General features: G+C 35.9%; 1 protein-coding gene across 3 annotated transcripts; it reads right to left on the bottom strand.

The window, feature by feature from the left end:
• Positions 1 to 46,366: 46,366 nt before the first annotated feature.
• GLRA3 (glycine receptor alpha 3) lies at positions 46,367 to 131,512 on the bottom strand. Of its 3 annotated transcripts, none has more exons than XM_058024485.1 (10): positions 131,300 to 131,512; positions 110,125 to 110,252; positions 104,851 to 104,918; positions 86,978 to 87,201; positions 84,156 to 84,238; positions 74,236 to 74,373; positions 62,025 to 62,239; positions 60,337 to 60,483; positions 55,227 to 55,346; positions 46,367 to 51,655 (listed from the first exon to the last, which is right to left on the bottom strand). In XM_058024485.1, exons 1-10 carry the CDS (start codon positions 131,416 to 131,418, stop codon positions 51,386 to 51,388), a joined length of 1,512 nt encoding a protein of 503 aa, XP_057880468.1. In that variant the 5' UTR covers positions 131,419 to 131,512; the 3' UTR covers positions 46,367 to 51,385. The 3 variants fall into 3 exon arrangements, with proteins under 3 accessions (XP_057880468.1, XP_057880470.1, XP_057880469.1); XM_058024487.1 differs by lacking the exon at positions 131,300 to 131,512 and adding an exon at positions 130,627 to 130,716; XM_058024486.1 differs by lacking the exon at positions 55,227 to 55,346.
• Between the last annotated feature and the right edge of the window lie 12,667 nt (positions 131,513 to 144,179).

Genomic DNA, 144,179 nt, shown 5'->3' with positions numbered 1-144,179 from the left:
GTAGCATACCATAAATGATCTGTTTTCATAAGTGGCCAATTTGCAGAAGACTGAGTATATGCCGTGGTTACCTTATTCTGTGTATATTGGTACGCTTATTTAAGCTGATATGCTGATTTAAGAAAATGTGAGACAGTTAATAATGGTGCATGAGTCAAGAGTCAAACCAAATTTTATCATATTTGGGATTTTTTTCACCAAAGTGAAATTTACACTAATGCTTGCCCTAAGGAGTTTTTGTGTAATACATTAACTAGACTCGAAAGCATCACAAAAAACTATTATCTAAAATCACAGGCATGAAAAGATACTAAATGAGTACACAAATACTTGATTTTAGTGCTTTGAGAGGAAAGTAATTCCATGCATTTTCTGTTCAAAGTTAAAAAATAATAATACTACTAAATAATGTCTTACATGCTGCTGAGGTCAAATCTTTCACACAAACTCCTGCACAAGGGTGCAATGTTGAATGTTTATTAACCTTTGCATATTGTTTGTGTACAGAATGTCATTTCATTTATTGCTTTCTAGTAAACTTCTTGGCTAGCAATAAGTCTTTTTCCGCTTTCCTTTTATCTCTGTGGCTCCTCTTCCATTTCTCTCCATTTACTAAGTCCGTGGCTTCTACTGCACTGTTCCTCATAGGCCACAGCGGCATCAAAGTGAAGGAGCTCCAGGTTGTTTAAATCTATTTTTGTAGAGAAGACAGAAATATGACCTCTCAGACATATGTCACCCTGTTCATTCATTTTTTGTTACCATGTTCTCATTCTCTGCAAGGTGTTATCCGAGTTGCTATAAAGACCAAGTGGTGTCACACGGGAAATGAATTATCAGGCAGTGTGTGTAGCAGGGCATACAAACACAGCTAATCAGCATGTGTGCTTTGGTATGCAGCTCAGTGCATTTCCCCAGCTTCTGCTAAGAAGAACAGGTGGAATGCAAAACTAGAGAAATGCCCCAAATGTCCAGCTTTGCATGGGGTAATTAAAAGACAGATTTCAGGCCACATACTTTATGTGTTGTGTGTTTTTGCATTAACAGGAAATTTACAGCGAGTATGAAAGAGTTTTCCATGTCCAAGAGGCATATTCATAATGCAATTTATGTATTTTCTCCCTGCATGTATTATGTTGAAAGGCATAAATTGCTGCATAAGAAGAGGAGCTTATGAAGCTATGCTACATATCAGATATTACACCTAGCTGTGTATACAAGAGAGTTCACGACATAGACTGACTGCCAGAAATATCTAACTAACTAACTCAGAGGGCAAGAAAATGAATGAATAACAGGCTCAGAGGCTTGCCAAAATGCATTTTTAGGGGACGACATCATATCATGGTAGTGAGTGGCTAGATTATTTTGTTCACTTAGGACAGCAGCAGAACATGTACAAAAATGTAATGTACTTGGGTCAAATCAGAGAAAAACAGATACATCAAAGTAGAGTACAAGAATATAGTTGTCAAAAATATTGTTTTCATAGTGCTTGTACTATATGTTGAACATATCATGACTTTCATGGTGAGATTTGTAGTAAGACACTAAAACAAATAGTTCTGTTGTTGTCTGTCTTTTCAAAAATAGCAGGCAGGGTAGGAAAAGCAATAATGTGGGGTTTTTTGAAAATAAAAGCAATTGAGGTTTGTAGTATTGTCATAAGAGAAAAGGTAGTTGATGAAAATAAAAAGTTTTTGTCAGCTTAAAGAGGACCATACGGTGAAAGTTAGATCACTTAGCTTTATAAAGTAGAAAAGGCAAGTCACTGGAGATGATAAAAAAGAGACAGAGAAACGTGTACAATGCAATTTCCTGATTCTTGAGAATGTCTAAAAAGTATATATATTTGTGGAAAGATGTGTCAAAACGTGTGGGAGGATGTGACAATAAATGAGACACAGAGAGATGATGACTGGTTTTTAGAATGCCTTTAATTGACTTTAGAGAAGGAAGGTTGAGATTCCTGTAATTTTGGAAACATCTACTACTACTGAGAGAAGAGTTTTGAAGTTAATAAAATAATGTAGTGCCAAATATCTTGAGAAGAGGTGAAGAAAATAGCTGCCTAGGAAGCTAAGGACAAAAGATTTAGAAATGCTCTCCTGAGTACCTATTCAGAGAGGCTTTCTAGCTCTCCAACATGCCTTTCCTTGATCAAATTACTCCCTCCATGCTCAGCATTAATTCAGTCTGTATCTCAGGCATCATAGTGATAAATATTCCAATCCATTGTCCTGCATATAGGTCATATAACTGAGGAACACTTAGCTACTTGTGCTTCCCCTTAGATACTTAATTCTGTTAAAAAAAATAAAAAAGGTTAAAGCAATTAAGGTAACACAAGGTTCAAGAAGGATAGAAACATTCTTAATAAAATCACTTAAAAAAAGTTACTAGATAAGTGAATTTGGGATTAATCCCATGCTTGAAAATAAATAACATATTTTAAAAAAATATAGTCTGCTGGAAGAATGACAAGATGAGCATGAGGCCTTGCTAGGAAGGCAGTTCTGCAAGGTGTTAAAACTTCTCAAGGCTTGAGACAAGCTCTAAGTGAATAAGGAAAGATTCAGTGTTAAAGCATGCCCTGCCCTTTCTCTATCTGATATAATTATAGGAGAACCTCTCAAACCCTGTATTTGGCACTGTCTTTAAACACCACAGCAGTACTGCAGCTGGCAGCAAAACCAAAACAAAAATATGTGAACTCCTCCCATGCCTCTTGCAAGTTTGGCAACACACTGTATGCAGGAGTGACTGTCTTCCCTATTAATTTGATTATCAACCCATCAAGCACTGCAAATATCTATATGTTTGCAAAGAAAATATTGTAGGCTTATAATCAAATTTTAAAGGGCTTCCTAAAAAGCTAGAGTGAGCAATTAAAGTCACATTAGCTACCCAGTACAGTAACTTGAGTTTCTTAGAACTGTGTAATTCTAGTGCAGGTGACTTGTTGTCTATTTATTTAAGGGATTAAAACCACAGAGTTAAATGGATTTTGATATTTGTTTAAATAATGGAGTCTAACTAATTATTTTATTTGATAGGTACTACTAATGTGCTTTCTTTGAGTACTATCCAGTTGAGAAGAAACATTATTTTATGTCTTAATCTTTGAAAAGAAGAACAAAAAAACCCCAAAAACAACAACAAAAAAACCCCAAACAACAACAACAACAAAAACACACACACACAAAAAAACAAACAAACAAAAAAAAAAAACTAAAAAAGAGAGAAACTCCAAAAAAATCTTCATTCCACATTCCAAATCTGAGAATAAGGAATTAGCAGGGAACCGTGAAAAGAATCAATCCTCTTTTTCTGCTCTCCGGTTTTCTGTATGCTCTGATAGTGATAGATGGTCTGATTATCTTTCTAGTGTTTTGACTCCCTCCATTTTTCTATACATATAGTCATTGTTGAGGTGCATCACTTTGTGGATGCCCTGTTTTAAGAAAAAAAGAGGATTTTTTTTGAGTTGGGGCAGATTATTTTGTGCTGCAGAGTGATTGTGAGATGTATGTTTTAGGGAACATTTGCTACTACTGAAAGAAAAGATTTGGAGTAAAGAAAATAATATGCAAAAACTTAAGTGCTAGATAAAACTTGTTGTATGCTAGAGATTAACAACTGGTCAGAATAATGATGTAATCACATCCAGAAATAACAAGAAAAAGTGAACCAGAAGTGAAAGAAAAGGTATGAAGGAGGAAGTAAAAAACTGATGAGTGATGTAGTTTCTAGAAATTATCGCATTAAATGAAATTAAGAAATGAGTCAAAAATCTCAAATGTCAGCAGCATGGCACTTTTTCTTATAGGAAGTTTATTCTTTTAAATTAAAGAATGCCATATTCAAAAGGAAGTTGTTATTGGATTAATTCCATCCTGAGGTAAACCAGGCAGAATCTGGCAGCAAAGATAGTTTAACCTTATTTCATTTTATATATGCCCATAGAAAAATTGTTTGAAAGATTGTCCCATATGTCTTTGAACTGGAGAAAATTAAAAAAATATTTACAGGAAGTATTTAATTTTTCTCACGCATGTAATTATCTATCACACATATCTATCTATCATCTATCTATCTATCTATCTATCTATCTATCTATCTATCTATCTATCTATCTATCTATCTCTCATGTATTAATCTACAGTTAATGACCATTGTTCAACCATCTCCAAGTGAAGCAATGCCAAGCTGTGAGGCACCTGGTCCCAGCTGGTTGACTCAGATAACTCAGCTATGGCCTTCTATACATAAGTTTTTGGTACAGTTCATTGAGAGAATGAGGTGTGTGATCTAAACAGGAAACTTTTCTGTTGAGCTGCTAAGAACTTGTGAGTACAAATTAAGTGTGACTTTATGAATAAGCCTTGTACTTTGGTTGTCTGTTCATATGGCTCCTCAACATCAGTGTATAACTAAAAAAGTAATACTTCACTATTTAAAAGACATGCTAGTGGTGTCAGAATCGCTACAGCATGCACAATGTGGTTAGACTGTCCGCTGCCATAGGATTTCATATCATTTTAAACAAGTTCAAAAAATTATCAATGAAATTTACAGAATCACATAATGAGCTGACTTGGTAGGGACCCACAAGGATCATCAAATCTAACTCACAGCTCTGAACAGCTCTGTTCCCAAGAGTCACACTGTGTGCCCAAGAACATTGTCCAAACACTTCTTGAGCACTCCTGAACTCTGTCAGGCTTGGTGCTCTGTCCACTTCCCTGGGGAGCCTGTTCCAGTTGTGCCCAGCCACCCTCTGGGTGAAGAATCTTTTTCTAATATCCAGCTCAACCCTCCCCTGGCCCAGCTTCAGGCCATTCCCTTGGGTCTCGCCACTGGTCATCAAAAGAAATCAGTACCTGCCCCTCATGAGGAAGTGTGAGGGGAAGTGAGACTCTCCCCTGAGTTTCTTTTTCTCAGGCTGAAGCAATAACTGCATTGTCTTTCGGGTGTTTTTCATTACCTCCCAGAATAATCCTCTCCACAACTTTCCCAGGCACTGAAGTGAGACTGACACACCTGTTGTTTCTGGGGTCCTCCTACTAGACCATCTTAAAAACTGCAACAATGGTCACCAGCTGGGGCCTCTCTGAATTCCCAAGAATGCTCAAAATCATCGAGATAGGTTTTGCAATGACATCAGCCAGCTCTTTGAATATTTTTGGCTGAATCCCATCAGACCAATAGATATGTAGGGATCCAGCTGGAGCAGCAGATCGCACACAATTTCAGGGTTGGCTGGAATTTGATCACCCTTGCAGTCGTGGTCCTCCAGCTCAGATCCTCTTGTTCCATCATCCACGTTGAAGGTAGAGGCAAAGAATGTGTTAAACACCTTTGTCTTGTCTGTGTCTGGGTTTGTGAGGTGACCATCCTGTCCCTGTAATGGGCTGATGTTATTTCTACACTGCCTATTGCCTTTAATGGATTTGAAAAAAGCTCCTCTTATTGCCCCCCACATTTCTGGCCATCTTCAACTGTGCTTGAGTTTTGGCCACATGAATTTTCTCCCTACAATGGCAAGCAGCATCTTTCTATTCTAGCTGTGTCACCTGACCTTGCTTCCACTGTGCATATGCCTTCATTTTTTGCCTTATTTCCTGAGAAGATTCTGTTCAGCCAACTGAGTCTTCTGCCTTGACTTCCAGCATTTGGAAATCGTGTGCTCCCGTGCCCTTAGACCCAAAATTACCATCACTGAAGGTGAGACAGCAAAATGTGGTAGATTATAACATAAATATATATATACACACACATGTATGTATTCATATGTTCTGGTGACTATCAAAGATAGGATTTTAGAATATGTGGATCTATGTTTAGAATGAGTAGAATCCTGGTTTTGATATTGTGACAGTACTGTAATGTTTATAAAGTTACCTAAATCTATTTCACACATTTTTTTCAGAACACTTTTTAAAGATAGAGCATTATCTTTGAAGAATGCTTGATTTTTTTTAGAATCTAATTCAGGTGTATTTCATTCTGTTGTCTCTATATCAATATGCACTCAATAATCAATGTATATTTGTGTGTGTTTATACAAATATGCATAGCTTGCATATCTTTCCATATCTAGGAAATAGGCTGGTTTTCCATTTCATTTATTTCTGTTTGAAAGATAAATTAGCCCATTATAAAATACCTAAACTGGTACAAGCTGGTGTATTTATAGAGTGAGTTTATGTTTTCTTTTCTGGCTTAGGTGACATTACATGGGACCGACAGAGATCAATGCCAAGAAAGGCATATGTATGTTCATCTCAAAGAGCATTTTGATGAACTAATCTGATTCCATACCTTTAAAAATTGTACTTGTTTAAATGAGAAAAAAGAAATTTCAATGTGTGATATTTTTACACTTGTACAGTAAGGTTTTTTTTTTCTCCTGCTGGATTTAATGAGATTAGGACCAAGTCCATAAGTCCAGTTCCCAGGCATATCTTCTGTAAGGTAGAAATATGTTATCTTCAAGTCAGTCACATAGGGGCTTCCCAGGAATAAGACACAATTAAACTCTATATATGTTGAATCAGAGGGCTCTAGTAAGTACAAAGTCTACTACTAGGCTGAAGCCTTGTGGTTTCCTTTTTGCAATTTTGCTAAGGTCATGTTTTCACAGCATTAAGTGTGTAGATGGAGCATTTGTTTACTCAAAGTTTTCAGTGTACCTTCTGTGCATGAAAAGTGAGGGTGGATCTTGGCACCACTGTAGGTTTTTTTTCCATATCTGTTTTGGCCTTTTTTTTTCCTTTTTTTTTTTTTAAGTTTCTGGGCTCTAGCTCAAAGTTACTAACCACATCTGGCATCTGGAGCAGATAAAGTTCAAGGCAGGATGTCTCAACAACCAGCAAAGATGTCCAAAAATTTAGAGAGTAACTATGTACAAATTCAAAATCATACGCTAGGAATCTGAATCTAGGAACGAAGACTAATCAAATATTGCGTGACTAAATGTAATCCAATGAAGCTAAGACACACATGAATTATTTTATGCTGATTAACTTAGGTCTATGACTAATCAAGCAGAATTGACACAGGTTAATTAGCACGGTAGCAAACTCAAAAGAGAATGACAGCTGAAGAAATCAGCAAACTTTGCAAAATTATCAGTAACTGGGAAAACACTTTGCTTAACGCCTAATTTATTGCACAAATTCATTGCATAGTTTCCTTCTATCGCTCTGAGAACAAATAATCAGCCTAAACAATCAGAGATGTGTCTATACTAGCCTTTTGCCCTACATCTCTCAGCCAGTAGCATTAGTGAGGAGGCAGTCCTCATGGCAGCTGGTACAGCACTAGCACCAATAGCTCCTGGCATGCAGATAGCTTGGGAACCAAAAGCAGAGTCAAAGCTTTCCCATAGCAGATTGCTACAGTTTTTCATCGTTCTAGTTCAAATCAGGACTCAGGGGGTTTCAGGCCAAGGTCCATGAAACTATTATAGTGCCAAAAGTGGATCTGTAGATGGTTTGAGCTTCTAAATCCAAGACTGTGATTCTCAAAAGTGCTGCTCAACCATGTAAGGGACTGTATTTTTCATGGCAAAACTTCTCTAATGCAAAAAATTCCATTATTTTCAGTGACTGCCATCTTGCTAGGATTAGGAGTGGTAGCTGTTTGAAACTCAAAGCATTTATTAGTCTGAAAAAGTGGGTATTTTCTGCCCATGTATTTACCTGTGCAGCTTCACATTGACTTCAATCAAAATATGGATCTTTTCACCACTTTTAAAACCTTAAAATAAGAGATGGTAAAGGTGATCTGTCTTCTGTTTTGTGGAATACTTAAACAGTTAAAGCATTCACATAGAATAAGGAGCTAAGAGGTTCAAGACTTTCCACAAAATGAATGAGCTGGCATCCATATCTCCCTAGAAAGTGTTTTACCATAGGGCTGTGAGGCCATAGGGTGGTACTGGTTTTGGTGGAGGGAATATCCTTTTTTTGAAACTAGGGCTCTTTAAGGAGTCCTTCAGTGGTTCCTGAAGTATGCCTGTGTATTTTAAACTAAGTGATCATTATATGTAGCTGCAGAAACATCCAGGCTAATGTGAGATATTCATGTTATTTGTTTATTTGAATACCAACATGATTAATTTAAATTCTAGATAAATGTAATTTCTTGCAAAGAATCCTGTCTCACCCTGTGGGCTTAAAAAAATCCTGCAATCATTAACTCCAAATAGAAATGGAAAATTCCAACAGAAAATTAATTTTATTGCAACTGTGGATTAATTTTTGAATTTTTGCATCTAGATACTGTAAAATTAGTCTTAAAGAAAAAAATAATAGAGAAGTAAAGCAGAAAGATCTCTGAGTCTGTCAGATTCTTACATGGGATAGTTTCTGGTCGTTAAACCTAGAAGTTGTATCAGCAGGAGCTTTCATTTATCTTGACATTAACTATTTGTGACTAGTATTTAAAAAGGAATATTTTTGCAGAAAATGAGGTAAATAAATACAGCTGAGTATCAACCTGCTTTGAGACAGCTGTTCTCTTTGTTTTTTCTGGCATCAGAAAGCATTTTTTGGTCACCAAATCTAAATGAATTTTCAATTCTGTGATTATGAAAGGCATATGTAATCAGAATTAAAGTAAAATAAGAAAAATAGAACTCAAGACAGAGAGAGACTGAAAATGAGAAGAGTAAATAAACACACAGTATGTGGTAACTTCAATTTAGTATACCATAAATGTGAAATACAGATGGAGTATCCTGTGACAGAGAAGTTGCAACTAAACATCTGTTTCTTCCAAAATTCCAAAGAAAAATAGATTCACAAATTATGTCAAAATGCTTAAGAAACTAGACTATACAGACACTTCAGAAAATGTCAAATTCATATTCAAATCTTAGCAACTTAGTTTTCATGTTTATGGACTCTTTTTAGTACAGTCACTGTCAAATAAACAATAGTCAATAACAATGCAGATTTACACCATGATTTTTTTTCCCTTTAGATCCGTCCCAAGAGAAGGTACATCACAGACTGTCTATGTGTACTAATAAAGAAAGAAAATAGCCCAACTTTTGAGCAGTGGCTATTATGACTATCTTCTGTTCCCTAAGAATTATTCACTGAAAGCCTCAAAATATTTATGGCTCAAAGCTAAATTATTGAACTAAATCTTTGAGGTGCACTGTATTTTGTGACTCATATTTTACCTCATTTTAGTGACAATAGCGGCAAGGATTCTGTTGCTTAACCATAATTTTATATGCTTTAAGGAGTATTAGATACCCACAGGTACATTTGACATAGAGCATTCAAGAAACCTAGATTTTCTGGAGCAACAGTGAAAATGTAACCATGTACATAACCATGCAACCCAAGTCTGCCCTGTGCAACAAGTGGAGTTTTCCTGTAAATAAATTAGTTTCTCTGAGACGTAAAAACTGTGATATCTTCTTGATAGCCTTTAGAATCCTGAGATCCAAGAATTATGCTGAGGTGACACATAGGTGCATGTGTACGTGTGTCATACATATACATAGGTGGAGACAATGGGTTACTGAGTTCATGGTAGCATGAAATGTTTGAGACCACATAAATGATTAGTTCTTAATCCATGGTGAAATAATTCTAGATTAAGTTTGGTGCTCTCTCACCTCAGAGCAACTCATTCTAAAGGCATCCTCGCCATGGAACAATATAAGGTAATAAATAAAAAAGGATTTAAGTATTTTTGTGTCATACCAGGATGTTTACAGCCAACGAGTATGAAATGAATTATTGCTTCAGGATGACTCCAGGAAGATGGTATAATGTTATTTGAAAGATGGGAGATTTAAAAAAAAAAAAAAAGTTGCCTCTGGCACATGAGAGTGTTTTTCATTTCCATTTACTTAATGAATTTATTACTAGTGTGTAATTTAGCTGTAGTGACTATATGCTAATAGCTGCTATTTAGATTCTTTGCAGCACAAGTACATTCATGTGACTATTCACTCACATGTCTTTCGCAGGATTTTAGCTCCTCAGTTTGTTCCTAAATGTTAACACGTTTTTATCACCACTGAATAAAGAATAGATTTTGCAATCAGTGAAAGAATACTTTGAAGATCAGATGTCTGAAGTTTTATGAATCTTCTCTGCACTTTGCAAGTAGTTTTCACTAAAATTGGTCCAAATTTTCCATGAGTAGCATTTTTTCCACAGTAAAGACTGGTAAACCAAAGCCAAATAATTTGTATCGGCTTCAGAAAAATTTTCAGTAGCATGTTCAAGCTAATTGAAAAATATGTTGCCTATTTGGATCATGGTGGTTTTACTGTTTCATTCTGATTTGACTTCAGGAAGTTCTACTTCTCTTGCATGTTATTGCATGTGTCTGTTGACTTTGTGTGCACATTCTGAAGATACACCTGGCTCAGCCTGGTGAGGAGGAGACTGAGAGGGGATTTTATCAATGTAGATAAGTGTCTGAATGGAGGGTGTCAAGAACCAGTCCCTTGGTGGTGCCAGGCAATAGAACAAGAGGCCACAGGCAGACGCTGGAACACAGCTTTTCACATGAACATGAGGAAGAATTTCTTTGCTGTTAAGGTTATTCAGCAGTGGAACAAATTGCCCTGTGATGTTGTGAAGTCTCCTTGGTGATATTCAAAAGCTGTTTGGACACAATTTTGAGTAACACGCTCTAGAGGATCGTGCTTGAGCAGGGAGGCTCCTGGAGGACCTCCAGTGGTCCCTTACCTATTCTGTAGTTCTGTGAAACTGCAATAACACTTGAAGCCTGCCCCTTGTCATAGTTGTAAGATTTTCCAATTGAAACTGTCTTTTTTCAGTGGTGAAGGGAAGGGACTACCCAGAGGAGCAGGAGGAGAAGTCTGTAAATGATTCTTTAGAAAAACAGATTGATTGCATACATAAGTATACCGTTTGAATGATGAAAAGAAGGATGGGGATTTACTAATTTCCCTAGTCCTAGAAAAGAAAGGGAACTACCTCTGATAATGCAATATTTTCACTTGATTTGGCAATTTCACAATTCCCAAAGCCACCAATTGTATTTATGGTTCTAGGAAAGGCAGTACAGGCTGTTCACAGCGTTCCTCTGACCTTTATTTCAGAAGGAGAAGCAGAAAAAAAATCCTCTACTTCTGAAACATTGCTAAGTGGAACAGTTAATCTGCAAGTTTTGCAACATGAATCCCAAGAATCAGTGATTGTGAATCACCTAAGCCAAACTCTGACGTAGAGGTGCAGCCCTTCACTTTGCGAATGTTAATGATGTGGAAGAAGGCCCTCTGTAATCAGCCTAGGATCACCTGAGAAATCTTCTTCAAAGTCTCAAATCTCAAATCATCTCTTTTCCCAGAGATTGTGAATTAAATCTGTAATTGTGATCAACTTTCAATTACAGAAAAAATATTGTTGTGTTTTTTCACAGCACCAGGCTAGATACACCCCTGATTAGGAGATGAGGTGACATATTACTTGATAGAGGTCGTCTCCATTTGTAATTTTTTTTACCCAAAAATATTGAGAGGCCTTTTGATGGCCATGAAGATGTTTTGACTGTGATCGGAAAAGGCTGGGGACATTGGGCATGACAAAACAAATTAAAAACAATCAAAAAAAAGTATTCCCTAGAAGGTTACTTGAGGTGAAAAGGAGTCAAGCACTTTTTCTGCTGGCAATGTCAATATAACATTTAACTGTTGCTTCTCATGATTTCATCAGTTCATTCCAGCAGCATGGCTCAACACACTTCAGCAAGTCTTTTCAGAGGCAGCAAAAATATCATTGCAAACACCCTGGAGCCACAAACTCCACCAGGTAACGTGTGTAGATGCTGACCACAGTTTTGCTTTCCTCTAGGGAGTAGCAGAAACATTATATGCATTGTTGCTGCTCCTGTCTTCACTGATAGGGTCCTGGTAGTCCTACAAAGGGCATTCTCCAGGCTCTGTAGTGCCATGGGAAGAGCTCTTCTCTATAGAGGGGATGTTGGCAGAGTACAACTCATTATCTACCTTGTCCACGAGTGTCTATAGGATGGCCCTGCCTCATGTATCACACAAATAAAAACATATGGTAAGGAGGACACACCCAAAAAAGAGCAGTTTACCAGGTGGTGCATTTTCTATCAGGCGAAGAGTAAAATGCTCCCAATGGTGTCCATGGAAAAGCACAGCATTGTGAATGAACAATCCTAGAAGTTTCTGCTGAGTTTTTGGAACATGACAATAAAACTTCACAGGCAGCAAAAATGATAACTTTTTGCATGAAAAATTAGAAGTTCTTTAAATGCACGTAGACCTATTTTTGAGGTGGATGATGATGTTTTAAACCTCAAAATATTATTTGCTCTTCCAGTAAACTGGTATTTCTGTGCATTCAGTAGCCAGGATACCGATGCATCAATTGTAACTTCCTTTCTTTCATCAGGAAGCAACAATGCAAGGGAAAAAGAAGTCCTGAAAAGCCTGACAGACATTACTGAAATCTATCTCTGTTCAAGGCAACGTCCTCATCAGACTGAATCAGCCTTTAAATTTGTCCTCAAAACCCTTATTAAACTTTCTTGGTTATATCTTGAGTAGCATATCCCTCTTCTTAATCCTGAGGATGGAACCATTGAAATGGCCTAAATAGATGTGTTCCTCTAAATATTTTAACATAATAACTCTTTTTCTGACTTTGATAAAACCACATACACTACTGTACTTTAATAAAATTACATATGCTACTGTACGGACTGCAGCATAAAATTGTGTGCTGTCAAGTCAAAGTATATTCACCCCTTAACTGTGAAAAAGAAAATAACAGTTTTATAAACAATTATAAAAATATTTCAGAGATACTAAATAAACCAAATTATCATTGAAGACTAACTACAAATTAATTTCTGAATGGTGTAATTGAAAGCAATTCTTCATGCTTACACCAACCTTATACAAATCATACGAATGATATGGTCTCAGAAGATTAGTCTTGTGAAACATTTTCTACAGAATTTAGAATTTATTTTAATGCATATTTAGTCACTACTTTGACAGGATAGCATTAATCTGTTGAGGATTCAGAACTAACATGCAATGTATTTGAATTAAAAAAAATATAAATACCCCATGTTCTTAAAACAGGCAGAACTGACTTCAGCTTTAGATCTCTAGCTGAAACTACTTACTAAAGCATATTTTCTCAGCTAGAACAAAAGACAGATAACCTTCAAGGCCTTGCAGAACTTTAGAGAAAATAACAGGAACTAAACTGTCTAAAATTGAAAACAAAGGTCTTGATGCTTGAGTAAATGTTCATTAAAAAAACATTTCAAAAAAGTACTGACCCTCTTTGAGGAAGTTAGGAGTGTACTTCTTTGGGGGATGCCTGAAGCCAGAAGATATCTTTTGAATTGAAGGCATACCAGAACACAAGCAAATGGACTAAAAGGTTGTGTTTTAAGGAAGTCAGATGCATTGATGTCGCGTTTCTGAACAAAATGGCCATTTTGCACAAAAATCCACACTGAATAGAAGGTGTGGTATTGTAAATGCAGATTGCTTCTTCAGTGATGTGAAGAAAATGAAGCAAAGATCTAGGACTTGATCTGTGATACTAAAGTGTAAACTTCTAATATAAACTCAAAAGCCCTCATCCTCATGTGGGGTACATTTTGCCCTTAAATTTGCTTGAATGCACAAGCAAACACAGTCTTGTTTTGAAATCGGTGTTGTTGCGCAAATTCCAGCTGATCATCTGCAGTTTTACAAAGAGCTGAAGTCAGTGCCTAAGGCACAGCTCCATAATAAGTAATAGCATAATAACAAAATTCCATAAAGAATCAGATCAAACGCTCAGTATATTCCCCAGTGGTAGCAATGAGCATTTTGATGTAAGAAACAAGGCAGAGGAGAATGGTTCTTTCCCTTTTATACACGTAATGATCTAAAAAGTAAGGGAAAGCGTTCCCCTTTAAAAAGCATTATGCGTTCCCATGCCTCAGACTTTGCTTCCAAGTAAGAGAGTCATTTCTCAGCCATTGGGCAGATCTGGAAGCATCTGTCAAAGTGTCAAAATATGCAGCTGCAGGACATTGCAATGACTAAAGATATGGAAAAGGGAGCAAAAAATATGTTCTCTGTTTTGGCTTTAGCCAGACAATTAAAAGAAAAACATATTTTCTAGTAAATGGATATATTTTGTTGTTTGCTGTACTGAAATAATCTTGATCCTTTCATTCCACACTTCTTAGCAAAACCATTTGTTAAAAAGGAATGCTTTCCAGTTTTTTTAGAGAAGCAAAAAGAGGCAGTGTGTCCACAAATCCAGTCACCTTTTCTTTTGCCAGGAGCTTGGGATAATCAGACATTGAAGATAGAGTCTGGCATGTTCTATGAGGAATTTTTGAGATTTGAAATAATGTCTTTTACCTCCTGAAAGAGCATTCTAACTTCCTGGGTGTGGAATGGCTCTCAACTATTCCTGCTACAGTCCATCTTATGGAAACTGCAGAAAGAAAAGAATGAGACAATAAAAACTGGAAGAAGAGGAGTAACTCTGTTTGGTCATTGGGACATTCACTATAGAAATAAGCACCTAGATTCCCATTTCACTGGAATACTATTGCTTGCAAGGGTAGGTAGAGAAAACTTTCCACCATTAAAGAAAGTTCATTGAAGAGGCAGGAGATAGAAATAGTCAGCAAGTTTTGAAAATATTTTTAATCTCAAATAGACTTTTCTGCACAAGCTGGTGCTTGCTATGTATGTGTTCAAATTTTGGGAAGTAAAAATTGTGTTTCTTTTTGCTCTTTCCATTTTTCTGAGGTATGAAAGCATGCAGAATTTTTAGTAAGTTCATTGTATTCAGTACATAGTTGTTTAACTAAAACCTTACCAAACTTAAAAAAAAATTACCAGAAAAAAAGAATCTGACCACTGTGTATTTACTTACAATATTTATTTATATTTCTCTGTACTTGGGTACTGCAAAATTTGGCTTTTCTCTCTTTCTAAATGCTTATTGTTGTATGTGGAAGCATTAAGCTTAATCCCATTGTGATTAAATAAGAAGGTTTAACAATTTCATTCCATGCTATGCCTTCAACTGTTCTTAGCCGTGCATGCATGTCTCTTGCTACTGTTTGATCTGCTCAGGAGAGATTCGGTTCAGAACGTCGTCTCTATGGAGATTCAGCACAGTTATGAACACATGATTTGGGGGCTGATAACAAAGACATTTGCTGTAAGATTACATCTTCCTGGTGGTAAGTAGTTAAAGGAGAGTACAATAAAGCATTTTTGATGGTCATGTCATGGGTGTAAATTGCTCAAGGGATGGAGCCATGAAAAAAGGCAAATGAGACTGAAATATTCCCCTCCAGGAGAATCCCAGGGGAGCCAGTGAGCAGGACAATGGTGCTGCAATGAGCAGGAATAGTTAAAACTCCTGTCACAGATATGCAAAAATTTAAACTGAAACTAGTTCATTTGCAGAGAAGACTTCAAGGGTGACAACAGGAAAGGAGAACCTAATCAACAAAAGATAGTGGAAGGGTGTGATTTATTTAACTTTGCAAAAGGAAGGCTGAGAAGGGCTAAGATTGCTCTCCTCAAGGATAAACACCATGAGGGAACAGACCTGTTTAAGTTAAAGAACAATGCTGGCACAAGAACAAATGCATATAGACTGACCCTGGAAAAAATCTTGGATTGGATGTTAGAAGAATATCACTAAGTATTTATTGAGTGGTCTTCAAGCCGTCACAGCCATCCTGCCGGATGACTGATGTACACCTGCAGATGAGGCTAGCACTCATCTCTGAGTGAGAATGCATAGTCCAGAGGCCGAAACCATGGCTCTATAGGTGTATTTCTCTAGAAGCACCAGTGTTTTTCCCTTTAAATTTGGTTTGGCAAATGACTCTGAAGGTTTTATTAACATGGACTCAAGTGTAAAGGCTCTCTTCCAAGCTCTCTTTCCACCATGTATTCCCAGATCATGCTTCCATTAATTTCTTAAAATTTCGCTGATAGAAGTTCAGTTCTCCTGTATTGTGATATAGTTCAATTCAAGAGAAAGTTCCTGACTTGATGCAGAATTTACTTGCTGATCTGCTCTGCTGTGTGTACTTGGTCATAATAAATGGTCATAATAGTACCTTCTAGGCTTAAAGCCCATTAATCTGTGGATGACCTGACCATGGGTTCACTGGAAACCAGGATTTCATTGTTTTATATAGATAACAAGCACATTTTTCTTAAACAGCAAAGTATTTTGCCAACAGGGATTTTGAGGTGTCAGCTATAAAAGCTGCCATAAGTTTTGTTATGACATTGCAAAGAGAAAGTAAAGGGGCTTTGAAAATTACATCATTTACAATAGATTATTTACTTTTGGCTGTCAGTAATGAAAGATTTAGAGTCTAGCCCTAGTTTTATTGCAACACAACATTAGGGGTTATGAACTTAAAGGCACCTGGTTTTTTATGTATTATAAGACTGATATGACCTTTTGCAGTCATATGCTGTAATATTTTCCTTGCAGGTAAAACCTCTGTTCCATTACCAGCATTTTACTGAAGAAAAAAATATATCCAGCTATTGAAGACTATCTAAAATATCTTCACTGTCATGGGGAATATAGATATAGGAACAAACATCTGGCATAAAAACCTATAAAGTCTGTTGAGAGAAGTATAGTTAGATAAAAGAAAATAAAATTATTTTATAGAAAAACTAAAAGCCTTTTAGTTACCAGCTTTTTAAAATTTGCATATCATTGAGGTCTTAGTAATTTTTTTTCTTTTGTAACAGAGTTTAGTAGCACTTCAATGATGAAAGGAGAACTATGCTTCTAAAATGGGGCAAGAAAGGACATTCGGGTTAGGAAAGAAATCCAATGGAACTGGAGGTAAACACAGTCTGAAGGGGGATCAGCTTGTCTAGACTAATTCCAGACTGTTCCCTTGATTGAACAGTAGGTGAAATACCTGGCACATATTTTGGTGCTTGCTATGTTCTGTTCTTTAATGTGCCATTGAATAGTCTGTGAACAGGATTCCTGGAAATCAATTATTGGTCTCCAGAAGAAAATTTTCAGTGCATGCAGATTGACTCACCAATAATATTTTGTCTGTCTTTTGTCCGTCTGTGTGTGTCCATCCTTAAAAAGACTTAGCAGCAATAAGAAAGAGTAAGAAGAGTATTGAATATTTGCAGTTCTGTTACAATATATGGGGAAGAACTCTGAGGGGTTGCATGTGGTCTGCCAGTGTTTTTTGGATACAAGAGCTTAAAGAAAATAAGGGAGACGCGAAGTCATATTAGCCTGAGCTTCCCTGGCATGTGCCATTACACTTCCTCACATGGGAAGTGAGAATCTTCATAGGAGAACTAAATTATAGAATTTCAGCTGAAAGGCATCAGGACTGAATTCTTGCATGCAGATATTTCTCTGGGACATGTTCATTATATGTTGAAAATTGTCTTTGTTTAACTCAATAAAAAGTAGCCTTCCACTTCAAAGTCCATCCCAGGTATCCTGGTTCATAAGATAATTTATTGCTAGAGATCATGCTTAAAGGTGTTTGCTGGCAGAGGTGAATACAAAACAAATATAGAACAAGTGTGCTAATAAGGGAAATGTTAGAGACACAAACTTTTAATAGCTTCCTGTTCTCCCCTGAGATTTGGAAGAACAAGCTGTACCTCCAGCACCTGTCCTATGCTCTGTGTATCATCTCAGCAAACATGCCATCTAGTTGTTGAAAGTGAAGGGAGTCGACCCATCCTAACTGATCAGCATCGAACTCCATTTTATTGATCCAAAATGCAGGTTTTTATAACCGTGTTAATTAGGCTCATGCATATTGCAAACCCGAGCTCACCATAGGTCACAGATTACACATTAATCCCTCCTTTTGTTTTCAATACCTGTGGTTTGTTATTGAATCCAAGATTTATTTTCTCACCCTGTTATGAAAGTTCTCAAGGCCTCCATGTTATTGAAGACAGGCTTGAGAACTTAGCTGTTTACAGAAACAGGCTGTGAGAATTTGCTCCTCACAGCTGCCTTTTAAGCCATTTCTGAGCAAAATTCTCCAACATCTAGTAAGCCCTGACACAGAGAAAAAAGCCTTCTTCAGGCCTGAGACAACATTTAAAGGGCTGCTTAGTAGCTCCCTATTTCAAGCAAACATTTAAAAGGCAGATTGGTGCATAATGTACGTCAGATTATATTATTGGTGCATAATGTACCGACACAAGATGTATCAAACACCTTTTGGTTTCTCAATAATCTTAGTATCAGTAATTTTTCAGTTTAGAGTAGGTTAGACAGATCAGTGGTGATATTTAGAAAAAAACCCCCAAAACCCAGAGCCTAAGGAGTCACCATCAAGTGGATTACCTGCTGCTGGAACTTCTCTGAGACTCTGTGAAATGGCTCCCACATTGTCAGCCCGATGTGGATGTTGCGAAAAGAATAATGAATGGGACTATCGCTAACAGGGGAAAAAAAAGAAAAGGAATTGCAGTAAAGGTAGGAGACACTTCTTGTAACTTACTTGTTGCTTCCATATGCTTTTGGAGATTATCCATCCCGGTCCAATGCTGCTTTCCTGGTGAAGGGCTGTGTTTGTATATTATCTGGCCAGGGGCCTTCACCTTTTCTCAGCCCCTTGGACACTGGGGCTAAATATGAGAAAGGTTCTTGAGCTCATCATGATTCCCCTCTTTGGGGGAGTCTCACCCCTGCCTATGTGTCCAGAATGTTCCAGTGTCTGTGGATCCCTGTCCCACCAGGTGACGTGGTGGCTTCAGGTGGCCCACGGCAGGGCCTCGGGAGCCACCTTGGGCCGGAGCCTGTCACAGGCCCAGCCTGAGCCATTGTCACAGTCACACATGTGAACTTCTGTGGTTTTGGGATTTGGGCTGCCTCCCTGCCTCCAGGCCCTTCCCAATGCCTGGCTGACAGTCCCAGTTCTGAGAGATGCTGAGGGAGATCCTGAGGCTCTCACCTGACACACAGAAATCGAATGTGAAGGGGGAAAGAACGTCTGACCTTCATGTGCACAAGCAGAGAGTGTTATTTTCCCGGGTAAATATTTGCACTTAGTAATCCATGCCTTTTTAAAGTTCTGATCTCTGAAAAGAAGTGCTCAGATGACCCACACATTTAGGTAACTTCTGCAAGATGACAGGAGGGGTGGGTATGACAGCAGGGAGGTTGAAGTGGAAGAGGAACACTAGATGAAAACATGGGCCAGTGGATTCCACACAGGAAAAGCAGCAGGCTGTTGCAGAACAAAGGCAACAGGAAAAATGATCTGCTCTAACATTTTACATATGATATTAAGACTTATAAACAATCTGCATTAAACAATCCAGATAGCTGCTGAACTGCAATGGATTTAGTGGGTAATCTGGAAGTCATTGATGGACAAATATGGTTACAGTGCGTGATCTACCTGTCCTCGTGCCCAATAGCAGGAACCTGGAAAAACTTTTGTTGTTTGGAAAATGCTCAGATGCTTTAGGCACTTTCAAACTTAGTGTAAGGGTTTTCCTATAACTTCAAGATTTGCTGTGATTCCTTATTAGACTATTTGTTGTCTTTGCTACTATGTTCTGGTACCAAAAGTTCATAGAGAATCCTACTCAGCTGGCATACCCAGCTAATACCCATACTAATTTCCTGGGAACACACCCTTTCACTGATAAAATCACCCATATTTGCCCCATCCTCACCTCCCCCCCAAAAAACAAATACTGTCAAGGTAAGGAATATTTCTTTCTTTTGTAGCTACACCCAGCATACTGTAACCATGACTCAGTCTTGTGTTGTGTTCGTCCTATGTGGCAAAAGTATCATCCTCCTTTTGTAAGGGTTGGAATAAATAGTCATATTTTTTCCAGCTGAAAAAATATAAAAAGCTATACATATTTCCTTCCAGAGGAAAACTATATAAAAATAATTTTCCAAGTATCCTACTCTTAAAAATTTCTGACTGTGACTAAAATGTGAAGCCAAACTCTGCTCTTACTTGCACCCATTTAAATATGGAACATATCCATTGACTTCAATAAAAAAATTCCAGATTTTTGTTTCTTTAGGCAGAACTTGGCTTGAGTTCTTATGGATGAATATTTTTCACAGGATTACAACTTTTAAAATTCATGTGATATCATAAATCCTGAGGCAAAACTTTTGCTTCTATTTTAAACTTTTCTAGAACAACTATTACATATGCCAAAAGTACTATGAGACTATCAGGGGGCTTCATTGCTTCTTTTATCTCCAAATCTCAAATAACTTTTAAATAATTCTCATTTACAAACTAGAAAACTATGACAGGTCACAGCTCTTTTGCCCCAGGGGCAGCTAAGGGATCTTCTTAATATGCAGTAGTATACAAAGCTATTCCTCTTAAAAAAGAAATCTTCTAAATATCAAATCTTGTAAATATTTAGACATGTGCTTAAACATGTGTAGATAAGCAGCTTCAATTCAATGGAACCTAGTCATATAATGTTTACTTGTAAATTGAAGTGCTTTGAGAATATATATACACACACACATATACAAAGCCATAATTTGCATTCATTTTATCTGAAGACCCTTGTCATAAGGGTATGCTGATCTGTAACTAATTTAGCAGCTTTATGCATAATAATGATGATAATGAAGAAAATACAGGAGCATGATCTAAACATCTACAGAATACACAATGAGGCATAAACGGGTATGGAGTTAAAACACGGAGATGAACTTGCAGGGAAATATTTTGATATATGATATGAGGACAGAAAATATTTCAAAAAGAGATTAAAAAGCTGTGAATTGTTACACAATTGCCTAGGTTAATTGATATAAGTAGTTTTTCTTGGAATTTGCTGTGATTCATTGTTAGATAAATTGAATTTCCTGTACTCTTGATATATCAAAAGTAATTTACTAGATGTTGGAGTGGTCATGATCCTCCCAAGAAAGGTGACCATTGAAACACTATTGAAGAAGATATCTGTTGATCCCTGTGTATAATTTCTTGTTAATACAGGTTATAGAATTGACACCAACTAAATACAAACCAAATCAACACACTTCACTACTTTTCCTGAATATATTTTTTGAAACGTCAATAAAGTCAATGTGGTGTTTGAGAGTTTTACTTCAAGGTATAGACCTTCAGTTCACTTCAGTGGTTAAAAATATATTTATGTCTCATGTTGTGATTTAATAAATTTGTGTCACTGAAGAAGAACTTTAGATGTACAAATAGTATACCCTTATTCCATATGAATTATATGTGGAAATGGAAAGGAAATAAAACAATATGTAGGACAATAAAATAATGGGGATACTTATTATTTTAAATAGTTAACCTCAGATTTGTATGCATGTTTAAATAAATATACAGCCAAACTATTCTTCTAACTTGTTTTTATTTTGATAGTGTGTATATTTGTCTTTCAGTATGTTTATTTAATATTGCTATCTCCCATTAGTCTCTTAAAAGCAAATATTCTAGAAGCTCTGTTAATTCCTTGAAGTGACTGTACAGTCTCTTGCTTTTAAATAGAACTGTTTTGTTTAGTCTAAGACAGCTGTGACAGAATGAAAAAGTGGAAACATAGCATAAACATTAGCATTCCACTTTGCCTCTTAGCTTACTAACAGAAAATCATATGAATTTTTATGGTAGGAAAACTATCACATCTCATTAAATATCCATATTATTCCTGTATATAATATATTTTAAAGAAAATTCTAGCCAGTGTTACAATTTTGTCTGAGATGGAAAAATTAAACCTATTTCAGATGGGTCGGCTCAGGTAAAATATACTACTGCATTAAGCACACAAATCACAAATTTTCTTTCAATGTTTGATAAAAAGGCGTTCTTTTGGCATGAAAAATTTCCAGATTTCAGTAAGACCAAGGAAGTAGCTTGTTTCCTGAAATGGGAAAGAGTGCTTATACCTCTTCTCTTCCATTTTCTTAAAAATCCCAAAATCATTAAAGAAATAAAGTACAGCTATCTTCTTTCTCCCTATTATGAATTCAATTACAAAGCAGCTATGTCAAATCTGTGTTTCTACAAAATAAACCCCAAATCATTGCTAACTAGAACACACAGCAAAGAGATAATATGCTTATCATATTTACAGCACTGTTCTTTCACTGCCAGAAGTAATTGTGAAGGGAGGGCACAACTAATTTATTGCTTTTCTGATCCTAAGTGGCAATCATGCACAGGAGCTGCTCTTCACTGTAATGTCACTTTACATGTTAGGCTTGGATGATTATTGCTGTGGATTGCTTTTTATTTACACCTCCTGTCATTCCAGCTGTCATGAATTCCTCCTTAGTATGTCCTGTGGATTTTGTAATTCACCTTCATGAGATTCATCATCACATTAGGATGTGATCCATTGGTTTCCTTACTTTCTGATTTCTCTTCCTAACTGTTGCACCACCAGACATGCAGTGATACCAAGAACATGATATTTCAGACTCTGTGACCTAATGAGATTTTGGTTGACAATGGCTTATGTTGATATGTCAGTCTCACAGATTTGGAGCCTCACATAAGAGACCTCTTGCTAATAGAAGTTTTCTGATAATTATTTGTGACTAATTGAAAAGATAGTATCACAATACACTCCCTCTGCCATTTCCCATTACAAATGCCTCAGACAAATAATGTCCTCATCATTAGGCCTGAGGCATACTTGTGATAACCTGCTGATAATAGCAGTGTAGGTTAGAGATTGCTAACACTTAACTCATCTGAGCTCAGTTTTTATCACCAGCTCAGTCTGGTTGTGAATACCTGCCTAAGTCTGTCATGCAGGTCTTTTTATTTTGTGGTCTAAACAATTTGACTGCTTCTTTTGTCATTGTACCTTCTTTGTACCCTTAATGTTCTACTGCAAATTTACTGAGACCTTGTGAATCACAGAAGTGTATGTTACAGACAAAAAGTCATTCTTCATGTCCTACTTGCAAACAGATTTTCAGAAAAACAATAAATACTTTCCATGCAGTCCTCTCCAAAACCATCTGTATTGTGCTTTCATCTCAAGAAGCATTGGATTTTCTCATCTGACCAGTTTTTGTTGAATTATTATTATGATTTTGACATCCTGTACAGTACTCCATTAGATGTGACTCGTGGTAATGTAACAACAAAACACCACTGTGTTTCATCTGTTCAAATTTCTGCTGTTGAAGCTTTGTGTGCTGTTGTTCCTACTGGAAAATATGGCAGCCAGGTTTCCCTTCTCAGTTTCCATAAAATTTCATTCTGCTTCAATCAGAGTTCACTTTACTTGTTCTGTAGAAATTTCCAAGCTATCTTTGCATGCTGAAGTGATGTTTGGGTTAGAGAGATTAGTCTAGAAAGGTATAGAGTGCCTGAAAAGCAATGTGATGTTTGGAAAGTCAGACAATAGGAGAGTTAAAGCTGTAAATTTATGTCCATTTGTTGGACAGCTAGGACTCACATAATAGAACACTCTATCTAGTTGCTCTAGAGCTTCATCACGTTTCTCCAGCCACTGCCAAGTTATCCTGTTGTCTCAGCAAACAGACTGCCCTTGGGTACCCTCTGTGGTTACTCTAATTATCTGCAGAATCTTGCACAGCTTCCTGTACTATAAAATGTTAATTTTTGCTTCTGCTGAAGTCTTCAACTTTGCTGTCATCTGTCTAAATTCCTTTTGTATTTACCATCTTTTAGTCTTCACTTGAATTAAATTAATATTTTCTACTTGGATCTTTGCCTTCCCTTTCATCTGTTTCTGATCATGTTCCACCTTGATTGACATTGTAATTATCCTGTCCCAGTCATTACGTGGATGTCTGTAATAACTCCATATGTTTCACTGTTACTTTGTTGAAACAATTTCCTCATTGCCCTTGTTCCAACAGCTAGATGTTATCTGTCTTGTAGCTGCCTTAGGAGTTCCACAGTCTAGAGGATTCCTCCTTTAAACAGACTTGCCAATATTGGTCCTTTTTGTGTGTCAAGTAGAGTAAATATGTTTTCACCAAGTAGTCTATTCTGAACACCTGTTCATGAACAAATGGAATAATGCTTAGCAAAGACCTGTTAAACTGTCTGGGATTAAGATAAATTACTACTTTTTTAGCTGTGACAAAATTATAGACCTTTTTTATTATGTTCATTTTGGCCTTGACTGTGGTTTATGAGATACTTGGGCACAATTTTGAATCTGTCTCATGCAAAAAGTGATGATAGTAACTGTCTGATATATGATGATGATAATAGTGACTGACTGATAGATGTACTCTGCTGGCATATTTGCACACCTACAAGGACTTGAAAAGTAAGTACAGTCTGGGTTTATTTTGTGCGTGTGTGTGTGTGTGTACAGGTGTGTGTGTGTGTGTGTGTGTGTGTGTGTGTGTGTGTGTGCTGGATGCCTTAAAATTCAACACGTGTTTAAGATCATACGGTTTCTCTATCATAAGAGACGAAGAGCTGAAGACTTGACCTTAAATGGTGCTCACGTGACTCAGTTTGGAACTGCCATGTCCTACAGGTGTAGCACCAAGGTAGGTGGTATTTATTACCACCAGGCATCTAATTCAAAAGTTGAACTGAGGAAAACAACTTCAGGCCAAGTATCGTTCTTGATTATCAAAATGTGGAAAACACATCTGCTGCACACACTCTACTTTTCCTGCTCAGCGTTAATCTGTTTTGGGTTTAAGCAGAGTAAATTCCATGCATACCTTTTAAGTATTACCATAAGCTAAACTTAATTCTAGTCTGCACGTGGAATCATAACAATTCAATTTTAAAAATTTTCCAACATGTTACTCTGAAGGCTGAGCAAAACTGTGCTTGGGCGCTGTAGCACACATCAATATCTCACTCCTTGTCCCCCTGACTGAGCTACTGATGTCTCTCTTATTCTGGCTGTATCTGCCTTAGCTGGCAGCAAGCTGTTGAGGACATCCATGCAACGCATTTGCAGTGGTAGAGATTACTTCAGGTTAGCTCTGGGCTTGCGTGAAGTGGATGTCTGTTACCAGCTGAAGTGTTATGTGGAAGTGAGGTCCTGCACTGTAAAACAGTGTCACCCAAAATCAATGTATCAATTAATGCACTCTGATTCTGCCCTGTAATGCAAACCAGTATTTAGTGATTGGAGGCAACTGAGGGACTTCCTTCATGAGGCCGCTTTTAGTCTGAAATAAAAAGCTACTTTAGAGGTAACTGCTGACTCTCAAATTTTGTGAAATTCTCTAGGATCCTTTGAAATGACAGAATTGTACAGATGGGACAAGATTTCTATTTCTGTGCCTATGTCTTGGAAGATACTGTCTTTTCTAAAGTCTCCTATTCCTTTATCCTGCTCCACCCTGACTACATATCTTTTGGTATTTCCAAATACATAATTTCTTGCCTCTCACCTCAGCTATATTCATGGTGCTTTCTTTTTTTGTATGAGTAAAAATTGATAGTCTGTAAGTACTTTGAAGACTTTATCAGAATCAAAGCATATTCATAACCATTACACACAATGAAAAGCTATTATGAACTTTGAGAATCCTTGCTTCTATGAATATTAAAGCAAAGCTTTTAAATTACTTAGCACTATATTGTTTCCTGGAGCCTTGAGCTGTTTGAGGAGCGGTCCAAACATCTCTACTTCTCTGAAAATTGCCAAGAAGTTAGACTGGAAATTACTGACAGTTGTCTAATATCTTTTATTAATATTGCTTTTAAGTTTGTTCATGTTTTGTTTTGTCTTATATTATTTCTTTATATTTTTTTGTCATCTATCTGTCTATCTGTCTATCTATGTAGTTTATGATAAAATAACCTCTTATTATTTTAACCCAAATGGTGTCACTTCTAATACAAGGTTCCCTTGCTGTTGGCTACTCAGGAATTCGGAATGAGTCCAAAGGATGATGACAAATTCTCTTGCAAAACACCATGCTTTAGTCTCCAGACTAAGTATCTGTTTGTATGAGAGCTGCTTCCAATTTCTAACAGAATCTTAGCTATTAGGAATGAGTCATTGTAAATCATCAGCACTACAGTACAAGATTTTGTGATAGCTTAGGAGTTGGGGGGTGCACTTATACCCCTCTATTTCACGTAGTTGTAAAAGAATCACACAGCCTGTCCATACTAGAGCACAGGACATTCTTGAAAAGATGTAGCACATTTAGATAGCTTCATGCTGTTTAAAAGATGACTCAATTAAACAAAGTACTGAAACATTTCATTATCTAAGGGATCACCATCTTAATGTGGATTAAATTAATTGAGAGTAGAAACATGGGTAACTGCAATCCTTTGGGAGGATTTGGTATAGCTTTACTAAAGGGAAGTCCTGCATTGTAAACCTTTTGAAGATTTTCAAAGGGACCAACAGACATGTGGCTAAAGGTAGTCTGACTGCTAGTTTACCTTTCCAAAGACTTATTGGGTATTTGTTCAAAGACTTTTAAGGAGACTAAATTAGAGAGAAGGTCCCATTGATAAAACTCTGGTTAACAAAGATAACCAAAACAGAATTTATACGTTTTCATTACAAGAGAGAGAGAGAGATTACCACTGTAGTTCCATTGCATTCCCCAGCATCTTGGATAAGAATATTGGCTTATCAACATATTTATAAATTATTGGAAAATTATATTCTCAGTGGGTGAAACAGTTTTCACATAATATTATTCATTAGAGCACTTAAAGACAGCTAAAGGATCTTAGAAATTGATGTGACTATGTAATGAAGAGGAAGCTAATATTTATTTTAGATATATATAACAAGATGCACATGAGGAAAGAAAATCCTAGCTTTACATGAGACCTGGCAATCTGCAACTTTGCTCCTCATAAGTGAACCAGTGCTATGATAAATAGCTCTGTCAAAACACTGACTTAACATTCAGCAGTGGACAAAAAGGAATGTTAAGAATTGTTACAAAAGGAAGCAAGAGCACATGCCAAATAAATGTTTATGCCACTTTGTAAATATATGCTTCATGTTCTCCTAGAATTCTGTGAGTTTTTCCTTATCTCAGTTCAGCAGAATATAGGCCTACAGCAGAAATCAAAAAAGTTCAAGGAGTAACAAGGATGATCAAAGACATAAAACAGCTTCAGAATGAATAATGACTAAACTGAATGATGCTCAGCTGAGAGATTACTGGATAGGTATATGGTAAAGCTCTTCAGAATTATAAGTATCTGGAGGTAGTTGTGTAGAAGCCAGAGAGATCTCTTCACTGTCTTTTACAGGACAGGAGCTGGGAGCTAATGAATAAAGCTGTGATTTAAAACAGAAAGAGGTGGTTGATCATACAGTGGTATTGTATGTATTTTGAACTTTTTGCTAAATAACATTTTTTATTAGAAAATAAACACATGCTCAAGCAAACAACTGGAAAGACACTTGGAAATGTGATGCAAGTACTTGAGAGGGGTTATTAAATAGATGAACTACATGAAGTTCAAGAAATTTGATAAACTGAAAACAACTGAGACCAGGAAACTATTAGAGAAAATAATAATAGAAAAATATAATAATTAAAAAAATAATCTGTGCTTACCCTGCACTAACTTTTTCTTTGTTACTTCCTTTGTCTTTTAGAATCAGGATACTAATTTTTCTCAGAGCCCATGGTCTCATAGCTTTCTGTACTTCAGTTATGGTTCATTATTTATTTATATTTTCTATTTATTACTTTTTAATATTTATTCTTGTCTATTAAATCAGTCTCTGCATTAGTGAATTTCAGAAATCACTTCATCAAAACAGATTCATTTGCCCTGGTATTCTTAACAAATTTGTCCAAATTTGGTTCTCTGTAAAATACAAGCAGGCTGCCAGCCTCTGCAATAAACACATTCAAAAAATAAAACCATCAAAGAAAGATATTAATGTGATTAATGAGGAGTATAAATAAGAACATATATGAATTTACTGGAAATTACTGGATGAACTTTGTCATTTAACTAAGTTAATTAAATTAGTATTAACTCAATTTAATAATTATTGCATATGAGTTTTTATGTGTAGTTGTTTCTTCTAGGTTTATACTAACTTTGCTTGCTTGTTCAGGAGCCATGGTACAGGATAAAGTGCAGAATTGGTTTAAACTTTTCCTCAGAATGTATCTAGAGACATTATTTCAGAAAAAATAAATCTGAAAGCAAGACAGGAATAAGCTTGGTTCCATGTAGATTCTCTTGGAAGGGAAAAGTGAACTTCCTAATATTTAATAAACAGTAATAATTTCAGAGTACTGCCAAGCAGGCACCAGGCTTCACACTCTTACCAACTGCATGCAACCAACCTTCCAAACCCACAATTATAAAAACCTCACTTTGCCTTTGATTATTAAGTAAGCCTTTACCTCAGGGTAATTACTACAAGCAAAATGCATGCAGTGACAAGGAACCTCAGCTTTTCTACCGGGTAAATAAATATGAAACAAAAAGAGACACCTGAAGGCATACTGCTAACCCAATCTATTTTACCTAAAAGCAAAACTGAAGAATCTTGCCTCTACTAAACTGTGAATTCAGCATAGGTCTGCAACTGGATGTAAAAATGAAACCAAGCAAAACAACAATAAAAAACAACTGCTCTCAAATTACCATTTTCTAAAGCATTAAAGCAGGTAATTATCTCCAGTAAAAAAACCCAAAGCATAATAAACAGGATTCTAGGAACATTACATGTGTATGTTTCATTTGGAAAATCAAGCGAATCACCAGAACCCTGGCTTGGATTTTTAAAAGAATGTTAACCTTATGATTGCTTGCCAAGAAAAAAAAATATTTTGTTTAAAACCTTCTACATGGTTCAGTCTAATTAGCAAATTTTGCCAAGAAGGCCCTTAACAAGGGACCAATATCTGTCCCAACACATAGTCAACTCCCCTCCTCCCTGTGGTTCTTATGAGTTATTTTGCATCCTAATAGCTCAGGAAACTTCCTTCTTTTGTAACACCAAGATGATAAAGATCACCAGACTATTCCCAGTGTATTCATTAGACTTTGTTTTCAGATGAGTCGTAATTTAGATCTCAAGTAAACAGATGAATTCTCACACATCTTGTTTTCTCAAAAAAAAAAATCATTAGTCAGTTTAGCTAGCACATGATAAATAAGATTACTTCTATGAGGTAAAGTCCTTATGAAGACAAATCTGTTCAGAATTTCAACATGAATTTAGAGACCAAGCTGGACCTTTGCTGCAGCACAGTCTCCTGTGGTGAATTGCTACTCTATGAAAGCCACACATCTCCTGTCTTTATTAGAAATTTATTAGGCATTTGTTACCTTATGTGATAGCACACCTGGTTTCCCACTGGAGACACATCTCCATGAGAATGGCTTCCATGCTTGGAAAAGATTTTGCTAGCTGCAGGCAGGTAAGTAAGTAAACAGGCAGACACAGGCACACAGAGCTTACAGTCATTTGGACTACTTGTCTGCTTCAAATTAAGCAGCAGTTAAATGTTTTGTGGCTCATAGCCTAAATTTTGGAATTTGAGGCCCTTCCCATTCCCCCATCGGTTTGAGAGAGCCTGCTGTCAAGACCTTTGAAGATGGTCTTATCAGGCTTTAAAAGTTTTTGCTTAGAGTACTCTGTAGGGTAAGGTTTTGATAAATGTTCTTTTCAGCAAGAAGTTCCTCATTTTTGTTTGTTTCAGTGTTTTCTTCCCTTTTTTTTGTGTATGTTTGTTTACTTGAGAATACATTCATGTTGAGGTAGGAAGGTTGTGGATCCTAAAGAGCAAATACTGATGATGTTATATGGATAAATAACAGCTAAGATTGATAAGAAAACTGATAGTAAAAAGTATCTAAACAAAATGAGTGGACTTCTACTTGTTTTCAAGAAAGTTAAAAGAAAATAAATTTGGCAAATGGCAAGATTCCAAAAGCTGTAGCTAGAGCATGCCATAATTAATTTCATATTTTTTCTGATGTATGTCAGATAATGATTCATTTTGCAATAACTGTTTAATACAATGCATGACTTCTTTGTCTTTGTTTTTGTAATGGGAGACTGAAAACAAAACAAAGTAGGAAAACATTGTGTCTCTATGCCAGTTATGGCTACAAAAAGGCAGGGGATGCAGGAATGGACTGATGATGCAGAAAGGTTCTTTTGCAGTTAGGGCAGAGAATCTTACAGAAATTCTTCTTTCAAGTGAACCTTTTGTATGTCAGTCATATACTGGTAATCTACCTTTAGCACCACATATGTTTCCAGTCTCCTAATAATACAGAGTAAAATTCTTGCCTTCTTGCTAAGTAATTATTGTCTTCTGCAGGCTTGTTGGAGTACCAAATATTTCAGGTAGCTAATATACAAGGTACTCTTTACATGCATTATATAAGCACACATATATAAACATATATGTACACAGGTGTATGTAAACAATACAATTCAAAATAATCAGGTGATATTCAGCCATAACACATGGTCCTACCTATTTTCACCTAAGTGATCTACTTACTGTGCCTGGTGGAAAACAAATGACACACTTGGGAGTGAAACTCCAACAGTAATTGTCAGAGACAGAGTTTTGCTGTGATCCCTGAATACCTGGTGACACTGGACTTTTGCAGGAAAATGATGAGTACATCCAAGATCAGAGTCCTGTAAATTGATATGATACTGTATCTGGCTCAAAGATTTTATTGTCCTACATACCTCTCTTTAAGCAAGACACAGTTAGTTATGCATATGGGTAATTCATCAATTTCAGGTGCATTTTAACCAGAACACACTGTGAATTGAAACACATGGTCACTATCACCATGTGACTGTTCAAGGAAGGCTTCTCTCCTCAATTTTTTTTCCAGAGGAAACAAAATTATCAACAAGCATTTTAATATCCTCTTTTCCAAGGCAATAGCTTGACATTTTTATAAGTCAACTGGAAGCACTCTTGGCCGGTTTGCTGAGTGCAAATTTAACATGTAACAGTGAACTTCTTGTTTTCATAACATCCCCAAGAATATGTACACAACTGAGAGTTCTAAATTTAGGAGATTGCTTTAGGCTTAAAAGATGTTTATTTTAACTGAGCAGAAGACCACAAGAAACAAGTCTATTTTGGAGAATAGATTGTACAACATTTTCCTCCTTGATCATGTCATCAGGTGAATTCTCAGGGTGAAAGAATTCTCAATCTTCTTTTTCCTAGACTATGTGAAATGAGCTATTGACAGGTACAAAAACCCTTCAGTGGTACCAAAACCTGCCTTTTATGTATTTTTGAGTTAACAAGATCAAGTGAGAGACAGTAGTGCATCAACATTCTCATAACGAGCTGACATTCAAAGGAGTGGATGAAACTGGTGAGATAATGATAAAACAGAAGGAAACCATTCAGGATAAGTGATCTCACTCTGGTTTGTATTTTATTACTCTTAAACAGACAACAACCATCCCCCACCCTCCTATGGAGACATAAAGTAAAATTCTTTTACACTAACTTCCTGGACTATGTATTGCCTTAAAAAAAATGCTCCTCGAGGCAACTCATTCAGACTTTTCAGGGAAAAATGAGAAGCAAGCAACACAAAATAGGGAAACAACTAATGAATGAAATCTTTCTCCATCTTCAAGAAAAAATTCTGAATTACTCAACAACAATAGCTTATTTCAGGTTTTAAAAACGTCCACATTGATAGGGCATTTAGCCATACATTGGGTGTCCAATTTTTCTCGCCTTTCACAGCACTCCCCTTTCCAATATTGTTTTTTTCTGAAGATCAATTGCCATGACTGTGAGAAAGCAAAGTTTAGAGTTCTGTGTCATACAAAAATCTGGCTTTCTAAAATTGTGCAGGTACTTTCATTCAGCCTTTTTTTGGAAAGTGAATTTCATCCTTCTCTTTTTGTCATAAAACACTCCAAAACATCTCCTATCATGAAGATATGAAAAGGGATGGTATTCGGGGGACAAATTCACATTTTAACGTTACAGTTTGAGGAAGCTGCATCAAATGGAGGGTGTAACTAAAGATACCAGAAGAGAAAGAAGAGCACATGTCAGTGGCTTTAATTACAGTGACAGAGAAGCTCGTGTCTGTAACTTGATTTTTAGACTTTGTGTAGTGTGGGATAAAGCTTTCAGAAGTTGCATGAAGACATGAAACTTACCACTGATGCCGTGGGAAAGAGGAACCAAAAGAAAATATTCTGACTAGGCATCATAATTTCTACACAGATATTAATTTCCAGATTTTTCTATAAAACCTCCAAGGGTTAAAAAATCATATATTTGTAGTTTAGAGTAGATCCAACAAAGAAAAGAGAAGAATATTTATCACTTTCAATTGGATGATGGAAGAATTTCAGTCCAGATGTGATATATTCTGTAAAAGCAGATGTATATCTGTGATTTTGATTATTTTTCAGCCAGTGTTTCTTAAGACCAACTAATATGTTTTGACTCCATCCAGTCTGACTCATAACAAAGCACAACAATATTTCCTCAGTACAACTGCAGCACTTGTGCTTTTCGTGCAATTCCCTTCACAATGGGTAACCTTTCAACAAAAATAACTAAGGAATTGAAAGAGAGTTTAAGGGAAATGGGAAGGTATGATACTCATAAAAATTTGATTGCAATCTGTTTTCTGCTGAGGCACAAACCCATAGCTTAATCTGTAATCCATGGGTGTGATGATAACTAGTTATTTTAGCATTTCAGAAAACGAAAGCATTTTTTTTCTTTGACAAAGAACTCTTATGAAAGATACTAAAAGGGAAAGCAGAAGAAAGAAACCATTGGAATTGCTTTTGCATAAAGTAATTCAGAGCTATATATGCATAGTATGTTGTAGGATTTTTTCTATCAGTTAGATAGAAAAAAATGCAAATAGACCTTAAAATGTTCTGTTGAAAAACTATGTTATTCAAATGCACAGGAAGTGGATGCTGATTCTTTAGGAAGAGAAAGAAAGGTTGTCCCAACTCGGTTGTTCCTGGGTTTTTCTGTTGGGAGTGGCTGAGAGCAGGCTGCACTGCTCCTGCTAATACCATTGAGCATAAAGAAGATGGATGAAGGCAGTAAAATAAAAACATTAAGTGTATCCCACTTTTTTTTTGTTAATGTTACATCACTAAAGAACTTAAGGATGGGACATGATGCTGCTATTGACTTAGTATTAAGTAATTTGTGAATTGTGTTTTTTCAATTTAAATTTAAAAATAATTTCTTGTCGTACTTATTCATAATTTCTGTATTCATATATAGAAAAAAAATCCTTTTTTTTCCACCCAAAGTGGTAGTGTAAAATAAAAATGGAGCTGTTAGATAGCGTGGTGATCAGTATTATGGAAAATACACTGTATCTGTAAAAAAAATAAGATACAATTAAAAATGGCAGAATTTAGTGCAGAAGAACTTCAGCATTTTAGTGATGATTTCCAGATTCTGCCTTGCAGTAGTAGTGATTGAGTGGCTCAGGTTTAACTAGCTGGATGTGCTGGAGATAGCAGGCCAGGAGACTTTTTTTCCTGTGTCTCATGAGGGACTTAAGGCATAGATCCACATCACAAAAGAAGTAAGCTGGCTGGAATTGTCCAAACCTGGAAGCATATTATGAAATTTCCACGGAGACCACACTTCCATCAGCTCTGTTAGCTGAACTACTCGTGTTTTATTTCCTGGGATCATTTATCATTTCACTCACAGTGCACAGGTCAATGTCCAGTTGCTCAAACTAATCCAGCTCCATTTGAGGACTGCTTAGGACTTCAGCAGCTGAGCCTAACAGATTGCAACCTGAGAAGAGCCTTGGGCAGGGCCTTTGCCAGCTCCTTCAAGAAATACTACAATTTCTTTTGCTCCTTTAGAAATATCCAAGAAATCCTTCAGTACTGTGGAGCAAATAATGTTGCCTCTTTAGATAATTTGGGTTGCTATTGATATTCTAATCACCAATACCAGAGGTATTTTTTGCTACAAATTTTAATAATGAGTTTTTAAACGTGAAATGGGTAACTGGGTTATTCTTTATTTATATACCTACAGTACACTCACAAATACATGCAAATTTTTACCCATCCAGAAGTCATTTAGAATTAAAGATTAATGCTAGATGTAAATGAGGATATTTTTTGGTAAAATCCTTGAAAAATTAGGTCTCCTTCCTGTTCCTCAATGTTTTGCTAGAATGATTGCCTAGAAGACAATTGTGGAAAAGGCATTATTCCTCTTCAAAAATAGGGTTTTTTCATCCCTTTTGTGAATGCAGTTTCACATGACTCAATCAACTGAAGAATATTTTATACTAAAAAGCACAGCCTTGTCTCCCATGGTCCTGACTTAGACCACCTAGAATTGACTCTTCCTTCCCTGTTTTTATTGATAAAAGAGAAATAGTGAGCTTAATGACCTGAGCTATATTTCTGAGGGGCAGCCACAGAGCTGGTACGAGGGAGAGGGCAGGGCTGTGTATCTGGGTGTCAGGGAGGAGGCTGGAAGGGATGACATCACCTCTCTCACTGTCAGTAGGTGGCTGGACTGCCTTAATTTTTATCACACCTTCTTGAAGACTGTGCTGCACTCAATACAGTGAGTGACTTAGTCCCAATTTCAGTAATTCCATCAACACTGTGGTTGAACTAACAATAGTAAAAATAGGCCCCACTTGGCTTTCTTCTGACTAATTGTAAGTCCATGATAGAGCAGGAATTGAACAATCCTCCAAAGCTGGTGCCCAAATGAGTCACTCTTAAATTATACACTGTTTTTTCAGGGTATACTAAGGTACACTCGATCCTAAATAGTTCCTGGAAAAATATGTTTGTTATGTTTGTTCTTACTTTGTCATTGTGTTTATCTAAAATAAAAATATTGTATAACAATTTAATGTCAATAAAAACATTGACTCAGGGCTATACACCCAACCAAAGTACATAGTTTGCTTTTCAGTGGCAAAAGGTTATGACATTTAATTCCTAGCCAACCTTCCACATATCTCTATTTACTCTTCACATGCATGAAGTCAGATCAAATACTGCCATGGGTAAAAACATACTGCCATGGGTAAAAACATACTGCCATGAGTAAAATGCATTGTACAATAACATGTATTTTCTACACATTGCAAATTTTATCTGCATGCAAATGTATGTGTATGTACGTGCACAAGTACATATTCACATAGTAATAGAAACAGTGATCTAGAAGGAAATAAGTCACTGAGAGAAATCCCATTCTGTTGTAGGAAAGCACATTATATTCCTTCAAAGTTCTCTATTTGAAGGCTTGTACTTCTACTGATTTCATTAGAAGTGTATTCCAAATACTGAAAGGTCTACAGGTTAGGACTCTTTCTTCTATAAGAAGAAAGTCTAAAATACTAATGACCTCTTATTTTCCTGCTGACATCCTTTCTTAGCTTAAAAGAGTTCTTTTTTTTTGGTTCTTGATGTTTTTTTCTCATCAGGATCACAAGGATATGTTCACTTTCTTCAAATCAGTCATATTTGCTTGCTATTTCTACTACCAGATTAAGAAAATTAAGTTTATCTGAAAGACAAATGTAGTAATTTTTTTGTAATCTAAGTAGTACTCTTCTGGATCTGCCTTAGGTGTTTGAATATATTCATTCAGAACAGTCCCAGGATTGTTGAAAGGGATATTTTTGCAACAAAAATGTATCTGATTATGCTTCTTATGATTCCTTTTGCCTTTTTCTCTCCTGCAATGCATGACAGTTTAGTGCTATTCTGTAGTCATCTCTAAATCCCTTTTTCTTGTTTACTGAATAAATTGAAGACTTTCTCTTTTATACTATTGAATGAAAGTTGGCTCCTCCTTTCTTCTCGGGAATTGAGGTCATTGAGAAGTTTATGGAAACTGTTTTACACATTTCCAAACAGCTGTGTTTGGAAGTTGTGAAACTGAATTTCAAGTCACACGTTGTTGGAGAGCTACAGACCTTGCTGCGATGGATCACGTGCGCTGCTCATGCTGATCTGGCATTGTACCATGTGCTTCTAAGCAGTCACAGGATTGACAGAGCAGCAGCTAGTAAATGTAACTTAATCTATTGCATCTAGCTCTTGGAAGAAGGTTTTGTGACCAGGAAAAATATATGCCTATGACTTCATAATGGCCCTGGTGTGGCAGGAGTGCAGAACCACCCAGAGAATTTCTATGTTCAGTGTAATGTGTTTTACTGAAACTTCATAATAACATGGAAATTTTATCCAGTTATCCCTTTTTATCTTTTCATGGTCTTCTTTCATTTATGGCTAAAAAAAAAAAAAAAAGTGAAGGGAGTCACTGTAAAGTTACAATTAAGTTTTAGATAACTATTTTTTCCCTTAACTGTGGTCACAACCAGCCCTTCTTCTCTATCAGCCTGTATTTTTTGTAGAAATTTACCCCATTGCAAGCATGGAAAAGAGCAAAGTCAAAGTGTCATGGATGAGCTGTAAGTAAACACAACAATGCCAGGATCCTAGGGAAAACAAGCAAACAAATAAACAAACCAAGGAGAAAAAAGGGGTGGGAATTCTTCCTACTATGCTACGTAATGAATTCTGACTTCATTCCTGTTTCAATAGAACCCATTTCTCTGCATCACAGATATAGCACCCCTGAAATACCATTCTGTCACTTTTAAAAATATATTTAGTAAACCAGGACAGCCATTAAGTATGAAGCACAAGATAAGAACCTTATCAGAAAAATAAATTAAGGTGAAGAAAAAGACTCTTTTTGAAACATTGAAATTCTCAGTGTCTTACTACACATTACTACTTACTTTGTTTCCCAGGGGGCACATTACCTTATGTTCCCTTTCTCACAAAGAAATCTGAGATGCAACTGATATGGAAGAGGGAAGCAAAAGGACAGTTCACCATTCCAAATTAATGGTTATTGTCTTTTCTTTAGACTGTGCTTAAGAGGACAAATATTTGACAGTGGATCTGAGACACCTGATATAAAATCAGTTTACAGTTTATATCAAAAAGCTTACTTTTGATAGAGTAAATACTTCACCATCTTCCCTCTCAATTTTAAAATTAGTGTCTTCTTCCATATATGTTTTGCACAGATAATAACTATATGAGACAAAATGTACTAAGAATTAGATCTCTTTTCTTATTTCTTTAATAACTCAGGACAAATCCTTAGCATTGGATTACTAATGTTTTTTCAGATGTTTGAAATTACATCAAGGGAAGCATTTGGATTTGCTGACATTTCTGGATTTTGGAAGGGTATCTAGGTCTTTTTTCCCCCATGTTCTCTCTGAAATAACTGGCAGTCCCATTTAATAATTCTTGACATGCAGAACAGTTTGGCAGATTCAGAGAAAAATTAAAAATAAATATTGATTCTGAACACATTTCCCTTAGCAACGGGAAGGAGGGAATAGAGGTGTGGGTGTATTCTTTGAAATATTGGAAACCCAAATGTAAGAATATTAAATTGTTTTGCTGCATTTTATTGCACTTTGGATCATTGCAATTATAAAACTCTAAATATTGAATTGCATACCTCTAGGTGGAAAAGACAACTTTAAAAACAGTTTTCCACAGAGGTACTACAAATTTCTGAATTCACCTTCTTCAAAGGCTTTTCTTCTCACTACATCCAGATGTCTTTCTGTAAATAACACTGTGATGACCTAAATGCGTCAGTGTTTTAATCAGCAATTTCAGGTTTTTCTTTTCTCTCTCTAAAAATGTATTATCATGCAGCCAACACACTTTGAGGAATTGCACCTAAGATATTGTTCTAACATTTATCACAAAAATTTTCCATTCAATAACAGAAACTCCCCCTCTTTAGGTGCCAGCTGTAAGCTGAGAACATTCTAATAGCTCTCTAACACTGACAGAATCCTCCACAAAAAATTGGTTTGTGCCTGTGAGCATATATGTATGAAAAGGGAAGGATGGAAAATCTGTTTTTTATTTTCTGAAAGCAAGAAATGGCCTGAGATTAATATTTGCTCAAAATTTCATGCTTTCTTCCTTAGAAACACTCTTATTACAGCATGTGAATAATATGTATCTTGGCTATGATAGGGAAACTTTGTTATAATTGAGTGGTGAGGGCAGCTCTACTGACAAAGTCTTAAAACCTTTGAAGAGTTTTGAAGCTGGGGAAGGAATTTTAAAAGGAAAGTTCACAAGAAGTGAGAAAAATATTTTGCTCAAATAAGCGAAGTAGGAGGTTTACTAGTATTTCTGCACAAAAGAAAATCTATGGATTAGTATGGCTCAGCATGAATTAGCAGAGGCATGCAGCTGTGAAAAGGAAAACAAATAAACAGAACTGTGTAACCAAAACATGCAACGTAATCCCTCTCCTCTGCACCTCACTAGAAAGGCTTTCATTAGAATAATTTGTTCAGTTCTTTTTTTCCTCTCCAAAACATGCTGAGGGTTGGCTGAAATGCCCATGGAAGAGAGAAGCAGCAATGATTTCAACTCTGGAAACCATGGTCTACGAGGAAAGAATAAGTGATTTTGATTGTTTTTTTTTCTTCAGCAGCAAAAGAGAAAAAGAAAGGAATATGGTGTGGAGAAGGAATGTAATAAATAAGCCATTAGTAAAGAGGAAGAGAGTAATGCTTTCCCTGTTTGTTGTAGATAAAATGAGAAATAATAACCTAAGTTGCAAAAAGAAGGAGTTATATAAGATATTTAGAAAAAAACTTCTAAGAGTAAGAATAATGAGCTGCTGAGAAGCTGGGAGGTTCTTTAAAAACAGATTTAACAAGTGTCTGTCCACACACACATATCTGATTCTACATTAACTCAGAAAGCTCTTTTACTTCTATGATTTTATGTTCACTTAAAATGCACATTTTAGCTACACTGAATATACAAACTTGCATCACATAACTGGTACTAGACCTTTTTTCCTTAACCAAAACATTTTGTTATGGAATATTTCAAGTGCACCCCTCAGCCTGGGGGATGGATTCATGCTGGAGACGTTGATGGAGAACTTGCTCCCATGGGAGGGACCCCACATGGGAGAAGATGAAGAGTTTGAGGAGTCTTCCTCCCGAGGAGGAAGGAGTGGCAGAGACGATGTGAGATGAGCTGATTGCAGGCCCCCATTCCCCTCTTTTTTCACCGAGAGGGAGGAGGCAGAGAAAATCAGAGTGAAGTTGAGCTTGGGAAGAAGGGAGGAGTAGTGGGGAGGTGTTTTCAAGATCTGGGTTTATTTCTCACTACCCTATTTTGGTTTGATTGATAATAAGTTCAGTTTATTTCTCCAAGTTAACTCTGAGATTTGCTTGTTGCAGTAACAGCTGAGTGACCTCTCTGTCCTTATATTAAACCGTGAACCTTTCCTTACATTTTCTCTCCCCAGTCTATCTGAGGAGAAGAGTGCCAGAGTAGCATTGGTGGGCATCTGACATTCACAATGGGTCAGCCCACTACAAAATATCTGAAAATATTATGTTATAATTTTGAATTTTACTCAATATATTTTATCACCTACTTATGTTTCCAATAAAATTGTTGATTTCACATAAAAATGAATTTTATTTTGATTAAAAATAAACATTGGACTGAATTTTTTTTCCAAATTTTTCTTTGTGCAGTTATAGGAAAGCTAATTATTTAGACAGATCTATTTCATAAGTAATCTACAATATCCGGGGATGATTCCTCTGCAGGTAAAACAGTAGTAAAACCTGTTTCATCACCTGTGCATCACCCTGCTTCTGATGACCAAAGGGAAGTTCTTGCCAGCACAGAAACTCCAAGGAGGCAGTTTATATGTTGGGACTTCAAGCAGTGTCAGAAATATCTCTGTTCAGTGGTATCTCTGTTTGGAGGGTACATGCAGAATCTGAACTCCACTTCCTTCCACTAAAGATTTGCTCTGTTTTAAAAAGATTACTGTCTGGGGAAAGACAAGAGTTATTGTTTAAGGTATTTAAAATGTTGATGTAGAAAATTTCAATTTGGTTTTTCAAGTGGGAAAGGAATAAAAGCATGACCCATTTGGGATAGGTATGAATATTCTTTAAAATTTGAAATAAAAAGAAAAAAGCAATCTTTTTCTAAATCTGAACTCAAATATGTTGTTTAGAGATAGGGGATTTAAGTGTTTCTTTCATTGTTTTGACCTCTGCTGACTATTTACTGTCTAGATAAAAATAGCACAAACAAAAATATTTACTTTGTTTCCATAGGTTTTTATTCCTAGAATTAAAAAAATAAACAAACAACAAAACTAACAATGACAACAAAAAATACATGGGAGGATAAAAGAAGTGTCAAAAAGTGGTATGATGAAAATAAATTTTTTGGGATGTTGGGATGTTGGGATGAAAATAATGTTTCTGGATGTTGCATGATTATTATGTTACCATCTCTGACAATATTTTCCATGTTTATTTTACTAGTTAAAATATTATAGTATAATTGAAACCAGCCACACTTGAGGTCTGTAGAAATATTTTTGCTTAAGGCAGAGCTAGATTTGATGGCAGTAGAATTAAGAAAGGCATGACGGCAAGTATATTTTACAGATGTTCAAGTTTGGTTCAGATGCTCGAGTTTCAATTTAGATTCTGCTGCACTTTATTTTTATGGAGAGAATAAATAGCTCATTAACTTGCAGCGCACAACAATTAAGCACTGGAAAGGACTCGCAGTTTGCCTAACTCCCTGAGTTCAGAACATCTGTTTAGGGTCTGAAGTAAGCTGAAGTGTTTCAGAAAGATTATGTCAAAGATGGTGATTCAATTTCCTTGGAAAAAACAATGATTAAAATTCCAGCTACAATGAGATATATAACAACTGCCTTTTGTAAGCAGGTAGACCATCCTGATCAAATTTCTCAGACATTTTTGCATTTGCTTCAGAGCCACAAAACAGAGCTATTGGTAACTTCTCAAACAGGCTTGACTACAAATTCTAGTTCAAAACAGATTCACAGAAATTCCGGCCACTAAAATTCTGTCAAGGATATTAAGCTCAGAAAATTGCAACCACAGAATTAACTGACTCACCCACTGATTTAAAGTATTAACTATGCAATTTGAATTACCTTTTCATTGAGTTTTGTATCAGGCAATATGGATGAGCATGCATAATTTGTGACATTCCCATGGAGGTGATATTGTTTCTTCCCAGGAAGCTCAGAGTGGTCTGGTAGCCTGGTTAGTTACGATGTAAAAAATTTGTTTGGGGTGGTTTTGCACATGCCCCAAGAGGCATGCAGGTTATTTTGCTCTGGTGGTTACAAGTAAAGTATTATGCTTTAATTTAAAAAAGGTTAAGTAACCCTACAAAAGTCACAGATCCGCTAACGCTGGTTGTACCCTGAAATGACCCTGTGGATATCTCCTAAGTATTAGGGAGTGGGATATGGTTGGATGAGAGCTAGTACAGCCTCAGGAGAGATTATGAGGGTAGACAGGAAAAGAGAATGTATAGGATTTTCTGTGTATTTACAGTAATTGTCCTGCAGCCTCTTTGGACATCCCAAAAGATTTGTGCCCCCCAGGTGAATACAAGGAAGGAAAAAAAAAAAAAAAGATATGATTTAGACCTAGGTTTGACACTTTGAAAATGAGTAGTGAAAAAGATACTTATAGAAGACTTAAGACAACTTGGACTTGCTAATACTGAAAAACTTTTCCTGGATCAGGCAGTAAATGAAGAAAAGCGGTGAGGAAGGGATCTAAGTACCTAGATTTTCTAGTAACACTTATGCCAAGAGAATGCTTGGGATTTTCATGTTAGTCTGAGTCCATACCTTCCCTTGCAGGGGAAGCCAGAGTAGGAACATAAGCATGAGTACTGTCAAGTAAGAATAAAGCATTAGAGGTTTGATAATCTGAAAGACAATGTAACTGTTCTGCAAGTGGAGTAGCTGTGTGTAATGTTGATGCCAGTCACAGGGCAGAGATCATTAGAAGGTGAGCAGGGATAACAAACCAGTTTAATGCACTTGCCCTGTGTCACAGGGTGGTGTTGGAATGTACTGCCTTTTAAATGACAGCAGTGTTCTGGAGGTGTCATTAAGAAATGAAGGAATTAACTCGGGGTGAAATCAGAATGTAAGAACCTCTCAGAAAGGGGCCTTCGTATACCAAGATTTTGCCTGAACACAGAATTGTCACCACAACCTCCCTGTTCCCTCATCTAGCAGCTGCTGGATACTGCTTCAGAGCTCTTCAGAAATTTACTTGTTCTCATATATTTGCAATAACAAAATTCAAGGGGTTTTTTGCATTTATAAACCTTAATTAAATCTGAGGCTATTGGAAAGGGGACAGATTATTTTTGAAAGTGCTTCTACATTTTTTTTTCCTCAAAATTGTGTGTAGCATAAAATTGTTTCTGTATTATGTCTGACCACAGTCATATACAATTCAAAAGTTTCCTATTGAGGTGTGATATTCCTTTCTTGACTTATTTTTACTGACCTTCTTTTATTATCAATAAAGTTAAATGCAAAGTGTAAAGTATTTCATTGAATAATCATTGGGGAGAGCTTGCAAAGCCTATGGGGAAAAGAAACAACTTCAATACTCATTGATTTTAAGTAATAAATAATTATGTGAACCTTAAACATACAATTCATCAATTATTGACTAGTACTAAATTAAAAATTAGTAATCTTCATAATGGTCCTATTTAATTACCATCTAAATCATGAAAGAAACTGATGCTTTACTTCCTTGAGAAGGACAAACAACAAAAATATGTTAGTATCTATTCTAGTCTGCAACTATTCTGTAGTTCCTATCTATAATAACATTCTCAGTATCATTTCAGATCAAAGTTCAGGGTTCTTACTGCTGTTTCCATATTTGTTCAGTGAATGTGTGAAGAGTTGAAGTCTGCTAGGAAAGCAAGAGGGTGGTGATACAGCAAGCTATTACAAGACAAAATGAATTACAGATTTGCACCATTAATGTTGCTGAAGTGTATGGGCTCACCTCATCTTAGTTATGAGATAATATGAAGTTATCTATTCCTCGATGAAACATGTATGTTATATAATCATAGAATAGCTTAGGTTGGAAGGGACTTTAAAGATCATCTCATTCCAACCCCTCTGTTGTGGACAGGGACAATTTCCAGCAGACCAGATTGCCCAGAGCTCCATCCAACTGCTCTTGAGCACTTCCATGGGTGGGGCATCCACAGCTTCTTTGTGAAACCCGTTCCAGTGCCTCATCACCCTCACAGGGAAGAATTTCTTCCTAATATCTCATGTAGACCTGATGTCTTTTAGTTTCTAGTTCCTATCCACTTCCCCTTGACCTACGTAAAAAGTTTTCATGCCCTTGCAAAAAGTCTTTATCTTTCTGGAATGTTCCCTTCAGCTACTGGAAAGCCTCAATTAAGTCACCCTGAAACTTCCTTCTTTGTGTTTATGACAGCATGACAACACGTGTTGGAATAAGTGGAGTGGCTGTTTTGCATATCTAATAAGTGATGCATTTGTACTTGTAGCTGCAGCTGTACTCTGAAGGCGTCCTTACCATGAGGAATCTACTCCAAAGACCTTCAATGTTTAATTTTGTTTCTGGGGCATCATCACCTCAAAATGTTTCCATCACTTTCAAAATGTTTCCATCACTTTCAAAATGAATTATGATTTGTAGCATGAATAGCAATTATATTTTATAAATTTCTTTCTTAATAATGACTGCCAGTGGGTGAAATATCTTCAGGAAGAATGCATTTTGCTAAGTATTTGTCCTTGGACAAAACGCGTGTTCCCAAAACGCGCCGCGATCCGTATGAGGGGGCGCCATCTTGTGGTGTGATTTATGCTGTCCTGAGAAACCGCGGTTTACTCCTCATCCGGAATCACAGTGGCTCATTTGGTCTAATCCCTCTGCTTAAACAGGGTCATCCTAAAGCAAATAGCACAGGATTGCGTCCAGACAGCTCTTGAATATGTCTGGGAGGGAGATTCCATAATCTCTCTGGAAAATCTGTTACCCTGCACACTCACCTGCACAGTAAAATTCTTCCTCATATTCAGGTGGAAAATCAGCTCTATCATGCACTTTTAAAAACAACTGTTTAATGTCTTCTAAACATGCCTAATGAGAATAACCAAAAACATCTAAAGTAACCCTGAGAAGTTTTCAAGGCAGGTCAGTGTGTCATTTGGCTTGTTACGAGAGGAAATAAAACATAAGTGGGTTTGAGGCTGAACTCAATACCTCTGTAGAAATTTTAAATGCAGATTATTTCAATGGGAACTAATACTACAAGTGTTTTCAGCCTTGTGAAGCAAAGTGCAAAGCTCTGACCCAGGACAGTGACACCCCCCAGGCCCCAGTGCATGCTGAGGGATGGGTAGCTGCACAGGGGGTGCTCAGAGCTGGACCATGAGCCAGAAATGTGCCCTTGTGACAAGGACCCCTAATGCCAGGCTTGGATGCCCTAACAGTGTTGCCAGCAGCTTCAGGAAGGTGATTGCTCCCTTCTGCTCAGCTCTGGTAGAGCCACACCTGCACTACAGTGTCGAGTTTTGGGGGTTTCATCAACTCGTGTAAGAATTTGTGCGCAGTATGTAAAGATGATGGAGTCAGGCTCTTTTAAACAGTGCTCGGTGGCAAGATCAGAAGCAATGAGCACAAACCAAAAAACAGGATGCTCCCTTTGAACATCAGGAAACTTTTTACTCTGAGGGGGCTGAGCACTGGCACAGGCTGCCTGCAGAGGCTGTGGAGTCCTCATTGTTGGAGATATTTGAAAGCTCTCCAAACACAGGCAATGGGCTGTAAGTGGCCGTTCTTGAGCAGAGGTTTGTGCAAGAGGACTTCCAGAGGCCCCTCACAACCTCAGCCCGTCTGTGACCTCAGAACTCTGTGAAATAAATGTTTAAATATTTCTTTTTTGGAAATATTAATACATTTTTGAGAAAATGTGATTCATTTCCAAAAGGAAAATTGCTCTGTAACTCTAGGTCTGTGACTTTTGAGGATTGTTGTCCTGGGTTTTAAATTCATGAGCTCGTGTCTTATTCAGAAAAAAAAGTATGTTCTCAGATCTGATAATGTATAGATAATACAGAATAAAATCCACTGTATGGATCATGGGAAAATAAATATTTTAAATTTTTTTTTAAATATCTAGGTATTTCTAAAATTAATAGGTCACTATATATGCTAGTATAATATATAATAGTGAATATATATAGTGAATAGTATATATATAATAGTGAAAAGAAGATATTTGATATGTTTTTCCAGAACGTTGTCTTGAAAGGGCCATATAGTTTATGCCATAAATCACATATTGATCTCTTTAAGATCTGTTACTTCTTTTTCCTATGATTCTTTGGTCACATTGCCTGGCTGTTACTTTTCTTTTTAATTGCTTCTTTCACACCTGGTATGGTGCATTTGCAGTTTTCATGCTCTGGGAACTGCGTGCCTCACCATGGAAGCATTTGCTACTGCAGTAGTTTCATGACATTGTTGCTTGTGAATATATCTGAGCAAGGGCAGAGGTACCAGCTGTGCTTCGCTTCAGGGAAGACAAGATGCTACAGATCTGCTGGAGCAACAGCTGTCACAAATAGCAAAGATCTGACAGTTCTGCAGGTTCTGCGAAGGCTCACTCAAGATTTCTGCTAAGGCTTCTCTGGTGCTCTTGTTTCATTTGACTGTTCCTTTGAGAAATTTCCATTCTATAAAGCTCCAAGCTACAGGTTTACTGTACTGAATTACTTGCAACTGATAATGGAAACACTTCATTTGTATGTCAAAGTTGTTGTTTGGCGTCCCATGGACACGATAAGCAAATTGAGAGGCATGAACTGATGTCACCTTTTGTGGGCAGGGAGTGACAAACATCTGAGCTGTCTCCTAAAGACAGGGCTGTTACTGACTGTGCTCTTTATAAGAGCATTAACACTGCTCTAATCAGATTAGAAGAACTCAGAGTGTTCTCAAATGACTTCTTATCTGCTAACTTCAAGTTTTCTATCAAGGAGTACAGAGGAGGTGATCAGAGACCTATAAAATTTTCATAAGGCTATTTTGCTGCAAGTGAAACTCTTTGCCTTTTGGATAATAAGTTCAGCAGGACTATTTTGGAGTGGCTGTACTTATTTCAATAGGCATTTATCAAGATAACATTCCCTGAGTTTCAGAACAAGGGGTTTTTTTCAGAGCTAGAGCCCATATAACAATCAAAGGCACTCTGCTCAAAGGCACTCTACTCCTTTTCTCTCTTGCTTTCACTCCTGAAATACTCAATGGTAGTGCATGGTAACTACTGCTTCGGGTTTAATCCTTTTTGCCAATGGTGTTGTCTGTTCCTCTTTTGACTTTGAATTAATTTAAATTCAAAAATATAATAAAAATTACTTCACAGTTTCTGAAAAAGATAAGTTTATTTTCTTTTTTGAACAAAATATCTACAATGACATGGGTGACACCATAAATTTCACATTTTAAACACTTCTGACTGCAGAGAATGTCAGTTTAAGTGCAATATGATACTGTAATACAGTAAAAAGGAATCTAATAAAATCCATGCACAACACATTTATAGATTTTTACAAAAAAGGAAGTACTTTGAGATGAAATTGCTGTCAGAGAGAACTCACAGGAGAATATTTTGAAAACTCACAGACAAGTTATTAATACACTATCATATAAATTTTTATTTTTTTCTCGCTGTAGCCTTTAAAAAGCCAGGATCACTAACACACAAAATACCATATATTATGTTAAACCTTTATGTCAAAAGCTTATGGCACAATTTCTTTTTATACAGCTCACAATTCCACATTCATGGAACATCAGTAGCTACTTGAGTCCATTTCATCTGTTAATATCACTCTGACATACATTAAAATACAAGCATAAGAAATGTTTCCTGCATATTTCACAAGGATGAAAGTGAAGAAGTGCAGTAATATTCAAGAATGTCAAGAAGACAGGATGAGCCAACACTTTTTCTGGCATTAATCTACTGCTTCTAGCCATCTAACCTGCTTCCACAAGCCTTCCAAACTGATAGTACTTCAGTAATTACTGTAGGTTATTGTTGCCTGAAGACACCTTTTCTGTAACCACTCCAAAACAGAACACCCCTTTTATTACTAACAAGTAGTCTGGTTTGAGATTTATATTTTTCTTCTTAGAAAAGGAAAAGGAAAAAAGCTTTGAAATCTGATATTGTACTCATCTAAATAACCACATGATTGTGCAGTAAGATGCGGATAAATTGATTTTACTACCTCACAGGGGTACTGTATGTATTATTAGCTCATTCAGCAGTTTCACATTTTAAGACCAAATTCTATTCTGTTGGATTAGATTAATTTCTATGGTAGTTCAAATGAGAGTAGAAGATGGAAGAAAAGTGGATCTTTTGCAACCAATCACGTCAGCTTGGGCTGGGAATGGTATAAATAAATTCATTTCCTTCTACTATAAAATTATTGCTGAAAATAGTACTTTTTCTTTTTCTAAGGTTAAGGAAGACTTTTTATCTTTCCCTAGTGTTAAAAAATATAAGGTTTTGTACAGTTTATTATATTCTCTCTTTATCTACATTATCAGTCTACAGTTCTGTAAGGGGTTATACACAAAGTTGAAGAAATATCTCACTCCTTAAATATAAAGTGCACATTTAATCACCTAAATATTTCTGTCTAGTGATTAAACAGAATCATTCTCACACATCACAAATGATTCTTTATAAAGCAGATTTTGGAATGAACGATAAGAAAAGGAATCCAAAGAAACCTAATGTATGAAAAATAATTAAATCTTAAGTAAATGCTCTATTCGTCCTGAATTACACTAACCTGTTTAAACAATACTGCTTGCTCTCAAAAGTCCTTGAAAGTATAATGTACTTTATTTTGGTGTTAAAATAGCTGAGTTCTAAGTAGTACAATATTAATGTTCCTAATTCCCTTACATCTTCACATAGTTTATCAGCATTATAGAGAAAAAAACATCCCTCTAACCACGCAAGCTTATTGTGTTGATATTTGAATCTAGTTTTAAAAATAAAATGCATTTTGCTGTTTGCAATTTAAGTAGGGGTTTGGCACAGTGATAGTGGAATATTTCTACTGCAACTCTAAGGGGCTTCTCCTCCCTCAAGGTACTCAAGTTTTTTGCCTTCTGATGACACAGTGACATTGATTTGGCCTTATCTCTTTTTAGTGCAGAATGAAAAGACAGCCATGTAAGAGGTTCCAGGCTCTGCTTTGGGCTTTCTCACTCCCTGTGGCTCCTGTTCTGCTATGCACAGCCCAGACTTTTCATCCTGTACATTCCTGTTTTGCTTTTCCTTCTATCAAGAAAGAGGATGGTGTGGAAGTCAATCTGCGCAGGTAGAAATCACTATCACAAAACAACATAAACTTTGCAGCAGATGATACAAATTCTTTCTCCCTGCAGTTACGGCTTCCACCTAAGCAAGTGTTCCTATGGAGACATGGCATGGAAAAATACCAAGAGTGCTTGATCCCTTTTTTCCCCTCATGGTAACTGTGTCAGCTTCTCAGTAGCTCTGTTACTGGCCTATTCTTCCAGATCCTACAGTGTCTCTGTTCTCATTGTCTTACAATGTCCTTCTAGTGCCAGTATTTAATTTTCAAAGAATAGGGCTGGTCCACAAAAACATGACCTGAGAAGTACAGGGTCTGCACCTATGCTGAATGATGACTTGGGACAAAGCTGCATTATCCTGTCTCACAGGGACTGTGCTTATGAGAAGCTTTCTTGTGTGACTTGCCAAGGACTTGTTCTCAGCAGAGCCCAGGTCCAGTGATAGTTAAGTGAGGTAGCTATTACTTCTGCTTAATGAATGGGGTCTTTTTTATGTGTAGGAGGAAGCCTGCTAAGTACCATTTACCTCCAGCATTATCTCTGTGATGAGTGTTTTTCTGCATTTCCCATCTCTTTGATGGGAGGGCAACAAAATTGCTGCAGTCTGGTAAGTACCGCAGAGTACCTTTCAATTCTTGCATCTTAACATCATTTCCCGCTGCTTCATTATACAGTTGCAAAAATATCATCCCACAGTAATCTTAGCTGATGTCAGTAGCTGTTGATTCCAGCTTTGCACAGAGGGCTGGCATGCCTGCTGGCAGTTTTGGACTATTCCTGTTGTCAGTGGTGAATAGCAGGCATTTGTGCCTTGAAGTTTCTTATCATCTCAGATGACATTTCTCTCTTTCTGTACCATGTGACTTTATACTAAGTAATTTAGGAAAAATCTAAATGAAGCTTAAATTTAAAGTTATTATTTCTTTTAAAAAACATGTTAGTGGACTACAGAGGCTTATGTTACCTTGGTAAATGTTATGATTCCATTAAAAAAGTCTACAAAACTATCAGCTCCAGAGAGATCAGATCTTGGTTCCATTGTATTAAAATAGAATCACATGCCAAATGTTATGTGGATTTGAAAACAGCCCTTAAACAACATACAGTCGATTTTGCTGTTAACAGAAACATTACAAACCTTTCCATAAAATATAACTAACCCTGACTTTAAGAGAGGTGAATATCAGTCATAAATTTGTGATACCCCCTCACACCTTCATAAGCGAACGAGATTTTTGGAACATGCACATAAAGAAACCAATAAAAAAGCAGACACAATATCAGAAAGAAAGAAAGCAAAAAGTGAATTGAAATAATTTTAGATTATTAAATGAAGCAAAATATAAAACCATAATAGTTTAAGGTGGAGTATATATATATATATATATATATATATATATATATCCGTTCTTTCTGACATAATTTAACAAAATATGAGAGCTACTATTATAGAATCTCTCCTGGGAGGAAAACAACAACAAACCAAACCAAACCCAAGGTTGCTATGTGACAAGCCCCAGAACAGAGTTACATTGCTTCTGTTACTTCATATGCACCATGCCTTTGGCAGTGCACCAGATGTTTGCCTCCAGCCCATCCTGCTTTTGAATACACATTGTGATCATCAAAGAAGCACAAATTTTAAACATGTCCAAAATAAATATATTTTGCAATGAGAAGCAGCCTCACTGACCGGACTTAGAGTATCTAATAACTAAATGTTATATTTCCACATCATAGCATGGTTTTGTTTTGCCAATAGATTGACAAAAGTAAATACTCTTGCCTGGACACTATGCCATAAATGTGTTCTATGGTGTTACAATTCAAAGAAGCAACTAACATGGCTTATTTAAACCCAAACAGGGAAGATCTAAGAGTTTTAATAGTTGTTCTCCTATTTATTAATGTGAAATCCAGTAAAGTAAAAGACCATCCAGGTCTTTTATTTGTTTGTTTTAGAAGAGCTGTGTGTTTTTCCGAAGCTGTGAAGTGCTTCTTAACCAGTATCTAAGTCACATTAACAAACTTCAAGGAATGAGTCAGAAAATTTGACACATTCATAAATCAAACTTCCTGGAATTATGTAATGTGTAGGAGACGAATGTGCATAAACATAACTGCATTCATCCTCCAAATGCTTCAGTGAAATGGTTGACTCTTTGCTTTCAATTTCGGTCCAAGACCTCTTTGCATTGAATCAAAATGAAACATTGCAAAATTTTGATGTAATTTGTCCATTTCACAAGCTGTATGAGTTTTATGAATTGAGGAAAGAAAAACTCCTTAAAATATAAAAAAAAGATTAAAGAATATGCTTCAATTATCAAAGTATAGGAAATTAAAAGAAAAAAATCCTTTGCAGGAATTAATACTTTAGAAATTTTAGTATATTTCTCATATGAAATGTAGACTTTTAAGCTGTATACCTTGTGCTGAGATTATTTCAATGTACGCCTTCCAGGGGAACAGTAATATGAACTACATTGAATGAATTAAATGACTTAAAACTGTTAAATATGTTCACTGTAAAACCACCAGTACTGTCCTTAAGACTACATCAAGTCCTTTAAGCTGTTTTCTCCAATCCGTAATTTGTCATTATATTGTAAAATTAAAAGAAAACTTACAAATCCTAGTCTATTCTGTAATACTGTGGGATTTACCTAGGGTATTTGGGAAACATTTTTAAAATTAAAAATACACCAGAATTTAAAAAATTTAAGGACCATTCAAAGAGTACTGTACAATTATACCACTATGTAACAATATGTATAAATACTTGGCAGTAAAGCTTCAGTAGAGAGTGATTTTCAATGAAAAAGTTGTTAATATTTAGTTTGACAAGGAAAGTTTGCAATAGCAGATGTATCTTCTCTGGGTTTCATTCTTCCATCCCACTGTAGCTGGTCATTGCAGGCCATGCAGGATCCTTTTTCTTCCCCTCATTGTTTTTAACCCTTCCAAACACTCCTCTGATGTGCATTTCTAACAAAAAGCCTCCTGCTGAGTGTGACAGCCAGATCTTTATGTACTGCAAGCCTCAATCTCGTTACTGGTGAATGTCCTCATGCCGGATGATTTTGTAGATTACCCAATAAAAAATGTTGAAAATCAGAAAGGCTAATGGGAAACAAGCTCTGGATATTGTGTCTATCTTCTTGGCCCGGTCAATGAATACCTTTCTCATCTCATCAGGGCTTTTTGGTACAGGTTGAACAGGATTATTTGGCCCCTTTTGTGTTATTCCGTCTTTTGCTGGCACACACGGGCCCACTCCGTATGCTGTAATGCTGAACTGACTGTCACGTGTATCATCATCCTGTTGGGAAAAAAAAGAAGAGAAGAAAGAAAAAGAGCAAGAAGTGTTTTTTTTTTAACTATTGTTTACAGAAATCTCACCTGCTGCTAAATACCAGTTGCACCATTACCTCATTGACTTCTTGAATCCACGCCTTATCTTAACTTGTTGAAATTTCATCCCTATCAGTCTGCCAAAAATATTGCTGGATTGTTAACAAGCACTGAATTTTTCTGCTTGTTTAGATTCTGTAATCTATTTAGAGAAATGAGGAAGCCTAGTAAACTAGTGGCAATTGGGCACACAACTTCTGATTTGGTTGAAGTTTCCCTATTTACAGTAAATATGTGCAGTCTTCAAAAGGACAAATTTCACACTGCTCTTTTAGAAAACATCTATTAAGTCTGTACATTGCCTTATGACCCAGGATCCTGGCCTCTAGGGATGCTCATCACAAAATCACTAATGATATGCACATTCATTATATTAGTGAGAATTCTGCCTATTTGGCCACTGTATATTTAATTAATCTTATCTATATGCCTAATTTCTGCTGTTCCCTGTGAATGCATCAATTAAAAAGAACAGTAGGCAAAGTGTCTTAGTTTAAAATAAAGGAAATGGAAGCTAAAGGCCAGATTTTTCTTCTGACTCATTCTTTTTTCAATTCAGGGGAAAACTGGCAAAGACATTCAGGGTTAGGGAACTGTAAAAGAAAGTGATTCTTAATCACATGGCACAGAAATGGTAGATGCATTGAAGGTACACATATTTTCATAGCATACAATTTAAAAATGTATCTTGTGCCTGAAGACATTTTTTTTTACTTCTCTTTATCTAAGTGTCCTCAAGTAATAAAAAAGGCACATATGCAGACAAATAAAGGATACATAATCTGTGAAGTCAGGGCTAGATTTGCTTCTGAAATATATTCCAGTGTACTCCTTCTTTATGTATGCTATTCAAGAATAATTATGTGATTTTGATGGCATTCACCATTTTTCAATATTAATTTTAAATTCAGGAATCTCTATTTTTCATGTCTAATTTAGCCTCTTTGCTTTAAGATTTTACACTTTTATGAAATACAGAAATTATTACATTAATTCTTAAATAAGTATTTTGAAAATGGTTTTTATAACTATTATAAAAACAGTTGAGCAGCTGTCAATTTTTCTTTTGTAGGAGAATTTTTCATATTTTAAAGCTTTTCCTAGCTGAAATTAAAATAAGTCTAAAAAATATTTACTTGCCCAAGCAAGTCAAATAATTACTATCTCAATTCAATAGTTAGAACGTTTTTGTTTTACTTTAATCTCTTACTTTATAAAAATGCAATTTCTCAATGAGCGCAAATTAAATCCAAATTTGCAAATTTTTTATTTTGAAAATGTCTGACATTTTGAAAATCTGAAAAAACTTTTCAATGAAGAGTTAATTTTAAAAATTTAAAAGTTCCATTAAATAATTGCTAATTACTTTGTTTAAAAAAATCCGAGTTTTATTATCAATATTAACTGAATATGTTAGCTACAAAAGAATGCAAATAAATTACCACATTTAAAGTAAAATACTTGGCCATCAGCATGACCATCCAGCAGAGCTGTAGATATCAACCTACTGAAATATTTCATATATGTAAATTGAATAAATAGTGAGAGTGATAAAGGTCACTGAAATTGCTATATCTAAAATCTATATTAGAATTTGCCTTTAAAAAATAAAAAAAATTAACATGAAAGAAAAAGAGGAGAAAAAAAATCACTGACTGACTTTACTATGAAAATGAAAAACAGAAATACAAAATGATAGGATCATTATTTGATGACGTGATAAAACAGAGATTTAATTACTGCAATAGTGTTCCCCTCCTGTCAGCTAAGAATGGGAAATAACATCTTTAATATAGCTGTATTTTATAATAGTTGTAGTCGTGTGTTGCAGTTAAGAGAAATATTAAGTTAGAAATGCATGTACTGTGAGAATTTACTATCAACTTGCCATTTAAATATCTTCACATGTACTGCACAGGCTGAGTAAGACAAAATAATGATGCTTTTGAGTAGCAGATTTCAGCTGTGCATATTTTCAGGATCAGGCACTATGTATTAAGACTTTACTGTCTTTGTTTCAGGTTTACCTGAATGGAATGATCCCCTAAAATGTTTTAAAGGCCAGGTCTCTCCTTACTTTTGTGCTTGCAGACCTCCTGTAATTCATCTGTAAGCAGTCTGGCTGGAAATGCTCTTTGTGCTTGAACTGGTGTGAAGCTCCTTATAGGAGTCCAGGACAGGCAGGATGGCTGGAGCCATCCAAATCATGCCCAAGTGCTAGGGCTGGTGGATATGCAGGAAAGGACCTTCTGCAGCAATACCAAGAGCCACCAGAATTCCTTTTAGGGCCAGCAGCTTGAATATTCAAAATAGGGTTCTGCAAGTTTTCCAGCAGATCCATAATGCAAAAAGATCACTAGGTTGGCTTTAGATTCATATCTGAGGGTACTTGTGCACAGCAGGAAAGATGCAGTTGCTGTTGTTATCAATACTAGCTTTTTATGTCAGTGACACCCCTGTTTTTTACTATTGATTGACTTGGCTAAAATCCCTCTTTTTGACTAGAAATATGTCTCAGAATGCATGTGTCTGAGTCTACAGATGTAGAAATCATCTGAAGGACAATACCCTGTATGACCCAGTTGAGAGCCTTTACAGTGAATCTTCCTGAAAAAGTCCTGCATATTGGCTGAATAGAATTATTTTTTAAGTGATAAGGAAGCTTTTGTTTCTTTTGTGACATTTTTAGTGCCTTATCACTACAGAAAGCTATTTATTATAGATTTTTGATAAAACTTTAAAAATCTTGTTATGAATGAACTTTGATTTGAATACATTTTTCACCGATTCAGCTATAGAATTAGCAACTTGAAAGCTGTTCTGCATGCAGTTACATTTAAATATTTTATAATTTCTATTAAAATTAATGTAATTCAGGAATGGAAAAAAAATTAGATAAGTTTTATTTGGAAAGTTGGAATTCTTTGGTGGTCTGACAAAAATAATTTCAATCCATTTACTTCAGTATCAGTGTTGTTGTAGAAAATACTTAGCTATAAATTAAAAGAAAACTGTGAGTCTTGTGGTCTTTTGACTATGGTGTTTTCAGTTAGTGTGCTTAGTAATACATTTATCTTGAGAAATAATATGTGTATAAGGGCTGAAAATAACTCCATAACTGTTTGATTGGAAGGTGTCATAACAACTCAAAAACTTAACTTGAAGCCTTGACTTTGGCAATTTGAACACTCTCTTTTTTATTGCTCGGTTTTGAGAAGACAAGTGGTATTAAGTTGTTTTGCACTACAAAGAGTGCAGAATTTTAGCACTATGTTTTGATCCAGATTTAAACAGATCAAAATGTATTATGAAATTAACAAGACAGTACCTTTACTAACATTTCACGTCATCACATACAGGTAGCAATGAAGGCATATGAAGTTCACATGGGAAGATGTTGTTGTAGACAAAAGGACAGGGCCTCTGTTAATGGTTGGATAGCACATTGTGACAAATGGGACATCTTCTCAATAGTTTACCCTTAAATTTGTACTGTAGATTTGAGGCAAAGTCCCGTCTATACGTCCTGCACATCTCAAGCCATTGCTATGCTGCAATGATTCACTGATTTCATTTCCATCAAGAACTCCCTCAAAATACTTTCATCAAAATGGATGGTTGACCAAAAAGAAAACAAAAGAAAAAAGGTGTGATTACCATTAAAGACAATTTAGTTTACATGTCTATTTTCCTCTCTAAAGATATGGTGATCTTTAGATTTTGAAAATAGAACTAATAGACTGAATATTCCCAAAAGCTAAATAAATTAACAGCTAACCTAAAATCAAATTATTATTCAGTATATGTACACAGTTAATATTTTGCTCATACAATGTAAATGCAACTAAGAAAAAACAATGATCATAGGTGTGTTTCAGTATCCCAGTATGACTTCTTTTTCTGCCTTTTTTTTTTCTTTTGTCTTTTAAGAAGGAAATGAATACTTAGCATTCATTCTGAATGAGTGGTAATATAATAGTTCTGAATACTTCTTTTCACTGGCCACGTTTTTTTTTTCAAAGAACTGTGTCTCTTATACTAAGTATCAGATGAAGTCTCAAACTGGGAACCAAAATTCCCTTGTTCTCAGGATTCGTTATGCCATTTGTATAATCATAAAGACATTATATCCTTTAAAAAAATCTCCTATACCTACTGTGGTGCTTGTTGGAAAAAAGCATTGAGTAGGTTGCACATTATGTTGCAACAACAGCTTTCATCTGTAAATGAATTTATAACACAACCCCAGACACTTCAAAATTTTTGCTAGTTCTGTGCAAACTGGGTTGGGCCTCTGAAAAGAAATTTGTCTTTAAGTAATTTGGAATCACTGAATGAAGTCCATACTTGGAATCATAAAAACGGTGGCCAGACGGTGCAGTGGTACCTAAGAATTGCCTTTGATTATGCTGCTATTGTTGTCTGGGAAGGGAGGCCCAAATGAACCAGATGGTGTGTAAAAAAGGCAGTGACTATAAGTGGAAAAAGCATAAGGAAATGGCAAAGATAGATGAACTCTAGACGCCAAAATGTCTTGTTGCAGTTCTGTACAGAACTGTAATTTGTATAACAATAGAATTTACTGCAGGGGTCTTATCTGAGTTCAAACATATGCTTCTTAATAGGGAGATTCCAGCTCCTCTGTGTTTTCAGAAGGATATAACCCATAGTTTAAATTAACTTTAAAAATATTCCAAACTATGAAAACCTGAAAATTTGTTTGAATGTATGTTTAGAAATAAAATTGAATGCAACGAGTCGAACAAAGCATTTGAAAAATACAGGACAATCAGTAAGTATGACATTTAGCCAGAAATACCCAGCTTTGTATTAGTTGGAAAGCCAATGTCCCTGCAGGGTGTTTCTCTGGAAAAAGACCCAGAAGATATGGAAGATCACAATCATGATATGGGTCAATAATATGATGTTATTTAAAAGCAAATGGTAAACCAGCTTGGATAAACAACTATATAACTTGATCACTTGATCCTTTGGCTGCTTTCAAATGTTATGCTATAGATTTCCTGTTGTTCATGCTGCAAACATAGTTTTGAGGAATTATATGGACTAATTAGGAGAATTTCCAGGGAAGGTGAATGAGAAAAAAACAAAACAAAACAAAACCCCCAAACCCAATGCAAACCAAAACCAAAAATTTTATCCACTGGGAATATTTATAGAAAAGACTGAATGGAAATGTGCAAATGGTGACATGAAGGAATGAAGCAATCTGGTTTCTGTGTCTTTTCTAGACAAGATATGACAGGCCAAAAAAACACATTAGGAAAAAATCTTTTTAAACAATTGGAATAGATTTCAAGGGACCTTGTGGAATTTTTTTTGGCTAGGATGAATTAGGTATGAATGATTTTTACTTAAGTCAGCAAAATGGATCCACTTACCTCCCAAAGACACTGAAATTCAATCATAGGGCTTTTGCCTTTTTTACTTGGTAAAAGTAAATATTACTTGCAACAAGCATATCTTACTAATTACAAGGAAAATAGATTTTGGAAATTCTTCAGCTGCCCTACACATACCTGAAATGAAACATTTCCAAACTGATCTATTTTTTGCACTTTTGCAACATGTCAAATCACATGCTGTTTTGCTGTACCCTTGTAGATAAAATACCAGCAGAAAAAAAAAAATCTGTATTCAACACTTAGACTTCATCTGGTAAAAAAAACTGATCTTAGGAAAATGTTCCAAGATGGTAAGCATACAGAATGAAAAAGTCTAATAAGTTATCCTATCTGCTTTATTTCTCTAATAGTTTTGGACATAAATACTGAATAGAATATTGTTTTTCTCTTTGCCAAGGAAGAAGATGTAATGTTCAAGGAAGCCCCTGAAGTTTACTTTAAATGCAGCCTTTTTACATAAACTCTTTTCCCCTCTTGACTTTATGGTCAAATGAACATTTCTTAATACATGGCAGTTTTCAAAGTCAATAAAATCTAATCCCTAAGAGCCAGTGGCTGTTTGACTTAGTCCAAAGGAATAACAAGCATACAAAACTTTGTAAGTTTGAACTCTAGTAACTGACTTTGAAAAAGACAAAGGAAGGAAAACCAAGTTACTTTGAGTTATGATCCTAGGGCCTGCATTTCATGTTATAAATTGTGGTGAATAAATAATAACATTTGTGGTAAGGAAGGCAAGTTATTAACTGCAGTTTTTAATTTGAAAAACTCATGTATTATTTGTATAACAGAGGGTTTAAGATGTGATCCAAATTTCTTTTTAAGAGATAAAATCTCCATGTTTCAAGTCCTGTATACTTGTTGTGCAAGGAAAGGTTTCATGAAACATCGAGAAAGAGAGAAACAATTAGCTGAGCTGTCTCTAGAGTTTGAGAAGCTGCATTCTCAATGGTTAACTCTGTTTAGGAGCTCTAACTCTACATGGAATTAGATTGAGTTAAAAAATATTTAATTAAATTAATATTTTCTGAAAAATTACTGTTTTCCTAAAATCGTAACCTTGTACAGAAACAAAGAATTTTGAAGTAAATTTAGCCTGAGAAGCTTGTCTCATGGTGAAACATATAGGTACAGGGAGAAGGGAAAGCCCTATACTCCTGAATATATTTAATAACCTCATCTGAAGTACATTATGAAGAAAAACATTGAAATGAACATCTCCATCCCTCAGAATCAAAGTAAAGTACTTGATACTTTATTGTGCACTCTAAAGTATCTAATTCTAACTCTGTAATTTTATGAGAATTTAGCAGGCAATCTACCTGAAGCTGTAGCAAAGTCCAGCGAAGACTGCCTAGCAAAGTGTAAAATTAGAGTAAGGATTTTTAAGTGTGAATTCAAGAATACCATGATCCAGAAAAACACTTAAGCCAATGTGGTTATTCATGCACAAACCTTTTTTCTTTAAAAGCTCTTTTACTCTTACAAGTCCTTTTTATATTGTGGTTCCTCTCTCACATACCTCGAGGCTGAAATGTAATTGACTGTGATTGCTGAATGAGTGTCTTTGGTGAATTTGGAGTCTTGCTTAGAGGGAGCTGAAAAGAAATTTGGTTTGATTCTGAGGAAGGAAGATACTACCTGTCAGTTCCTAATCCTGTAGTCATAATAATTGACCTGCATTTAAGAAAGATATCACTTAAACTGAAACTGGTAAATTTGCTTGAGATCCAGAAGAAAAATAATACATGGTGAGAAAGATGAATGGAGTAAAAGTATAGTGACATAATACATCACTTACCACAGCTGTTTGGTACACATTTCACTTGTAATTTACCTACCCCTGTCCAGTAATTCCTGTCTGCCCCACCCCATTCTTCCCGTTCCAAACATTAGGACAGCTTTCAGAGAGCTGCCATAGTCCAAGAACAAACACCTTGTAACAAAAGTGCTTTTTCCTGCTACTGTCAGCAGGAAGAAAGAACATTTTTCACGGGATCAAACTCTGAACACAGGTACTTGCAGTCTGAATCATCCTCTAGTCTACAGTACTAGTTTCTCTGTGCAGCTGAAAAAGTCTGGGACTCACCACGCAGGGACAGGCAAATGTATGAAAATGTCATTTCCACCTGACTCTCTGGCCTGCCTTTTAACACTGAGTCTTACTAACAGAGACTGCTTAGGTAGGCTTTGCAGCAGTGCAGATCTTCTAAGAGAGAAACTTGTAAAATATCTTCTCCTGCTGATGTAAGCAGTAGACTAAGTCTTCAGCAATGAAAGATGGTTGAACTGAATCATTTAGCTATGGTCAGACTTTCATCCACTAGTAATATTCTAGATAGTGACTGATAGTGACAGGCTCTGCATTACATCAGTGGCAGGGAGTGCTCATTTAATAAGTAGACTGGAGAACTACTTACACTTTGTAAAATCTGAAGTAGGAGTTACACATGGTAAGAAATGTTCATTATTGCTTGATTTAGCTACAGATTTCAGAATTGAAACTTGTAACCTTAGCTGTTTGGCTTTTGCATGCTGGTAGTGAGTTATTTTACTGGTAGTCTGTATAGCTCCAGCTCTAATATAAATACTAATAGCCATTACTATGATTAAGTTTCTCACCACTAATATGAACAACTAAAACAAAGTTTCTGGACAGAAGAAAAAAACCCCAAATTTACCAGTCTTTTAAAGTAGAATGTTTGTTCTTCTACCAATAATGTAATTTGAATAAGTACTTAGTGTATTAAAAATATTTGCATGAAACACAGCTGTTAAGGCTTTGAATTGAGTATTAGAATAAAATGGGGAAACAACATTTGTTGAATCTCACAGTAGTAAAAACTGCCACAAATACCAGTAACATTCATTCACGGAGGTATAATCTAACTCTTCCAACAGAGTGAAATTCATGATTGTGCAGATGGCTCCCACATGGCCCATGCCTCATTTAAATCCCTCTTAATCCCTCTTTCGAGAATTCAAGTTGGATTTATGCAATTCATAGTCCTTGTAGTGACCCTCTGCCTAAAGTGAATTTTATGCTGTGCTGCCATTTTATTTCTATTGCCACTTCAAGCTGCAATGTGCCGACCAAATTAACCCTGCATCCCAGCACAACTCAGTCAGACCCTTTAAAAGCTGAGAACACTGTTACTTTTACCTTGCTCTTCTTCCTCTTGCGTCGGAACCGCAGGAGTTCTTTATGCTGCCTCGACACAAAGTTCACAGCTGCATACTCCAGAAGGGCAGAAAACACAAAGAGCAGACACACTGCCATCCAGATGTCAATGGCTTTGACGTATGACACCTATGAGAGGAGACAGGAGAAGCCTGAGTGTGGTAAAATGTTCCACAGATGTGAAGTTTACTACTTCATGGCAGGAGGAAGTGCATTAATATCTCCATATCCCAACAATACTTTTATTGAAAAAGACTTTGCATGAAAGTTAGACAGTAATAAGAACAATTCAATCTATAAAGAGTTTTTGTTAAAAAAATGTATTCTTTTACAAAATGTGCTTAAATCATTAACAGATCCTTATAGTGTATTACATCACAAGTGAAATAATCCTCAAACACATGCTCTTCCTTCATTTGTCCCACTGAGATCTGTGAATGACACTAAGGAAGCGAAAAATAGCTTGTAGTGGGACCAGCTGGAATTCCTGTATTAAAATGGATGTGGCTGAAAGCTCCTGGAATAAAAATTAGGTAGAAGGATATAGGTAAAGGAGATAGGTCTGATGGGTTCATTCTTTGCTAATACAGGCACAGGAAATCAAATGTGTAGTTTCAAATTAGTCCTGTAGATTTGTCACAGTGAAAGTACTAAAAATCAGAAACAGGTCAGAGCTCATTGCAATCCTGTATAGCCAAGAAAAGATGCAGGACATAATCTGAAACTACTCTGTCTTTGCAGAGTTATAAGAGCTGTTTATATATGCAATCATAGCTAACTTCAGGCCTCAAAATGTGACAAAATAATCTGCAGCTCTCTGTTAGCCTCTTGTTGTTTTTTGAGTTTTTAGAGCATTCTGTTTTATCTGTTGATGCTAACTTCAGATATGTCTAGTTCCATATATTTGGGACATAAAGCATGCTCAAATCTGTTAGGGCTATCTGTTTTACTTTAAAAAAAGTTAATTTGACAAAAATATCATGTTAAAACTAATGAAGAGGTGAATTTTTTTTATTTTTATTGTATGAATTTTATTTCTATTAGCTGCAATGGCACACAAAGATGGCCAAGGAGTAGGCCTTAAAATGAAATGGAAAATATATAAAGCAATTACAACTAATACAACAAAAATAAATAATCATAGAAATAAACTTCAAGTGATTTTCATTGTGTTGAGAATAACTTTGTGCAATTGTTTGGAGCTGTTAAGGTTCACATTTTTCTACATCTTAATGTAAATGTGTTTGTAAGTAGGGACCTAATTCATAATTTAGGAAGTTTTGAGAAAGGAATACAATTGAGAATCTATGGTAAGAATCTATGGCCTTTAGAATTTCAGTCATATCTTCTAGCATGTCACCAGATACTGGGATGTGAAAAAGTATGAGCCTGTCAATTGTTAAGCAGGGTTTATTTAAAACTGAGTAACATTTTCATTACTTGTTAAGGTTTATGGAATTGACTAGATACATGGCTGTCTGTATAGTAGCGACAGGGGAGAAATAGGATATATTTGACTGGAGAATCAAAACACCCCTACATATTTCAAAATTATTTATCTGGTTTAGGAAATTATTGGATGTTAAAATTAAAACGCATAAGGTTTAATGAAAGTGTTTGCCACATAACATTACGATTAATATAATACAAACAAAGGAAATTTAGCCTACCTTTGGAAGAGATGCTCGTGAACCTGAGCTTTGTGTTGTCATGGTCAGTACTGTAGTTATGCCTAAAGCCACTCTGGCTGGAGCTGCATCCATATTGATCCAAAATGACACCCAGGACAGAATCACGATCAAGAGGCTGGGTATGTACATCTGGATGAGATAGTAACCCATCTGCCTCTCCAGGTGGAACCGGACTTCAATACACGTGAACTTCCCTTTTCACAACAAAGAAGAAATATTCAAGAGAAATATAATGCTTTTGCAGTCAACTTCTAGTGCACACTCCTAAAGAACGTATGCTTTGTCAAATATATTTATTCACTAGAAAAAGATTGATGTTTTCAATTACCTACAGTGACTTGTAATAAAGACAGTCCCCTTTATAACAGGAGTACCTATTGGAAAGAAAAGGGGCAAAATATCTGAAAAATTAAGACTTCGATAAGGTCTGAAATTCTTATTTTCTTAAAAAAACCCCCATTATTCATTTTAACAATAGGAAATTTCCTCTGTGAGACCACACTTTTTGTGTGACTTATGATTTGGAAATATTTCTGTGCACAAGGAAAATGCTTGCTTCTCCATTGTATAATATCTCCTTTATGTTTGGTTCAATTTTAAACTTAATTTTATTTTTATTAAAAATTGGGAAAATGTAGTGGTATCAGCTTGGGCATTAGGTTATCAATAGGAGAATCTGCTAAATCTCTCCCTGTATCCCCATTCAAATGGTTTCATCTCATGAGAGAAATTATCAAGATTCAAACACTGACTAAAGACTAGAAAGGCCAGAGATGAGGAAGATTTAGGAAGGAGATTCAATGACCTAGTTTTATCCAAGTGCTAAACATTAAGCAACTTCTACTGACTTATTCAAACCAGAAAAAATAAACCTTATTGGTAGCTCATAAAAATTTCATAAATCCATATTTTTAGATTAGCCAGATTGTTGTGGGGTTGGGTTTTTTTCCACCCTGCAAGCTGTAGATTATTTCACAGATCTTTATCCAGCCTCATTAGATTTTCTAATTCTGCCCAATGGCCATATCAGTCACATAAGGATGGTGCTGAAGGCAATGCTGTTACTGCAAGTGGTGTATACATAAAACAGTTTCTCACAGCAGCAAATACACGTAACTCAGATTTCTTCCTTATTTTGAGTGAAAATTTTTCCTAATTCTAAATTTAATAAGGAAGTCTATATTGTTATATATTTCTTAAGTGTTATGAAGCTCTTTGGTTATGTTTTCCACTCATTTTTGATAGATATTCTCCTAATCAATTTCTAGTTGCCAAGATGCCATTTTATACAATTTTTTCCATATTAATAGAGATTTGATACTTATCAGATTAAAAAAATCATATAATGGATTTATAAGCTTATACTATACTAATATATTATGTTTTTCTGCTGTGACAATAGTGTTAGGCATACAGAAATGAACTTCAGATAAAGTCAAACAAATATTTTTTATTCTAGGGATATTAAATGCTTCTAAACTTCATTATTTTCATAACAGTTCTTTTAACAGGGCACTAATTTTTCTATGATGCCATAATGAATGTAATTTTATGATAATTTTATTCTTCTGAGGCACTAAAAAAATTAGAAAATATTAGTTATGATGTTTAATTTGAAGGTTACATTCTGTATCTCAGGAGTTTTATATCTGCAAGCTCAATTGTTAGTTCCATTCCTAATTGCCAGCGTTTTCTGAATCCTATCTACAGTCCCAAAATCTGTTTCCCAGATCCTGGCTCAACCATCCGCTACCACAGCTTCAGGACTGATTTCTGCCCCAGTCATGGGATGAAATCCTAGCTTAAAAAAGTGAATGGGATTTTGGTGTTTAGTTGAGGAAAGGCCAGGATATTGCCCTACGTTTCTCTTCCATGGTCTTCAAAAGGACACCAATGCAATCTCGTGTTTCACTCAGCAGCTCAGTACACCCCACATTACCAGAAGTTCTGCACTGACTGGCCTTTGTTGGAATCATATTCTTCAAACTGGTTCTTACCCTGAGGATTGCCTTTTTTGTGTCATTCATTCTGTTAATTCAGCAGCCTTGGACAGCAGCAGTCTCTGTCTCATACATCACAGAAAGGTGAGGAGGGACAGAAAAGCATCAGCCCAATCTAGGTCTAGGCAAAGCCTTTTTATTTGGCATCATATCAGTAAGAATTGTTCAGAATGCAATATTTTCTTCTTATAGAGTCCTATAATCAATCTCCTTTCAAAACAAACTAAGAAGGAAAACTAAGGAGCACCAGACTGCATAATATATGCATATATGAAGTGTCAATAAACAATAGCTATTGTTTGTATGTTGGTTTTTTCCCATCCAGAGAAATGTGGGATGAGAGATCTGAGTTTCTTTCCTGAGGACTCCAGTTGACTTGAACTATTACAGACCACTCAGCACAAAAATTCTGTGGTCCTAAACAGTGAACAGTAAATACTATAGTAGTTCTAATACGGATTATTTTATGTGTTTGCAAATTTGACAGATCCAATTGAACTAAAGAGGAAGAGAACATGTAAGCAACATGATCCTAAGAAAAATAAAGAGATTTTTTAATGCAAGAAGTGCAAATGGAATATATTGTAACCACAGGGAAGGAGAGAAAAAAGTGGGGTTAATGAAGAGGCCAGAACTAGAAATGAATGATGTGTTAGAGGAATTATACAAAAGCATTTTTTGCTTGGTTTAGTATTTTTGTAAATATACTGGCCAAGGAAAAAAAGCCCTCAAAATCTGTAACACCAAGACCAAACAAAAAATTGACAAAAAGATAAAAAAGAAAGTGAAATCTGTCTCAAAGTAGAAAAATACCATTGTTTAGTGCCACAACATGTGTGATCTAGAGTCCTGCCTTTGTCTTAGACCCAGACAGTTATGGGCTTGCCAGGCATACTTCCAGTGTTTCCTAGTCAAGCCTACTGTGTTCCTCTGTTCCAGTACAGCACTGAAAAATTAATATATAGCATCTCCTCAGGAAGACTGGTGGCTGCCCAGCTACCCCTCTCTGCTCCACCACCGAGTGTTGGGGAAAGGCTGCACATGGCAGTCTCAGCACTGCACTTGCAACAGCTGCTGGTCTAAGTGTGAAAGAGTTGATGTTAGCTTTTGCCCTTCCTGACTGAAATAAGAAACACCTGCATAAACCTGGCTAATGAAGCTGAGTGAAAAAAGAAAACACTTGCACTAGCAGATGTGAGCTCCAGCCAGCAGAGGCTGTGCTGTTTGTTCCCACCTGAGGCAGCATCCAGCTACGGGCCTCCTTTCTCTTCCTGTATTCCATTTCAAACTCAAAGCAGGTTACCTGTGGTTTGATCTATTTGATTGGATGCTTGAATGGATCAGAAGAGAGGTACCCATAAAGTCATCTCAGCTGGGGAATGAGATAGACAAGCAACTAAGAGCATTGCTCTAGTAATTCATTTGTGGTACATGAAAGGTAAGATCCAGTTTATTTTGATATGCACTGTGAATGTCCCAGAGAGTGCCTAGCAGGAGGACAGGAATCCCTTCTGGTATTGTGGCTTTGCTGAGGCTGAGCAACAAATTAAGACCTGATGGTAGTTTCAGATTAAAGCTAATTATAAGTGTGCACACAATCCATAAAAGGGATTTTTGTAAAGTAAAGGAAAGAAAAACTCTGCAGGGCTTCCCAAAATAAATTTTTTTTCTTGAATTGAGGTTTCATTGTTTGTAAGTCTAGCCTAACTACAGACTTAAGTGCATGAAAGGCCCCAAAAGTGCTGACTTGAAGAGCATTGCACCTATGCATGTGAAGTGAATATAGTGGAGTATATGCATGTGATGGTGCATTTTTATCTTTTACCCATAGTCTTTGATAACAACATTAGAGCTGCTGAACTGGCAAGAATTCCATGCAATGTTCATGCTGAAACCATTAGTGTGGTGGAAAAATAAAATTGTAGGCAGTCTATATGATTTTTCTTTTCCCCAGAAAGCATAAATTGCTTTTCTTTGGAGTCAGTATCTAGATCACACACTATTTTTGTTGTTTCTTCCATGCCAACCCAAGAAGACCATTTTTTTTACTGCAGGTACTACATGTACTTCACACTACATAACCTCCTCTGATTGTGGTACCTGCTGTTTAAAAAATGGGCTCTGCAGGCAGCACTGTGCTTGTGTCATTAAAAGGTACTGTCAGTAGTGGGGGATGTGCAAGAAAAATCAAGCATAAGTTGTAAATTCAAGCCATAAAGAGTCCTCTTTTATAGTTTCATCTGTCACAAACTGTCCCAGAGGTAAGAGTCGGTAGGAGTTAAAAGTATTTGTCTCCTTTTTGCAGCCCTTAAGGTGTCTTTTGGGCAAAGATTTTCTTTCTGTACCCCTACAATGTCATAAACAGGTTACGATTCCCAGGAAGGCTGAGTAGCTGTTTCTGAAGCTATTCAGAAAGTTTTAATAAGGGAGAACCACTTCAGAATTCTGAGTCAAGGAAATAGTGTGCCTGAAAAATAATTAAGAAAGGAGTAACAATTATTAAACTACTATAAAATTAAAAATTAATAGTCTAATAAAATATGAAATGAATAAGGATAAAAGAATGAGAAAATAACTAAGCATGTGGAGTTCAACTGTTAATCCATGCAGAATGAAGAGTTATCTGCTGAAGATCCTTGATACTACTTTACATAGTGGTAAATGGTAGTCTGACTTTTGTAAGTCATTGATAATGCTAATAAATGATTTACTGTGGACTATCTTATGGATATAGAGAGGACTGTGGCTGAAAGACTATACAGCTTAATGAAATTACATGAATCTATTTACTTAAAATAAGAAACTTATGTTTGGTGATTAGAGAGGTTTTAAAGCTAAGCAAAATTGAACAGAGTTAAGTAAATCTGAATAAATATTTATTCTGCAGAATATTTGTCTTGGATCTGGAAAGTAAATTTTTCATATTCTGATTCCAACACATCTGTCAGTATGGATGTAGACTATACAATTCTGATTTTACCAGTGAATGATAGCCAATGAGCAGCCAGTCTAGCGACCAGAATATTGCCAGCTATGGAGATTTGCTAACAGAATCCTGGGGCAATTGAACTAGGATGATGTTCTGTCCTGGTTCTGTTCCTTTGCAACAACACTTCATTTTTCCTCTTGAAAAAACAGTTAGAGACAAGGCTTAGCATGAAATTAGAGAAAAAGACTGAGAGACAGCAGGCAAGGGGAAGGGGAGAGTAAGACTACTTCAGTGGCTAAGATATGCTCAACCTAAATGGCTGACTTAGATTTACATCTCTTAATACAATAGAGAGCTTATCCCACTTGTCTGTCTTCTGAAAAGCCATTTCTTAAGCACCTCAATTCGTCTATTCCCTATATCCTGACAGAGATCCTAAATACAAAATGAGTTTGAAAATTGTGTTAGACAGAGGATTTCCTCTTGGTGTTATTCTAAATCTCTACTGTGTTTCACATTTTTAGACATGTAAAAACCAGATTTTGTCATCTTATGTGGAAAAAATATACTGTAAAAGCCAGCTGAGACTCTTTTCTCTATAGAGATAAAAGTAATGATAGTTCTTTCTTCTCAAGACAAAAGTTAAAGACTCTTCCTCCAAAATGAAACAATAGGTGGACTCAAGAAATTGATTTTGTATAGATCGATGCAACATGGCTACTGTATCTCTTGCCTGTGACTGCTTTCTAAAGTTTAATACCTTGGATTCACAGGTTCTTACTAAATGGTTGTCACTGCCATGCTTTCAGTATTCCTGTCTACTCTCTGTACAAGGACAAATATTTACTCAAAACAAATATTTGTTGCAGGACAACCCACACTGAGGATAGCTCATGACATATAATATATATTGCAAATATGATCTTACTGCAGGCCATCACAGACCTTCCCTTTGCTGATTTTTTCAGCCCTTCCTTAATACTGATTCTGGCTTTTGTCTCCTCCTGAGCTGGGGAACTTCAGTGTGCTAGGTAGTGGAAAGCCAGCCCTTTAAAGACCTCTGTGTTAAAGGCCCAGACAGATAAAGCGTGATCTGTATTGTCCTGAGACAAAATCATTCATCATTTAATTAATCAACGCTGTATATATAAACCCTAATGTTTTATCTAGTACACAGGATGGAATCACCCTGCCAAATGTCACTGCCTTTAGTGAGAGTGTGGCTATTGGTTCCAGCTGTATTCAGACAAAATGGATTGGTGAAAAAAAAGATTTGTTTGAAGTTGTCAATGTTGAAATTCTGAGGACAATTTTATCTTCTAACTGAAAACACCTCTTAGTTGAAAATAGATAGTCTTGGGAGAAAATAAACTGTATTGCCATAAGAGGGACCACATAGACCACCAACACTTTCCTTTTGCCTTTTGTTGAGTGTTTTCTTTTTTCTCTGCAACTGCTAAAATTAAGATTGCAATTAACATCTCTTGGCAACAACATGTTATGTTGCCAAGACTGCAGTCAGAATAGCAGATGATCTTCATAGAGAAGATAAAGGAGAACGATATATATAAACTGACTTTTCCATGAGGCAATACTGTCCTCTTTACTTTCTCTCCTGTTTGAGTCATTATCAGGATCACCACAAGAAAAGCAGTCCACTTGATTTGACCTTTTTCAGTAAAGACATTTCCTTTTTTATTCTTCCAAGAATGTGATGCTTTTGTTTGAGACCAACTCTGCTTTACTTATTATGAAATACAGCTAAATGCTTTCTGTTCCTCTGACTTCCAGCGATGAATTTTTTTAAACAAAAAATGAAATTCATAAATTATGTGTATGCAAAGCTCATTATTTCAAAAGATGATCTGATTACATATAAGGAAACTTAGCTGAAATAATTTTCATACCTTTCTAAGAAGAAGTCAGGATAATAAACAAGCACTTGGTAAATGTAGTCTCTAGAAACTTTCCAATTTGCACTTTAATATAAATTGCACTTTGAGTATATTTTGTTGATAAAAGCTGCTTAAAAAAATACTCATGTTTTTATCATCATAAAATAGATAAAACACCATATCTATCTTCATATAGTCTGAGAAGAAATTATGATTTTCCAGTGTCTAACACATAGAACTAGACAAATTTTCATTTACATGGCATTTGTCTATGTATCTAAAGCCATGATTCACTAAATGACTCTTGAAATGTACTACCATTCAGTCTTTGTTTCAAGTCCCAGTCTGTTGATATCAGCAGTATATTGGGAGAAATCAGTGCTGAGGCTGTCACCTGTTTTGACTACATAGATACCTGGACAGGAGGGAAGTATCTTTACATAGCTTTTTTTGGAAAAAAATACTGAGGCAGGTGGTAAACTTGACATTGGTGTAAGGCTGATAATGACTGCAGTACAAGAGTTGAAAATAAATATGGAAAAGAAAATTCATCTTGATAAATTTGCATTTGTGGTTCTCATGTCCCTCAGAAAGGAGAAGCGAGCTGCATTGAGCAGGACATTCATAGGCTGGAGAAGCCAGCAGACAAATGCACAGATGGGTGATGAGGACAGGGTAAACCCCTGCCCTGATACAGGCTGGGGGTGGATTGGCAGCAGGTCTCCCAGGCCTGGGAGCCTGAGAGATATCAAGCTGAACAGAAGTTTTGTGATGTGAAAGACTTGTCATGTGCTGCACTGCATTAGCCAGGACAGAGAGGGGAGAAGTATAAACTAAAGAGACATCTAGATGTAATGTTTCCACTTCAGGACAGATGATGAATTTTCATTCAATGAATCTTTCAAGTAGAATGCTCAAATTTTGAGCAGTGCAGGGTTGACAATTGTGGCCTCTTTGCCCTTGAGAAAAGAGCCTTGTTGGAGTCAGACAGTGCCATTTCGTGTGCCTAGGGATGGTCACATCCTCAGCCTGCCATAGGCTCTGATTTAAAAAGTGTTTATAATTTCTGCTTTTTCAGTGAAGGAATGAGCAGCTTCAGAGATTTCACACCCATAGACTATCTCCCGGGTAAAAAGCACAAACTTCCTTTTTGGAGAAATGCTCTAGGAAAAAAAAAACCCTGAGGGAGTTAAAAAGTCATGTCTTAAAAAGCACTCCTATAGTCTCAGAAAGAGTGGTTTAGGTGTTTGTCAACACAAGCAAGGTTTTAAGTCGTTGTCAGAGTAAGACACTGAAGTTATGTCTTCTTTAATCACTGTCATCCAGCTGGCAAAAAGATGGCTGAATATAAGGCGCTATGTTGGTTGAAGGTGAGACTTAGAAAGGCCACAATCTACAGGTGTTAAGCACCTTTTTTGATGATGGGGAACAAATGGGATCATGAGAAAGAATTGTGTTTGGGATGTGCGTATTAGGAAGTCAGATGGGAAGTGTGGAGCTAAGGAAACATGCTGCTCATCAAGATTGCAATTATCAGAAATGGTTACACACAGAATCTATCAGAGCTGGTGGTGAGTGCAACTATCGTAGCTCCCCTGTTTCCAGGACCACTACATCCAATTCTTTGATGCAAAAGGCATTATTAGACCTATGCCAGTTCTGAGCAGCATCCCTCAAGGGTGGGTGTAAAGCATTATCCATGATGCAGGAGTAAAGCCAAGACTTATTTATGCCTGTTAGCCAATGCCATTATGTATCAATTCACGCTAATGTATATTGGGCTTTTTGCAGCTGTGTCTGAAATAACATTTAGGTGTTGCATAACAGCCCAGGGAAGCAATTAATGTCACATAGGAATGTGGCAAAGCAAGACTATCCTTGTAATGTAAATGGTTCATGTGTGATTTTTCTGGTTTTATGATTCTACTTCACTTTCCAAATTGGTCACTGAGGATATGCCTGTGGATGCAAAACATGAAAATTGTCAGAAATATTGCTGTGTCACTTCAGAACACAAGATTTGATGAACCATTTTGCTGGACTGTTGTTGAAACTGGTATGTCTCTATATTTAGACATATATTTAGTTTATTTTTTGAACTCTGGTTACAGTGAACCATTTTCAACTGAGCATGAAACACCGATGGGACATACACTGATGAGTTTCCACATACTGTCCTGAAACTTCATGCTAATTTGCTTCATAGGGAGAATTTTGGGATTTTTTTCTTTTTTACAGGATGTCTCAGAAGAGCTTTCCATTCTGTGTTGTTACTAAATTTAATTTGAAAACTCTTCTTTGGTCACTTACTGCATACCAGCTGCAGTTGCTTAGCATTATTTTAAGAATTCATTTTATCTAATCTGTCATAGGCCAGAGAAACAGACTTCACATCATGTTTTAAAAACTGCTTTTTGTAAATTTTGGTTCTTGTGGAGTATCCTAAGGTCATATCTGCCCACAGTATCTCATTGCAGAAGCCTTAAGAAAGCACAGTACTGGTCATGTATCCAAGTGACATAGTGAAAATAGTTGTTAATATAATGTTTATGGGGTTTTAGCCTACAAATGGTAGTTAATAATATTGATTGTAACAAAGAAAGAAAAGAAATTCTTATTCTTCTAGAAACCAAACCCCTCTAATCTGATTAAATTTGCTTCATACTGAAGATTTGAATTAAAAAAAATAATATTTTGAACAAAATACTGTTATTTGAAGAGGAGACTCTCACAATAAATTTAGTCCTTTTTGGGTAAAACCACCTTTTCTTTCTGATTTGCCCTGACAAAGTTCTGTACCTGTAATTTTGATGCTGTAACTCAGAGCAGGTCACTCAGCTGCTTCCTCTGTTGAGGACAGACCTTTCCACCTGCTGCTCAGCATCAGCATCATATTTTTTCCCCTGCCCATCACAGTCAGGTCCCACAGCTGTGCAATTGCTTTATCTTTTGCTGACATCTTTTAACATTCCTCTCCTCTAACTGCATCCAGGCTTCCAAGGTTTCTGTGTTATCAAATGCCTTGATTTTTTTTTATGGACAAGTTAAATGGTCCAATTACTTTCTCAGTACAGGCATGAGCTTCATCTTTCCAGGCCTGTGGGTTGCACTCACATCTTAGAGTGTGTTTGGCCACAGAAATGCAGTTTGGCCAAAGCAATACAGAGTACAACATGCTGCTGATTGGCCACAGCGTCCTCCAGACTTATTGCAGTAAAATCCTCCTCTCACCTAAATGAGACAGAATTGCAGACACAAGCACACTTGTAGCCACATCTTCAGAATCATGAGGCCTCACATGCAGTTAATGACACCTGTTGCTCCTGCTTCTGTACTCAGCTTAGGGCCACAGTGAAAAACAGTACATGCAAGTTGAACTCACATAACCTAACATAAAGTACCTAGGCATAGCATATTTTCCTATTTTTCCTTAGATAAAAATTGATACCAAGTTAATAGGCTTGAAACATAGGTTGTGAAGAAAAATGTAGTGCCTTCAAAATATTGAAAAGAATGAAATTTTAGTCAAAATCACAAGGTTTAAACTCAGATGATTATAATGTAAGTTCTCAGACAAATGTGTAAGAGTAAAACTAAGCTTTGGATGGAGAGTTCAGAAATCATTGGAAATTCTGAGATTTCAAACCAGGTTTCCATTCAGTATGAGTTTAAGCATCACAGTAAGGTCTTAATTTCTGAGAGATTTTTGATGCATCGTGTTATGTAAATGAACTTTAGAAAAAAGAGAAGAATACTCTGTACCATGATTTCTCATTAGTTAATATCATAGACAAGGTATAGAATGCAATTACAGACACTCACTAAAATGGCATAAAAGCAGGAGAATCCTAAAAAGAAAGGCCAAATTGCTTGTATATCTCAAAGGAGACTAGAAAATAATGAAAATAAAACCATCTTATTTTCATAAGGATTATAGTAGAAAGGCAAAAAGGAATAATATCATTAACAAAGAAATGTCTGAGTGAAAAAATTACTCTGCTATAGCTTATGTATAACGATTTTAGAAGGTTTTCAAGGATTATCCATATATTAGTATTTGTACAAAAAAAGTGCATATTAAGTATTTCCAATTTATTTTAGAGAACACTTCAAAATATCTCTATCAGTATCTTCCTCCTCTGAATGGAAATTGAGAGAACCTTCCTTTCTCTTAGGGCAGCACTGCAGTTGTGATAAAACTCAGTGCTGGAAAGCACTCCTCCTTAATTTTGATCATAGCAGGACTTTCCTTATAAACGCCACTTATTCAATTTTTCTCTCCCTGACATTTCAGCAGAATCCAAATGAATCATTCTAATCTTAAATTTTAAGACAAGTTTAATCATACTGGAGAGTAAAAATTAAAAGATATATGGATTAGAATGGAGGAGTTTTAGCTTCTTTTTTTTTAAGAGAATACACAAACTGCACATTCTTAAGTTTTGCGCTTCAGGATTATTGTACTTGTGATTGTTCAGTAATTAAAATAGTTTTTCATAATTAAGATAAAACATAATAACTCTATTATTTATGTTAATCCCCTCCTTTTTTCAAATAATCCCAGAGATGAGCTAAATAGCTCAACAAAGACCTCAATTCAGTATCATAGATTTAGAGAATTATACAATGGCTGGAGTTGAGACACCCTTTAGGTGCCTTTAGATCACCTAGCTCCAGCTCCCCTGCCATGGGCAGGGACACCTTTCACTAGACCAAATTGCTCAGAGCCCCATCCAACCCGGCCTTGAACACTTTCAGGGATGAGGCAGCCACAGCTTCTCTGGGCACCATGTCCCAGTGCCTCCCTGCCCTCACAATAAAGAATTTCTTCCTGATATCAACACCAACTCTCTTTCAGTTTGGATCCATTCACCCTTGTCCTGTCACTGCATGCTCATGAATAGTTTGTACACCTGGCCATTGCACACCAAGAATCCTTTCAGCTCGTTCACATTGCCCCTTTGCTCTATGAACTAGGGCAGGGATAACTTGGCTGGGCAGCCCCGTGTCCCTTTTTCCTGACTGAGCCAGGCTGTGATTAGTGCACTGCATGGATTTCAGTAGTTCTTCAGATCCTACATTGTAAAGATGGTCACGGCACCTACTGAACAAGTAAAGCCCCTGAATGAACAGTTTCTGCATTATTTCAACTCTGTATTTTCTTAAGGTACCTAAAATTAAAGTTTGTTCAGTCTTCAGTCTTTCAGTTTATTTGCCAGTCATTAACGCTGCATTACCTTGCACAAAGCACCTGTATATTTTAACCCTCTTCTGAATTCTGTGAGAACATTTAAAATATACCCCAACTGTGACATTTATTATAACAAAAATGTTAAATATCTTTACAGTTGTAATCACTTTATTACCTGTGTTGTAATGCTTGGTGCAGTAACATAAATCCTTTTCTTCTTTCAGCAGAAACTGTGGCAGAGTGAGACCTTCTGCTACTTGAACCGCTCCCTTTTCTTGCCACTCAAAAATGAGATCATTCATTGTGTATCCAACTAAAATGAAGAAAAAACCCAAATAAACTCTAAGTCTGCTGCAAGCTTTGAAAAGCAGTAACATATCAAATTAAAATATTTTAATAAATGTTATACAAAGGAGGTAATACACAGAGTCTGCTTGTACCTGTTAATCGCAAATTTTAATCTGCCATTTTATACCTCATTCAATTGGAAGAGATAAAACAGATGTCTTATGAAACTCTTTTAAATCCTTATAATTATATGGTCTATTAATGGATTCAACAAAAGCATTTAAATTAGCTAAACATCCAAAATATCTTTGGTGCTCGGGAACATCTTTTTCTCCTCAACCCATGAAGGATAAAACAGACATTCAAATCTCTTCCTCCTTGAGGTGAAATGTGGATTGTCAAAGTTATGCTTATGGATTTATGTCAGTTTGAATGGTTAAGTGCAAATTGTTCAAAGACAACAATGAATTCAAAATTCTGCAGTAGTATTAATTGAATTGAAAAATAGCTTTTCTCTCAAACTGGAACAAGACATAGGAAAGCAATTGATTATAATCCTCTCATATTAACTGAGTGTGACATATAATGATATTAATAAGCATTCAGCTTTAATATTCAGACTCCTGCACTTGTCCATACCTCATGTATGTGTATAAGATTAGCTATAACAGCAAAAGACTGAGACTAATCAAGGCCCAGTCTTTGCAACAGACAAGTACTTTTTCCTTCTATTTCCCTCTCTCAGATAAATGTTCACATGGGATATCATTGGGGAAAATATCCCTATTTCTTCTGAATATGAGATCTGTTAACTTTCCTAGGTATTTCATTCAAATTTTATTTCTAAATAAGAAAAGGCTTCATATTTTCATTCAATTTTAAAGCATATGTGCTAGAAGGAACCAGAAGGTAAAAGAATTTTTTCATCTGATTTATATAGCTTTCAGTTTCATTGCAATATTTCCTTTCTGCTTTAGTCCAGTATTAATAAGCTGTTGAAAATAATCTGTTGAGAACAAGAAATTCTTTTAAACTTTCAGTAACAAATTACTGTTTAAACTATATTGTTCAGAACCTTCTAAGAATAACTGTCTGGACAAAATTACTGACATTTTGAGTTTCAGCAAAAAAAGAACCTCTTTGCTGTGTGGGCACAAATCTTACTCCATTATATTCAATGACTTTGTTACTCCTTTAATACACCTATAAGTGGCATTCAGTGACCTGATCTGCTGACCTCAAAACTGAGATAATTTCCTCTTTTCTGATCTATGTTGAATGAAACTAGGAGCTAAGAATTAGTGTTTATAAATGAAAAAATATCTTCAGCACTTCTTCTTCCTTCTAAGTTCTTGATGTTTCTTTTGGGGAGAATCTTTATGCAGTGTATTCACAGGAACTCAGCCTAACTGTTGATTTACTCAGCAATTTTTTTGAGGCTGGATTAACATGATAAAAATGAGACCACCATATCTTTTTAAATAAGTAATTAAGTTCAGGCATTGCTCAAGCTACTACAAGCATATATCAATAAAATACTTGCTTTTTTATCAATTGCATAATATTCCATAACACAGTTAAAATTCACTATTAAATGCCATAAACTGTGAAAAATCAGAAGTATATATCTTATCAAACTTTGCATGAATTCAGACAAAAAGCAGTTGTGTGTAAAGCAGATTACCACTTGAAGCATATAGATTATGGCCAGAAGTGATATTCCCTGAGTAAAACTCATTGAACTGGCAAGAAACAACTGCATTGTCAAAATTTATTTTTCTAAATCAGGTTCATTCATCTCTAATGCATGCTTTTAATTTTTATTTTCTACTCTGCCCACTAATTCTTCTATAATGCAATATAATACAAATAATAGCAGCGTATTGAAAATGCTGCTGTAGCAATTAGTTTTTGTCACATTTACATTTTAAATGCCCAAATACAGTGTTAGCATTCAAAACTGTAACTTCAGTTTTGTAACTCAAGGTCCTAGGCATAAATTAAAAGTGTATTAAAATATAGAGAACTTAATGGAGATGTGAGTTTCTGTTATACCAATTAAATTTAAAATAGTATAATATTTCCACTAGTATGTTAAATTAAATCAGATTGAATGAAATCAAAAGAAAATGTAGTTTTCAATTAATTTTATGAAGAGGATCTGCTGAATAGTACACTGCTTAACACTCAGAATGCTCATGGTACTGTACGCATAAGGGGAAAAAGACATTTTCATAGAAATCACTCCTTAAAACACCCAGTGGTTACCATAGTGTAGCATTTATACTATTAGAGTTTAGTTATGTGGTGCTATGTATGCAATGAGCCTAAAATACAGTCTCCTGGCACACTAATTTTGAGACCTCTGCTGATTAATTGTAATAACTGTCCCTGTCCTGTCCTGTCCTAGAAATACTAAACCTGAAGTCCACCTGAGCTTTTGTTTCTTGCCTACTTGCTACCCGATTAAATGTGCATTATCTTTAAAACAATTTTTTAAAAATGTCATTCAGTAATATAAATTTAACTAAAAGTCTAAATGCCTGTTGCTGATACTGGTCTGCTTTTGAAGATTAGAAATACACTGTGTGTATTTTCCAAATGGCCTATGAGATAAAAAATATGGGAAGTTGTGTTCCATTACATGGTTATCACTGTGCAAATGGAGCAGTAAAGTGTGTCTTGAAATATGAGGGCTTTATTCTGAATGATGTGTGGCCACCTGTACAAACTTTTGCTATATGTGTCAGTTATATTGTTAGAGATATTATGCAACTTGTAGGAACTACGCTGAAACATGTAGCAGTTATAAAGAAAAAGAGATTTCTCTTTAGGGCCTATAAGGGATTGACTGCAACCCAAAGTGATATTTAGCCTCTCATTAAACCAGAAGCTTTTCTTTTTTGACTATGAGGTGGTATTGGTGACTATTTTAGATTGCTACCAGATATTTTTATTACCAGCGGCTGGGAAGTACAATGTTTATCCACCAGGGAGTTCCCAGTGGATAAATTTTATTGTTGAAAAAAGGACAGTCAGTCACTAGACTAGGTAGTATTTGAGGGTGCAGCTCACAGGTGCAAAAAAGTGAAATTTTTATTCTACCTGAAGTTCTGAAAGCAATGGAGGCTATAATCTAGCATGTTCTTCAGGACCAGCCCAACCTAAACTAAACCAAGTAGACTAGTAAAGGTTTCTATCACTGAAACACAGTGCACCAGGGTTTGGGTTTGCAGGGCATGAAAGGATGAAGGCTGGGAAGGCAAGAAGCTGTTAAATTGTGTTTTAAAGGACAAACATCAGCTTCTGTGGCTGAAGAGGAGGGCAGTTAGCAATGTATTTCATTTTGTCTGGCTACTGTGCAGTACTCACTCTTACTTGATTCTATAAAGGTATTACTAATTATACAAAATCTAAATGGCCTCCTCATGGAACTCCAAAGAAAGGATAGAAAAAACAATCTTGTTATGTTTGAAAAGTGGTTCTCAGGAGTTATAGTGCTGGTTAGGTTACATTAATACTCTATTAACCCAAAGTCTGAGGTCTTGCACATTTAAAATGCAAAAGCAGGCAGTAAATTGTTGGTAATTATATGAAAAAGACATCATCCCAGGAGGAGAACGTTTCCAGGGGGAGTATTTCTCAGGAAAACTCAAGAACTTTGTGAATGCATGGCACTGTAGCCTTTGTGTACAGTTCTCCTAAAGAGACAAGTAATTTTCAGGAGCCTGAAGTCCTTCCAGGTAATTAGCTAATGAAGCATATAATAGCAGACTAAGAGCTCTGCCTGGGAAGGATATGACAAACTAGGGAACATTTATAATTTACTAGAAGGGAAGAAGGCCTGAAACAATTGGGAAACTTGGATTTGGTCTGCAGAAATATTATTTTAGAAAACTATATTTTCTGAAACAGGTGATAAGTGTGACAAAATGCAAGTGAAATTCTGTCACACTAACAGAGGGAGAAGGTGGAAGAGACAGGGCATTGATGAAAAGTAGTTCTCAGGACTTGTGTTTGGAATAGTTGATGAAAGATTTTGAATAACTGGACATCAACTAAAATTGAATTTAAGTGGTATTTTATTTAGTTGATGTAATCCATAAAAAAACTGGCAGATGGTTGACAAGACAGACATAGTAACTTTAGCCTTTGGACAGCACAGAAAATTGTTTAGCTAGAGTGAAAATTTTCAGCATTTTCAATTACAGGTTCCAGAAAAATTTCAGGAAAAAACAATGTGATCCTACTGAAATATTTCTAAATATCAAGGGCATCTAAAGTGTCTTGAAAGAAAAACTAAACTTTTCTCTTGATCTGACTCATCTTTCCCAGAAAAAATTATCTTTTCAGAAACAGTGTTGACAAGTTGTTTTCAACGCTCATATGAGATTCCTGAAAGAAAGAATTAGACTGTATCTTTGTATTTTTTGCACTACCATTAATAACAAATATCAACTTTTCATTCATTCAATTTTGAAAGTATAGGAACAAAGCCTGCCTTAAATACATAGAGTCCCATTTAAGCCACATCAGTCCACATTACTCTATAGAACTTACTGGAACCAAGATGTTTATATCAGTTGCATGCTAAAAGGAGGAAGATTTTATTTTAGCTAATTCAGTATCAGTGGTAGGCATTAAAAGCCCATTGTCTCATAGACAAAACAGTGAATAATGAACAAGTTTGTTTTGAAGTACTGTTGAAGTGTTAAATTGTTAAATCTCTTCTCCTGCTTCCAAGGACTCCAAGGACTACACCATTACAGAAAGATGTTCTTCCCTTGTGTAATTTTAAAATACCTACAGGTGTATTAAAACCCAACTCTTTTCCTCATGTTCAATAAACAGACACATGTTCAGCATGTGAAAAAACTGAGCAGAGTATCTGGCTTTTTTGCAAAAGAGTTTAGTTCAACTACATTTTTTAAAATATCCCAGTGATTTATCTGAATTCCATTCTCATTTCTTTAATATTTAGTAAGGTGCAGGTCCAAACCCATCAGTTCTTTAGGTCCCCAGCTGAAGCAAGGACTACAGTCATGTTGACTAGGGTTACTCCACTGCTCTTCTGTTGGGCATCCCATCAGTTTGCCTCCAGGACAGGCTGCCTGCACATTGCTGTTCCTAAGAGCATGACACAATTTGAATTGTGCCCTAAATTCCCAGCAACGTAGCAGGGGGAAGATATGACAGAGCTAAGGAATCTGCCTTTGGCTTGAGGTTAGAACAAATTCTTCTACATTATGCACTAAATACATTAGCTTCAGAAATGAGCTGTGATTCATTTCAAGGCTAAATTTTTGTTGGAGCTCCAAGAAGGCAGGATTTTATTTAATGTACTTCTGAGCTGCTTTGAAAAGTGTCTGCCCCTTGCACTGCCCTCTAAGTCATTCTGAAGGAATCTCTCCCTGGGGAGTTATAGGGTTATTCTTCTTAGCCTGAATTTTGGAAAAAAATAACATTTCAGCTCAGCACTCTAGCACATCTCTCTATTTTTGCTGAAGCCTATAGGTGTTCAGCTATCACTTTTATTCTAGTTTCTGTATGTCAGCAGCAGTTGTGCAGTTCCTACTGCCCTTTTATCCTGCATTGGTCAGGAGCTGATGACAAGTATGCTGATCTTTGTTGTGGTGTCTCTTGTCTCGCTTCAGATAGACACAATAGTTTGAGTCACCCATCTGCAGAATAAAAATCACAGCCTCAGCAGCTGATAATTTTTGTGCTGCTAAAGTGGAAAGGAGAGAAGCAGTATGATTCTACACCTTCTGGCACAGACAGGCATTGGCCTAGTGTGTCCATAATTTCTGTTGTTCAGGCAGAGACCTGAGAATTCCCTGGCAGATAAGAAATATGCTCCAGTTATTTTATCTTTCCTATGTTGTCTTTGTGCTGTTGTGGGAAAAGGAAAAATGTGCACATTACACTTTTCTGTAATGCATTAACTTGTACCGCTGCAGCCTGCCTACCCATTTTTCCACTTGTACAATCTCCAAATTAGAGACTGGGGGGAAAGAAATTGTGCAAATAATAATGTAGTACAGAGGGAATTTTCTTTAACAATCCAGAAGACAGGAGCATGATTGCTTAGAAAGACTAAAAAGCCCCCATAAATCAGAAGGGGGAAAAAAGGGTCACTGTTTAATTTAAAAATCAACATCAAATTAAAATTATGAGGTAAGAAAGTGTTCTATACCTTCCCTATGCTGCTTTTCATAATCTTTTTTCTTTTGTAACTTAGTCTTTTCAATATTCTTTGAAAATTCAGGGATATTAAATGTCACATAAAATTATAATTGTAATTTATGAGTAAAGGAATGCTGCGAGGTAAAAGAGAGACTTAAAAAAGAAAGACAACAAGCTCTAGTATATGAAAGAAAAAAAAAATCTTTGTGGGGAGACAGGCCACAGAAATAAATACATATCTGGTTGACATTTCTTTGTATCTTATTCAAGCAGAATAAAACTAAAATTATCCCACATGCCTATAGGCTTCCCTGGTGTAAGGCATAGAATTGTAGAAGGGATTATTTTATATGTGCATTTTCATTTGTTCCCTTTCTAAGATAAAAAAGCGGCTATTGTAGCTGCTGAGAAATGATTTGGTAAAATAAATCCTTTAAAAATAGAAGACATTTCTGCTGAAATATTTTTCAGACACTTCATGATCTAATGAAGTACTTTTACCAGGGGCAAATCCAGCTGCTCAGACTGACCTTGGAGAAAACGTTACATGAGCCAGATAAAAATAAAGATATCATTTGGGAATAAAAGCTATACAGGATTTTTTCTGTCAGACTTTTCTATGATGGAGAAACCATATCAATACTGAAGGAAAGTATCTAGTACTAAAAGAAATTACTACTTAAAGGAGAAACAAAGCCCATAATCTGTCTGTTATAATTGTCAGGCTTTGCAATCCAGTGGTAACCTGAGTAAAAAAAAAAAAAAAAGATAAGTGATTGATTCTAATTTTCTCAGTGACACCTTCTGAAGCAAGTCTTGCAAGATCAGACACAGTTTACAGAAACTGTGAGACAAATGGGCCTTGTAAATTCATAATGTACAATGTCCTACACAACTTGGAAAAAACAGCAGTGATCCCCACTTCAAAAAGAAACATCTGGAAGCACAGCTACTGCTGATTTGCTCATGCAAACCAAGCTATATCATAGCCTGGTGGTCAGATCATTCACTCAGGACATGAGAGGACTGTGTTTTCTGTTTTGAAACCAAATGTCTTCCACTTCCCCAGACAAGGCATTAACCACTAGGGTTACTGCTTTGATCCCCCTGCTTACATTGTCTCACTGTGCACCAAAAAATGCAAGGCCAGCCAGAGCAGAGTATGACACTGTGGCCTAGAAATTAGAGATGCTTGGATGGAATCAGGCTCTCAGGGTTATGTCAGTTCTTACCTCGGGAGATTTGATGTGAAGCCTGGGAAAATGCCAAATGCATCATCCTCCTTTTATCTTCTATAATTTTAAATAGAACTAGATGTCTTTTCTTAGCCAGAGAGTCTGGAATTTTAGTGTTTCTGCTCATCCTTTCCTAAGTTTTGGAAATTGATCAGAGTTCACTCTCATATAAACTTTTTTTTTTTTTTTTTTTTTTTTTAACCTGATCACTCTTCTTCCTGGCATGTAGATATTTTTTGTAACACTTCTAAGTTGTTTATTTCCTTTCCTGTCCTTCCTGTACAGAGAAACTGGCTATGGACAGGTGAATTCCTGCTCTGAAAGGTCTTGGATCTTGGGACTTAGGTCACTGTATGTAACAGTTTTGGATCTGTCCCAAAATAAATAATCTCAGGGAACTGCTGCCTTGGTCTTGCAAACCTAACTGGTTATTCTGCTATCAGACATGTAAGCATATCCAGAGCTCCCACATGCTGCAAAATTTTCTGCCTCAGGCCATCATCTTTTCCCATAGTTGTTTTTTGATATCTGAAGTTACAGGTAAAATAGAATTAGACAAGGCAATATGGGAAAAGCTTTATTACTTGCAACTTCCTTATGAAATCAAATTTGATCTTTCTTTGTGAATAAAGAATTTGAAGCACTCATCTGTATTTTCTTCAGCTCTTCTTTTGTGAGAACCTCTCGTTACCATGTGAATGTGCAGCTGGGAATTTACGCTCACTGAACTCAATGATTAAAAACAAGACTTCAGTGAAAAATGTTCTGCTGGAAAATACAGTAGAACATCCACAGTGCCATGTAACTAATAAATGTTGGTTCCCTGTGGTGTAGTTTGTGGGAACTGTGGCCTCCTGCAAGGTTTCTCTAAAGCAAACCAGATGCCTGCTTGTTCAAGAATGCTCAGTTGTTGTGTGACCTGTCCTCACAACAGCTGAAAGAGAGGAAAAATGCAGCTGAGTTTATGAAGCTGTTAAAGCAAAAGCTTCAAAACATCTCAAAGCATTTTTAATGATGCATTTTGCTTGCTCAGTCAAACACTATGATACTCCCTCTTTGAAGCATAACTGTATTTAGTGAGTAGACCTGCCATCTGCATGTACTCTGATGCAACTGCCTCCTGTTAACCTTTTGTTTAGTCACATTAATTATACAGGTTATCAGTAGGATTGTCTGCTCAGGTTGGCTGTGGAGTTTTGCTCAGATACTGGGTATATTATATTGTCCTAAATTCCTTGACATTTGCAGCAAATAATTATCTCTCCATTTTAGTCAAGAAAATTTCTGCTGTCAGATTCAGCTGTTGCCCTCATATTGAAAGGCTGCTTCATAATGTTACCATCTGTCCATTGTAATAAAAGATAGATCTGGCTTTTGTACTCACCCTGCAATAGTCTATAAATAGCACACCATACAACAAACAGTTCTGACATACTGACTGATAGATAATTACCTCCCCTTCGCCTAGGTGCTGCTTTGTTCCAGTAAAAGAAAAAAACTCAAAAAAATGTTAATAAAATAATATTTGTCGTGTTTCTGATGTATGATATATTTAAAATAATCCAATATGTTCATTCTATAAGCATAATTCTTTTATTTTTTTGAAATATTTTACTTGTTGGCCCTAAAACTGTAAATCTAGATATTTTAGATGAATACTTTTTACTCCTGTCATTTATTTTCACTAACTTCAAATTGCTGGAAGCTTTCAAAGAATGCTTTACTTTATTTTATTTTTGTTCTTTGCATCATAAGGAGGGTTTTTCAGCTACAGGTCTCTTTCAAAGTCTTCTCAATTTAAAGGATACAGCAATTCCCATATACTTCATATCACAAGGAAAATGAGAATATCATGCATCAGACAGAACAGTTGATTTCTCCTTTTGTGAGTGTGTTTGTGCCTTGAAATGGCATACCTGCTTTACACTTTTCATCCTCTTTTAAGTAACAAGATATCAAGGTAGATGATAAGTAAAATATTTTATATGTTAGAATATAATTATTTTATTTCACATAAAGCCCCATCCATCACTTCTCTAAGTTATTCTTATGTTCCCTTTATGCTCTCCCTATTATTTATCTCCTGCATGTGTGAACACAGAAAGACTTATGGTGAAACCCTATGTGCAGAAATATTTGCATAAACTGTCACTGAGTTTAACAGTAACTTCAGATTTACACAAAACAAAACTCTATTTTCAGTTCAAATAGGTATGAAAGAACCTCTTCCTCAAAATCATGTATACTTCACAGATTCTATTGATAAAATAGAAGATTCATTTTGAAAATTTGTTCTTGTACCACCACAAGGGGTTTTCCTACCTCCTGTATAGCTGTTGTAATCTCTGCAAAAGTATGTATAGGATAATACATTACGCAAACTTACAGCTTTCCAGCTGCATTATACATGTTTGCACATCCATTGGAAAATTTTTGAGATCCATCGGACAGGAAAGAATTAAAGTCAATCTGAAAGGACACAAAAAAGCCATTAAAAACATACCCCCAAAAAAGCCATAGAAATGTGCAGGAAGAATGCGCGAATACAATGGAAGCAATTAGAAATAGAATACATGTTTCAGTAGAAAGCTCTCAAAAAAGGTCTCTATTAGCTGAATCCATCTAACTCAGCCTAGTATGACAGCATGGAAAATAAATTTACATACTTCCAGAAAACTAAATCTTTCAGTAGGGTTGCCTAACTTAATGAGAAGTCTAAAGAAATGCAGCAGAAGTGTGCCTTTTCGTGCTACAGCAGAATTATTTCACAGTTTCAGTACTTCAAAGCCTCTGCATAAAACTTACCCAAATTTGCAAGAATTTCATAACATATGCCAGCAGTCATGGTGGAAAAGTAGTTTTATGTGTTGCTGTCCTAAAATAAAGTGCTTAAAATGTCAACACAAAGGCTTAAAGAAACATTTGATGATATTGATGGTAAACCAAAATATGGCTGCAATTTTGAACTGTAGCTGTGCATCAGTGTTAGTCCTAATACTTCTTGTGAAATTCTTTGCAAATTATGAGCAAAGAGTTATTTTTAAATTTTAAGTTAAAAAATTTATTTCTTATTTATTATAATAATTTATACATTATTTACAATAATTTATCTTTCGAGTAAAAGTTCTCTGAGGAATCAGAAAGAAGAATTTGTAAGAGATAAAGGCACAAGTTTTCCCTCCCTGGATATACCTATGCATCCAGTGACGTTTTTGGCACTGGGGCTAAAGGGAAGTGGGCAGTAGCTGGCAAGTATGGCTGTATATTTCTTTTACCTAATTTTTTGTTGGTGACCAAACCTTCTTGATTCTATAATTTATGTGTAGCCAAACAGTGATAGAGCTGCATGGGGAGAGTCTGAAGAGGGAAGTCAGACCCATCTCCTATTCCCATGCTGTTAAAAATAGTTCCAAAGGCAAATTCTGGCTAGTAGGTAATACAGCAAGTCATTTCAGAGGCACCTGGACTTTAATTTGTGCTTCAGTAAATATTTTAGTATTTTATAGTAAGCTTTCATTGAGCTGGGAACTGTTACCCTCCATTATTTTTTTGTCTGTATTGTCCCAATGCAATTAGAGATGAGGAGAAGTTAGGGAATGAAAGAAAGAAGTAAATTTAGAAACATTTTTTTCCTTTTAATATCAGCATAATAGCAATTAGCATATCTCCCCTTATCAGAAGGTCAACTTACTCAAATGCACATAACTAAACTAGATGCCAGTGATATGACTTTAAATCTGTTTTAGAAACTATTATAGCTCTTAATCAAATCAAGGCAACATAAACTTTCTGGCTTCATAAGAAATGGAGGAACTATCTGGTGTCTGCTTTCAGCAGAGTTGATGTTTGCCTTTATAATTTAATATGATACTATTTCTCACATTTGGGGTTTTTCACCCCATTTCATGTGGCTATGAACTTGCTCTAAATTGTATTGAATTTGCAATGCAAACGTGTTTCAGCTGAATGGTGGGGTCTATACTGTGTGCAGTGTGTACTAGGAAGGAGTAGGACAAGGCAAGGAGTTATTTGATTAGAGTGGAACAACACCCAGTGCCTCTTGAGGTGACTCAGACAGTCTGCAGATAATTGATTTAGATCTATTTCTACTTGAATTCAGGGAAGGAATCCTTTAGATCTACTTTGAATCTGTTTCTAGTGACAGAATACATGCTGTGACACTGAAGATTGATCGTGTTGCCAGAGTGGCAGACTAACTTCCTTTTGGATATGAAATCCTCATAAGAATTTTAACCCAACCTTTTCTCCTTGTGTAACTTTGAGAAGTGCTGCCTAATGACACTGGAAGGAGGGAAGGAGGAAGGAGATTCTTGCCACTGATACAATTAATGAAATTCATAAAGTTTTCTTTTTCTCCAGAATTCAGAGCGTTTAGAGATTCCCGATGTCTCTTCAAAGAGTCTAATTACCATTAATTCAGTGTCATAAAAGCAAGCAAAGCAAAACACTGAGTGGACAATAGTATATTTATTTTGAAAAGAGTAACATTTTGCACACATGACGTGAGTCACTGCTTCAATACCAAATCTAGTGGGGTATTAGCACACTTACATCTAATGTATTTTTGATTAGATTCGCTTTTTGAAGACAGTGGCAAAATACCTGCTGATGTCTCTATTAAAATGAAAGTGGTGGGAAGTGGGATAATTAGATTTTGTCAATACTTAAGATTACTGCTTTCAGCTTCTTAAAACCTTTGCAAAAATTACTTTCCAGTTTTCTCTCCATCTTCAGAGTTGAGTAAATGACTATGCTATAAATGTTATACTTCCTCAAACAGGCCATGTTTTCAGGTTGAAGAGCAACTGCAGTATTGAGAAAGGGGGAAAAGAAGTAACATTGGATTGTCATGGCATTGGAGGCCACAGACTTTGAAACTTGTACATAGGCCGACTCAAATTATAATACTACAGGATTATTTGTTCTGTGCAGTGTCCTAGTCCCTCTAGGCTCAGTACCTGTACTTTAAAATTAGAAAGAAATTTTTCTTATTACTTTTACTATGTGCATGGCTAATGAGTGATCATTTTCTATTTTAATATAAACAATGAATGCTGACAAAATTCTGCATACAAAACTCACAAATAATAGTTCTGCATGACTAGCAACTGAATATATGTTTTAGAAAATCCTAATTATACTTTTGAGCTTCTATCTGAAAAAAACCCCATTAGATTAAAGACTCACCTGATGGAATAAAGTACATTTCCATTCTTGAAAATCCGCAACAACTTATTATCTGTTGTTACTTCATGAAAGTTGGCACCTTTTTCATTAGCAAAGAACAGATCAGGTTTCCAGATGGAATCCAGCATGGATGGATCTAAATCTAAAGAGTCATCTGGATATTCACTGTATGCAAGGCGTGGATCATTCCAATTCTGACGGAGAAAGATGTTCACTCGGTAATCCTGAATAAAAGAGAAAACAAGCAAAGCTTTATCAAGCATAGGGATTTAGCTTTTATTTCATTTCTTAGCCATGTAATCCCCTGTCCATCTGTGGATGACAAAAGAATTACTTAGCTGAATGCCAGAATGATACCTATTTATATTAGTGGCACACAATGGATAAGAATAAAGATGCATTTCAGGGCAATTGAAAAAAGTCCTAAGATAAGGAAATCCAACCTCCATGTACAGTTCATATAATTCCATATAACTCTACCTTATCTATCTACCTACTCTATCACAAATTTGTCTTGAATTTGAAATAAGAAGCATAAAAAGAGATTTATGGTGTTACCTTTTTCTGCCCAAACCCTGGCAGGGGTATTCCCATTCCCTCTCTCTCTGTCAGTGAGAATCTGTCCCACTGTAAGGGAAGTTAAATTATTTGTTTTCTCTCTCTCTTTAATCCTTACTTGTTTTAGACTCATCACACAGGCTTTCTGTGCCTCAGTTTCCTATGGGATATTGTGTGAGCAGTAGCTTGCCATACAGCAGTCTGAGGAGGGCACATGTTCCTCCTCTCTTCAAATAGGGTAGAGACCCTATAAGTCTTTATAATAAATTAGATTAGCCACTGGTGTAGTCACCTGAATTTCTACAGAAATTCCTGTCTTAATCAAGAGGACTTTTATGGAAAAGATGACTTCAAACTTCTGGAAGTCATTTTGCACATACATCCTGTCAGAAATGTATTTATGGCTCCACTTTCTTGCAACTTTGCCACTCTGAAAATACTTGGTTTTAAATAAAGGTGAATAATAGCTCCTCATTACATTGCATTTAGAACTGAGACTGCACATAAGGGCATAGGAACTGTTCTTCTATTGGTGATAATAAGATTTTCCTCATTATTTGAACTGCATTAATGAAAAAGATCAAAATAAAATAGAGAAAAAGATAGGTTAGCTGCAGGGAGAAAATGGCAACTGGATGTCAGACCTTACATGACACTTCTGAATATAACAGAAGAAAAAATGAATCACTTTTTTATGGTTAAAAAGATTATGAAAATTAATTTCAACAAGAAGGCTTTTTTAGTCAGAATGGGAAATTAGGTGTCCAGGGTTGAGAAATAAAATTTAGCCAAAAACTATGGACACTAACTTTAATAGGTTAGACTAACTAGTTAAAACCCCATTGGTGTAGAAATTGTTGGTTAAAAATGCAGCATTTTATTAATATTTCTCTTAGGAAACTTGGGGCATGTAATGGGGAAGAATCATGCCAACAGACATAATAAAGGACAACAGGAACCTCAATATGCAACATTTATCCATGAGAAAGTTTTTCATATCTTCAGCATCCTGCTGTTTTGGTCAATTTAATTACTCAGCTTGACTGAGTAAGTAAGTGTAGCCAAATATGCTAAAAACATACTTACCAAGTATTGCCAATACTTGCCAATATTTGTGAATCATATAGAGAAAGTTCCACTAAAGAATTTTATGTTAACATAACTTTAACAATTTTTAGCACAAAGAAGGTAAGTAGAAAACTACACCTGAAAAATGAAATTAATTCAGATTACTCTTTCCAGTGCAGGAAAAGGGCTCTCTGACCAAATGGAAGCAAGCAACATTAAATGCATTAGAATTGTTAATCAACTGCTTTATTTAAAGAAATAAACTGTTAATTAATTTGTTAAAAAAACACACACAAACACACCCCAACTCCTTTCAGGAAAGGACTGAAAGACATTTTCTTTTTCATCATGGGTAGGAACAGCCTCAAAAGTCATAAAAAGTTCTTACGAGAACTCATTGCTGTTTTTATAATTAGTACCATGATGTGGTAAAACCAGAGCCAGGGATTTGTACTATACAGATGTAAAAACAAGCCTGTATTTTCTGTGTGTTTCCAAAGTAAGACAAAACTCTTAGACAAGCTTGTGCCTCAGTGCTCACAGAACTATATTTTGGTGTTTCTAATAAAAGGGAATAATAACCCCTGAAATATTCTTATTTCTTTGCATGAAATATCATCCCAACATCATCCCAAATATCATGTAGTACCAGAGTCCATTCCAGCTTGCTGTACAAAATCAAAAGGACAGGAGGAAGAAGGATGTGGGAGCAATGAGGGCTCCACTGCCTTTCCCAGCATGCGCGATCCTTGCACTGAAGGAAACAGCTCTAAACCTGGGGCAGTGGGGTGGGAGCACTACAGCTCTCAGGACTTTGTATTTCTGCCCAATCCAAACTTTATATTTTAAATTATATAACCTGAGGTATGTCTATTTACTTTACTTTTCTCAGTAGAATATGAAGACTTTATGGACAGGATAATTTTTATAGTAAAGGTCTTCTCACGTGTGAGACAGAACAGGTGAAAATGCATAGCATGAAGGCCAAATGAAAAAGGAAAATGAAGAATAACAAATGATGTGATCCTTTCAAAATTATATTAAGTTATTCTGTATGTCAGTATGAATAAAGTTCATTGGTTTAAATTGTTTCCAGCTTTTAAGATGAAAAAAGTCCTGGTTAAACTTCTCACTGAAGCAACTGGAGATATTTTTCATTGTTATCTCCCTTGAAAACGCTGCCATTGGCACTCATTACTCACTTAAATAAATATCCTAATCTAACAAAGGAAAGAGGCTGCTATTTGACTGCTATTTTATGAAGGACAAGTATTCATCATCTCAGTTTATAATTACACATTATGAGCACAAGGCCTAACTACTTTAAACAAGTAGGGTTGTTTGATGCAAACACAGACACCAGAATCAAACTGCCTGAATTGATTTATCCTACAAGAGGCTCAGTGTTCTCACGTGCTATGAGAACATATCCTTTATATCCTTTTGCCTGAAAGGATGACTCCTAATTCAAATAACTGTGACAGAACAGTCCCTTGAGGGGAGGGAGAAATCATTATTTCAGTTGTGGTGGCTTCCACAGCCTCATCTGTAACCTCAAGGCTGCCATTATCTGAACAGCTGCTGTACCCTGGTTGAACAGAACGAGAGTGAGACGTGTGTCTGCACTTGTTTCACCATGCTTCAAAACCTTAGCACAAGGTGAACCTTCTTAGAGGGTCAGAATACTGCTCACCTGCTTCATAAGGCTCAATAAAATAAAAATTGGAGATCAGGTAATTGCTCTTTGCTGTCCATGCCAAGGCTCAGGCCACTATGGACCTTGGTATTAACATTTTGATTAATAACTTCCAGCACACAGTAAAATCTGAAACACTTACAGGATATTTTGATTTCTACTTCATTATACTTGTACAGATAGAGCTATATCACCACAACATACAGATTGTAGCTTTTTTGAGATTTTTCCACAAATCTTCAAGATACTAATTTCCTAATTATCACTATTTCTTTAAAGCATTTTTCATATGCACTTCATGTGGAGTCTTTCTAGATCTGAGAGATTTCAAAATATGCCCCTCATTTAAACATTGAATATCACCCGTTCTCATAAGAACATATGCTGTTATTTGAACCAAGCCCTCAGAATTTCATGCATAAATTACAGAACTCTCTGTTGCTATTCCAAATATAATAATTTTGCCTAATATATACTTCTAAGTGAAATCTAGACTTGTCTTTTGTATGATGTAGTCGAAGGATTCTTCCTTCCCTTCTTTTAACTCACTGTAAAATTTTAATATGAAAAAGTTCTTACAGATTTTGGAAGAACACTGTTAAGAGTAAACATAAGACACTATAACAAATTTTGTTCTTGTAGAAATTTTTTTTCGTGAGTTAACTATGACACTTGTAATGAAAGCTCATTTTCACTGCCATAGAAGAAAACATTGATAATTTTAATTTTTACTTCTGATATTTTCCATAATAACTGTCTTGGTATCTGAAAAACATGCAATTTGACATGCTTTTTATTGCTGCCTTGATTGGTATAATTAGATAGGATGGCCTTATTTGTGGTAATAACATCTTTCCGTTTTAAATTTATTCACTGTTTTTAAGTACAGTGGCTGCATATTAGGTAATCAATTACTTTGTCCAAATTTTCTAGAACCACATGATTCCTCCCTCAGACATCAATGTCTTCATGGATATGCCTTAGGAAAATGACTTGCAATTTTTGTTCCTAATCTTCCTGTGACTCTTCTGTATAAGGAAAATGATTCGGTTCCACATGCAAACACATGGAAAACTTTCCTTTCTGGTCCTGCCTGAAGTTACTTGGCTAAACACACTATGGGTAATTAGGATGTCTAGATTTCAGCCGACGAAGGCTGAGGATGAGCAATAAGGCAGGCCTGCTCAGTTCCTCTAATCCTAGTCTATATTGCAAATTGTGGGTGCTCCTGCTCCCACCATTAAGTAGGATGACCCAGATGGATGGGAGGTTTAGGTGACAACTAACTTGCCTCTGATCTCACAAAGATTTAAAAATTAATTGAACTATTCAGAAAAGACTGTTGATGGATTCAAGTGAACAGCTCCTCTGAGCAGTAGATTTTAAGGTGTGTATTAATGTTTTTAATTTTTCTAGGGTTTTGGGTTCTTTTTGGTAAGTTAAGTTTTAGTGGTTTAGTTTGGTTTTGTTTGTTTCTCATACATTTCAGAACTAGTAGATATCCCAATGGGGGTCCTGTGAAAGGTTTGGTTAAAACTTTATTTTAATTTTACCTAATTCCTTTCAGAGTTTGACTCCAATAACCATCCATCAATATTCATATTGAAGTCAATAGAACTAGAAGTCACTTGGCAAAGAGCTGGCTAAAACTAGTACTTCAACATTGCTACCTGCAATATCAGACCTCTCAGACTTCTTATACACTTAAAATTTAGAGTTCAGCAAATACACTTATACACCACTTCTGCATGTAGTGCTCTCCCTAGGTGTGCCACATGCTTTCACTCCCTTGGATTCTGAAGTGGTATGGTTTCTGTTAGCATTCTGGCTGGCACAGATGAACATTCCTTGCTTTATTTTCTTCTGGGATAAGTTATACCTCATTTGCCACCATTACAAATGATGAAGGATGAGAACCTACTGCAACTACTTCAGTTCTGTCTTTCCCTTAGATAGAGCATTGGGTCATTTACGGGATGCTTGTTAGCACAGAGCTATCAGACCATCATTCAATCCACAGCTAAAAAAATAATATAGGCAGTAGTTTCTGAGAGAGCTCCTTGATTTTTTCTTTACTTACTCCCTTGTCTTTTTCACAAAACATTCAAAATGAGTTGAATTCAACAACGTGCTGCAATATCTACTTACTTTCCATACCTTTTAGGGATAAAACATTGCAAATGGATGGGTTTGGTTTATTTTAGCATTGATTTATTTTGTTGAGTTTATTATTGGTAGAAATACTGGATTTTAGTTTCTGTGCTCACTATAATCATCAGAAGTTAAAGGTAGTTAATATCTAGGATGCTTATTCTTAAAAACATTAATTTACTACTCACATACTGTATAATAATATTTGTCATAGCTCCTACTGCATGTCCTAGAATATTTATTAATTAAAGATTCAATATACTACTCCCATATTTAATGGAAGCTGTGTGTTCCTAATGCATTACACTAAAATCACATTTTGAAACTTGTTCAGTGTAATTGCTTTTTTAAGCTTTAGCTCAGGGGCTTTTAAAATGTTTGCACTTTTAAGCAGTAAGATAAGGGATTAGATGATAAAGGACATGACAATTACATGAACAAACAACATACACTAAGCCTCTATCTTCATTTGGTGTTTGTCATGTTCTCAGTTGACCAAAGGTTCTGGTTTTTTTTCTGCAAGCAAATGATGTGTCCCTGAAGAAGTTTTTGCTCTACGGCAGAAAGTACTTCTTGCTAAGTGAAAAGTTAAGTTTTTCTGAGATTTTTCATTTATTCAAATGAATTTTTGGTACTATATATTCCATTTTGTCATTAATGAATTTTATGTTAGCCCTTTGAAAATGACTGGTTTCAATGAGTGACTGAATGGGCTAATTTTATAATTTTTTACTGAAAATCTGCATTTGAAATCACCCTCTGTTTCATCTCCTCAGAGAAATGTAACCAAATTAGATCAAATACAATTTTGAGAATTCCATATTAAATTTCTCTGATGCCTTCCTTTATTTGGTAGACAAATATGACATTGTCTATGATAGGGTAAATAAGGTAAAATAAAAGGTAAAGTTAAACTAGCCCAGAAGCAGAGCCTGCTAACTCCTGTAGTCTAAACACCTGCTCAAGTGGGCCATGAGAAGGAATATATTTGTAACTTAAACAAACTCAATCAGATATGAGTTGACCTTAAATTTATTGATATGCATGAAATGCACCAAGAGCTCTGTTAGGAATATCCGGTTGATTTAGTGGTTTTACAACGATATCATGGCAACCCATAAAATTTTGTGTGTTTGTACTGTACCAGTACTGAGGAGAAGGGGAACTATTTGTTTGTCTACCCAAAGGTATCATCTGGTGGCATTTGAAAAGCCCTAAGGTATTTTGCCTTTTGGCTGCTGGTTCAAAAAGATGCATGTGTTCTGCAATCCTGTGATATGTTTACCTTCCCAGATAACTCAGGGAGTCTTAGGGGTTATCAAGGCCACACTAAATACACTTGGACAACTAAATAAAACTTCAACAGACACAAACTCCATTCAGTATCAATTTGCTAACCTGTTCCTTACATGAAGAAATTAACTTTGCGAACAAGTTCATGTGGTTCTAGATGAGTAGAAAGGGAGAAAGAAGAAATATACAACTTATGGCCTTCCACTAGGTCCATGATGAACTTCTACCAAAGGGTAGAAATAAAGGTAACTTATTGAAAAGTGAATCCTTATTTTAAAAGATCTCAGAGACTGTAATCTGTAATACTACAGTAATACCAAAACAGTAGTCACAGGCACAAATCTAAAACATTTTCCCTACATTTTGCTAAGCTTCAAAATTAATTAACCAGTGTAAAATATCAATATATGCAGTAAAAACTTTGTAATATTTGTATTTAGTATATATTTTATATACATATATGATATACATTAACAAGACATGCAAATTATGTATTTAATATAGTCAGTTTTCTGAAACTGTAGAGCAGCCACATTAACAAAAAAAAAGGAAAAATATACTGCAAACAAAGGACCTAATAATGGTTGACTAGAAACATCAAATTTTCAGTATTCTATCCCTTCAATTCTACCAGGAGTTAAGTAGCTAAACCTTCATTCAATTTAAATCTTTTAAAAGAAGATAGAGGAACTAAAAAGAAGATTGTGAGAGATCTGGCATATTGTAGTTTACAATGTTTGTAGATGGAAATCAGGCTAGAAATCTTCTTTAACTAATCCTGTTATGCCAATAAATTAGCTTGCATATGTTCTTATACATTTACGTTTTGAAATCCATTAACTGAAAGGGAAACCTAGCGACTGAAAGATCAGGCACTGTAAAGACTGCTTATTTTTTAAAGCAAGGGAATAAATTCAGATTCTCCAAGAGTGCTTTCGAAGATTATTGTTTTATCATTAAAGACAGATAAACAAGAAATAATGCATACCTACTTTTTTCAGTTATGTGTGTTTAATTCATTTGTTTATCATTCACCTTCAATATCTTAATGGTTGTAATAAAGTTTTAGGTTAGTATTTATTCAGACTGCTTCAGTTTCCAATGAGAAATGCCTTGAGGAGGTGGCTGCCTGTTTTTTTTTTTTTTTTTTTTATGGGAAAGAAATACATGGGACTAAATTTCCTCATAGGAAAAAATTAAATTTTAAACCTAGAGGCTTGCAAGTTGGGATCTTTCTGAACTCTGGAGAAGTCTGAAGTTTGTTTGAGCTGAGGTAAAGCTAATTTACTTCACAGTGGCTGTTACTGGGCTATGTTTTGATATGTGCTCAGCACAAGGTTGATAATATAGACGTCTTCTGTTATTGCTGAGAAATGCTTTAACAGAGCCGAAGCTTTATTTTGGTGGGGTTTTTTTTGTTTGTTTGTTTGGTGGTTTTGTTTTGTTTTTTGTTTGGTTTTGTTTTATTTTGGGATTTTTGTTTTGTTTTGTTTTTCCAACTGCTGTGCTGGTGAAGAGACTGGGAATGTGTGGGAAACAGGGAAGAGACAGAGCTGGCACAGCTAACACCCACCGACCAAGGCAATGTAACCAACAGGACCATATGGCGTCGTGCTCAGTATATATTGGGGGTGAGAAATGGGTAGAGGGGCAAGAAGGAGGAGGGGCATATTTGGAGTGATTGTGTTTGTCTTGACAAGTAACTGCTATGTGTGATGGAGCTCTGCTTTCCTGGGAATGGCTGAACACCTGCCTGCCCATGGGAAGCAGTAAATTCATTCCTTGTTTTTCTTTCCTTGTGTGTGCAGCTTTTGCTTTCCCTATTAAACTCAGCCCACGAGTCCTCTGACTTTTACCCTCCCATTAATTCTCTCCCTGATCCCTTTGGTGGAGGAATAAGAGAGAGGCTGTGTGGCTCTCATTTGCTGGCTGGGGTTAAATCATGACGAGGGATTTTTGTTGGCTGTGCAGTGCTTTTCAGCCCTGGATGAAATTGCTGAGAATTTGAAAGCCTCAGCAAGCTGGAGCACTAGAGGCATAGGAGCAGAGAAGCCTGTGAGTTGGGATTACCTGCAATTTGGAGAGAGGGGGGAAAGTGTCAATCTGCAGATCTCTGCCTAGAGACACCTGTCTGATGAATCTAAACAGCAGAGTAGCACTCCCTGGTTAATTAGAAAAAGGGTTAAATGGAAGTGCTTAGGAGTGAGAGAAGACAAACCAATTTCTGTGCTGAAGGAGATGGCTACTGCTGCTGCTGAGGCCCACATAGTATGTCTGAGATTCTGAAGTCATAAGGGTTATTTTGTGCAAAAAGAAATCAAACTACTTGAGAGATCATGAAGTTTTTTTATTTTTTTAAATTGGTATTAGGCTTTAAAAGGATTTGGAGGGGGGAGGAAGAGGTCTAACACTACTGATGTAATGGCAGCAATGACATAGGGAGTGGCATGTCAGTAGAAAATGCATATCATACCACACCTTGCTGTGATCATATTGACTTTTAAAGAAAATTAAAGTCTCATTCACAGACTCATAATACTTCTTGTTCTGCTAGATTTTAACAGCCATAATTAATAGCATGCTGTGTATTGTCTATAGAAAAAAAAAGAATCTGGTACATAAAAACCAGATTCTTACAAGCACTTTTGATGAATTGTATAATTTTACTGTTTAATTTTAAAATATTATAAAATGGTTTCAACTTTGTTTTTAATATATGGTTTACAATATATCTTTGCAGTATGGGTATGGTGCATAGAAGTCTGAGCATACAGATCTTTTATGTTGAGTGATTACTTTGGCTGCTGTAATTAAAAAATCACACCCAGCATACGCACACCCAGAGTGCAGAAAGTAGCAAGTGTTCAGAGTAGAATAAAGACAGGGTGGGAGAATGGAGTTTTTAACTGATGCTAAAATGAGGCTTTGAAATTTGTTCAAATCAAGAATTTCAAGGTCATGTAGAATGTTAGTACTGAGAACTTTTCCAGGGCATATTTATTAGACTCAAGAACAGAAATTAGGGACAAAGGTGACAATCTGAAAATCCTTTACTTTCTTAATTCAGGTTCATTCAACAAATATTCTAAAATCCACTGCAGCTCTTGTTACTATAAACAGAGTTAGTAAATTGCAAGTTCATGCAAAACTGAGGGAGACAGGCTACAGTTACACAGTGATGGATGGGGATTTATGGACTTAACTCCTATTAGCATTATTGGGAGTTAAGGATAAAATCCACATATATCATGATGAGATTAATATCCATTGCTTAAATGCACATAATGAAACTGCTACACTAAAGATATTTTTAAAACTATTACTTTTGACCTATTCCTTTGATTTAACTATTTTAAATAATGTTTTTACACCTGATATCTGTGTTCTGATTTTAGAAACCATCACAAATGTTGCATAATCATAAGCCCAAGGGAGTTAATCTTTCATGATTACAACAAAATAAGAAACTTCATTAAGAGCATACCTCATATGATGTGAACAGAGCTATGTAGTGATGCCACATTCTTACTTTCACAGATACTAAGATTTTCTACAATAGTGACTGAGTAGAACTCAGCTTGCAAATTAGATATTTTCACATCTTTTTCTGGATAATGCTGCAATTGCTGTATCAGGATGTAGATTTTTAGGAACAGCCTATCTGACTATAGCATTCAAACAGATTGAAAAGACTAATATAATAATGTGGAAGACTAATATAATAATGTGGAAGTAAGTAAGAAGATACTGGGAGGGGAGGGAGTAATGCCACATGATTTCATAGTGCATAGTGCACAGTGCTGTACAAGTAATGGTTTTCCCTTTAAGTGCAAAAGAGCAGTCAGAGGAAGAGGATTCAGTGTAAACAAACATAGATAAGAGGAAATAAGAGGTGTGAACTGTTTCCCAGCTTTGCTAGAAGATTAAATCACTTTAGGTAAACAAAGGATATAAAAATTTAACTAAAGGCTGTCTCCCTTGGAATGAGAAGATAATGATTCTGGAAGAACCTTTGATAAGTTTGTAAAGAAACCATTTTGGTTTTAGGAAGCGTTAGAACAGGTGATGAGTAGTATTTAAAGCAGCACTGTACGCAGTAGCAGGGCCTTGAGCTGATGATGTAGGAGGTCACTTCAGGTCTTCTGTAGCTAATGATTGCACTAAGTGCTATGGGAAGTAGAAAGCTTTGTGCCTATAAACTGAGCTGTTCAGCTTTCTGTATTATACAGTGTTTTTCAAATTCTTTAAGAATGCTTATTAAAATGCATCAGAAAGAAGGATACATTTGTATGTCTGGATGAGCTGATTATAACACCTGCACTGGTAAATATTTACCTATTTTAGATAAACCAGAACAATTACTTCCAGCTTAGAGTAGTAAGTCAACTGTAGGTCTGGATTCAGTTTTTTCTTCAAATGAGGTAAAAAATATTTGAAGCTAGGCTTCCATTAATGTAAACAAGAATTAAAAAACATGTGACCCAGTGCACAAGCAGCAAGGCTACTACTGCTACCACTAGACCTAAGAAACAATCTCTGACTAATGGGTTTTGTTTTCAGAACTTGTTTATACCTGAAGTTGGTATAGATAATTGTATACCTGATTTGACATTTCTTCCAGGACCAGGAAGTCAAAGCATGAGATACTGTATGCATTTGGTAGTAGTCTAGAGAGATTTTCTGGATATATCAGCAAATCAGATACTTGACTCTCATGGTTCTATGCACAGCTTCAAATGGAACTCATTCTTAACCAGCTTCTCTGAAAACAAGTCCTCAACACCTGTTAGTGATGTGCAATACAGCACATCAACCTTGATCCACTGTTGCAATGCAATGCCACGTCACACCTTGCAACTTGTTGAGACATTTGGAACATGGCTCTGATACCTTTGCCTCATATTTTCTTGTCCCTCTTCACTTTGTTATACTGTTGTAAAGCCGGCCAGTGTTTTACATGATATCTTCCACCACAATTTCCAGGGAATTCAAAAATTCCCAGCTAAAAAGTTATCCTAAACTAAAAGTTCCAGAGCAGAAGTGTACATAAAAATGCTTTCCATTTCTGCTTGGAAAATCAGTGGGTATAGGTGTTGGGGAGGATGTAACAGAAAAGCCTTATAAATGTGATTGCCTGGCAAAAGATTTTGAGAATATAGAAACTAAAAGCGAGATTGAAATGAAAGCAAGTTTTGAGATCCCTTAGTTACTGAACAAATGGAAAACAATGGTGTGGCCAGCTGAAGGTAATCCCCTCTTGATGAAACAATACCCTCTGCAAGCAGGCAGGTCCAAGGGTCAGAGCAGACCCTGCAGCTTGGCAGATAGGGCCGAAAGAGCAAGATTTAGGGTTTAAAATGTAACACAGTATGGTAATGTAGTGACTCTTATAGGTTGTATGGAAATGTTATAGGATATGCATGCTGTAGTAGATTGGTTGATGAGAATCTGAATATTCAACACTGAAGATTTATTGTATTGTAATGGGAACTTTGCTTTTTCTTCACTCTTTTCTCGCTCACTTCTTCGTCTTCTCCTCTGCACTTCTTCACCCCCTCCTTTCTACATGCTCTCTGCTCTTAAACCTTTGTCTTTAATTCTCTTACACTTTAGGCCTCTCTTCTCCCGGGCCTGCTCTGGGCTGTGGCTGGCAGCTCCCAGCAGGGCCCTGCACCCACACCCTTTGCAATAAACCGATAGTTCCACGACCTGGCTGCAGAGATCTCTCATCCCTGTCCGTCCCACCATGCGTGACCCCCATCACTCCTACAGATGCTCTTACATATAGAAATTCCTTTTTACATTTGAAAAAAAAAATATGCCATTTATTTCCTAATATGGAATAGTTGCTGAATCTCAGAAGGGTGATATGATCTCTCTGCTTAGAATGCAGGTTCAGCAGCAGGATTTGCCTGGATTACTCTGGACATGTAACAAACTGGACAGCTGTAGACCCACTAGAATTTGTAAAATCTCTGTCTACTTGTGACTCTGTAACCCAGGATCAGGGTGGCAGTGGCCAGTGTATGAAAACAACTAAAGGATGTTATATAATCTGATGCCCAAACTTGCACAAGAACAATCCATTTTTCTGAGCCATGATAGAAGAGAGTTGATTGTCAAACAGGGACCTTTTTTTATTTTTTTTAATTCTGAAACTGTAAAGTGGCCATTATTGAGAGGCCTTGCTTTCACTCATCTGAGATACAAAGCATAGGTGTTTCTTCTTCACACTTCAGTATTAACACATTGCTATATATACTGGACAGATTTTTCAGTGTATTTTCAGTAAAGAAAGGCATCTATTTCTTTGTATTTGAGATATCAGCCTAAATGATTCATTTGAGGAAAAATGCTTGATGAAGCTCTTTAGCATTGAGGTTTGTAATGTGTACAAGGGAACTCTTCTTCCAAGCAATCTAGTGAAAGACAACCTAGAATAGGTATGATAGAACAAAATCAGGAATGCTTATCGAAGAAAGATGAAGCTAAAGAAATTAAAGAGCTGTGGCTCATGAAAGGACCGTAATTATGTTGGCTTAAAAATGTGTTGGTGTGATTTAAAAGCATATTTTATTTGCAAAGGCAAGATGATCTCATTAGTGGGGGGAGTAGAGAAAAATCTATAACGTGCTTCCTATCAACATTAAAGTCTTTTCAGACTGAATCAAAAAAATACCCCTGAGCAAAAACATGGTAAGGACAAATAAGAGACATGACTTTCAATTGTTAATTGAGATTAATTAAGAGTGTTAGACTATAATTAAATTAGTTAATTCAGCGTTAATTTTCTGCACTGTTGTTATTTTCCATCACGTCTCTCTGTGAGCGTCCCCTTCAATGCATTTTAAGCACATGCATTATGCTAAGCGTATTAACACACTCTGAGTCAAAATTGCTGTAAATCTGCATTAAGGTCAGTGTTGTACCTAACCTTTAAAACTCAGAAAACCTTGACCAAGTTTATCAGTCACATTTCCTAGAATTAAAGCAGATATTTTGGTACGGCCTACTACGTACCCAATAGACTAATTGTTTTGTGTATTCAGTATTCTGACTCTGAACATTTGCAGCTGAAAATGTTGGCACTGATATTATTTTGACCTTGTGTGACTGAATAATCTCTTTTCTTATGTTTTGGTAATTACCAACAATATATATGACTCTGCCCTTAATGATCACAAAAATCTTTTATCTTTAGGAGATACAATGTGAATACAAGCTTAGTGCAGCTTGAGCTAGAAAAGCTATCTAAGGAAATTTTTAGGGTATTGTGATAAAAGCTGAAATTTAAGTTCCACTGCACCAGTAAGAAAAGTATTGGCTTTCCTGTAGGAAATAGTTCCTGTACTGCCAATATATATTTAATTTATGTGATCAAGCAATCCAACCAATTTGTCAGATTTTTAATGTTATGTGTGCTTAGGTGTTTACTATTTATCTCCAATGAAAAACTTCACATGTTAATTTGTATTAAATATGTTATGTTAATTTCATTATAATGAAATAGTAGTTTTATTCTGTGTTTTCACAATTTTTTAATCTTTTACTCTTCCAGATTTCTAAATTCTTCTGTGTAAAAAGCCCAGAATAACAGCAACATGTAAAATATGAAACACTGGTCCTAGGTTTTCCTTTATATGTGTGAAGAAATAGGAGATTTTCTTGTCTAGAGGATGAGTGTGAAATTCTTACTTTGTGAATATCATTGAGACATGCACAGATCTGGTGCTACCATTCAGTTTGATAACACAGAAAAATTGGTGAGGCTGGATCCTAAATGGCGCCAATGATAAAAGTTTGTTTTAGGGTGTTTTCAATTATGCAATTTATTTTTTTTTGCCTGCCTCCTCAGAGCATACATGACATAAATGAAACTGCTCATATGACCACTTAAAATCACTTTGGTCCAACTCAGCTTCCTAGAAACAGGTGGCATTCTTTTCCCTGCTCCTCTGAACCATCTGATCTGCATTTTGAGAAAAAGAAATGGAATGGAATGTGAAAAAACAAGGGAGGGAGGGAGGGAGGGAGGGAGGGAGGAAGGAAGGAAGGAAGGAAGGAAGGAAGGAAGGAAGGAAGGAAGGAAGGAAGGAAGGAAGGAAGGAAGGAAGGAAGGAAGGAAGGAAGGAAGGAAGGAAGGAAGGAAGGAAGGAAGGAAGGAAGGAAGGGAAAGAAAGAAAGAAAGAAAGAAAGAAAGAAAGAAAGAAAGAAAGAAAGAAAGAAAGAAAGAAAGAAAGAAAGAAAGAAAGAAAGAAAGAAAGAAAGAAAGAAAGAAAGAAAGAAAGAAAGAAAGAAAGAAAGAAAGAAAGAAAGAAAGAAAGAAAGAAAGAAAGAAAGAAAGAAAGAAAGAAAGAAAGAAACCAGTTTGCAGAGCTGACAATCTGTAAGCCAAATAAAACTACGTTTTCGATTTGTCTGTGTCTCCTGAGCTGTTAGAGCAGGTGTAGGTGAGTCAAAGGGAATGTGCTTGCCCGAGAGCCACACACTGCCCTTCCCATTGCCCACTGCCACATCCTGGTCCTTACTGAGAGCTGTTCAGCCCAGCAGTGTGAAATTGGCACCGGGCTACTTTGCAGGCGACGCGGGCTTTTTTAACCCCTTGTTTCTCTGCCTGTTTCCTCTGTTATGCACAGCCGAGGCAGCAGAGGGAGCTCAAAGATTTTGGACATCAGCAAGAGACCCTGGGAGGCCCGGACAGAGAAGCACACTTCCAGGGGTAACCGCAGCGACAGGGAAGGACAGGGCTGGATGTGTTTGGGCTCCTTTAAAGCTAGTATGTAACTTTATGTACCCCATTATCAGCTAGTAGTTTTAAATAAAAGGTATCAGTGGCCAGTTTTTATTTTGCACTTGTTGCTTACTTAAGCGGTTCTGTTTGCAGTTTGGAAAAAGAGGTATTTGTCAACAATTTAAAAGTCCTTTTTGAGTCTAAGAATTTGTTCTAATGAGTTAAGACATAGGTACCTGAATTTTAAGGGATACAATAAATTCAATTGATAAAATAGTGAAAATTGAAGACATACTGAACTGCAGTGAATCAACTATAGTTAAAAATTCAGTTTGTGAAATGCAAGATTGCTTTCATTGTCATTTAAAGGCAGAAAGATTTTCCTGTTTTTTAAAAGTTCACCATCAGTATTAGGGAGAAGAAAAGCTAATAAACCACACAATTGAAAGTCCTATCTAGACAAAAGCATTTGTTCTGCAAAGAAATGTTTGAGCCTCTGAGAGGTCATCAGCTGCTGACAATAAGTAGAAGTCTGTTTTGAGCTATGTCAGTGAATACATTATTAACACAACACAAGCATCACGAAGGTCAAGGTTGTACTTAAATGTCCAGTTTCTGAATGCATGAAAATAAGAGAATGAAAAACCTTGTGGTTCCGACCAGGTTTGGTATTTTCTGTAACACATTACATTACCTGGAACTGTTTGTTACAGACCAGGTCATTGTCTACCTTGACTGTTTCAATGTGCTTTGGAGGTAACACAGAGCAGACTGTAGTTTGATTATAAAATAGAAATATTGTACTAACTTAAGTAAGTTGCACTGAAAGGAAATGTTTAAAATTCTCTGGTTTTGGAGAGAAAATCCAATTGAGAAGTGAACTTGGTCGTCCTCTTCCCAAACTCAGGACAATTTTTGTGTGTTAACAACTCTAGCTTTGTATATATCCTTTATATAGCAGTTGAGTGGCTAGGTCTTTGAACTTTACTGACCTTGTGGTCTGTCTCCTCTTTTGGACGAGATCCACTCGTCCAGACATTAGGAAGTAGCTGTGGAACGCTATTCTAATCATGTGGGTATTGCTTAATCCTCTGATTGAACCTGAATAAATCTCTCTAGATGCCCTGTCAATCTGTTTGGGATTTGCAATCTGGAAAGGCCCCCAAATACAAATTAAAGTAATTTTCTATCTGAAAAAAAAATCATCTACATCTCTCAATAACATCCACTACTATGTTCCAAGGTAGGTAAAGAACAGGCAGTTGTTAATACCACTTGAAGATAGGGGGTATAAATATTAGACTATATGAATTTTTCTTTTTGTTTTCCTAACTAAAGGCCCTTGGTTCTTGGTTACACCAGGGTTTTTTGGTAGGTTTTTGTTTGTTTGGGTTGGATTTTTCTCTTTCTTTTCTTGCTATAAGAATTCAGTTCTGTCATTCTAAATACATATCCTGACTCCTGAAATTGTTGGGATTTCAGAGTGTTTTATATATTTAGATCTTACAAACTCCCACAGTTGTTCTGTCATCTCTCTGTATTTTAACCCACTCTGCCCCAAAATTACTATGAAACTGTTTTCAAAGAGGTGTTTTTAACTTTCTTCAAACAAATGTGAAACGCTTGTAGAGAGAAGGAATGCCAATATCTCCCCACACTGAATTTTAGTGATTATATACTCTAATTTACGAGCATATGTCTCACCTTTTAGTGAGATTATCCTAAGGGTCCTCATCAATTCACAGTTCAATATCTTGTTTTGTTACCTTTACACTCTGACCTCTTCTCTTCATTTTGTTAAAATCTCATCTTTTTGTACTGTATCATCTTTCTTTAGTGGACAAATTTTAAGTATATGTACAAAAATATGCAACCATCTTCTTTTTATTCCAAATTTTATATACCAGTTTAAAGTTTTAGTCATTTCTCTTATTTCACTGCAATAACCCTATGGAAGAAGGATTTTTAAAATAAACTATTCATCTCAGTATACACTGTACATGATGAAATTAAAAAATATTATTAACAAAGTTGCTTAATGAATTAGCTCTTTTTGAGGTTAGGAAGGTGGAACATTATTGAAACTAATATCTATCTAACAATTATTTCATTGAAATTGTCAAAACTTAGGTAGAAATCATTAAAAAAAACCTTCTAGCCTTGGCTTTACTTTTACTTGTGTGTGATGGTATAATGATGAAAATTTTTGTTGGGAAAAAAAATCAATTGCCAAATTAGGAATTCTCACTTTCCATTCTCAGAAGTGGATTTCTTTCTTCCCTTATTTCCAGCTGAACAGAAGCCCTGGCTAGCTTTAGAGCTCATGGAACATATTTCATTTGAACTTCAAACATTGACTTAGTTAAAATATCTTACCATGGTTGTCTCTGCAATGGATCCAAAGCTGTTTATAAATATGTTGCATGTGACATTAACTGGAGGACCTGCAAAAGAGAAAAAAAAAAAACCCACCAGTCCCTGTTCCAGAATTATTGCTTATTGATTGTTTGTTCAATATAAACCATTGTAAACAATATTTACTGACTTTGGAGGAAATAATGCTACATTCATAAGTAATTTAGCACACAATTAAATTGAACGGTTTCTAATAATTTTCTTTTGATTTTTGTCAAAGGCACACTACCTATCTGACCACGTTTAGCAATTTAAAAAAACCCGCAAAAACAAAGTTCAGTATAGACCTGCACACATGCTTCTATACAAAAAATGAAAAAAAAAAAACCCAACATCCCATTTGAAATATATATTCAAAATATTTTATGTGTATTTCAGTGAGAATGCAAAAAATTAGAGGGGAAAGTGACTGTTCACTCAAGGCAGCTTCTACCTTCAATGTTATCTGTCATCACTGGGAAAAGAAATGCATTATTGCTGCTCCTATCTCTACTGCTTACAGGAAAGTCATTTAGATTCTATCCCCATTTTTCTTAAATTCAGAAAATGTTTGAGTCCATTTATAACTGAATTCTTTGTTACCATGGGCCCTCAGTCAACTGTTGTTTTGTCTTATCTTGCATTTTGAAGAATCAATAGTGGCAGAGCAGTCATTATGATAACTGAACAAGGAATTGCCTCTTCATGGAAAAGGGTTTAAATTATTTTCCAGAAGTCACTTTAAAAATGTCACTGTGGAAAAGCATGCTAATTTTTCCATTATTCCTTATCAATTTCAGTCTGTGTCCAAACCAAGCAAGGTTTTTCCATCTCCAGGTTTTTTTTTTGTTACCTTCCTACAATGCAGTATTCTTATATCAATAAACCACTTCAGCATGGGAGAACCTGGATTCTTTTTGCAAGCAGTCTAACAATGAGAGATCTGTATCTGGAATATGAAGACTGGCCTTATAAACTTTTATGTAATATCTCTTTTTTAGTATCACCGAAGAAAAAAATTCCTCTGCCACTACTGGTGGATTGCAACTAGCAAAATCTAACATCACCAATAAAATTCACATTAAATACTTGAAGAATCAGAATGTCCATTAAAAATTCTCCCAATAGGACAGAACTTGGAACATCCAGCTTTCTTTTCTGAGAGCAAAATTGTTTTGAAGTCCTTTACAACAATTCTAACAAAACACTTCAACACATACTTCACTCTTTGCTGACTACAAGACTACACCTATGGAGCAGAATTCTCAGGTAAGGAGGTAGCACTTGCAGTCACTTTGATACACAGTTAATTATTTAGAGTTGTGGAGTATATCCAGTAGTTCTGAGAATTCAGTAAAAGCTTTACATGCTCAACTCCTGAAAAGAATCAAGGGGAACAGGAAAGCTAGGGACCATGAATGAAGGCAATCACTAAAAACTGTCAGGGAGAAAATTGTATTTCTTGCCCATATTAGTCATTTGTTTGCAAGGCAGCTTTTCTTTCAAACACTTCCATGTTGTAGTACCTGCCATCCTTTCAAATTTGATGTGATACTATCTTGTTTAAAATAGCACTATACTTTAAAATATGCTTGCTTTATCAACATAGTTGCTTTTATTAAGAAAAAGCTCTAAATCACTACAGTGCTGATGCCTAATTTCAACTTACAATAAAACAGTTAATAGGTAGTTAAAAGGGACACAAAAGTGGAAGCTAAAAGTAGCCTCCAAATGCTTTAGAGTTAACTCAAAGACACTGTGCTGAGAGTAAAAATGAACTTCCCAGAATATGGTCACAAAGAATCACGAATGAGAAGTTGTAAAAGCTGGAAGTCATGTTCCAGCACAGGAATTCAGGCAACTTGAACATAGATTAAAGAGAGACAGAAAAGAAATAGAGCTAAAACTCACTAGAGACAGAAAAGCTAACAATGATCGCTGTTCACAAGGCATTAAAAATAGAATCCTGCTAAGATCTGAAAGCTGAAAGAAGATGATTAAGGTATAAAAGTATCCATGGAAGTGAAGAAGGTCAGAGCAGAAAAGCCAAATGAAGTCTTTGTAGCAGCATTTGTCTCCAATTGCTGGCTGTGTCAAATACTAGAGCCATTCTGCTGGAATTTTGTATGAAGACTGTAGAAGACATTTCAGACCAAGTGAACAGGAACAAACTGACTGGCTGAGGTGATATAAATCCAGACACTATAAAAATCTTTGCAGAATTGTGGAAATACAATTCACTGTGAGTCAGTTGTCACCTGTGTCAATTTTGTAATCAGTGGAAATGTCTACCATGTTCTGCAAGTATAGCTTGAACCAAACCCCCCCACCCAGATTTCAGATATGATGGTGGGGGACATGAACTTTAACCCTGCAAATCTTACCTCTGTACCAGCCAAACTAGTAGAAATAATGAGAACTTTTATAAATAAGAGACACAGATTAATATTATATGTAAATACATCACATGAATTAATATATATATATTAGGAAGAAAGATGTCAAAAAGTCAAAAAGGATCAAAAATTCTATGAAAAGCTGCCAGACAAAATCAGCTTAAGTAGAAAACACTGGAAAAGGTACACAGTAGGCAGTAAAATGCAAATACACAACTTTGCAAAGATCAAAAGGAGGTAATATTTCTCCATATCTTAGTATGTCACATGGCAATAAAATCAGTAAAATAATCAGCAAATTTAAAGCAAACAAAAAAAATTCTTTTTAATATTCCAAAAAATAAAGGTTTTATTGCCAGAAGATAATGAAAAGGCCAAATATATAAAAGTTTCCAGAAGGGATCAGGAAACCATATGTAACAAAATTATTTTTTTTTAATTAAGTCCTGGTTTTCAAAGCTTCTAAACTAATGATTGCTGAAAAAATCTTGCCAATATCAGAGCAAGTAATACTTTGCATTTTATATATAATATAAATGACCAAATTTTTACTTTGATATTTAAATTTTTTACATCTAGGATACATAATTGTGTTCAAATTTAAAAGGCAATTAAGTGTTTTCCATACTTTCCATCTGCAATGGGACACTGAGTCAGAGTCCATATAGCCATATATAGCACTTTGCTATAGGTTTAATGTAACATTAAAAAAAAAAATGCAACTGGAACAAAGCTTTAACAATGATGCTGAATTTCCTAGTGTATTCCATAGCTGAATAAACACCATGTCTTCTCTATGATATTTTTTGAACAAGAACTCATATGCAGTATGCCATATCCAAAAGCAGACCACAGAGACAAAATATATAATTTTGTCTCCTTGACCAAGATTAATTATGAATAAAATGGGTAATTAAAAATCTTGTCTGCATAGGAATTTTACTGGAACAAAAAAAGATTTAAAATTAATGTCTGAGTTATCTTTTTAGTACTTACCCTCTTTCTTTGAAGCTATCACTAATTAAAAACCTTTAAAAAGGCATTAAGCCTCAGCACTTGTTGTAGGAGTAATAAAACTAACCAAAAAGTGGGAAAGTCACTTAAGGAGATACTTATTCTTAGTGATAGGTCTGAATCATTCTGGGCAGATCTGTTCAAACTGCATAGCTGTCCAGAAGATTTAGAATGTGCAGTTTTTGAAAAGGAACAATGTCAAATTAGGTTTTGTCTCTTTAAGTCTCAATAGTTACAAAACAAAGCTCTAAATCCTTTGAATTATACTTTCAAGAATTACTGCATTTAATTTTGTAATCTTTAAACCATCTGCCTATTCTTCACTGTTGCCCCATCAGAAGATTGTGATTGGATGCCATCCATGACAAACTATAAAATTCAATCCCCAAATCATATAGAGATGTGTTTAAAATTCCAGTGCACGTTTATAATTTCCTGAGAAATATCAGCACCACTAACTTAAAAAAGAGCAAAGCATTTCCAGCTGCAGTAAATCCTGGGTAACAAGTTTATATATACACAAGCAACTGTTTATGGCTTGCTGATGAGGAAGTAATCTGACAAATCTCTTACATGGTCCTTATGAATCAGACTGAGCAAATTCTGGTAAAACCAGCGCATGGCAGTGGCTTTAGAGTCAAAACCACTTAAGTTTCTGGAACTTGGAGATGTCAAAAAATTATAACATTTCTTGCTGAATGAGAATTAAGATGGAAAGGCAGTGACAGATGACTTAGAGGAGAAAGCACGGCCAGCTTGTAGGAAAATTTTTGTAGTAAACATGGAATAAAGCCTTATATGAGGCTTATGTGAAATGTTAGAGCTAAGAGAATCTCTTGGACTCAAGAAGATAGGCATAGAACAAAGCAACTAAGGCAAAGTAAGAATAATATAATTTTTAATCACAATAGGTTTGTTCTTTCAAAACTTTATTTATATTCTGGGTAATTTAAAGACTGATACCTTGTTTAAAAATTTAGTAATATAGTTAAATATGGTCCCACTATAACACTGGATCTCCTTTTTTTTCAGAAAGAAGGGTAGTCAAATTTACCCAGGCTTCCAAGACTAGAATGGATGGCCTTTTTATGTATGATACTTTCCACATTCATATAAAAATATAGTTTGTGTAATCCTTCATTAAATATTTAATGTGCCTGGATCTAGATAATACGCTAAGACTGTCAGGAGAGTGCAGTCATTCCATTTGCAAAGTGTTTCAGCCTTTGAAACTGCTTTGTTTTAATTTAATCTCCTTTGTGATAAGTGCATAAAAGGCACATGCCAAGACAAAATTCCATGTATTGAGAACTTAAAATTTCAGTGGAGAACTGGGAACAGAGAAAAGAACAAGAGGAAAGATGGTCCTTTTGGCATTTCAAGGCACAAATGGGGCCCAAGAAAGAGGAATATAATTTCGTGGTAGAATTGGTAACTAAGATAAGCTGTCTTCAGTTTGATGGTCAATGTCATTAACACACTCTTGAGAACCAGACAGATATGAAGATTTGGCCAATCTTTCAAAGAGCTTGCTTTCTGTAGTGTTTCATGCTATGGCAATCCAAGCTGGGAATCTGAATCCATCAGTAAGCATTTCAGGAAATGCAAGAAACTAACAAATTGTATCAGATAACTCAAATCTAAGGATAAGGTATAGTTACTGAAGGATAAGGTATAGCTACTGAAATGAGCTGCCACACATACAAAAGAAATGCAAAAGAAAGCACTATTTTGGTTTTTTTTGAGGGAATGTACCTCTCAGTTTTCATATTTGTTTCAGAAATTGCATTTTTGTGAGCAGTAATACTGACATACTGAAAACCTGAAAGTTTAGTTGTGAAATTACCTTTGAAATTTGGTCTGATCCTCGCATCATAGCCTGACATCCTCCCCATTAGCTTATCCAGGAAATCAGATGGTGACATTGGCATGCTACGAGATCTTGCACTGTCTGTTTCCTTTGTGGCTACCAAGCTAGCAGTGAGGAAAAACAAACAAGCAAACAAAAATTTGTTAGAAGTTTTGTTAGCAAAACTTTGATTTTATTTAGTCAATCATAGTTCATTTTTGTAGGAATGGGAAAACAGGAAAGCTAAGACAGTCTTTCAAGCTAGATAATACTTCAAAAACAGTAGTAGTAAAGAAAGTAAAACAGTAAGTTCTTTCTATATCTGTCATTTCATACATGCATTTTATTATGCTATGCTGCAGTTATAGGTTACCTCTTCCTCAGAACTTCTGAAGATTAATAATACTTTCAGTCAGTAATAATCAATATCATTATGACAGAGTTAAATAATGTCATCAGCATATGTAGGATGTCCTATTGTGGAGCTTATTCTGAGACTGATCTATTTTAACTGTGTGTGCTGTGAGAGAAACCTGGATCAGAAGACAAAAAAAGTACTAAGGAATTTATTAGAATAGGACTACTATCACCAAGTTTTGCTTTATGTTGATAGGTAACTGTAATAAAACAGATCAGTGTCTTTGCAGGTGGTATTTAACATTGTCTTCAAGTGGGTAAAAAACAAAAAACAACAACAAAAAATCCAAACAAACAAACAAACAAAAAACCAAAAAAAAAAAAAAAAACCAAACCAAAAACCAAACCCAAAAAAATAATGCAAAACCCTAACAATTTACTGAAGAAACTGTTTTAGGGCAAACTTTTCTTCTCAGGGCCACATGTCAAATGTCATCTCCTATAGCTCCCTCTTCATATGCATGCACAACTCCCACTGACATTCTAAAGTGTGTTCTGCACATGTTAAGAGAGCACGGTGGTCAGCCATGGGACCCAAAGGAAAAGTTTATGTTTTGTGGAACAACTCTTGAGTGCTGTCCAACACACTGGAAAAATAACAGTCAGAAAATACATAAATTTTGAGTAATATTTGATACACGGTGCAATTGAAACTATTTGTGGCTTTTGGAGTCTCAAAAATGATCAAGACCTTTGCATGGTTGTGCTGAATTCAGGTAAAAAAACCATTACAGAAGGACTTAAACCTCTTTTACTTACCCAATTCATTGTCTCCATATCAAGTCACTCTTTTAGAACAGCTAAAATATGTTTTTGTTTAGATAAAAAAACACAGGGAATAATGTAAAGACTTTAGGAATTTTCTGGCTCATAAGAAAACCATGCTAAATTTTGCTTCTAAACAATGGATGGAATATCAAAATGGAAAAATTTCATGAAAGTATGTGTGCATGCATAGGCCATGTGGAGCACAGACTGAGAATGTAATTTCTTTCTTTCCAAGGCTCTTTTACCCAGGATGTTAAAAGTTACAGTTTTATAGAAACTTTGATTTAGAAAGTCTGCTAACATATAAGTTTGAAATTTGTATTTATTATCTTAAATAAAAAAAGATTTCATATTAGTGCTTGAGAGTTACAAATTTGGGCACACAGAGTATGAACACAGAAACCTCTAGAATGCTATTATTTGCTCATATTTTATTTAAAAATGGAAATTAAGTCTTTCGGTTGTAATATTAAAGCAGAAGGTTTAAATTTTATCCTTGAGTTAATTGCTTAGCAAGTGTTTATTCTATGCTATGTGTAAGTTGATTGGTATATTCTTAAATTGTTCATAAATTGTTAAACTGTTGGATATTTCTAAATGGTTTTCGATATTTTGGTGTCTCTTTCAGTAAGAAATGTTTCTTTACACTCTTTCAATAGCTAATTTAGTTTTTTATTTCTTCCCATATCTGCAGAATGTATTTCCATTTCTGAGAAAGTAAGTACTCAACATATTCCTTTTGTAGTTCAGTTTGAAATTATCCTATTGCCACAATTTTCATTATCAATCATTCTGAATGGACCTGATTCCTCACATTATTACAACTTGTAGTGATTACTGTTTCTGTAAAACATCACTAATGTCTATAAAGCAAATAAAATACAAGAGTCAGTTTACCCTTTGTTGGGTGTTATCTACTTGGAAGGCAGGAGAAGCAAGTTACTGTGTGTATACACTTAGTATATACACTTAAACACTTAGATTTCTTTCTAGTAGTCCTCTGAAAGGAACTTATATTTCTATTCTTTAGGTATATGAAATTTCTATACTATGGGATATACAATCCTATATTTTTATTCTTAATATACATAAATTATCCAGAACTCAAATATAGAAAGGCCCATTGTTTGCTTGAATGTCATTTGCTGGAAAGGAAGAATTTGTTTCTTTGCTCTTTTTTTACTTCACTGGAATTTTTGTAAACCTTTCTTTGTTGTACTTGTAGCTCTTGCTTTGCCATGGAATAAAGTAATTTGAAATTAGGGTAACTAAAGCTAACTGGGAAAAATAGAAATTGCTGTGACTATGAATTTTCTCAAAGTGACATTTATTGTTTCATATGATGGCATCATTAATATTTGCTTTCATAAGTCAGTTTTAAGTCTCAGAGTACCTTGAATAATTCAATGCCTGCTTATGAAAAGAATACATTCAGCATAATTAATACCTTTTGTATAAACAAGCTTTATCTCAAAAGTAATTTGTAATTTGTAGCTAAATATTTCTTCAAGGAATATTTTCCCTTTTACTAAGGTTGGGGTGTAATGAGAAAAAGCTATTTGAATTCTGCATAATTCTGCCCTTTTGATTTAACTTTTACTGAAAATATGTATTACAACAATACTATTGGAAAAACAAAACTTTCATCAGTCAAAGCTGCCATGTGGAATATTCGTCCAGCTAAAAAAGAGCTAGACTTGATAATGTAGTAAAAGCCAAGTAAAGCACTGGATTTTAGGAAGGGATTTTCTGTTTCCAGATTAATATAAAAATTTACTCTGCATGGTGAGGGCTCTTCAATTGTATTGCACAGTGAAAGCTAGGCCTCTGGCTAAGGGGTTAGAGGAGGGTAGACTCCTTTCATGAACCAAGAATTGAGCTCCTTTTAGTGTTAATAATGCACATAACTTTGTCCTCGATACACAACTATTGCATAAGTCCAGGAATGGCTTTGCGTGCCTCCAGAGGGAACTCATTCTGACCTGTCACAGTTCTTTAAAGAATTTGTACATGCATTTTCTAACAGAAAGAATTATAGGAATTTAATATCAGCAAGAATTTTAATATCAGCAAGGTATAATGGACTTGTGTTTAACATAAAGTCATAATGCAACTTTAAACTACTGGAAAACAAAGCAATACAGTTTTTTGGAGGTAGAAGCTTCCCATTGCTGAAGTCTTTTATTGGAGAGAGATTATAACCTGACAGTCTTCTGGTCTGTTCATACTTTATGAGGGAAAGTTTCCAACAAGAATGGTCTCCCTGGCAGTGATTCTGAGCTGTTCCTGTGAGCTATTTGCAAATATTACTATCAGCTATAAGGATTTATGCTATCTTCCAATTTCAGACTTAGAAGAGTACTTGACTTCAATTTCCTGGATGCCTCCTGAAAATCTTTAAAATGAAAATTAAGCCTTCAAAAACAATGGAAAAGAAATTTGATAACTGAAGTTGTGGAAAAGAATCAAGAAAAAAAATTGAAAATATCAAAAGATATATTAAAAAATTATTTCTGACCAGTCAAATTCACACCATTAAAACTTACAGTTTTGGTTTCAAATGAACTGTCACACAATAGCAGACAAGATCAGAAAATGAGAATCACAAGGACTATAATTACTCCTGTCTCTGGTCTATTCTGTCCATTAACCTTTTTTTTGACAAAAATCTGAGAACAGATGAGTTTTGCATCAATGTCTTGAAGCCTGTCAAGTTGGAATTTCAATCACTGACATAGTAAACTCTCCTAAATCACAGGTGCTTTACCTACAAAGAGTCATATTTGAATCAGAAACTGTTAGGTCAAGCTGAAGATATTTCAAGTGGGATATAAATGTTAGAGAGAAGAAGCAGCCTGACACAAACTAGAGGCAGCTTCTCTAGATCAGCTACCACATCCTAAATTTGAGAAAGCAAGCTACTGATAAGAATGGCATTCAGCAATGCCACCTACAATCTGAAAAGAAAATGCAAAGTAATTGATAGTTTAAAACTAAGAAATGCAAAAAGAATTGACAGAGACATAAATTCTGATTTCCTGAAGTCAGCCCATTTAAGTAGGAGAGTTTAAAACAATTAGAGCGAGGATATTAAGAGATGTGTGAACTGTGAACATGAGAAAGCAATGAAGAAGGATTCAGAATTCCTGAAACAACTCAGCACTGTTGTGGTGAAGTTCTCACTGTGCTGCTGTGTTATCCAGTGGTGTGGGAAGATTGAAAGAGTGAGTAGAAGCATGAAGGTCACTTATTATTTTATACGATATTAATGAGACCAGTTCTGGGATGTTGCATCAAATTCCACATCTGAGTTTTAAAAGGACATTAAAGCAGTTGGAAAGGTACTGAAAAGCCATGACCTGAGAGTTAAGGAAATTTGCTTCAAGTAAGAGACTTTAGAAGCTTAATCTTCTTTGTTTATCAAAAAAGAAGAGTGAAAAAAAAAATAGCTTGATTGAAGTGCACAAATATCTCAAGATAGCAGAAAATGCTGGATATTTATCTAAAGAATAAAAGCAGAAGAAAAACCAATGAGAGTTGGACAAATTCAAATGGGAATTTGGACACACAATTTAATAACAGAAGATCAGATTGAACCAACTAAGACAATACAGCTTTCTGGATGAAAAAATTTAATAAAATATAAGGTATTGTTCTTCATATATGGCTAGGTTGGTGAAAAGGAATGATATATAGAAAAGCAGGCTAAATTAAAATTAAACATTACAAATCTCATGCAGAAATCTTCAGACTGTCAAAAGGCATTTGATTGATTTGACTGAAGGAAGGGAAGCAATGGGCATTGATCCAAGTGTGAAATGATGTCTTCTCAGGGTCCTTCTACACAAGGGCTGGGTGGCAGGCTTGCAGCTGCTGTAATGAGGTCTGAAAGTTACAGCTGTAATGTTGGCTCTTCTTGCTCAATTCCTTTCACAGCTGGGTATTTGACTTACTAAGCAGTTGTATGAGCATCAGCTCCTTGCACAGTAGGAACTTGAGCTCTGGGATGGAAAGTGCACTTGAGCTGCCCATAAACAAGGAGCAGTTTAAAGAATCAGAGGTTGACCACAACTAGGAAAAAGAGAGGCAAATATTCTGTCTATGACATGCACCTGCAAGGAATAAAGAATTGTAAGCTAAATGACAACGTTGTCATGAAAGCAAATGGATGTGAAGTTGCCAGGAATAAATTTAGATCAAAATTAAAAGACTTTCAACCACTGAAACATTTTAGTTATGGAATAGTATAACACTTTGAGCAGAGATAGATAGCCTTGTGTGTTTCAAGATGGAGCTAGACCTTAGGATAGCGTGACATGTATGACTGTGATTGCAGGTGATGGGATTCAGCTATTTTTTAATCCTCTCCTGAGAATATGTTTGCATTATGATTGATTCTTTTATGTTTTTAAAATATTTGCTGCTACAGAAGTCTGAAAAAAAGTATGGTTAACACAGCTATACAGCCAGAGCACCAAAATCTACAGAATTTAAATGGGAGGTCTCATCTATCAGCTTGCAATTTAGCTACCAAGATAAGGCATGGGTCATGATAAGATAAAGCATGGGTCATGAATCTGTGCTCCTGAATTGTCTATTTAAAGTAGGAATGTTTGTGAGAGAACATCTTTCTCTTCTCTTCCTCCAAAAGAAAACTATAGGAAAAAACTCTTCAAAGGGCATATACAATTCCCACAAATGTTTCCTTCTCGAAAACATTTAAGGCTGAAAAGCATCAGATAATCAGATTGCTTTCCCATGTCTTTTTTTTTCCTGAAGAACTACTGTGTTCTACCTGTAAGTTGTGTCTATCTATCCTGACCCTCTGCACATTTTTACAGAAGCACAAACAAGGGAAAGAAACTTTACATATGAAAGTGCTTTATACAAGCTTTATTTTAAAAGGCACATTTTCAAATGTGATTTCAGGCCTACTACCTTTGAGACTTATCATTCTTGTACTGCAGAAAGTGCAGTTTTTTACTGATTTCCTTCATTTAAACATTCATCTTCAAGGTAGGGTATTAAAAATTGTTTTCAGTGTGTGGTTTCAGCCTTAAAAATACATATATATTTTTGAAAATACTGAAGAAAAATGGTGATGGAGTACTATCAGCATATCTATAAAAAAGATTGTGTCACTCCAGAGGGGCTTAATAAGAAAAGTATAGACAAAAGGGAAGGCAGAAATTACATCTTACACCATTTGCTGAGTCTTCTCATTTTGCGGCTGCTACAAGGAGGTGACAGGCAGAGAAAGAATATGGTGTGCTGTAATTATACCTTCCTGGAAACTTCCTAGAGAGGTGTTTCCAAGTCCAATTTAGGACAATCAGCTCATTTATCCAAATTAACTCTGAGTAGTCTCCAGAGTCTCACAGACTTTCTTTTGAACTCAATTGATACAAATTATCTTTGAATTATTTGGTAAGTTCATTTTCTCCCTTCCATAGGTAAACTACTGACGCATTTTTTCTTGAAAAAATGTTTTCTCACATTAACACTAAGTTACTGTCACATTTGTCCTGGGGATTCATTTAATCTCATCATAAATTACTAATTTTGTCTCAAACACAATCCATTTCAGTCTTTCAGAGAGGCTGAAGTTTTGCATTTCATTTTACAACGCGTACTACAGTGCCACTACGTGCATTGTGATGGTCCAGTAGGTCTTTCATTTCATTATTTAACTTTATTCTCTCAGACAGCAAGTGTGGCCAAACCCCTGGAGCAACTGGATGTTGTGTTTCTGGTCCATTCTCTCCAGCTGATGTTTGAATGTTTTAATGCACTTCATATGAAAATACTTTCCAGAGAAGTTCAAAGAAATTAATTACACCCTTAGAAGGACAGCAAAAACTGCAGCCAATATGCATTTAATTGCATCTCACATATATTGCTACACAAAAGCATTTCAGTAAATTATTCTAGTGGTACTTATTCACTGATTCACCAGCAATGGTTAGGAGAATTAACCTCATGACTAGTGTCCTTGCTTCTATAGCTGTAAGCAAAGGTGATAGAATCCATCAGCTTTTAAAACAAAAAAATATTCAGTGTAACCATGAAATTTAAGAGGTCTGCTAAGAAGGAAATGATCCTCTAATTGGTGGTGTTGGATCATCTGATGGTGTCTTGCATTTTGAAAACTGTAGCAATAAGATTTTGTGATATGAAGAAAGCATTCAAAGTGTCTTCTGAATGATACAGAACTTCATCAAATACATTTGGTAGAATTAATGGGGAAAGCAAGCTTTTAATTTGATGAGGTCAGAAGCATTTTTGTAATGGTACAAAAATATGCCTTTTTTTTGTAATGGTAATGTCTAACTATCTGATCTACTAATTAAGTAGGTGAAGGACTAACAAGATCAGAGTTTATAGTGAGCATAATTTGCACACATTAGTCAAGAGGTGCATAGACCTGAACAAAAATAACTTTTTGACAGTAGAATGTTCCAGCATGTTCTATCTTAAAATAAAAAAATAAAATATAACAGGAATGATTACTGAAGGCCTCAAGCTGATCCAAATTAGTGTTTTCCTTGTTTTTACAGAAATAAACTCTTCTCTCTTTAGAAAGACAAAAACTGCTTTCAATTTTACACCAAAAAATGTAATCCATTAATGTAAAACATAAACAATACTATTTTTTTCTGATTTTTTGGGATAAAGCTAAGCTTTTTCTGAACTTTTGCATCATTTATCATTGAAATGCATTTGTTCAGTTAAGTGGCATGACACAGATATTCTTTTGAGGTGTAACGTGTTTAAACTGACTGAGATAGCTGTGCAGGAGAGAAGGACAAGTCTCGATGGTTTACTGCAATAAAGAATTTTAAATTTGGAAACCTTAAAGACTAGCAAATATTGTGGTGTGGGAGTTCAGAAGACAGGATAAAAATTTTTAAGCAATTTTTTTAAAAATTTAAATAAATTAAAATGCTTCATAAAAAATAAAAGACAGACTTTTCTGATTGGAGGCCGTTCATCAGCAATATTTATTTATGAAAATCCAGGGCCATTCTGGAAGGCCAGGAGCTATGTCAGGGGGTCACAGCTGCATGGACCCAGTACTGAAAGTGACATAGTAAATAATCTGTCACTGCTGCTCCATTCTAGCTCACACAGAGATACTTTCTTCTGAGAAACAAAACGAAATACAAAATTCATCTCCTCCTCTGAATTATCCTTGGAAGACAAGCTCTTTACATTATCTGTACTGTGAACTCAGGGAAACTGAACTCTTAGTTCAGATGCCTGAATTAGACAGTGTTAACATCTACCATTCAAGGTTAATACAAGGAGATAATTTTCTTCCAACTCCTTTGTATTCCATTATGAAAATAACTCTATTTGAATAATGATTTATTGGTGAATAAATTAATTTAATTCTGGGGGACAAAAAAAAGTTTCCTCTGGTGAAAGAATAGTGGAAGAGGCTGGCATATAATAAAGCCAGTGATAGTAAATGACAGAGAAAGAATTAAATTTGCAATGTGTTAACAAAGACTGAGATTGCAAGAGGATTTCATTGTAGTTCTGCTAAAACTGACAATAATGTGTTTCTTGCTAATTAAAGATGCAATCTCTTTTACTTGTTGTAGGTCATAAAATTGACAGTTCCTTGTGCAAAGAAAATGCAGATTTTCATGTCCTGCAATGTTTTAGATAATGATAATTTTATCAGAACAAACACAGAATTCTTAACTCATGTTTGCCAGAGGGTCATCAACTAAGAGGAGCAGAAGCATTGTATCACCAAGACTTAAAAAAGATATTTTCTAAGAAAAGCCCTCAAGAAAATTTAAAATATTTTGTGTAAAATTTAGATTTTCTACTGATTTTTCACAGCTGCGGAGATAAGTAGAGTTGCATCAGGACATATTTTCAGCCAAAGTAACAGTACTTAGGTGCAACAAAAAACCCCTTTCTATTTTAAGTTTACTAAATATTTATTCTTTATTATTTTAGTGGCTATAAATAAAAGCTACATTAAATATATAGGGGATTGAATTTCAATGCAACTATTAGAAAAGTATTTTTCTTTTAGATTTGAATTTTTTTTCTGTTTCAGCTACAGAATTAACATTAAATTTTAGTGCTCCTGTAGCTTACGCAATAGTTACATGCATTTTTTCATGTTCCTGATACCTTTAAGGCGCCATATTTTTTTTTTTGCATTTATTAATACAGTTCTACAATCTTCCTCTAGTCATGTTTGTGATGGAAGTAAAATAGCATGCTGAAGTAAACACATGTTTAACACATGTTAACATGAAGTACATAAATTATGGACTATAGTTTCAAAAAACTTTAGATTGAAGTGGAATGTTTCAGCTCAACAGAGAGAAAAGAAACAGAATAATGTGATTTAAAGTCTTCTGAATAAGTTGATCTGTAATGATCATCATTCTAGTATATTATAGTCTAGATAAAGTTAGATTTATATAATTTTTTTTGTTTGTGACTTAGTTCATATATATAAGCACAATGCTTTAGACTTTCCTTAGGAAAAATAATCTCTTAGGGTAAAAGAAGAAAACTAATTTTCGGCATTCTTCATAATCCTACGGGCAAGGCTTTCTATCTTCATTAAAATATGAATAAAACAAACTACAGGATGTCTCTGTGATTTTGACTTGTTGTATAAGACAAGTTTATTGTTGCCAGTTTCAGCAATGCAGCATATGAATTAATATATTTTATAAATTTGGACTCCGTTCTGAATATTTTTCATTGATTTCCCAGAAGAACCTATTTAATATTCTTTTAGCCTGTTGTATAGCCTATTTTTATAAATTATCTAAACTCAGGTCTTAGTTTCTTGCCATTTTTTATTTTATTCAGCCTACTTTTGCGGGAGGAAAATGCTAACTCAAAGAGGAGCAGAGAATATTTCAAATATTCAAATTCTGGCAAATCTCTCACTCTTCCAAGGACCCAAAGAATGGGTTTAGGTTTTGACAACTTTATTTGTTGATTAAAAATAGTTAAATCTTCTTCAAATTCAATTAACTTTGTTTTGGTTTGGTTTGGGTTTTTTTGATAGATTGTACTTGGCTAAAAAGAATGGAATATTTTAAAAAATATTACATAATCTGTAGACCACTTATTTCTAGAATTCTGAACTTGCATTATTATCTTACTATAAAGAGTAATTCATGTATTCACTAAATAATGCAGAAAAGTTATAGGCATAATGGATAGATGGCAAAATGACCAAGTAAAACAATTTCTCGAATATTCTGTTATTACACCAGATAGTCTTCTATAAAAGCTGTCAGGGTTGAATAATTACATTTATTGTCATGGTTAAGGCACGATTCCCCTAACCAAGTGACCTTGCACAGCCCCTGACTGGTGTCTTTCACCACCATAATGGATGCTAATGCAGCTGGTGGCAGTGAGGCAACGCAAGGCTGAAAGGCAAATTAATGCAAGTGAGACTTTTGACTGTAAGCTGCTTTTTCTCAAGGCAATTCTTCCTAGATCGAGGAAGAACCTGTGAATTCTGCAAACAAAATTCTGCAGAGTGTAGCTGCTTTGTTCATTCTGCGTTTAGAATACATTTCAAAATGTCATTTAAATTGTAGAGATGTTTATCACTGAGTTTCTCAGTTCTAAGGGATTTTTAACTATTATGGGAGTGCCCCATCAGCTTTGCATTTATTAGGTTGCTGTACTCTTAAGAGTATAACCAGAACAGTGTTCACTGAAGTGTACATCTGCAGAAGAGACAACTTTCTTGCAATCATAATTAATGGCCAATTAGAATGTCATATGTATTCTGATCCTTTTTTATATTTTGTTTTAAAAATTGACTTTTATGGGTTGTAAACCCTAAACAAAACCAAAAATGGGTTCTTTGCTGCGCTTCTTCTTAATTTTTTGTATGCATAAAAATTTTGTCAGAAAATCTTACATTGGAATAAAACAATTGAGGTTTATCAAAACTAGATAAAAAATTGATTTTGAATTAAAACTCCAGATTTGTAAAGACTGACCCACAATTCAATGACACGATATTCTGTTTGCCTTAGGGAAGCTCTATATCCGTCCTGGATCTTGAGTGAACATGTGAGATGGCTGTTTAGAATATTTTTTGTTTTCTCTAAAATAAATTTGATAAAAGTTCTGTTAGAGAAGAGCTGAATATAGCCTGAAAACTCACTATACAAAGTATTTTTTTCCAAAATACTTCTCATGAAATTGTTTATTCTGACTAGTCAGCTAATTATAGCGTAGATCTGTGTTCTTGCTAATAATTTAGAGTTTTCAAATAAGACAAAATATTTCTAGTTGAAAAAATACTGTTTTCATGAAATGGAGTTTAAAGGAAACATATATGTTTCAATGTAGCTCTATGAAATGTTGACAGCCTTGAGTGGATTATTGTTCAGTGTCTTTTCTGTTTTGTCAGTAACAATCAGTTTTCCAATGTCAATGGAAACTGAAGTTGGAGTCTCAGGTTCTAATTTTCAAAGACTCTGAACATCTTCCTCAAAGAATTAGGAGATTTTTTTCTTGCTTTCTGCAACTTAGAATTATTTTAATGCATTAAAAAGTGAGAAAATATTTTCAGAGCTTCGGAATTTTTTGTGAGACAGGAATGGTGATGTTTAACCAACCGTGTTAATTTACAGGAGATCTGTGGATTAAGTAATTTTTTCCTTTCTATTAATTCTATCCAGGATCAACACTGTAATAAATCAGTATAAGACTTTCTTTAACAAGAACAGAGTTGAGCTTCAGGGTGATGATGAGAGTGACAGAATTCGTGCCACATAATGACAGAACCCAGTATTCCTAATGCATGCATTGAAGCATATTCCTTACGGAATAAGTCAGAGAAAATAATGTGAAGGTTAAAAAAAAAGTGCTGCTAGCCTTTCATGCTTCCTCCAAAATTATCCTGGTCCACTACACTCATTCTCTTTCACACACAGAAAGTGGCGTTTAAACTTCCCCTCAGATACATATTCAGTCTTTGCTTTTCTAGTCTTCATTATGGCAGCGCTTAAATTATCATCCCAGTATTAGGAACTTTGTGTAAAAACTTCCAAATAAGCTGAGAGAAGGAAGGATCATGACCTGAGCTGATCCCCCACTGTCCTCACAAATCCTTCACCAGATGAGCAAGGGGTCCAGACAGAGCACCCTCTCCCCTTCCCTGGACCATCATGAGAGCATTGAGGACACTGCCTCCTTCCCAAAGAGTGTTAAAGGCTTTATTATGTGCAAGATCCATTTTCTCCTGAAGGAGTCATCCCTGATGAAAAGGAGGAAAAATAGCATTCTGTTAACCATTATTTAGGGAATCTGAACAAGTGCCTTTGTGCTCACATTTTGATCACGGGTGAAAATTTGAGCACTTTTGGATCCAAAGATGTGTAGAGAAACAACAGAAAGAGGTAAAGAGAGAGGGATATTCTGAGAGCTCATTTGCAGAGTGTTAGAATTTGGGTATAAGTTTTGAAGACAAAAGGTAAAATTTTAACACATATATGGAGAAACTTCCAAACAGTATTTTTTATTCCAGTTCCCTGCTATATTGTACTTTTTGTAATCACATATTTCTGTCTCAAGTGGGGACATTTCATATTCATTTTGTGTGGTAAAAACTTGCAACACTATGCTCAAAACATTTGACTATCAGTTCTTAGTGCACAAGAACTGCGGGAAGTGACAAGATATTTTATTCTACTGTAAGTCTTGCAAATTAAGAGTTTAAGCAAACTCTGATAAATCTGCTTCTTAAAAAAAAATAAAAAAGGAAAGAAAATAAACAATCCACAAAGAATTCTTCTAGCGGAATAAAGCAGTGTGGAATAAATCCACTATGGATTTAAAAAAAAAAGTCTTTTGGGTGATATATTCCAGATATGATGCTGAAATCTGGCCACTTTGAATTTAGTTCTAATACTGCTGAGTCAGAGGTAATGGATCTGACCCAACAGCATCAGGGAAAACATCCCACAGATGCACATCCCTTCCCAAAATTCTATGTATGTACTTAGGCACAGAATGGACATTTACTCTCAAACACAGGAGTTAGGCACAACTTCGCTGTGTGAAGTCAGCACTTTATTCATGATTGATTTCAAGGTATTTTTTCTATTTTTGCCAGCAATTTACCACTTTGTGGTGTTTATTTTATCTAGTAGGGCAACTCTTACTCAGCACATATATTGCTCACAAACCTGCAAGTTCACTTGGTCCCTGAAGATGTCTTAGCCTACCTAGCCCAGAGGATGGACTCCTGTGCATTTCTGAATCTCATAAAGGACACTGCAGTTTTGAACCCTTTATGAAACTACAAGACTTAGCAGGACAAAAACTCAAGATCTTTTAAGAAATTGAGTCCCACTCTATGCCAGAACATTTTAAACCAACTTTTCACAAAATAGTCCCGAAGATCAGTCCTGAAATAGTCCCTAAGTGCAGTCTCCCACTAAGATGTAACATCATAATAGTTTTAAAGAGAAAAAAGAAAAGAAAAGAAAAGAAAAGAAAAGAAAAGAAAAGAAAAGAAAAGAAAAGAAAAGAAAAGAAAAGAAAAGAAAAGAAAAGAAAAGAAAAGAAAAGAAAAGAAAAGAAAAGAAAAGAAAAGAGAAAAGAAAAGAAACCTATGAGAACCATGCTGATATAATTGTATTAGCCAGGTATTTCTGCTGAGTGATTACTTGTGAAATTAAAATTAATTAAAGTGTTGGTAAAAATCATACAAAATTGTTAACAGCCAATTTTTGTAGAAAAATCATCTGTAAAATTGCATGTTCTGGTACTTGTGGGTCTTCAGAGATACTAGGATTATAGTAGGTTCACATTTTACCTTTCAAAATTCAGAAAGGGAGAAGGTATTTGGAATGTTTTTTATAAGGAACTCGAACTCCAGACATAGTGGAGTCTTAATGTAAACTGTACATAGTATATGAAGCCTTGAGCAATGCTGTGATGGGCAGCATAAGCCAATACCTTTTTTAGATTAAATGTTTTTAAAAATCTATCTTATATCAAAGAGAGAATGCAAAACAGAGAAAAATATTAAGACAGTAGGTGATGTAGTTATTACTACATCTTGAATTTTATTAGAGGAAAAAAATTAGTTTGTTTCTTTAAATTTTACAGCTGATTTGATTTTGCTTATGATACTTTTCCTAAATTAGTTTTAACTCTAAGAATCCCATGCAGGTTCATAGCAATTAACTGAGCCTAAGGAACTGTTTGAGAAAATTTAGTACTCCTGTGTTCTACTCTATTGTTTCACCAGAAGAGCCTCGGGATAACCTGCTGCCATTCTTTCTCCTCTAACCATTGATTTGTATTAGTCATAGCCCCACGACTTGTGCAGCTCCACTATTTCAATGCCCCATCAGTGACCATGATCATGTCAGACCAGAGTATTCTGGAAATTTTCTACCTTTTCTGTGGTCTTAAACTGTTTCCCTTGAAAACTGCATTTTGCTTATATTTTGTGTCACCAGAAAGAAACTTCAGTAATAATGATATTGAAGAGGACTGATCTTCCTTAGGGAAGTTCCTACCTAGAAATAGCCCTGACTCTCCCTGCTGTCCCCACTCATTTTGTGCACCAGAGGTAAGCCCAGAGAAGTAACAGGGTGGTATGTGGTATGGAAAAATTATATAAAAATTTGGAGTGTGGAGTCACTGTCCCTGCAGATGTTTAATGAAAGACTGGATGTGGAACTTAATGCCATGGTCTAGTTAACATGAGGATGTTCATTCAAAGGATGTGATGGTCTTAGAGGTCTTCTCCAACCTAATTCTGTGATTCTGTGATCTGTGATTCTATGGTTCTGTGATTCTGTTCATTATGTGGAAAGTCCAGTTAAGTGTAGATCAGGTGTTGTTACCCTGTTTGCTGTTGTATTCAATAATGTGTTGGAGCAATTCATTAGACATCTGGCTGGAAATGTAATAATGAAATGCATTATTTTATACTTATATAAATACATACCACCTATGTTTTTTTCTCATTTTTTCTTTTTATTGTCACTTCTTACACTTCCATTGCCATACCATCTAAAGGCAGAAAGGACAGCCAGAAAGGATAATATTGCCTCAAAAACCATAAAAAAGAAGAAATTATGCTAGGAAAAAAGTATAGTCTTTAAGATTCTCATCCTTTTTTCTTGACTTTACCGTACAAACTATTCTGCTTTCTGATGCTCTTATTCTTCTGTTTTGGTCCTGCATCCTTGTTAAACATAGTTTTTTACAGTGTATTTTCCTGCTCTCTGAGATGTTCCCTTTTTGCTGGTAGTTGATATCCTCAAACAGGTGCCTTTTATGTGACCTATTCATGATGCCTATTTATCAGTGAAAGTGATATCTTCTATTTCCTATCTTCCTTCACTGATTCTTTCACTAAACATCATGAACTTTAGTAGGAAAAGCAGTAAAGAGGACATGAAGCAACACCACAGAAAAGGGCTCTTCATCATTCATTACTTGAGAAAAGCTGATTTGCAGGAATAATTCCCTATAGGTATTATTACATAATACTCAGTAAGGTCATTTGAAGCCTGTATTCTGAATCTGTTAAAATAAGAAGCTCTAATCTTGTAAAAATTTTTATTTTCTCTGATTGTCATGATTTCTAGGATGCCTGGACAAAACCAATATTATAGAGGAGCTATTACATTTATCATCATACAGAAGCACAGCACTTATCTCACAATATTACTTGCTTTCTGTTGTTGTTACCATCAGTTGGCTAGGAATGAATTAAAAGAAGTTGAAAAGTAAGAAAATGTCACTAACACTGTAAGAATTGAAAAATTCATGGTTTTAACTGAAATTTCTGTATTATTTAATTTTCTTAAAGGTTATAGTACTGTAAACACAAAAATATATACATAATATATATTATCCTTTCCTGAAATTATAAAGATGATAATCACTTAGAAAAATCACCACATTTTTATAGAAATAAAGAATGGATAGCTAAAGCACTAATCAAATTTTTACTCATGTAAAGTAAAAATTGTACCTGTTTGGTACAAAAGGATTTCAGTGTCTTCAGTGGTATAGTTGAAATAGAAGAGAAATTGGTAGAGCTGATATACAAGAGCATTCGAATTACATATTCAAATAAGGGGTCACAAAACCCCTTTTTGTCACTTTTGTCTGAGTTTAGGAAAATGCAATGCTTTCCTTACGGTACTGATGCTCTCCTCTTAGACTTTTGGAAGGACCCTTCATCACAGGAATTTGACTGGGCTCAGTGTGAGCTCTGGTAACTCAGCTTCGAAACAGAGAGGTTTGTTTTGAAGAACCCTCAGCAGGGGCTCACCTCTCTTCTCTGAGGACTTGTGTTTGCTTTTCCTTTTTTTTCACCCTCAGAAATGCTGGGGAGATTCTTGTGGTCTCTGCACGAGCTAGTGTGCAAGCATGCTTTCACCCAGTCTTGTACCTTCATCATTTCCCTCGTGGGCCTGACCTGCTGACCAGACCCTTTGGCTTTGACCTTGGGCATACCTCTTCAGTACCACCTTTGCCCATCAGTTTGAACTTTTGAACTGTTCTCCTGCACAAGTGCTGTGGGATTGCAAACTTTTATGGCAGAATCCTGTTCCTTCCTGCGCTCCTGTGAGTCTGAGCTCCCAGCTTGCCTACCCTTCCTGTGCTAAGTGCTTTTCATGGGACCTGGAGTCTGTCACCTGATTTATTCCACAGAAACTAACTTTCATATTAAGTCTGGGCTGCCAAGGAAAGGCATTGTGCCTCAGTGCTGTTATCTTGCTTTAGCAGATTTTCTTTTACAAACTTTTATTCACATCTTGATTTGGACACTTTTATTTCTTGAGTAGCATTGTAGGTCTAATTATTAACATATTAATAAGCTACTGAAGCTTCATTAGAGCACATGAAAATCTTTATTTTCAAAGGTGTTTATGATGCTATGTCAGAATTAATAGTTTTTACCTGTTGTATTTTTTCTCTTTCATTATTTCAAGGAACTAATACTGGCCTAAAGGATAATGACTTCTGCCTCTTATAGCTATTCACCTGAAATCAATTTGCAATGAAATGCAGGAACAATTTCAAAATCAGTTAACCTTAAACTCAGATATGCCCCAACGTTAGGTTGCATGGAGGTTTTTCCCACAAAAATCTGTTTTTTAAGAGCAATTATCTGTGTCTGCGATACTGTTTTCTTTAATGTAAGTTCAATGGAGTAGTGAAAAGAACAAGGAAAGAGGCAAGAGTCTAATTGTAGCACGGTTCTTAGTCTATGCTAATGTAGACAAATAAAGAAATACCACATAGGGAGAATCTATTTTGCATTTCCCCAGTGCAGTCTACCTTTTCATCCTGTTCTTTCCTCATACACAGGTCTACATATAAAATAGATAGATTACATCCTCCAAGGAAAAAGCAAATACCTCCAATTCCCCTACAGCATAGCTCTAACAGATCAGTGCTGGTGTCTGTGAAAGTTCTTGAGCTGTTATGAAACTGTTTTTGGATCACAAATCTGATCTTTGCATTTACTCTACAAATATGATCTTGCTTTCATCATGACCTTTTGGAATTCAGGCAAATCCAGAGGAATTTTTGTTAACACTATTACTTTATTGAAAACTCAGGAAAATACTCAGTCTTAGACATTATTTTAACTTCCAACTATATCTCAGAATTTTTTTCCTTTCTTTGATAGTAAATTACAGTTATTTCAAGGCTACATTACATTATTTTCCCTAGATTTTGCCTCTTTTTTACACCCATACCCTCTTAGTATCACACTCAGGCTCAGACTGGCAGTAATATTAATAAGCAAGAGTTTTTTTTTTATTTTGGGTCTGATAATAGATTTTCTCTCTATCCTCAAATATATTGCATAAAGAAGAGTGCTTTAACCATTGTGTTAAAGCACAAGAATGTACTTTAACCATTGTTTTTCAGGTTTAAGATATATTAATACATTACCAGTATGTGTGTGTATGTACTGTATCGTACTGTATCATACATGTTTGTACTGTATGATATAACAGTACAAACATGCACAGTATTATGAAGGACTATGGATAATCATGAAATCGTTAAGATTGGAAAAGAACACAAGATCATGAAGTACAACCTTTGACTGAACACCACCTTCTCAACCAAACCACAGCTCTAAGTGCCATATCCAGTCATTTCTTGAACACCTCCAGGGATGGTGACTCCACCACCCACCTGAGCAGCCCATTCTAATGCTTGACCACTCTCTCCATGAACAAATTCTTCCTGGTATCCAATGTGGATCTTCCCTGGCACAGCTTGAGGCCATTTCCCCTTGTCCTGTCACTTGTTGCCTGGGAGAACAGGCTGATCCCCACCTGGCTGCACCCTGCTTTCTGGGAGTTGTGGAGAGCAATAAGGTCCCCCCTGAGCCTCCTCTTCTCCAGATTAAACAACTCCACTCTCTCAGCTGCTCCTCTAGACCCTTTCCCAGCTTCATTGCTCTTCTAATTTTTTTCCCTACATCTTTCAGAGACCAAATAATTAGACCAAATAATGACCAATATACATCTTGTTTCAGTCACTGCAATTTGAAGGATCTTTTGATGTGGAATGAAGAATGAGTTATTAAAAAAAAAAATAAATCAGGTGAAGTTTCTTCTTGTTAAGCATGCATCTTGAGACTTTGCTCATTAAAATAGCCAGTCCAAATTTACACTGAAAACTATCTCTTTTCCTGTCTTCACAGGCATGCAATTTAAACATTAATTTTAAATAGCCTAAGGGCTGTTGGACAAGTAATGAAGGCTTTTCTTGTTAGTTTCATTCAGTTTTCTCACACAGCCTTTAGTTTCTCAATGAAGAGCAGAAAAGTTTCAAAGTTGCACAATGTAAAAGAAGATACCATCATTTCTTCCAAAGTGTTTGAGTAAATAAACCACTTTGACTGTTCCTAGAAATCCATAGCACACCCACCTTCCCATCAAGTGTTACACAGGTTCTAAGGCTGGAGTCTGTGTCTAACAGAGAGTAGGAGCAGCATTCTACTATTCCCTGCTCCCTTTGCTCCAATGGGAATCATTTCACAAGGCTTAAGTTGGAAAAGAAATAGAATTAATAGCTCTAGGAAAGTTGAGAATTTTACAGGTTTTCATATTTTACATTTTTTTTTCATTTTTTCCCCGTTTTCAAAGTGTGGAGAAGACTCCTATGTTTTGAACCGGCTCAGGTTTCTCATGTATTATTTCTAGACCTAAAGTCATCAGCAGTCTCTATCTTGAGATTGATATGGAAGATAAACATGGACTTTGAGCAGCTTTCTGAACTCTTTCTCCAACTATATAGCCCATGTGCACAGTAACCATGTTCATTATCATAAAGTGACTATTTATAAGCAAAATGTTATTGCAATACAACAGTTATCTGGATGTTGAAGAGAATAGTTTGAATTTATGCTACATAAGATATCTGCATATGTTTGGAAACAATTCAGATTATTGGTACAGATTTATGTGATGAAAAATACCTCTATGACTTTCATAACTGACTTTATAGCTTTTTTTCCCCTTTGGAATAAATGTTTTTATGTTGTTAAAATAAAGGATGAACAATTCAACCATTTGCATGGAATGATATGCAGAGGAGAAATAAGTTCCATAAGTACATTGAAATAGAAAAAAATAGCATAGTACTGCTTTTATTGCTTACACTACACAAGTGTTTGGTCACCTACACTGAACATTAAATACTCACTGCAAGATTTAAAGTGTAATATGCATGCATTGACTCTTTCCTCACAGTGTCAATCTCATACCATGTGACCAATTTTCTTAAAATCTCTTTCTTTTGGCACAATTACAATAAAATTGCATTATAAAATATTTATGTTACATACGTTGACATCATTAAATTAACTTCAAAATTGAAAGATTTTCTATAAACCTGTGAGCACTTGTGAAGTGTGCCATCATTGTGGGGAATACATGCTGCTGGCTTAACTTCATGTTTATAAAACCCTTACATGTATAATCCCCAAACTCTCTTTTCAAATTTAAGTTTCGATTTTTGTCTGTTAAATAACAATGTGATTTTTAAAATAGTCTGGCACTGTCATGTTATATGCCATAGTTTGTTTATTGTGATACAGGGCTAGAATGTTTGTTGATAACAAGCATGGTTAACTGCATCAGCAGTGAATATAAGACATTGAAGTCTCTTTCTCTGGAAGTGTGGTGATTCTGGTTCTAAAATGAACTTTCTAAGTTCATTTTAGCCTGGTATCACCACACTTCCAGAGCTACGTGTTAAAAGAATGCTTACATTGATACAGTAACATCACTTTACCTAAAAAGAGTGTGCTGGGCTGAGAAAGCCGTACGAACCTCAGTCTTCTACTCAGGTCATAATTTATGGATATGTTGCCATCTTTCATAATACAAATCGTAGACTGTCAGTAGCACAGCAAATCTTTCCCTCTTAAGGGAACTTCTGTAGACCATATCCTCTCAGAAACACTCAGCTAGTGTTTCTCTGTTTCTGCACAAGACTTCTGACCTGAGGCAATCTGTGATTTTCATTTTGCTGAAAAGAACTGACAGTAATAAAGAAGTCTTTATATTCCCAACTCAGATCATCTTCCATAACTTTTACATATAGACACTTTGCACCTTAAGAATTTTCAGTATCGTTGACGCTACAATTCCTGCTAAAAGCAATTATAAAATTCACAGATCTTACAGGGAAACTCCATCTGCGAGCAAGTGAAGGAAGTACACAACCTCCTGCTTGTAAAATTCAAAATGGGATTCGGGACAGTGCAGTGTTATGGAGCCGTTCAGGAAGCGTGGAGCTCACGCATTTAGTTTCTGTGCCCACAGCCTGGCTGCCGAAGGTAGCCGCGCGTCCGTGGTGAGGAAAGGCGGTGACCGCGGCGGCTGTCCGCACCCGTCCCAGGCACTTCAGCTGCCCGACACCCGGGAACGGGGACGCCTCTAGTTCGCCAAAGAAAGCAACTCACCTGAGCAGGACCGCAGCTTCCCACAGATAAAACCCCGAGACAGCGGCGCGGAGGTACCGAATCCGGGCCATGCTGCTCGCAGACGCGGCGGAGCCCGGGAGCGGCGGTGTCGGAGGCATCGGAGGGGCTCTGCGGGCGGGCAGCAGCCCAGCACCCTGGAGAGCTCCGGCGGCTCCTCGCCCGCCTCAGCGCCTGGGCGCCCTCCCGCTGGGCCCCGCCGCGCCCGCCCCGCCGCTCCGCATCGCAGCCCAGCGGGAGCCGATCCCGGCCGCGGCGGCGGCGGGAGCCCCGCTGCCCGCCCGGCTGCCCCCGGCTCCTGGCAGCAGCCGGCTCTCGGCCGCCGGACGCATCCCGGGCACGGGGCGCGGCGCGGCCGGCGGCGGGGCGGGCGGGAGGCTGGGCCGGGCCGGCTGAGGCCGCCCCCGAGAGCGCGGCCGGCGCGGGGGCGCGGGGCGGGACCGGGACGCTCCGCCGGGGCTGGCGGGGCCCAGAACGGCTCCTGCCCCAGCGCCGTCCCTGCCGCGGGGACCGGGCCGCCGAGTCGATGCCTACACGGGGTAGCTGCCGTCAGAGAGGCCGGGTGAACTCACTGAACCTAGGGTCTCGGAAAAGACTGGGCAAAGAGGGGCGCTTCTGCTTTGCCTGTAGGTCTGGGGGTAGGATTTTACTTAGGAAATGGCTGAGGGGGTGTGAAAAACCCATCTCTGTGTTTCAGCCTCTTTTAAAATACAGCGCTGATTGACACAGAAAAAGTATATCCTGTTCTATTTGACTTTTCAGAAAAGAGAGAAGATCTAGAACTATAGGGTGGGCTAATAGGGAAACCCAAAGAGTCTGAAAGTTTGACTGGGAAGGAGAGTGGAAGGGATTATGGAAAAGAACATCTTAATAGGGAAACCAGAAAGTTATTTATGAGAACAGGGGGGACAGAGAACAATGTTACGAGTACAGCAGGCAGTAGAGAAGTGACATGATTACATTTATTGTCAGAGAAACCAAACATTTCAGGTTCAGCTTTCCTTAGCAAGGGGAGGGCTTTATGAATTGATATTGAGAAATATTGTTTAAGAAATTCTTTTAGTAATCTGTATGGTTTATCAACAAAGTAATATGAAGGATTTGTCATGAAGGACTACACCTGGAGAAAGGCAGAAGGGGAGAATATGTATGAGATTGTAAAGTTGGGCTGCTCTGTGAATCTAAAAGACAATGTTCCTTGAACAGCCATGTCATGCCAGAGAGACCCAGTGGAAAGAGAAATCTGGGAGGTCCAGTTCAGGACACAGCTCTGCATTTGTGAACAGCATCTGACTGGGCCTATCTCCCTCTCCTCGACTGCCTCAGAATGATGTGCCTGCTATTTTTCCCTGTAGCCACTAAATAGGAAACATTAACAGTCAGATGGCAGCCCCAATACTTGTGCAGCTCCAACAAATGCACAGCCCACAGGATTATCTCATGTCAGACTCTTATTTAAACTATTAAAAAGCCATAGAAAACTTGAAGGCCAAAGATGGAAGCAGATGTGGAAAAAGGCAAAGGTTCAACAAAATAAAGCACGTGAAGCAAACAAAAAGAAACTGAAATTTGAGGGAAGTATAATACATTCATTACGGAAAAAGGAAGATTGAAAGAGAGAAAGTGAAATAGAGAAAAAGTTTTAACACAGAAAAAAAAAAACAATTATAAGGTCATCAAGTAGAGGAGATGAAGGAAAGAAATAAGAAACAGGGATTTTATGCATTCCTTATATCCAAAGATAGGTGTGAGTTAGAAAGAAGGCATTTCATTAGAAACCTTGAAAGTAATCACGTGTTCCACCTGCTGGTATATTGTCTTTTTTTTTTTATTTCAAAAAATACCCCACATGTGACTTTCATCACAGTTCTTAATTTACATTGTCCATTTTTACAATATTGCTGTTCTTTTTTTTTAGCTCTTCTTCAAGGTTGTTCCAAGCAGGCATCACTAAATATTAATGCCTACCACACATTTCAGAGCCAGTTGGGATTTCTTTGTTGATACCTATCAAGAGTATGGCAAAGAATGCACCAGAACATCACTAACAAATTTTCCTCCATTCCCTGAACTTTTTTAATTAGTAGGGGTTACATAAACGAAGGGATACTCTAGGTTTCTAGGTCCACTTTGCAAAAAGTTGATCCTTTTGGGTTTTTTTTCTCTCTGTAGCCCTAAATGTCAGCAATGATAATGAAAGAAACTTGTTTACACCTTCAACTGAAAACACAATGGCAAACAAACTAACAAATCCCTCTATTTGCTCAGGGACACTCTGTCAATGCAGGTGCTCTGCAGAATCAGTGGAGTACTTTCTTTCTGTGTTTAGAAGAATTGATTCCTCTCTTTTCTCTTAAAATGAGTATGCAGCGAGGCTGCTCCTCCAGGAGCTATTTATCTTTGTGCATTATGTACTTCAACAGTGAATTGTTCGAATTTAATTTATTTGCACTGAGGCATATGCATTTTTTTAAGGTGCTATTAGTTGAAACTGCCATCACGAACTCTCCATGTCTCCAATAGGAGCAGTTCTATTAATTATAAATGCAGGCTATACTTTAGATATGCAGAGTTCAAGCTTCTCAAAATCCTTGTGGGAAATATATATGCTTGCTTATGCTTTAGGTAGCCAGTTTACCATTGCAATATTTTATTCTGCTAAATGAGACTGTTTTCAAACTTTTCTGCTGGTAGTGTTGAATATTAAAATATTTTCTTCTGAGTGAATTAAAACAATGCACCTTGATATATAAAAGATTCCAATTCAACAAAACACTACTGTAGACTTCAAACTTTGATAAAATATTTCCTATTCTTTTAATTTTACTATATTGTTTTAATTACCACCTTTTTAGTCTTTCCATATCATTACTGGTAGACTTACCTGCTTATTATATAGAGCTAAACTAATGGCTATGTCCCATCTTTAGAAGATCTTTATGGTATCTTTTGATACTTATGGCAGTTACAGTAGATTGAAAAATGAGATTTGTTTGAACATCTATTTTAAAACCAGAATCCAGGAATCAGAGCTTCCGTCTCAAATATTAATGTTGTTTATTTATATTAAAAAAAATCAAGTAATATTTCTCATAATTCATAGCATGGTAGCTGGTGTGTGTCACACGCATACAAAACTCAGCATACTTACTGAAAATAAATGAGCTGCTTCATTTATTTTCAGTAGTATTAGAAGTGAATTGAAGTACATTCTTTACAAATGGAAAACATCAGTATGTTGAAAAAAAGTTTTTACCAAAATATTCTAAAGTCAGTATCTAATTCTTCTTATAACCAGCAGGCTGGATAGCTACTATATCCCTGGTTCAACCATGATTTAGGTACATATGAAAGTAAATCACTTGTGTTTATAAGCTTGAGAAGTGTTCACCAGGAGTGAACTTCAAGTGTTCACAGTAGCCTGTGAGGCAAAAGTGATTTAAGACTACTGGAAGAAGATGCTCCTAATGAGAATCATTAAAATATTTTTTATTGTTGTTGTTCCAAAAATGGGGATGCTTGAAAAACTTTGTATATTAGGACAACAAGAAATAGGATGGGTCAATATTATAGTCTACCTCAGTTTATTAACACAAAATTTATACAACTGAATGCAAGATAATGTAGCTACTTCAAGTTATTCACACAGAGGAACTGAGGTGCATATATGGGTAGAAGGAATAATTAATGTGCTTTTTGGTTTGATAGCATTATTCTGGATTGTTAAGACAATTTAATCATAGTTGTAGTCATGAGAAATTATTATTATTGTTTTAGTATGCCCAATCATAAACACAATATGGTTCAGTATGTTTAATCATCCTGTAAAAAGGCTGCCAACAAAATTCAAAGGTTTATGAAAAGAACTACAAGAATGTTACAGCTTGGAATACTTTTTAAAATATAAGATTAAACTTCATCTTGTAAAAAACTGAAAGGTCTTCAGACACCTGCATGAAGCAAATGAAATTGTGAAGTCAAGGAAAAAATTTAAAATCTGAAATAATTAGAGGTAGTAAATTGGCAAGACTGGAACCAGATAAAAGATGAATACAGAATAGAAGAATAATAGTCTTACTTTGAAGCAATTAAATTATTGAAATACCTAAAAGGGAGCAAAACCGATCACCTTTCTTGAAAGATGATGAAGTCTTTAGAGCTTGGTCAGTTGTATATTCTGGGTTTGGTCCAGAAGCCACTGGGTAAAGTCTGATGATCCTTGAGATTCAGTTCAAGTCAGCCATGGCTCCAATACTAAAACATGTGAACCTATAAACCCCAAATGCTTTATAATGATATATTCAGCTACAGAGTTAGAGTTCATTACTTTCTTATAAGGTTGGCTTCCAAACTAACAGCTGAAAACCACACATATCATAATGGTAAGGAGTAAAGACCTCAAGTATGTATTCCTTACCACACTTGCATTGCCAGTTTGTACATTCTAGCATTTAAAGGGGGTGTTGTAATGGGATATGACATCACTGTAGTTTTAGATACTGGTTTTACTGAGACATGTTTGATTATGTTAATTACTCTGGCTTTCTCAGTACACAGGATTCCCCAGGATGTAATTCATTCAAGTGTGAAACCCCAGAGGCTTTGACCTATTACTAAACACAAAACTACAAATAGAATGTATATGTTTTTTAATGAACGCAGTCCTAAAATAGAAGGCCATTTTTAAAATATGAGAGTAACTTCACTAAAAAGAAAAATGTAGTTGTTCAGTGTAGCTCAACAAGAAAGAAAAGGCTTAGAAATGTATTTTAGTCTCTAAAAACAAAGTGGAGTCTGTATGAAAGCTATTGCCAGACAGTTTTCTCTAAAAAATTAAATGTGTGTGTGTTCACCACAAGGCTGAAACAGCATTGTGAGAATACATTGCCTCGAAAGCAAGACTTGGGATAACGAAAATAAATAGGATTTTTTGCCATTGCATTTAATTTTGGGGTGCATACAAATAAATTGTTTCTAATTCATGGTTGAATAAACTTTCAATCTTTTACCAAACTGTGAAACACCAGATTGCATGTATTTTTCTTCAGATATTTTTTCTTCTCAAACACATTCTACCTTTAACCTTAATTCTCATAAATCCGATGGATTTTCTGACTTCCAGTGGCAGCATTTTTATCCATCATGATCTTTTGATCTGTGCTAATCTATATGAGACACCAGTATCTGGAGAGGTGTGTTATGGTAGTAACAGAAATTAAAATGCAGATAAGTGGTCTATACTTTACTCTTAATGTAAGATCCCAGTCAATGCTAAGAGTTATTTCAGCGTAATATGTAAATTTTATTTCAGAGTAATAATATGTCACATGAAAACACTCCTTGTCCTGTAAATAACAGGTATAAACATAAAAATACCACCAAGTTTTCTGCTATCGAAATATAAAATTATTGTTAAATATTAGAAATTTACAAAGAGTTACAAAAAGTGTCTCTATGTATTCACTTCATAGAAAGACAACTAAGAAAGGGCATAAATGCAGTATAAGTTTGTACTCCAAAAGTAGTCATCACTGAAAAGAAGCTCTGAGGTGTAGCTGATCTGTTGTCTGTGGTGTATTGACTGCCTTGGAGCAAGACCTGATCTTCTCTTTATGTTCTTATAATTTCTCTTAGAAAATAAGAATCAGTGGGAACTTAGTATTTTCTCTCAGATATCGGAACAGTCTATAAAGAGGGTAGAGATGCCTATGAACCATTGTGTTCACAGTTCAATCAAAAGCAGAAAGATTTCCAAGTTAATTTCATACTTTGTATAAAATGCTCCATTAATTAATCAAGGGTTCAATCCGTTTAACTCTGCTTAGCTCAAAGCAAGTGAGCTGTTCTGCTGGAGTCAGCTGCCCTGTGAGTGTTTTGCTGGCTCAAGCCCCAAGGGAAACCATTCCTGCAGGCTAGTGAGTGCTCCTTTTTTTAAAATTTAATTACTCCATGTAATCATATTAGAGCAATTCTTAAATATCCAGAGCCTGCCATTTTCCCAGTGTGCAACTTTCAGTTTCTTCTTTTTGTTTGAGTGGGGCTTTTTTTAATTCACCCATGGGATGGTTTTGCATGCAAAAAAATAACAAAGAAGCATATTGTACCTGTGCAAATTAACTCCCATGGATTTTGATGCTAGCAATATGATTCCTTGCATGTGTGAAACATAGTAGAGGTTTTACTATTGAGACTATCTTTTAATATAGTTGAAAATCTGTGGGTCTTGTGGTGAGTACACTTATAATGAGGATGTCTCAATGCTTTATATTTTAGGTTGTGTTGATTTTTGTGCTTAAAGAAGGGGTTTAGATAGATATTTTTGAAATCTGTTTGGGCTGGACTACCTTTTTTTCCATTGAAGTATTATAAATTAAAATGTAAAAAAACTCTACCAAAACCCCAAACCAAACTACTTTCTAAAAGCACTTCTCAGTGGCCATGAAGAGATGGAGCAAAGCCATAGTGACAGCAGGTGTACGTAAAAAGAGAGGAATGAAAGCTGAATACTCAGATTTTCTTATCCTGCCCTACTTTACAGCATTTTCCTTGTTCATCTTGAGGGTACACAGATTTTGCAGTATGTCCTGGGAGTAAGAAACACAAATATGAACTTAGGGAGAGAGTAAATACTAAAGACATAAAACAGTGGAAAATCTCCCAGTGATTGTTCTCTTCCTCTTGCTGTGGTTTGTGCTCAGCTCCTTTCTACTGACTGTACAGAACACATGCATAATAAGGACAAAGAAAGGACACAAATCTAGTAAGGATATTATGAGCTGTGTAAACATTCAATAACTTTTGGATTCCTGTATGATATAAATAGGTAGCAGAAGATCCTTTTTTCCAGGAGATCTGGAAAGTGATTCTAAATGTAAGACCTGGACAAGTTGAGTTTGGTATCTGGCTGTTTCTTTATAAACATTGTTACTCAAAATTGATTCTCAGAGTTGGGAATGAAAACCAATCTATTTTTTCCCACTTTTTCCTCAGTAGCTTTTCTTAAACAATTTTTTACATCTATTGACCTATTATTCCAGCCAATTAATTTACTGTAAAATGTATTATTTTTGTGATAATAAATTACATTACATTGGTTTTATATGGAATGAGTGCTTGATAACATATTTTGACTTGTTTATAAGGGCTTGGATCACTGGATCATTTGGATTGAGGTGTAATAATGCCTACTATTAGGGAAAAGACAGATGTTTATTGGACTTCTCATGTTGCTATTATTTTACTGTTTGTTTCATTTGCATTCTATTAATTCTCAAGTCAATCTGCCTCCTAACATACTGTCTTGTTCCTTATTTCATGTTTGCAGTATCTGTCATGTCTTTGAAAAGGATCATGTTTAATCATTTAAATTTTTTCCCCTGAAACAAACTGATAGTGTTTGGTTTTGCTCTTATCTAATGCTTCCTACTTATACATCTCTAGCTAATGCTGTTCATCACTGAAACACAGATGTGAGAGGAAGCCCATATGGGAAGGGCTTGTAACATGACTATCAGCTGATGTTAGTATATTATTTCCTAAGTCAGTATTGTATTTGTGCCTGTGTTTTGGAATTATTTCTAGGAGCTGTTTGAAATTTTCTTTCTTTCTGATTTTTGCTCTAGATGAAAACTATTTTGATAACTCTAGTTCTAAGCCAAGTACAAAAACTTTTCCATGAGCACTCATAATGTCCTTTAAAATTTGACTGTACAACTAAAGCTATGGATTGTGCAGAGATGTGCTCTGATTTTTTGCCTAACAGTACCTTGACAGTGAGAGAAGATGGTTTCAATAATTGATCACTGGGGTTTTTTTGAAGGTGTGCTGCTCTCAACTCACTGTCCAGCTTTTGTTTGTACGTGGCAAACTGCTTTACATGCGGAGGGCTCTAGGAAAGCTTTGAGAGATGTAATTCTAAACAGCTACTCCTGTTTTGTTGATTCACTTAATGCAACTATTTGGACATCCTTTTAATGAGGTTTTTTTATTAGCCTCATTCTTCTGGAAAGGAGGAAGGGGTGAGTCGATCATGTATTCATAACTTAAAGGGATGTAGTTTGAAAATATCATGCAAGTTGAAAGCATAAAGTTTCAGTAATGATAAAGCTGTGCCAGGCACCTTGCACCCAGAGAGTTCTTCAATATTAGAAAATGGGAACAAACGAAAATCATTTAATTTTCTAGGTACCCTGTTTAACTTAAGTTTTAGGAAAAGTCTGTCTGCCTTTTGAGGCTCACTTCTGTAGAAATGGCAAGTGCAGCTTGCAGGGCTGTTCTTCAGCATGTGTGCTTTAAAGAAAAATGCATATGGAACATCATTTTGAGAATATTATACCCTGGATTGCACTAGATGGTGTGGCCAGCAGGACCAGGCAGTGATTTTCCCCCTGCAAATGGCACTGGTGAGGCCACAGCTCAAATCCCGTGTTCAGTGGGCCCCTCACTACTAGAAACACGTGGAGGTGCTGTCCACAAAAGGGCAGCAAAGCTGGTGAAGGTCTGATGAGGACTGGCTGAAAGAGATGGGGGTATTTAGTCTGGGGAAAAGGAGATTCAGGGGGACCTTCTCTCTCTCTTATTATCCCACTAGCGGCAAGGTGGAGGTCAGTCTCTTCACCCAAGTAACTATTGATAGGACAAGAGGAAATGCCTTCAAATTGTGTTAGGGGAGTTTTAGCTTGGATATTTGGAAAAAATTTCACCTCTGAAAGGGTTGTCAAGCGTTGGAACAGGGATGGTGGAGACACCATCCCTGCAGGTATTTAAAAGTTGCGTAGATGTGAAGTTGTGCACTTGGGGTACACAAGTGGTTCAGTGGTGTCAGTACTGGCTTGTGGTCAGATTCTTAAGGGTGATTTTGCTCTAAATGATGCTATGAAATACTTAGATTTTCAACTTGGTTGAGCATGTATTTATTATGACTTATATAAAATGTGGAATGCAAATTAAATTTGGTGTGCAAGTGATCATTTGCATGTACATATTGAATTTAAAATCCTCTTATCTACTGACAAAAACTATATAACTGGATATGATTTGAAGTCAACAGCTGTCTTTGTAGAGCTGTGATGATGATTGTCCTGACCTGATCTGTGAATCCAATATCTGTGCCAATATGTCTTCAAGTATCCATATCCCATAACTCATCTTTGGTTTCATCAGATATACACTTCATTGTAATCCTTTAAGAGGAAGGTCAGAGGAAAGAAAAGGTGGATTTTTTTTTAAAGACAGAATATGTTTGTGTCACAGTGAACAAATTATTTCAGTAATAGCTCTCTATCAGATATTGACTGCAAAGTAGCACTTAATTAAATACATATTGTTTCATCCCTTAAGATGTGGCTTCATACATATTCTTTCTGGTAGGAGTTTTAGCTGTTGTAGGTTAGGCTGTTAACAAAAACCCACTATTAGATATACTTTTTTGCTTTTAATTTGTCTCAAAAATTCTCAGATTTAAATATTAACTGCTGCTTCTGTAACTTGTATGTGCTGGAATATAAAGTGCTACAGAAACCTTTTCTTCTCCAAACGTGCTGTAATCAAAGGGTTTTGCCTCAGAGCTACTCATTGAGTTCCCAGTGTATTCTTCATTTTTATGAAATAAATGTTAATCTATATCTACTAAATTTTGTTTTAAAATCTTTGTTCAGTGCTCAGTATTTTCTAAATGTATGTGCTGATCATTCACATGATGCATCTTACCTTTAAAGTGTCTATAACAAATTGAATCACATTGAACTGACTTGTAACATTATTTAAATGAATAATAAAAGTCTGAAACAGCAAGCTTGTTTTTATTTCAGCTTATTTTTGCCAGCTTTCTGGTCCAGCATGGCAATTATTTTGTTCCTGGATGATCCAATTACAGAAATTCCTAACTCTACACTCCTAGATGCTTCAACAGTGGGAGGTTAGAGTGATGGCCAGACACTTAAAGGCGGCTGGAGTGACTATTCTGCTCTGGTTATTGTCAAGGTGTAGGTAGGGGACAGATGTGACAGACAGCTTGTACTACTTAGCTGTAGATAATGTTTTGTTTCTTTTCTGTTTTATTAACTATTACATGGTCTGAATCACGTGTATTTGTGACTTGTGTGCACATGCATAAATACAGTACAGCATATGCTTAAATATAACACAACACTAGGTTTTATCTTAAATATGGTTCAAAAGAAATATTGAAGCCTTATCTTGAATTAATGATGGGCAATGTTTATACCTTTATTTCAAATTTTTATTTTTTAATATCTGCGTTATGTTATCATTGAGCGGAGACAATGTTAGAATTTTAAGTGCCTTCTTTGACATAACTAAGTCATAACTACAAACTAACATAATCAAAAACTGAAGACTCTTGAGAAGTATAAAGTAATAATGAATCATAAAACCATTCTGTTTTAGTCATATATATGTTTCACATATTAAATGTAACATCCTTGGCTGCATTTTTAGTTCAATATAAGATTAATTTTACTTCAGGTGAAGCTATAAAGTTGATATGGAACTTATGGCTTTATTTTATTTATTAATAAAGAAAACATATGAACTAAGATAAAGAATTTCAGAAAAGAGCATGCTCTGCATACAAAATTTACAGACGTGCATTTCTTTCCTCACTTGTAGTAAAGTTGTCAAGCAATATAAAATTGCAGAAGAATTGAGATTTTTATTTCAAGGCTTTACTTAAACAAATGTTTTCTTAATGAGAAGAAAGGCATTGTCCTCATACAGGTTTTCCATAAATAGATGCAGAAAACTATTTTGGGGACTTAATGTAAGCACTTGAGGAGGATAGGTGTTGGAAAATGGAAGAGGCACTGTACTCAGAGACTCCCACTCACTTAGATCATGCATGCGTTGTGCACGCAGAAATTATCTGCTTTGCCCTTAGGTGGGTGCTTGCAAAGCACAGGCACATGGATGATCCTGTAGTCCTGCCCCATGGAGAAAAAAAAATGCATCCTGCTCTGTAAGCAAACAGGTGTTTGCTCTTTCTGAGTCATATTTCAGAGGATGCTTTTACAAAGCACAGTTACAACAGTGGGACTCCATAGGCTACATTTCACTGTAGCTTTAATGATTTAGCTAATGGATTGAAAGCTAAGATTTTCTAAGCATTTCTAATTTTGGTAAATTTCTGAATCATAATATCCTTGAGGATGCTTTGAGACATGAAGATAAGGGGATAAAAGGAAGTGGAAATCTGTAGCTTTCCATGCTCAGGTTGCAGTATTAGTAGCATCAAAAAACCGAGTTAAAAAACCTTCCTAGGAAAAATCCTTTCTCCATTTACAAAACAATACCAGTGGAGTTCTGTGTTTGTTGGCAGGATGGCAAGTTCCCATGCATTTCACAGCTTTGGCCTTATTGAAGACTGGCAATCTCAGAACTGTAGAATACTCTGTGTTGGAAGGGACCCATCAGGATCATCGACTCCAGCTCCTGGCCCTGCCCAGGACACTTTAAGAGTCACACGCTCCTGGCTGCCGGAGCACTGCTGACTCAGGTTCAACTTTCTGTCAGCCCAGACTCCCTTTCCACGTCCCTTTCCATGGCGCTGCTTTCCAGCCTCTCATTCTCCTGTATGTCTGTACATCCAGGGCTGCCCCAACCCAGGTGCACTTTCCCTTGTTAAACATGTGATTCTTGATTGCTCAGCCCTCTAATTTGTTGAGGTCCCTCTGCAGGACCCCTCTGCCTTCAAGGGAGTTGACAACTCCTCCCAGTTTAGTATCATCAGCAAACTTGCTTTGTGTTCCTTTGAGTCATTAATGAAGGAGAGTTTTTGCTGAATTAAGAAGCTTCTTTCATTGAAAAATATCTTGGTTCTGCTTATATGTTATCTTGCAATCAAACTTGGAGTATCAAGTTCCTTCATTCTGAATGATGCTTCTTGTATATTTTTGCACTTTAGTTTTTTTCTTGAGGAGAGGCAGAACTTGAAGCAAGTCTATTTCAGTCACAGATGTAGACAAGAAAATTCAGATTCACCTAAAATCATAAAACTGTGGTGAACGTGCCATGTACTCTTAGTATGTATTTAATACTAAAGTTTCAGTTTGAACCCTGAACAACTCCAGAAATACTGCAAGAATATGCAAGGCAAATTTATCATCGCCGTTTCAATTGTGTATAAATTATGTTTTTCATTCTTAATTCTCCGTAAGGGTGCTTCTTGCTGGAATTGTTATCAAACTATGTTTTGGATTTTTTTTAAAGAAATGGTCCTGTAGGTCAGCTAAGGAGATGAGACACAGAAGAAAAATATGCCAGTTATGTTGAGTGTGAAATTTTTGAACAGATGAGGCCCTGGTGGATCAAATTTAAATTCATTCATATTTCCTGATAGAGAGCTGGGGTCTATATGCAGAAATGATGTAGAAGAGTGATTCATACTTTCAATCTGGAGACATAAATGTGCAAAACTCAAATTGTCTCTGGCTGATGAGTAATCCTATAGTGAATTTTTGCGACCTCTTCCTTGGAAGAAAGGAAGTTGGATGAAAAACTGCAATACAAATGGAAATAGCCTTGCATTACAAATGCAGTGTGTCAGTTCAGCAATTAGGATATCTAACAATATGCGGCCTATTACCAAGGGAGGAGGAATGCAGTAATGGCAAAAAGCAAATTAAGCTGCTGTGCATTTTCTGGGCCTCAGTAGGGTTAGGATGCAGTCTTCAGGACTACAGAGAGAAACTGATGCTGTCAACTGTTCTGTTCTTGTCCCTGTGGCCCTGCCTTATACCAGTTTTAAGAATACAGAACTGTGTTTTTAACTCTGACAAACTGAAGTGTCTCCAAATGCTTTGGAGATTGTAATGTTGTCTGACCTTGAGAATGTCCATAGTTATTA

The sequence above is a fragment of the Melospiza georgiana genome, chromosome 5 (genome assembly GCF_028018845.1).
Source record: "Melospiza georgiana isolate bMelGeo1 chromosome 5, bMelGeo1.pri, whole genome shotgun sequence".
Taxonomy (NCBI): domain Eukaryota; kingdom Metazoa; phylum Chordata; class Aves; order Passeriformes; family Passerellidae; genus Melospiza; species Melospiza georgiana.
This window is presented reverse-complemented; position numbering and strand designations above follow the sequence as displayed.

Excerpts from the sequence above, each read along its gene's own strand:
- GLRA3 (XM_058024485.1), bottom strand. The coding sequence starts at position 131,418 with ATGCCTCCGACACCGCCGCTCCCGGGCTCCGCCGCGTCTGCGAGCAGC. Across the intron at positions 84,239-86,977 it reads AATGTACTTTATTCCATCAG|ATTGACTTTAATTCTTTCCT; the intron begins GTGAGTCTTTAA and ends GTGTCCTTTCAG. Across the intron at positions 60,484-62,024 it reads CACGAGCATCTCTTCCAAAG|GTGTCATACGTCAAAGCCAT; the intron begins GTAGGCTAAATT and ends CTCCTCTCATAG.